This window comes from Panthera tigris, chromosome A3 (genome assembly GCF_018350195.1).
Source record: "Panthera tigris isolate Pti1 chromosome A3, P.tigris_Pti1_mat1.1, whole genome shotgun sequence".
Lineage (NCBI taxonomy): Eukaryota > Metazoa > Chordata > Mammalia > Carnivora > Felidae > Panthera > Panthera tigris.
In genome coordinates this window covers 108,578,428-108,722,606 of record NC_056662.1, presented here as the reverse complement: position 1 = coordinate 108,722,606, position 144,179 = coordinate 108,578,428, and the positions used below count along the sequence as shown (strand labels likewise).

Genomic DNA, 144,179 nt, shown 5'->3' with positions numbered 1-144,179 from the left:
GGGGAGGGTGGGGCGGCACTCTGGGGAGGGGAGGTATGGAAAAGGCTTACAGGGGAGGAGCAGCGGGGAACATGGAATCACCCGGCTTTGTGGCCATCTGGGACAGAGATGGGAATAAATTCAGGGCGTGGGGGCAGTGTTCAGCGGAGCAGGGAGGAGGGCAGGGTTTGGAGAAGTTTGGCGATTTCTTAGGCAGTGTACAATTAGGAATAGTCTAGAAGCAGTCGAGAGCTAAGGAAGGCACCTTTTCCTCTCCTCAGACCTCCAGTCCCTTCCGGATTTCCCAACTTTTCCTCTCTCACCGTCTCCTCCTTTTGCTCCGCACCCAAAGGGACAAAGGTTGGCACCCTGGCCGAGCAGACAGCCCAAGGGATAGTTTCTGTCCCACGGTCATCAATCCTTTCCTCTGCAGCCAAATAAAGCCTTTAGCTTTTTCAGTCCTGTCAAGGAGCCAAGCAACATATGCATTCCACTTGAGTCATGCATTCCCCAGCACCCATGCAGGAACCCTCCCTAGATACACCATTCCCAGTAACTGATAAGCTGTAATTTTAGCTGCCAGCCTCATGGACTCCTCTTCCTCCAAATTCACAACCTCTCTCTTACCCGAGCCTAGTTCAAGTATCATAACCCAGGGAAGCCAGTCTCATAGGGCACTGTACAAGGGGTCTGAAGACTGACTCTGCTCCTAATTGCTAAATAGCCAAGAATAATTAGAACAAGGAGGAGGATATCTCCCATTGAGCATCTAGAAGGTCAGGTCCTGTGCTAAGCCTTTGGGGTAATTATCCTAGAAAAATGATTACCATTATTTCAAAAATTTCCAGTAACTGGAAGCTTCGGTACCTCATTAACTTATTTTTCCCCATGACTATTAAAATAGAAAACCAAGCAAAACTCCCCAAACTGAAAAAAGTTTTCTGATTTTTAGAGTCAGAGGGAGGAAGGGACTGTGTGCATGTCAAGGTTTTGTGGCATTTTCTTCATCGGACTTCAAGTGGGAGAACAGATGGTAGAAGTAGAAATGGGCCAGTCGGCAAATCTCTGAGACATTGAAGGGACAGGAAGGAAGGAAATGGGACGCTGCCCTGGGGGACAGGTGTCCATCTGATGAGCAATGACTACTCGCCTCAGCACTGCTAAATAACCAGAGGTCTGCTCTCAAGTCTTAACCCTGGTACTCATCCCCTGAGTAATCGTGGGAAGTCACCTTGCCTTGATGACCTTCAGGTTCTACTCTGTAAAGATTAGCCACGGCCAGTTACCAAACTCAGAGGACACAACTGTCATTCAGGCACCTTCTCCCCGACAGACTTAGCTGTGTGTGACATTGGGTGAGTCATTGAACACTGTCTGAGTTCATTTCCTCATCTAAAATGGAAATACTGATGCCTACACTACCCCACGGATCAGTGTGATAATGCTGGGCCATTGCTTTCAAAGCTTATTTAGGTTAGCTTTCGAACTTATTTAGGAAGTGAAGGGGTTGACAGGTGGAGATGCAGGTCCCTTTTAGCTAAGACATATTCGGATACGGTGACCTCATTTACTGGAGAAGGGCCTTGCAAAGCCTCCAGCAGCCCTGCCCCTCCACATGGCTACTCCCTGTTTCCTACAGCACTAGATGAGGGAAGCCTCCTCAGGGGTGCTCACTCAACCAGGCATTAGTATCTTGTTTCTCTGCTGATCGGAGAGGCTGGCCAAAAACTAAAAGGATTTCTCTTTCAATCTGGCAACCGTTTTCTTCTTCCCTCTAAAGTCACTAAGCAAGGTCCAGTTCAGGGAACTGAAGTCCTTAGAAAAGGATTCCCCGATTGTCTGGGGAAAATTAGTTCATAGTTACGATGGGTGTGTCGAGACCCCTGTGGTTTCTTTCTCAGGGTTTTTGTAAATTAACCAAAGGTGGATGTGTTGACCCAGGCATTAACTGTGACTGTTTTTATGGGCCGTTTCAGGTGCCTTTTGTGCATTTCATGATTCTCTCTTATGGGATGGGTGGAGTGGTGAGGGACTTGTTTTTTAGTTATTGATTTAAATTCATCATAGCTCATCCTGTCCAAATGCTTACTGTGTACACAGGTGACAAGCTATTCATCTTCAGGCAGTGAAATCCGGCCTGCTCTTACATATCAGTATAGATAAACCATCAGGCTGCAAAAAATATAAGGATCTCCTCCTGAAGAGACCTCTCATACTGCTTCTAAAAGGTCATCGAAATAGAAAAGAAGCATTTGGCTTTGGAACCCATATTCTGATTTTTTTTAAGTGGCTAATATTGAGGAATGAACTGGATTCTATCTTTGGAATGATAAAACTTGTTGACCTCTCTGGAAAGCCCCAACTCTACTGTGTAGAATACTGTGTATTCTTGAGTAAATTACTTCTCTGAACATCAGTTCAGTTTCCTCATCTAAAGATGAAGGTAGGGCACAAAAGCAGGCCACATCATTTTTAAAAACATATTTATCTCAATTCTAATATGCAAGGTCTTTGGTTCCTTGTGGGTTATGATGTGAGGGTAAGGGGTACCTTTTCTTTTTCCCTGTCATGAACATAGTGCCTTGGACATGGTAGATGTTTGACACATATTTACTGGGTGGATTGGAACGGAGTTCATTGTAAGTAGTGCTAACTCAGAGCATCAGGTTGATTTCCCAGTGGCCGCACTACTACACATCCTCATTTTACAGAGGGAGGAACTGGGAAGAGAGAGGTCAGTTGGCTAGAGACGTCACCAACAGGCCCACGAGCACGTGGTCTTGGGTGGTAGACCAGAGACTAGAATCCGGATCGCCTAAATTTCAGTCCGATTTCTCTTCCACCGCATACAACAGCCTCTCACATCTTGTTTGTACTTATTTACAGAAACAAATATAAAAAGAACTTATGCAAATATATGTATACACACACACACACACACACACACACACACATACACACACACATATAAAATGTTAACTTCACCCTGAATTATCAGAGTCCCAAATCAATGAAGCCTAAATGGTTTTTAAATTTTCAGTTAACTGAGAGGAAGTGGTATGTCAAAATTCAAAGAAAATTCTGTACCCTCAAGACATTCCAGTATAGCAAGGTAAGTGATAGAGAGTGACAGGGAGTGGATGCCATTTACATAGGATGATCTACCAAGGCCTCTTAGATGGGGTGACATTTAAGCAGAGGTCTGAAGGAAGAGGGGGGGAAGCTAGGCAGGTGTCCAGGAAAGAGTATTCAGGCAGAGAGAACACTGAAGGTGAAGGCAAAACTGGGGGCATGCTCAGGCCCTCCTAGTTGCCGTGGAGCGAGACAAGGGAAGAGAGGGAGGAGGTGAGGTCAGAGTCATAACATCCCCTTCCATGCCAGGAGAAGCAGGATCTTGGTACGGACTTAATATTTTACCTAGATGAGCTAAAAGTCTCGTAAGATTTCAGGTAAAAGAGGAAAGTGGTCTGATTTATATTCGGGAAAAATCACCAACGACACTATGGAGTATAATATGTAGGGGAGCAGGTATATAGAGGGGACCAATGAGAAGTCCAGGGACGATGGTAATTCTGACTAGGGTAGTAGTAAGAAGTGGTGATAAGAAGTTATCAGATTTAGGGTTTATTTAGAAGGTAAAACCAATAGAATTTTCCGCAAATTGGAAGTGGGTTGAGAGGTGGGAAGGAGTCGGAAGATGATTTCAAGACTTTTGTCCAAACAACAAGTAGAAAGTAGCCGTTGCTAAATGAAGTGAGCAGAACTGAAGGGGATGCAGATTGGGGGTGGGGGCAGGAATGAAGAATTCGTATTTGAAAGTGTAAAGTTTGACCTTCCTATTGGTTATTTAAGTGGGGGTGTTAAGTAGGGAACTGGATGAAGTCTGGAGTTCAAGTGGAAAGTCAGGTTGGATTTATAAATTTGGAAATTATCAATGGAGAGATGGTATTTCTAGCCATGGAACTATACAAGATAACCTTAGGAGGGGTCATACTTACAGAAGCGTGCCCAGTACTGAGTCCTGGACATTCCAGCAGCTAGAGGTCAGGAGCATGAAGCAAAGGACGCAGAGAAAGTGCATTCACTGGAGTGGTTGGGTGGCTCAGTTGGTTAAGCATCTGGCTCTTGATTTTCACTCAGGTCATGATCTCCCAGTTCATGAGGTCAAGCCCCACATCGGGCTCTGTGCTGATAGCCTTGGAGGCTGGAGCCTGCGTCAGATTCTGTGTCTCCCTCTCTCTCTGCCCCTCCCCTGCCCATACTCTGTCTCTCTCTCTCTCTCTCTCTCTCTCAAAAATAAATAAACATTAAAAAAAAATTTTTTTTTAAGTACATTCACTGAGACAGGAAGGAGAACCAAGAAAAGTGGTGAACCAGGAGCTAAATGAAGAAACCGTTTCAAAAAGAATAGAGTGTTCAACTGTGTCGAATGATGTGGACCGATGTTTGACTATCAGACTCGGCAGTAGGAACGTTATCAGTGATTGTTATTATTATGTCAGTTATGACTATAATTATGATCATTATGATTAAGGAAGAGCAGAGAAATTGGAACTGGAAGTACACACGGAATCAAGGGAGATGCTTAGCTGATGTTCGGAATGATCCCCTGTACAGAGAAGGCAGGAGAGAGAGGACAATGGCTGGAGCCATGTCCCCGAGTCGAAGAGATGAGAAGGAATCCAGTGATCCGATGGAGGGTTTGCCGCCAGATAAGAGCCCAGACAGTTAATTCATTGTAACCAGGAAGCAGGCTGAGCCTGGTTGTGTAGATAGTTAGCAGAAACCGTGAAAGCTCTCTTCCGCTAACTCCTGCTTTCTCAGTGAGATGAAGAGAAAGCTCGTTAGCTGCGAGAGAACAGGACAGAGAAAGTACTGGAAGACTGAGGGGCAAGCGGAGTTGTGAAATCACAGCTAAGGAGAATAATGGCCCGGAGGAATGAAGTAGAGACGCTGCACACCTTGCGCCCTGCTTGGCACAGAATCAGGCTCAATAAATCTTCCCTGGATGAGAGATGACCCGGGAACCTAAAGAAGGAGCCAGACTGAGGATCCAAGTCCCAATAGAGTGTGCGACTCAGCCCATCAGATTTGAATCCATATTCAATCACGTATATTTGGCATTTTCCTGAAGTTCCATTGAAGGAAACTATAAAAATCGTGATTTAAGCATCTTTCCTGGCAACTCAGAGGAGGGCTCCAACCTTTGCCAAATGATAGAATTACAGACTCTCTCCTTGGAAAGCTCCTTTCCCGCGTAGAGATTTTTATGGCTGCATTTCATCTCCCAGTATGGTACTGCTCTCTTTATTGGTACCTTTATACCCCTTACAGGTTTTTAAACAGCAGTCCCCCAGCATCTATCATTTTTACAGCCCCTCTTCCCATTTTCCACACACAGAAATGTTCTCTTACACTTGCCTTAGGAATGTCCCACGAATTTCATATGTTTACAAACTTTTACTATCCCACAAAGGCACTTCCCTCTACCCCCAGAGAAGTATCTAGTCAGAGAAATAAAATATGTGAACCAAAGGCTTAGCATTCTTTTCAACTCATTCATCTACATTAGCGAGGTCTCCCGAGCCTTCGGCTGCCTACTAAATGAATGATTCACCTGCTTGTGGACAATTTCAGTAACTTTTTGGTAATGACCTTTGGTTTTCAGCCAGAGGTTGCCTCTGGAAACATATCTTTCCAAAGGTTTGGGGCCCACAAACTTTGACCAGAGAAGTTCTCAAGGGATTGACTCATAGGTTCGGCTTTTCCTCTCTCTTTCCTTTTTTTTTTTTTTTTTTTAAAGAACATGTCTCAGTGAAGAAAGAAAACTATCTTGAGAATTAACCAAAATCTAGGACTTAACTTTTTGAAGAATATCCATGAAGGCAGTAGCCAGAAGCTATAGACAGAGATACACAAGTAGATACAGAATTTTTATCTTCTTTTTGAAACATAACAGGAATATCCAAAAACCAATAAAACAGACACTATCGCTTCTTTTACACCCTACCTTCTTTCTGGAGCATATCCTTTAGTAGTTCTTTCAACAATACTTACAAGCCATAGACTGAGGTTTTGTCTGGAAATTTCAAACTTTTACTCTCACTCTTGCGTGATAATTTAGCTAGCTGTAGAATTCTAGTAAGATTTTTACTTCTGCACAGAACATTGATCTCCATCATCATCTGTTCTCCATTTGGCTGGTAATAAATCTACTATAAGTCAAAATATAACATATGATATATATATATATATATATATATATATATATATATATATATATGTAGTCTCTTATGCTGACTTTCTTCAAGATCTTCTCTTTCTTATGAATGTTCCACATTTCCACCCTGAGGTATCTAGATGTGAATCTGACTTTATTTATCCTCTTTGAGACTCCCTGTAATTCTTATATTATGTCATCAATTATGGTAATTCCCACTCAGGGTTTATTTTTTTTAGTATAACTAAAATTTCCTTTTCCTCTTCTTAAACTCCTATTAGGTATAGGCTTGACATCTTAGGATTCCCCCCAGGCTTCTCATGTCTATTTCATAGTTTCAGTTGCTTTATTTTTCTATGTGAATGCTCCTCAAGTAGATCTTTTCATTTGCTGATTCTCTCTTCATCCATATCTAATCTGTTGTTTCATTTGTCCATTGAGTTTTTAATATTAATGATTTTTTTTTACTTTCAGAAATTCTAGTTTCTCTGTTGAAATGAAACAATTATTTCATTTTTTTTTTCCTGCTTATGCCCTTAATCATTTAAACTCAATTGTAGGCAAGTGTTCTATTATCTGAAGTATTTAAGATTGCAATCCTATTAGCTAGACCTTCTTATTCTCACTCATGTTGGATTTTTTTTAACCTCCTGTGTTTTCTAACTTTCTACTGGGACTTCTTCCTCAGTAGGAATTGTTTTCTATGAGAATCCCTGCAGGCTTGATTGTGGGAACAGCCCTCCAGAGGGATGTGAAACGGAATAAAGGTAATTTGCGTTTCTTTTGCTTCTATGGGTGCCTGTTAGGCATCACTGGCTCGGGCTTTAGAGTATTGGTGCCACAGTGGTTGCATATTTTGAACTACTAATTTGCCAAGAGCTCAGTCCTGGGATTTTCATTTCCCACAGTGCTTGTACTCACTCAGAACCTCAGCAGAGCTAGATGAACTTGCCTGTCATCTCCCTGGACCACTGGGCAGAATCTCTCCTAGTCCAACCTTTCACTGATGCCCTTTAAGAGTTCTGGTGTTACGGGGGCGCCTGGGTGGCTCAGTTGATTAAGCGTCCGACTTCGGCTCAGGTCATGATCTCATAGTTCGCGAGTTCAAGCCCTTCATCGGGCTCTGTGCCGTCAGCTTGGAGCCTGGAGCCTGCTTCAGATTCTGTGTCTCCCTTTCTGCCTTCCCCCACTCGCATTCTGTCTCTCTCTCTCTCTCAAAACTAAATAAACCATAAAAAAAAAAAAAAAAAAAAGAGTTCAGATGTTATGCAGACATGTCTGTTTCTGTGCCAGCCCGTAATGTTGACTCTGTCCCTGTGTGGCTATTAAAATCTAACCCAAGGCAGAACCTGACCAACTCCCATTACCTCCCCGCACATTAACACACAAGCTTGTTTTCCTAGGTTTAAATTTTCTCTTTACTTTTGGCACCCAGGTAATTCTCATTCCTTCTTGAAAACTTATTCATACATAAGAGAACTTCCACAACTTTCATTTCACATCTACTTACCTATCAGCAACTACCCTCTACCTTTCCTCCTGTTACTACGGATAAACAAACCATCTGTGTCTGTAAGGCCAATCCCTCCACTTGGTCACCGGCTCCCATTTCCTTTCACTTATTCAATGACATCACTCCTGTAATTCTCCTCGCTCTCTCCTACATTAACCGTCTTCTTTTTCCTAGACTAGTCCTATCAGTCTATAGTTATTTCTCCTATCTTAAAAAAGCCTCATTTCCTTTCCCTATCCATCTACTGCCTCACTTCTCTGTTCTCTTTACAGAAAACTCTGAATGTTTCTGTCTGTTAGCTTTCCATTTCTTTCTTATGCACCTTCTAATCTTTGTACTCCCATTCTTCCAAAACCACTCTTTTCAAGGGCACCAATGATCTCTACATTGCTAATTCAACTCCCAGTCAGCCTCTTACTTGACATTCTAGTAGAATGTGGCATAGCAAAGCATTCCCTTCTCCAGGAAGTCCTTTTATCCCTTGTCATTCAGGATTCCACATTGGCTTTGTTTTTCTTCTTTCTCGTCAGCCATTTCTGTCTCCTTTGCTGATTCTTCCTTTTTTCCCCAAACTCTAGAGTACCCCAGAGTTCAGTCCTTGGGTGTCTTCCCTCTCCTAGCCACACACAGTCTACTGATGATCTCATTTAGTTTCAAGACTTTAAATTCCATTTGTGACCTGACAACTCCCAAATGTATATCTCTAGCTTGTAATGCTCTGCTAGATTCTAAATTCCTGTGTCAAAGTGCTCACTCAACATCTCCAATAGGTTGTCTAATAGACATTTCAAACATGGTCCAAAATTGGCCTCTTGATCTTTCCTACCAATCATACTCTCATCTCAGTTAATGGCAGCTCTGTCCTTGTGATTGTTCAAGCAAAACCCTTGGAGTCACTCTTGATTTCTTCCTCTCCTCTTTGGATCTGAAGATAAAGCTCTGGAATTTGGGCATTTCTTCCACTCAAATGAATAAAGTTGTATGAACACAGAGAACAGGGAGTATATGTTCTTTTAAGGAGAGGTATGAGAAGCAGTATTATACAAAACTGAGCATGCCAAATGAGAGGTGCAGAATGCTATAAGAGTTGAAAGGAAGGAATGATCATACCTAGAGACAGAGAAGCTTATGGGTCTGTAGAAGGACAGAGGGTTTCGAGATGCTCCTGAAGGATGGCAATGATTTGAGTACTTAAGTGGAAGTGAGGCGAATTTTAGGTAAAGGAAGCAACTGAGCAAGACACATATCTTCCTGGTTAGTGTCCCCTTCCCCTTGAGTATGATTCTTTCTGCCTACCTTGGTAATATATTATCTGTGAGCCTTTGGTAATCCCTTGACTTATCCTTACTCTATCTCAGCCCCAATACAGTTCAAATCGAAGTTGCTATATCTTACCAACATTAGTTTCCAAAATGCCTCTCACAGGTTATAAGCTTCCTTCTCTCAACTCATGTTACTGCTCTCCCAGTCCACCCTTCTTTTTCCATGTTCTGCATGTTGGTCTCTTTGCCTTTGGGCCACTTGCTCCTCTGTTCATTCTATTCACTGTAGCCAGACTTGTGTTAACAGCGTGTTGACTCCCTCAACCAACATATAAGAGCCTATTCTGCACCAGGCGCTGCTCTCAAGGAAGCTTTTAACCAAGCAAAGGGGCCTAGGACACATACACAAGTTACAGGTGCTTCTAGGCACGAGGGAAGGAAATGCAAATTCTACCAGCTGGCAGGGCAGCAATCATAGAAATCACTCAGAATCCATGGTTACCCATCACCTACAGAAGGAAGATCTTGAACAGTGTGCCCCAGCTACCTTTTCTGCCTTGTTGCCCCTACTCCCCTTCACATATGTTACATTCTAGCAACACTGCTCCGTTTGTGCGTGTGTTCTGAGCCTTCTCCTCTCCATGTCTTTGTTCATGCTGGTTCTTCTGCCTGGAATGCTGTTGCCCCACCTTACATGTTTGAATCCTACTCAGCATGTAAAACACTGAGCACAGTGCCCTGCACATAACGAACACTATATAGTGTCAGCAGTCTTTGTCATTATCATCATCGTCATTATCCTGGAAAGATTAGGTAAATTCTCACATCCCTTAATTTTTACTTAAGTTACTGTCGTCTACGTATATACAATCTTCTCTGCCTCATTGTCCTTCCCCTTGACAATAGAAAATTACCTAGCTACACGCTACCATCACTGAATAGTGAATAGTCATAAGGAATAAGCAGAAAATGAACTGGAGAAAAAAAAAAACCTTTCAAATAAAATATTTGGAAGTTTTTAACTAATTGAGTGTAGTGGCCATAGATTTAAAGACCTAATCTGATTAAAATAGGATGGAGCGGGCCTCTGCACTTCCTGGTAATGTACAGCCAGATTGCCTTAAACTGTGACCTGAGTGAGTCCAGCCTAGATCACACCGACTCAAAATACCTTTATTCAGATAACATAACTTACTCTCGTCAGATGGCTGGCTTAGTCTGAGGAAACCACTCAACCTCTTAAAAGAATTTATGAAGAATCTGAGCCCATCATTCAGATGTGGATAACAGGGAACTGGGTGTCCCGGTTGGGTAATAGTTAATGACAAGGATGAGAAGAACAATGTAAAGGGTCCCCGAATGGAAAGGGGATGGTGCTCTCACTTCGGTTGGTCGCAGCTCCTCTGCCTTGTCACTGCCTCCATCCCCCCAACTAACACCACTCTGCCCCTTCCCTGCTTTCGGAATCAAAACCTCATCACCAGTGTGGTGATTTGAGATTTGTGCCTCGAACACTCTCAGTTCAACATAGCTTCAGGTTCTAGGAGGATCCTTCCTTCTGTAGTCTTACACAGATGCCTGCTCTCTCCCAGCAAGCCCACACATTATAGGCATGCTTGTTCAAGAAGAAAACACACATTGGAGCCATCTATCATAAGTGGAGGTAGGACGGGGCTAGAGCCTTTATTCCACTTTCCTGTGGTCAGCACAAGGCGCCCAGGCAAAGCACTTAGTGTTAGGATCAGCAGTTCAAATATTTTAACGTCAGCTCCCTCAAATTCACCCCCATTTGGTTTCTTCTACCTAGACTTTGTGCCAGGACTTAAAAAATATGAACCCACCTCCACTCCTTATCCCACAGCACATGTACTTATATTATTTTTCTTGATTTTGGGATTTTTGGGGAAGCATATTTCAACTCTAAAATATGGTAAACCTCATGTATAGAAAAGAGCATGGGTTTTGGAGCCACAAAACCCTGGGTTTGAATTCTGGATCTACCAGAATTATACACACACACACACACACACACACACACACACATGGTTAATTATATATATGGTTAATTATATATATGCTAATAATATATATAATGTATTATATAGATTGGGCACACTGCCCTCAACCCAACCCAGTGCAAGCCTGGACAGGTAGCTCACAGTTAAGAACAGAAGGGTCTACACCCTGCCATAGGCTTTCTAAGAGGAAGAAAACCAACCAAGCCTTTATAATAACTTTCCATTCATCTTCATTAAGAAGGCAAGATAGAAGAATATACAGCTCACTTTGGGTGGCTTCCTCTTCCCTTTCCATGCAATCAAGGGCTGCTACCGTGTTCCCCCTCATCTTCCCTCATCTTCCTATCTCAGTCTCACACTAGTCAGACTTAGCCCTGAGCCACTGGGCTGGCAGACGTGCCTGGTGATGCCAGGCTGTGGAAGAAGGTGGAATGAGAGAGATCAACATTGAAAGAGGGTGGGTTGGGGAGTCAGAAAAGGGATGGAGAGAGATAGCCTGATTTTTTTACTGCCCAATTCAGAAACAAAGACAGTAACTTCCGTAGTATGGGTCAGTCAGATGGTATACAAAGTAGCTGGGACTTAGGCCATCCTGATATGGCCTCTCCCAAGTCCACGCATCAAGGATAAGACACCATAGTGGCAGAAGGCTCAGGAGTGGGCCCCACACTGTGCAGTGAAGGTGGAAAAGGTGGTTCAACATCATCCTCCCTCTACCACCACCAGCCAAAGAGCCAATCAAATAACCCAGAGGAGCGCCCAATTCTGGAACCAGTAAGCAGCACATCTTTCATGGGTCAATCAACAGAAGACTGAGCCAAGTCCAACAGGCCACTGCTGACAAACCCACAGGTAACTCATCCCCCCCTGGCTCTGCCCCCGGGCATCAATATCCGTGCTGGTAAGGAAAGGGCTAGGAATAGAAAGGTGGAGAGAGCCAAGACAACAACTTACATACCCAGGTCAGACTACAAATGAGTTAAGCTAAATGCATTTGGATGCACTGAGATACCTTTAAAAGTGTTTTACATTCCCCTCCCCTCCCCACCAGCCAGCCTGTGCAAGGTGGGCGCTGGTCAAAAGAAAAAGTTGCTATCAGTTATTTGGAAAACTCAGAGTGATCAATGTTTATATTTTCCTGACACAGGACTCTTCGGCCAAGGCTGTTAGACTCTGTGAAGCCCCGGCTGAGTTTCTTAACCTCTGAAATGGTTTGCTGCTTCTGAAGGTGGGGACCCACCCCAACTCATAGGGCTTGGGGTTTGGAAAGTTCCTGCCAAGAGCCTTTCAGTGGAGTTCCTGAGCCCTGAGAAGTAGGGAAATTGGCATGGCCTGGGAAGTGGTGAGTTATGTATTCCATTCTTTTCATTAACATTAACTTAATTGCCTGAGAAAGAGAACACGCCCTTGCTACTTCTCCTTACACAGGTCTTAGCTTAAATGTACATTCTCAGGAAGGTCTCTCTTAGCCCCCCCCAACCCATCCAAAGTAGGGGGAGCCTTCAGCACATTTCCTGTTATTCCTTTACAGTCCTAATCAGGATGTGAAGTTGTTTAATTAACTTATTTGTCGAATTGTTCCTTATCTATGTCCTGTCCCCCACAACACTCCCTAAGGAGTCCCCTCTGCTTTTTCTCTCTTGTGTGTCTAGTGTCCTTAAATGTGTGCTCCTTAAATTTGTTGACTCTTGTTTCTGGAGGTTCTGGGCCATGAATCTGAAAGTTCTTTTCTCTTATTTAAAATTTCTGAAATAAATTATCTTCTTAGTTTGGTCATCCCACTGCTGTTTGCTTGCTTTGGCAGGGAAAAAGTGAAATGCCCTTTAATTTTGGGGGGGAGGGGGGTGGTTTACAGAAGCCAGTAATATAAAGCACAGAAATGGTGAATTTCAGTACCTAAAACTCTGTGAATGATTACTGGGTGGAGCTATCTTTACAAGGCAATTTTCTACCTTCCCCATGAAATAAAACCCCCAAAATGTGTTACTATGGCAGCGTATTTCCTTACCGAGACAAAAGCGGAAGCAACCTATGCACTAACATCAACCACACCCCTGCATTGTGAGTCCTGTCTGAAATCAGGTTCAGTGTGTTTGGAGATGCACCAACTGTTAGACTAGTAACATGCTTGATACCTACACATGCGGGGAAAATGTGCACATGCACAAACTGTAATTTAGCAGCATCAGCAGCAACTGTGTATTGAAAAAAACAAAAAAAAAAAAGAAACTGCATTTAAACATAGTGGAGAGTAGTCACATCAACAGCATTGGGAAGGAGCTGTGCACTGATTTGGGAAGGTTTCCTCGTTTTCTTATAGATGTTGGCCCAGCAAAATGAATGGATACCTTTGTGATGTTCTCTGGTCCCAATCCTGCCATCTCGAGGCACATTCAGTGGCCAGCTCATGGTCCAGTCCCTGCCATTGGTCAGGATCCACACGGACAAGTATGGTTTTCCAGAACTAAATCCTTTCCACAAACAGAAAGCCATTGCCACCTCTCCTGACAATCAGAATGGAGGCAGTGGCACCTCCCATCCTTCTAGGAACTATAGAGAGGGCTCAGGAAGCCCCCAACTTGCTCCATGGTGGACGCCCAAGGAGCCCTATCTGGTGCCAGAAAGTTATTCAGAAGTATTGACAACAGAAGGTCATTCATGAAACAGTGTTATTTCTTATGGCATCGGTCTCTCTCTCAGAAGCATCCACCAGACACCAGACCAGGGAACTGGGCAGCTCTTTTGGCCCTCTGCAAGAGCCAGGAGCAAGATTATCAAAGACCCTTTTTCTACTATAATGCCCTGTGCCCGGTGACTCCTCCAATGAATGCAAATCATTCTTTAGCTGTGGATAGACCCACTGGCTTAGGATCCACATGTTGTAGGCAGCCAAAAAAGATTGGTATTTTGTCATTTGTAAGAATTTACAGGGTGCTTACTATGTGTCAGGAACTGTGGTAAACCCTGTACATGCATTTACACATTTCATTTCTGCAACAATCCATAAGGCAAATACCAAACCCATAAGGTAGATAACTAATGTTATCACTCCCATCTCAGATGAAAAACCTAAAGCTTAGCAAGCTTATGGGAATTGCCCAGATTCTATGTATGAGGTAATGCCAGGATTCAAGGCTACGTCAGCCTGACACCCAAACCAATACCCTCAGCCGTGACGCTATGCTGTCGGTGGATGGAACCTTTCCGATGTACCGCAACCCAACTAACGTTTCAGCCAAGAAGAGATTGTGTGGTGAGGTTGACTTCGGGAGACCAAAGCAGAAACTGATTCGAAAGAGTAGACTTTGGCTCCTCAGAGGGGTCCGGGACCAACAGCATCACATCCTGGTGCAGAACTCAGGCCCATCCCAGACCGCTCAATCAGAGTCAGTGTGTTGACAAGATGGTAGGAGGGTCACAAGCGTGTTAAAGGAGAAAGAGGCACTTATTGATATTGAAGAAACGCTAATAAACTTTGCAGGAAAGTAAGTCTGTAACTGAAACAGACAGGGGAAAATGTGAGATCGTGGAGGCTAGAATAGTGCCTCTTTTATTTTTTAACCCCCAGTGCCTATAGAAAAGTAAGCATATGGCATATTTATTGAATAAATGAATGGATAAAACAAGGGATTGAGGCACTTTGCAGTAGGGACATTACATGAGACCAGACATTAAGTCTAGGTCTGAGTCCTGGCCCTACTTCTTCCACCCTTGAGCAGGTCACCATTGCTCTAGGCCTCAGTGTCTCCATCTAGAGGCAAAATATAACAAAATAGGACAATGAAACAAAACAACGATCAGTGTAGGCCTAGGAAGACCTGGCCAAGTTAGCATAACAGGGGATAATCTGAAGGCCATTCTCACTCCAGAGTCCCATGCAGCCTGCTGAGGCCCTCACGGGCCCACGTTGCAGCATGACTCTCCCCCCTCTGGCCACTCCTGCTTCCTTCCCCTCCCTTCAACAGGTGTTTGTTCCAAAAACAAACTCCCAAATAAACATCCGGCATGTGAAACTTCATCTCAGAGTCTGCCTCACTGGGAAACCAAGCCACAAGAGCCATTAAAGGAAAGCCAATCATCCTCCAAGCATCTAAGGTGGTTTTGCAGGAATTTATGGAGCTCCTGTTGGGTTGTGGAAGATCAGAATCTAACATTCTCCAGCATCGATTGTATAGCTCAGAACTGTGTACCACAACTTGATTAGGCTGTAGCACTGGAATAGGCTTTTATGGAATCTCCCATACGAGGATACTATTAGTACTTAATAGCTTGCTGTTGTGGTATGTATTTTCTATTTTTGCTCTTTGAGGTTTTTCTGGTTGTTGTTATGTTTTGTCTCCCGTTGGTGAAACCGAGGAACAAAACGGTGGCAACTCGCCCGAGATTGGAAGAGGTGGTGCCAGAACTCAAGTGCAGGCCTCCTAATCATCCAGTGTTGAGTGGACATGGTATAGTGGGTAGGAGGTGGTAACTGGGATGGATGGGGCTTCCTTAGCTTTCCACGAGGAAAAGATGTCAAAAAGCTTGCGGTCAGCAGTTCATAAAAGGACTCGCCCTTGTGTCATCCAGTTATATCATCACTTCTTGTTTTCCTTGCAAATTTCGTTGGAACAATTTGGTGGGGTTAACCTTGGTCGTGAGATTGGTGGCCTGGGGACAATGCACCGAGTGCAAAGGGGAGCACGCGTCAGTAAGCCTGAGCCTCAAGCCTCAAGCCTCAAGCCTCAATCCTCAAGGTGAGCTCCTTGAGGGAAGGCCCCATGTCCTTCAGCCTTGTGTTTCCCCACCATCTAGCCGGGGCAGAGCGTGGAGTTAGTGTCAGATAAATAAATGTCTGCTTGGATAGGCAGTGGATAGCAGCGACTACTACCTGCCTTCGAACCTACTGAATGTTGACTCAAAAGAGGCAAAACAATGGCATTTTACTATCGACTTAAAACTTTCCAAGCACAGACCCTGAGAGGCTCAGCCCTCCTGACCCGAGAGACCCATGACACCCCTGCCTATGTCGCCCAGCCCTTCCCGCTGCTCTTCTGACCGTGACAACCTGTGCCGCTCAGTTCAGCGCTGGATTACAGAGCGCCTTACCCTGCTTAAGTCAGCACGCAAGTCTCATGCCCGGGGTAGGGCGGCCCCCAGGAACTCAGTTGGCTTGCTGTGGGTTACAGAGCTCTTGCCCATCCCGTGCTTCCTGCCCAGGAGGTGGGAGCAGCCGGGTGCTGCCCTCCAGGATCTCAGCCAGCTTTCCTTGGCAGGAGCCATGCCTATTGTTGGAGCCGCTGAGCTGCTCATGGGCAGGAGCCAGGGACGGAGCTCCTGAGGCTCACGCTGGACGCCACACGCACAAGGTCACAGGGTCAACCCTAGAGTCAACCCACGGCTCAGACCCCCAGGTTGCCTTTTCACTTTTATCATTTTCACCTGAACCCTCATTATGCAAATGCAGTAGCATCTAGTCAATTCATGGGCCAACAGACTGTAAAAGGAAGGGAAAGAAATACTGGCCAGCGCAGTGGAGCAGAAGGCCAGGAACGGTGTTTCGGCTCCTGGGTTGTCCAACGCACGCAGCTCCCGTGACACCTCCAGGACACGTGGCAGGGTAGGATGGCGGGCAGCCTATCTGAGGGCGGAGGCACAGAGAAAAACAGTCGCCTTGGGTCTAGGGAGGGCAGATGGCAGAGGCAGGAGAGCAGAAGCATTTCCTCCTTCAGCGTCCGAGAGGGAAAAGCAAATCTGCTGGACAAAAGAACCTCCACGTTTTATGTGTTCTGTTGTCAGGCGCTTCACGGCGACAGAGCGATGTCGAAGGTGAGTCAGGTGCTGTAGCTGGAAGGTCAGGACGGCCGGTCAGCAAAGCCTTCCTTCCACTGCCCGCGTGGCCCCGCTGACCCCTCTTCCTCTTCCTCCTCCCCTCCCTGTCGGCCAATATTCTCATCCCTGGTCCTCAGCCCGCTGCTGGGCGTGGACGCTGTGGGGATACTTTATGGACAAGTTTTTACTCTCCCTGGAGCAGGGAGAGGTCCAGGTAAGTTCAGTGACTTGGCCAAGGGGCTGTGGTCAGGGAGTAAGAAGTCTGCCCCCGACAGCCACCTGAGCCATCAGGAGGCTTTTAGACACAGCGAGCGCTACTGTGCCCTTTTGGGCCCGATGGTCTAGGAAAGTTCAAATTCATTTCCTGAAATAAGAATGACATTTAGTAAGGCAGTCTGGAAGCTGAAAACAAGTGGTCAGAGCCTCCCCTCCTCCCGACCGGTCCACAGGGCGTCTGCCAAAGCCTGGTGCCCTACAGAGAATGGGACAAGAACACAGCCCACAGGAAAACTGCTCTGCTCATCTCCCCACTTTGCCCTGTTCTCTTCCCTTCCTCTGTCCCAAGCCCCCGGACCTGCCAGGCCCACAGGAGGCCACAGAATATTTTTGATCATGGTCCTGGCAGTGGGAGTGATGGGCTGCCGAGGAGCACCCGGGAGACCAGCTGGATGCAAGCATGAGCACCATGGGGCTGCCTGGAGGCCAGCTTCTCACACCCATGCTGTCTTCTGGATTGTGGCACGTCCCTCCTATCGGGTCTGCTGGCCACCGCTCCCACCTCCTCCGACCCAATCTCCACTCCAGCCAGAAAGGAGCATTGCCAGGCACACACCCAGTAAGCTTGCTACTCACTTGAAATCTGTGGTGGGTTTCCCAAAGCCCTCTGACTTAGGCTGAACCCCAACCTGACTTTGAGATCCTCATGCTCAATCCCCTGGCTCTCTCGGATATTCCTTCCCGCTGCTGCACCTCACGCTCCGTGCTCCAGACTCCCCCACTTCAGAGAATCCGACATTCTTCCTCCTGCCTTCCAGAAATTGCTTTGAACTCAATGTCACTCTGCTCAGAACACCCTCACCAGCAACTCCCCCTTGCCCCCACCGGCCTGCAGGTCCGTGCCTGTCCTCTCCCGTCCCACCCCCTAAGCCAAGTGAGGCTAAGTGTCCTTCCCACGGCAGGCTGGCCACCCCCCCCCACCCCGGAGCCCTCCCCACAACGTAGGCCAAGCTCCTAATGTTCGTCTCTGTTCCCAGCTAGACAGAACCTCCACAAAGCACAGTGGTGGTTTTCGTATCACTAGCCTGGTGCTGACGCCCCAGACCAGGCCTGCCCGTCTTTTGCTCACTCCAAGTCTCCCTCCAGCCATTAGCGGGGGCAGGGAAGATGCTCTGGGACTTGGTGCCAGGATCCTAGCGCTGCTCGGTACTCCCCTCACTCCGTACCTTCAGGCAGGTCACTGTCCCTCTGGCCCTCAGTTTCTCTACCCTGCTCTTCTCTTCCCACAAGCTCAGAAGTAAAGCGACCAAAGCAGCTTGATTGACTGACTCCCTTTTTTTTTCTTTAAGTTGACTTATTTATTTTGAGAGAGAGAGAGAGAGAGAGAGAGAGAGGAGAGCAGAGAGAGAATCTCAAGCAGGCCCCCCCCCCCCCCGCTGCCAGCGCAGAGCCCAACACGGGGCTCGAACTCACAACCTGTGAGACTGTGATCAGGGCAGAAGTCAAGTGACTGACCGACTCCCTTCGAAAATGTTATTTTAGTGTAGTAACATGGTATATACCATCTTAACAGATGTCCAAGTGCACAATGCAGTATTGTTGACTCTAGGTGCAGTATTCTGTGGCTGACTCCGTTTTGGCGTGGGCTGGGGAGAGCTGGACTGCTGACAGTCCCCTGCCCACTGCCTGCCTTCCAGTGTCCCGGCCTGGGCAGCTGCGTCACAGGAGGCAGGGGTCTGGTGGGTGGGTTTGCAGTGGTTCAATCAAGGGAGAAAGTGTTTGCCGAAACACAGACAGGGTCACCCAGAGAGGTGGGCTGGGGCCAGGGAAGTTTCCCCAGATTCTTCAGAGACGTTGTGCTCCTTACCTCAGAGAAACAATTAGCCATTTCTCAGGGACCCAAGGAGGCAGAGTCAGAAACTGTGCCCCCCACCCCACACACAAACAGCCTCACAGAGCCTGAGGGCCAAGGCAGGGAGCTTAGCCAGGACACAAAGCAAGACACTAAGGTGGCAGAAGAGATGAGACATTTTGCCTGGGGGCCTGTGATCCAACAAATTGCATCTTTCCCGTCTGGCTTCAGGACAGATAGAGCGTTGGCCTGCTTCCTGCTCGCTACCCCTCCAAAGGCCAGCACCTGTTTGGCTTTGAGCCGCTACGTAAAAAACATGTATTTGCCTGATTTAACAGCCAATGATAGATTCATGAATCAAAACTCCACTTTATTTTTCTTTAAGTTTATTCATTTATTTTGAGACACACTGAGACAGAGTGAGCGGGGGAGGGGTAAAGAGAGTGGGGGAGAGAGCGCGAGAGAGAATCCCAAGCAGGCCCCACACCATCAGCACAGAGCCCAGTGTGGGGCTCGAACCCACAAAACCGTGAGATCATGACCTGAGCCGAAACCGAGAGTCGGACGCTGGACCGACTGAGTCACACTGGTGCCCCTCAAAACTTCACTTTAAATTCTACCACAAATGATAATCGTTGGCCAGTATTGCCTGAGCCTGAATCCCCGACACCGGACGAAAGTCAAACCTGTTTTAATTTGCTCATTGGCACTGATGAGTTAAAAGAAACTCATCTTCTAGCACAGACTATGAGATGGAATTAGAATTCATGAAGCCACACGTGTTCTTGCCTGATGCTTTTGATAAAGACAAATAAACTCCTTGTCAGAAGTTAAACAAAACAAGTTTTAGGGGCTACAAGTTCCCTCTGCCTTTGAGGAGGGGGTGATCAGAGTACTGCCAGAGAGAGAGAGCCTGTGGCCCTTCCTTTGCAGGCTATGGGGCAAGATTAGCTCAGCCCCTCTTTGGGACATGTCTCTTTCTCCTCCTGCATTCCCGGATTTCCAGGCTAGTTGGGCTTCCTAATTTGGAAGTCACCACAGAGCAAATGCTGACAGCACTTGAGTGTCCTGCTGTGAACTCCCTGAGAGGCAGTGGCCCTGGTTACATAACACGCACCTCGGTTAACCCCTCCAAATGCCTCTCAAGGTTCCCAAGCGGAGTGGAGATGAGGCTCCAGACCCCCATGCACTGAAGCTGTGACATCCACACGCAGCCTTTCTGTTGCATAGACATTCCTCCCAGTCCTGCTCTCCTCCTGCTCTTTCCACTTTCCTCACCTCCTCACCCAGAGGTGGGCCTAGAATCTCACTCCGGGCCAGCCCTCGAAGGCAAGGACCTCATGGTCTTTGCATCCACGCTAATACTCAACACACTGTTGGGCTCATCAAGGTCAACGCGCAGGCACTGAGTGAAGACAGAGGGTGAGCAAAAGAGAGACAGGGAGGTGGAGGAGAGCTGAAGAAAGGAACTGTGTGATTCATCCCGTGTTCATTTTGAACCTTTCTGGGGGTTCTTGCAGGTGAGCCCAGGTGGATAAGTGTCCACGGAGGGGTGACGAGTAATGTCCCCAGCGCCTGCGTGGGGGTCTGACCCCATCAATCAAACGCCTCCCCAGACACGGCCAGTGAGTGGTGGGGTTGCTGGTCACAGCAGACATTATCCAAAATTTACTTTTCTATTTACTTATAAATACTGTCTTGACATTAATGTGAATTTTAAATAAGAATATAAATCATTCCTGATCCCCCAAACACAACAGATTTTACTCTAGCCTATTCCTTCTGGTTGGCTTTAAGTGTTTTATTTTGGGATTGGACCGAGGGCAGCAAATTCCTATGTGGCCAGTATATGCTTGTGCGTTATAATTTTCTACCCCTTCCAGCTGGAGAGCTCCTTGGGGGCGGGGACGTGACTTTCACTTTGGTGTCTTAGCATTTAGCCCAGTGCTCCATACTTAGTAGGTGCTCACTAAACACTTGTTAGATGAATGAACGCATTGCCTCAACACCAGGACCTTGCCAGAAGTGTACATTTAAACCGGGAGGGGAGCAACTTATCATTATTTTCATCGTGAATAAATTCAATATTCTCTGAAAACAGGAAGCACGGCCAGCGTAGAGAGTCAGAATGTCACCCAGAGGCACCAAGGTCAAAGTTACAAGGGAACACGGTGTCTCGAATCTTCTGGGAGGAAGGACAGGAATGGGAAAATGAAGCTGATGAGCTGAACACTCAAAAGCAGGACAGAGACAGGGGGAAACAATGGGCTGGGGCAGGGGGTTGAGAACTGGGTCTGTGAGCTGACCGGGTCTGCCAGGGACTTTGAAGCATTGGTACCCCGCATCCATTGTGGGGGCTAAGTGTGCAGGTTTCTAGGAAGCACACCAGGCTGAAGAGTACCTGATGCTCACACATCTTAAGCTGCTTAGGTAGAAATCCTGCTTTTGAGGGTCTAGTCAGAGTGACTGGTAGGGAAATTATTCTCGAGGTAAGAGTGGCAGTGACCGTGTGATCATCGCATTATTACTTCCGTATTACGCAGAAGAAAATCTTTCAACCAAGGTAATGGAATTTCTGTCCCTTTCCATAGATTGGATCAACTATGGTTCTCTCCTATTATCACTTATATTGTCTGTTTTCAAGTACATCCTTACGTTTATACACACACACTGTATGGTATGTTTCATTCACACTTGAAGTCTAAATGTCTTGGCTGAACTTTCGGAAAATGCTAAGAACGGCTCTATTTAACACCCAGTATTATGCACAGAATAACCGTTTCTTTAGTGATAGGATGGTCTTCTTTTCTGGTAGATGTGACCCTCCTCCACAAGGCCAGGGCCACTTGCATGGCACGGGAGTGGTTCCTGGATAAGGCACCTGGGCTTTGAGCTGTCACGTGGCCTGAGCTGGCCTGCAGAGCGGTGCTATCTGTCCCTCGGTTGGGCAAACAGAGTTAATGCTTAGCTTCCAGTTCTGAGTTTCTCTAGTAATCCTTGACCAAGTCTGGATTTGGGAGTTCTGGGATTCTGTTAAGTCTTGTTTTTTGTTTTTTTTTAAAAATAACTACCTGTTATCATGCTATAAAAACTTCTTTACAGGGTCAGGTAATCTATCTGCGAAGACATACAGAGTAGGAGTCAGTCCCACATGATGGATAAAGTGGATGTGAATTTCCAGACGGTAAATGAGTTAGGTAATGACACTCAAGAAGTCATAAATATCTGTGGGTTCATAACAAAGTGCACATTTTGGAAGTGCTTCCAACAAATCAACCTTGCTCGAATCTCATCCATCTCCTAGAACCCTCCTATCCCATCAGCCTAATCCTATGGAATACTTGTTCCTAATATCTCTCATGTCCTTCACTTGCTTGGCCCCCTGCCGTTATTCCAGCTCAAGTCCTTACCACAACACCCCTGGATTATTGCAATGGCCTCCTCATCGCTCTACCTGTCCCCAGTTTCTGATCCATTCTCCACACGGCCACCGGGCTCAGGGCTTGACTCTCCTCCACGTAACCACTTTCGACACACTCCAGCTCGACTCAGAAATTTCCGACTATTTCCTATTGCCTCCTGAGTGAAGGCGAGATCCATAGTCTGGTAGTCAACGTCCTATAGGTTCCAGCTGACCTATCTAAACTTCTTTCTTTCTTGAGGTGCCCGGGTGGCTCAGTCGGTTAGGCGACTGACTTCAGCCCAGGTCATGATCTCCCAGATCGGGAGTTCGAGCCCCGCGTCGGGCTCTGTGCTGACAGCTCGGAGCCTGGAGCCTGCTTCGGATTCTGTGCCTCCCCCTCTCTCTGCCCCTCCCCTGCTCACGCTCTGTGTCTCTCTGTCTCTCAATAATAAATAAATGTTTAAAAAAATTTTTTTAACTTCTCTCTTTCTCTATGGCTGAAAGCACCAGCCAGGTGGAGGTGCTCACTGTCTCCCCCTAGCAAACCTGTGCCTTTCTGCACTTTGTTCCCTGGGCCACCCTCCACCCAGATTGTCCCTAGAAGGCCTTCTCCCTTCCCCTCTGCCTGTACAAACCCAAACTTCCTACAAGGGCTCCATCTCCTAAAGTTTTCTGCCATCTCTGTAGTCCATCTTGGTCTAACTGAGTGGCTTTCTTGTATTATCCTATTTAAATATAAGCTTCCTGGAGACGCAGAGTAACTTGAGTCAAAGGGGGAAAAAAGAGGAATTTCAGCTACCAAGACCTATGGTGGCAGAACTACTTTGGGTCAGAGGGCCTTATAGATGACCACACACACTCACCCCTGGCTCTGTGCCTCCATGGCCCCATCTCAGAAAGGTGGCAAGGAAGCTCCTGTTGGCTCTTGCAATCAACCCAGGCCCGGGATGGCCACCCAGGCCCTACACGGTGAAGACTGTGTGCACACTTGCACTCTCCTTGGCCACACTCCACTCAACAATTTAAAAACTACATGTTGTTCCTCGCTTGTTTTGAGGCAAAAGAGAAAGAAGGGGATGGGAGCAGATCAAAAAGGAGGTGTCGGTTTCGACTCCTTTCTATTCCAGCGTATCTGTGAAAGTCACTTAGGAAGACAGAACCCACTCTAGATATTTCAACCAGGGAATTGGTTCACGGGTCACAGAGATATTCACGGTTGCAATAACCCATGACCGGTGCTGGGACTGGAGAATCAGCAGGAGAGGGGGCATAACCAGGCCAGAAACCAGCCCAGGGCAGGGGCTAGGAGCTGGGAGCTGGGACCACAGAGGGAGGGACTTCCCTGTAGGGCCTGGAGCCCAAGAGGAAACACAGCCCACACCAGTGATGCCACAGGGAGGGGAAGAAGGTGATAAATAGCCTCGAGTCACCCTTTCTTCCACCCCCAGTACTCTGGCAGTGCCTCCACTGGTGGATGCTACCTACCAGCTGGCGGGCTGGGAAGCCTGGGAAGAGTCGGGATGGATCTGACAGGACACTGGCCCCTCCCAGATCTCACCCCTCCTTGCACCTGTCAGACCTGCCTCCCTTCCCCATGTTAGGGCCAGATGATCACCAGATATCTCTTTGATGCCCTCATGCCCTGTCCTCTGCCGCCCCAGCCCTGACCATGCCACCCTGGTCCCGTCTGCACTCCCTCCGGAGCTGCTGAGCCCTGATGGAAGACAGCCACAGAGCAGAGCTCCCCGAAGCCACCAGACACGGATCGGATCGTTGAAACTCTATGTGAACCTCAAGGCTGTGGGAGGATCCTTTGCATCCCTTTGGCTGATTTCCGGCTTCTCTGGTCTTGGCTCTAAAGCCCCTGAGCGAACCTGACTCCTGCAGGCTTTCTTCACACTTTCCTGAGACACCCGATGCCTTTAGACAGGACCTTTCTCAATGTCTGTCCCGTGGACTTAACCTTCATCCCGCTTTCCCTTGTACCCATGCCGGTCTCTGAGAAAGGAGCACTGGTCTTTCTTGGCCCGTGCTCTTGACCCTGTTTCCTCCTGTCTCCTCTGTCACTTGGCCGAAGTCCTTGCCCCTTCTACTTTTCTGCTTTACAGCTTCCCTCTCCCTTGGCTTCCTTCTCTCTGCCTGTAAGTGAGCATAGGTAACAGCCATGAAAAGTCCTTTTACCCCTTTTATCCCTTTAGGCCAGTTTTCCAACTTTCTCTTTACCTTCAAATTTATTGAAAGAGCAAGGTTGACCCATGATCTGTTTTTCATGACTTGCTGACTGTCCGTTCCCATGGCTTGTAACTGTCTTTCTCCTCTGACTGTCCCAGCAGCACTGGACTCCACTGACAATCCCCCGTAGCCCCACCCCTTTCCAGAATCCCTTCCCCCTGATTTCTCTGAAGCTGCTCCCCCTTCGCGGTCCTCTCACAAGTTTCTCTCACTCCTCCTGTACAAATGTGTGGGTGCTTCCCTGGTCTCTGCCCTCAGTTCCCATCACACTCCTCCAGCGGCCAGGGTTAGGGTTAGGGTTAGTCTGTAGGTGGTCTCCAAATCGGTCTCTTGGGTCCAGATCTCTGGAATGTAAGCTTGTACCAATTATTCAACTGTCTCTGGCAATCTGAATATCTTCTGCTGCCATAAACTCACTACGTCCCAAACTACATTTGTTTCTTCCTATAATCCCTCAATCAGCTCCTACCACCGACGTTATGCTTTTCTCAACATCCTGCCTCGACACTCTAATGAGGCCTTGACTTTCCCCTCCCCACATCCAATCCATCACCAAGCCAAGGGAATCCCATGCTCCTTTCCTGTCTCCATCCACCTCAGCTTTGAACAAGCCCTTATATATTAAATATTAATATTTTATATCAATCTATATAATTAATCTATATCTATATCTAGAGACATTTTATACCCATTAGCATATCTGAAGATAGATTGTGTGCTGAGCCATCCAGAAGACCACAGTGAAATCACAGGAGCACCACTGGGTATTTTAAACGTCCAAGAGACACCACATAATCCACTACTTTGAAGTTATGTGGACCTAACCACTGAAAAACAAAACTATTAGGTATTTGGTTTTGTCTCAGGACACTGAAAACTTCACTGAGACACTGAGAGCGCTCTGAGCTGGGAGAACTTCTAAAACGCTAGCACACAGGGTTTCAAAGGAGAACGTATTGACCACCCATGTGCCTGCAAAACAGCACAAGGCAGGGAGAATGTAACCATTATTTGAATGAGGCAAGGAGAGGAATCAAGATGGCGACACAGAAGACTTTACAACCTCTATCTGAGGTTCCGGTTTCTAATCTGCAGGCATCTAGGGGCTAGCTACGATCCTCAGTGGAACCCAGGATGCCAGTGGGCATTTCCACCACCTTCTCCCTCTGTTCATCCCAGCTATAACAACCAGATCATCACCATCTCTCTGGGAAGAGCTTGTACACATGCCTGGTGCCCCAGCTTCTGTGGCTGCTATTCGGGGATACTATACTGTATAAGTATAATTTGCTGAGAGTGTTGAACTTAAGCATTTTCACCAAAAAAGAAAAAAAAAAAAAAAAAGGAGAGGTGCCTGGGTGGCTCATTCAGTTAAGCGTCCGACTTTGGCTCAGCTCATGATCTCGCAGTTTGTGAGCTCAAGCCCCGCGTTGGGCTCTATGCTGACAGCTCAGAGCCTGGAGCCTGCTTCAGATTCTGTGTCTCACTCTCTCTCTCTGCCACTCCCCTGCTCGTGCTCTGTCTCTGTCTCAAAAATAAATAAAACATTTTAAAAAATTAAAAACAAAGAAAAAGGAAATACATGAGGTGACTGGTCTGTTAATTAACCTGATGGTGGGAAACCTTTTGCGATGTGTATGTATATCAAATATCAGATTGTGTATTTTTTTAAGTTTATTTATTTTTGAGAGAGAGAGAGAGTGAGTGCAGGTGCATGTGTGATGGGGGGGGGGGGGCGGGGTAGAGAGAGAGGGAGACAGAGAAGCCCAAGCAGGCTCCATGCTGTCAATGCTGAGTTCTACCCGAGGCTCAAACTCACACACCGCAAGATCATGACCAGAGCAGAAATCAAGAGTCGGATGCTTAACCGACTGAGCCAACCAGGTGCCCTGCAGATTGTATATTTTAAAAGATTACAGCTTTACTTATTAATTATACCTCAATAAAGTTGAAAAATAAAATAAAATAAATAAAACAAAAATAAATGCAGTTTAAGCCCACTGAAACTTCAACCCTTATTATATCCTCCCTCCTTTTTCTGTTCCCCCTTCCCAGAAGTAACTATTAGCCTGAATTTTTGCATTTGCAATTTCCTGGCTTTTCTTTGTAGTTTTTATTGCAGATGATCGTGTTTTTAAAGCATATGTGTGTGTTGTTCAGATTTGTATGTCAATCTTTAGCACATTTTCCACCAAATGCTAACTGACCCCTGGCTAATTTCCCACCTCTTGATTTATCCTATTGCCATTCTACACACTTCTTTTCTTTAGTCTCTGATCAGGTCATGTCCCTGCCCAACCACCTTCAAGGACTCCCCCATTCGCCACTGAATCAATTCCCTTCCCAACCTTGATATTTTGAGCTTTGCCAAGTCATGTAATTTCTCTGAGCCTCAGTTTCTTAATCTGTGAAACGGGAATGAAGATCCTCAGCTTGCAGGGCTGTTCCAAAGATTGCACGAGACAATTAAGGGCAAACATGGGGACTGACACACTGTAGGTGTGTGATACCCTGGAGCTAATCTTTTTACTATTTATTTATTTTTATTTCTTAACATTTATTTATTTATTTATTTATTTTGAGAAAGACAGAGCCAGCATGAGTGGGGGAGGGGCAGAGAGAGAGAGGGAAAGAGAGAATCCCAAGCAGGCTCCGCACTGCCAGCGCAGAGTCTGATGCGAGATTCAAACGCATGAAGCCGCAAGATCATGACCCGAATCAAAACCAAGAGCCAGAAGCTTCACCAACTGAGCCATCCAGACGACCCTCTGATCTTTTTATTTCTATTACGCCGCCCTGAGCAGTTCTTTTTTTTTAATGAATATTATTACTCCTCTCTGAACTTTCCCCCAAGCCATGGCGCAGAGCCCTACACGTAGTGAGAGCTCAGGAAACGCTTGCTGAACGTGAAATAAACCAGTCTCCCGGCAACTCACACACAAGCTGATAACGCCCAGGGTGGGGACTCCTATTACTTGGTCGAACTCCAAAGGGAGGTTGATACTGCCCTACTCTGCAAGGAGGGAGGAGAACACAGACAGCTGCTCTTGCTAAGTGGAGTACGTAAGACGTTACGAATCTTTAAAACATTTTCAGTAGCAGCGTGCGGGTATGGGCTTGGGCTGGGCTACTCCCTGAGCTGGCTCTTGTCAAGCATCCGATGGCCACCCTTAGAGCACAGCTGCCGTCCTGGGGAGACCGCAGGATTAGCACCTACCCCAGCCGAAGGGAGGGAACCCATTCCTCTGATGTGCACAGTTGCCCCTCTGCCTGGAACCCATCCTTTGCTCAGTTGCCAAAGGACTATTTTAGATCCTGTCAAGTTGACAGGAGTCCTTCATGCACCCATGTCTCTGTGTGAGAGCTGCTGTCACTTGCCTCTTCCCCTCGGGATTTTCAAAGAGGATAGAAGAGATTAATGGCTGTAAAGGACCAAGGCTCTCTAGTTACAATTTTACTTCTGCGTAATTTTGACAGGTTGTCTACTTATTGAGAAATGGCATGTTTCCTATCTTTTAGAAAAAGTGTGCTCATGGATCTGAGAAGGGGTACATCCTATGTTGCCGGAGTAGAGCAACATGTGATCAGTCTTAGCAAAAATACGCCCCAAGAGGCCCGTGATTGGGCCTCTTCCTCTTTGATTGGGTTTGTTTCCCCAGTAGGTCCTCAGCCGGGCCTCTCCGTTACTTCTGCCCGATCTCCAGGCTTGCAGAGGAAATTCACTGCTTGTTCTCAAAGGAGTGCCGTGTCTTCAGAATTAGGCACACACTGGAAAACAGAGCAATTTGCACCCAGGTGCAACTATTTGAACTTAACTGTATAGAAATATATTTCTACACGGCATAGCGACAAAACAGAATAAGGTTCTGTGATAGGATATGTATATTAACTACTCAAAAAAAAAATGATAAAAGTTTATCTGTCTCCTATCCTGAGTAGCACAGAATAACTTACCAAATGTCAATGGTTATGCTAACATTTACTTTAGCAAAGAGATAATTACAAAGGTTGAAAAAAGCCTATTGAACCCATCAGATTGTCCACACATCAGCTGGTTTTCATCCAAACCAGTTTATAATCTAAAACAGAGAAGTCTTTACTTTAGAGGCAACCAAGGTCATGACCTTTTGGTTTTTTTGTTCTTACAAAGGTTCCATGGCCTGAGTGACCCCAACCATGTTTCTCTTGTCTCTGAATTTCTGAATGCAACTCTGTTGCTAATGTCAGCAGGCTGAGGGTAAGAGTGGACCAGTGGTTCTAAGTGTAATTCCCACTTGACAGAAAAGGTTTCTGTGGAGGCAGACGGGGCCTCTTGTGGGCCCCAGCCCAATTGAGTTGTAAACTACATTTGTTTCACCAATTCATAGGGCCCTGAAGGAGTAATCTCCATTTTTTTTTTTTTTGTGATCTCCATTTTTGTGTATTTTGTTTGGAAGTCCGAGTAACTTACAAAATAACCCTTTGCCCTTACAAAATAACCCTTTGCCCAGTGATCTTAGTTGCAATTTGTGATTTGACATTGAAAATAAAGATACATTGGAGGGTTTGAAACTTCTTGCTGACTTCTGGGAAAAAAAAACCGTCAAATATCACTCAGATGCACTTGACTTTGCACAAACGTGTAAATAGTTGCACGCCCAGCAATGTCTTTTCCTCACTGGCACTCAGCTCTGAGGTGCTTTGTCTTAATTTCAGATAGAACCTCACTTGGCAGTGGCCTCTACCACTGGGGCTTTTTGCCCTGCCTGCATTTGGAATTGTTAAGCAGATAATTGCTTATAGCAATGGGACGACTTCCTCTCTAGAGAAAACAATTCTTTTGTGCACCGAAAAATCCTCTGTAAAATAATTGCTCATACGCACCCATTATGTAATTTATACTTTCTTTTGTTAAAAAATGTTTATTTATTTTGAGAAAGAATGCAAGCATAAGCAGGGGAGGGGCAGGGAGAGAGGGAGAGAGAGAATCCTAAGCAGGCTCCATGCTGTCAGCACAGAGCCCGATGTGGGGCTCAAACTCATGACCGTGAGATCCTGACCTGAGCTGAAGTCAAGCTGGACACTTAACCAACCGAGCCACCTGTAATCCTCAACTTTCTCAGAGTCATTTTCCTTTAAACCCACCTAGAACACCTCCATAGGTTTGCTATGCAATCATATGATGTTTCAGGTTTGAACTTTTCACGCTCCCAGCCAAACCTTACTTACCGGAAAGGGCAGGTGGCAGTTCCAACCTTCCCCTCTCCATCATTGCGTCATTCTGGGAATGTTCACCTGACATTTTTCGAGAGGCTCCTGTTTCCTGGAGAGGTCACGCTGGGCTTTATCTACCTCAAAATGAAAAAGACTCTCAATGGCAGAAGTGCCTTTGTAAGCAAGCCATGGCAACAGAATCAGATGAGGCATTCAGGGTGGGGACTTGCTTGAAGGAGTCAAAGAGAAGGTTCCACAAGGAGATAATATTTGAGCTCGATCTTGGAATAGTTTTGCCAGGCAAAAGAAAAGGCCAGAAGGACTCTGAAGTTACAAGAAACGTCAGCATGAAAATGCAGGGGTGATAGGGGAGTATTGGCGGAACAGGTGGGGAGTGACACGTGTATAATCACATGCCTACTACGCCAAGCACTGAGCCAAGTGCATCTTTATACATTGTCTCATTTCATTCATTGCATGGCAATGCTATGAGCTAGGAGTTCTTAAAGCACCCTTTTACCCAGGAAGAAGGTGTTGTGGTTGTTACTTTGCAGAGGCGGCCCCACATAGTGAAGGACTTACCCAAGTCAGGTGTCACTAACACCAGAGCTTTTGCTCTTAGTGACCGTGCACATGGGTTCAGGCAAGGGGATAAGTCCCCTTCGCTCCCTCAGCTTTCCTCATTACATCACCTTCTCGGACTCTGACCCTCCTGCCTCCCTCTTATGAGGATTCTACAGAGTACATCAGGTCCACCCAGATAATCCAGGATAGCTCCCCATCTCGAGATCCTGAGCTTGGCCACATCAGCCACGTGAGTCCCAGATGCACGTTCAGGTTCTAAAGGTTCGGCCACGGGCATCCTTGGAAGGCCATTATTCTGCCTACCATAGTAGCTCATCTTCTAAATTCGGGGCTAAAGCCTCTACTGAAGGATCTCACAAGCCCTGTCTGTGAAATTTTGGATGTCACCATGTCTACCCTTACCAGAATGGCTTCAGGGCAATCCTTCTTCATATCCATAGCTCCCAAATCACCATCTCTGTGGTCGTATGTGATCAGAGGTGCCTGGATCACATACCCAAACCTTAGCTCCAGGGGAGGCTTGGAAAGCAAGTTCTGGGGCACCCGAGTGGCTCAGTTGGTTAAGTGACTTCGGCTCAGGTTATGATCTTAAGGTTTGTGAGTTCGAGCCCTGCATTGGGCCGTGTGTTGACAGCTCAGAGCCTGGAGCCTGCATTGGATTCTATGTTTCCCTCTCTCTCTGCCCCTGCCCTGCTGGTGCGCTCTCTCTCTCTCTCTCTCTCTCTCTCTCTCTCAAAATAATAAATAAACATTAAAAAAATTTTAAAAACTAAAAAAAAAAAAAGCAAGTTCTGACTTCTTTCTTAGGGATAACCAGGCTCCTAAGAGGGGGTATTTAAAAGTTGCTGGGTGGTCAAAAATATGGCAGGTATCTACCGAACCTGGTCAGACCTCAGGCTGTGGGATGGATTTGGTGGTCAGCGTCACACTGAAGAGGAGCGTTTGCAAACTGGAACCAAGAGAGTCAGCATTGGAGCCTGGCACCATGGCTCAGGAGTATTTGTAGACTTGGGGCCATAAGGATCATCTTGAGCGGTGCCTGGGTGGTTCGGTCAGTTGAGCGTCTGACTTCAGCTCAGGTCATGATCTCACAGTTCAGTTTGTGGTTTCAAGCCCTACATCGGGCTCTGTGCTGACAGCTCAGAGCCTGGAGCCTGCTTCAGATTCTGTGTCCCTCCCTCTCTCTCTCTCTCTGCCCCTCCCCAACTCACACTCGGTTTCTCTCTGCCTCTCAAAAATAAATAAATGTTATATATTTATTATATAAAGAAATATAAATAATATATATTATATAAATAAATAAAATATTTTATTATAATATAATATTAAATAATAATATAATACATAATAAATATTTATTATAAGTTATAAATAAAATATTATATAGATAGGTAGTCTTGAAAGGCATATAACTGAAGTTTCCTAATGGCAAAGGAAGGGCTTGTGCAAGGAAGAGAGATTGGACTGCGCGTCTCCAAAAGGCATCTCCAGCACTATGGGGAGATAGGGTAGCAGAGAGTTCTGCCTCTCAACCAGCAAGTTCCAGAGACAGATAGTTGCCCTAGGAGGCAACAGGCTTGCTGCCACTGAAAGTTTTGAGCCAGAAGCAAGATGGCAAGATGTTGGGGGCACAAAGAGGGATCCAAATATCAGGTGAGAATTGCTCTCGGTGACTTTTAACTTTTCGTCATTTGGTTCGTCCCCAATAACCCAGTTATTGGGGGGTAGCTAAGGGTCAAGTAGCAATTTTACATAGAAGTAGTATTTGTAAGAAGGAAATGCTTAAGTTTTTAAATCTTGCCCTTATATTTAATTTTCTGACTCCTGATTACTTTTTTTTTTTTTTTTTTTAGCAGCAAGTAACATTTTAAAACAGTATAGCTTGTTCCCACTCTGACTCCAAAGTCTGGTTTTTATCTCAGGCCCACTGCCATGTTGGAGGACTTGACGTGCCTTTTGCGTTCTGTAATGTCTTCATCTGAACAACAGGCCTGGAAAGGTCGATCCCCAGGCGCTGATGCCAAATGTTGACTGGATAGAAGTTGATGAATGTACAGAGGAACTGAGTGATTCCAATCTGTTTTCTTTTTCTATGTATGCAATTCCCCGTCTGCATTCCAACCTTGGTAGAGAAGTCCTGGTCGGCTGCCCCAGTTTATCTGCTGGGTGCAGAGATCAGGTGGCAGGCATTGAGCTCAGAGTGGGGGCCGTGTTGACTTGCTTCTTTCCAAACTGCTCTAAGGGCTACACAGGTACACACGCCCACAAAATGTGTTTTGGAAAGTTACTTTGCAAAACTGAATCTAACGGAAGGAACTGCACACGTTTCTAAGCTAAAAGTCAAGATGCTTTTGCTTGCATTCAACTTGACCTTCTTTTGTCCGAATCCAAACCCTACATTGCTCCATATGTCACAGGTTTCCTGAGTGACCCAGGCACCATTAGTAGCCGGCACTTTTTTTTTAAATGGGAAAAGCAACTTCTGTCCATCTGCAAAACACCATAATGGATAGGTCTGCAGATTACATGCTTCAGTTTCTGAATCTGTCGTCGACTTAGTGTGCAAAGAGTGGTGTGTGTGTGTGTGTGTGTGTGCGTGTGCGTGATATGGTGAGAATAGAGAATGGGGGACATAAGAAGCTGCAAAAATAAAAAAAAAAATCTTAGTGCTTTGTTGACCTTCTTCTAGCAACCGCCACCCCAAATAACAAAAATTACGTGGCATATTTATAGGCATTTTTTTTCTTCCTTTATTCTTGGAAAGCATTCCTTCTGGGTTGCTTTGTTTCAGCCCTGAACAGCTATGCTGCCCCAGAACAGAGGGAATCTTCATGAGCAGGTGTTGCAATCAAATAAAATTTACAACAAAAGACACTCTGGCAGATATTCACCATATAGATAATGCTTGCCTGCACAGTGATTAGCTAGAAATGCTAAGCAGCGATTCTCATAAATGACTGTAATTAGTAATCTTTTAACACAGCTAAACCGACTCACGCTGTCTCTTCTTACAAGGTCTCTAGAATCTATAAATAGAATATACGAAGCGTTCTTTTGATATTATGGGCAGCCTGATTCTCCCTCATAGAGCCCCCTTCCTTTTTTCTTTTTCTCCCTCTCCCCATTCCCTTTCTCTCTCCTTCCTCCACCCATCCTTGTCCTGCAGGCAATCCATCCCCGACACTACTTTCACTATCATTTTCTCTCTTTCTCATTAAAAGAGGAAAATTCTGCATCTCACTCTCCCCGCACCCCCCCCCCAAACCATCACGGACATTCCGTATGTCTGTGTCCTTGTAAGGGAAAAAAAAAAACCCGTTTTTTCCTTCCGTGTAGGGAAAAACCCAGTTCTTCCCTTCTAGTGTTTCCTCCCTTTGTGTCTCCTTGACTTAAACACATGAGAGCACTACATTTCTGGTCACCAAGCGTGTGAAGGTTTCTCCCCACACCAGGCAATTTGTGACATCAGCTGGATGTCCTACAATGCAACTCGATTCTGACAGTCTCTACCTAGAAATGTATTTCTAACCACGTCAGGCTAGACTGGCACGCTTTTGCTTTAGGAGTGAGGGGAGGGGGAGCAGGCCAGAAGAGGGGCCAGGAGCATCCATCACCAAAAGAAAGAGTGGTAACAACCGGACTATTTAATCTTTACGATTGCCAACACTTTCAATATAGTACGTGATACTCAACCAACACATATTAATGGAAGGCCACCTCTGCGGAGTCACTGTGCTGGACTCCTGGGGTACAGGGGGAACGGGCAAAGTCCCCGACCTAGTGAAGCTTCTATTCTAGTAGAGGAGATAGGCAATAGACACATAAACATACGGTAGCAAGCCAGCTAATGCAGTAGACATTTATCATCCTTTTGTTGGTGCCTAGAATCTGAAACTCCATCTCATACCTGGGAGTCTGTACTTATGGGGATGCAGAGCCCATGGCCCACTACATAGAAATAGAAATCACCAGACAGTTTGATCAGTCTCCCTTGCAGAACGGGCCAAGACCTATGGTCAAGTCTTGGCCGATCAGACATACGAGCACATACTTTGGGACAGGAACCGGTGATTCAAGGACACAGGACCTGCAGAAGATCCTCCCTGCTGGTGGTGGCATGTGCAGGGGGGATGAAGATTGCAGTGGGTACAGCAGAGCCAGCATCCGGGACAGTAGCACCGGTGACGCACCCTCTGGCAGAAGGGCAGCAGAATTCTTACCCACTGGCATGATTTATGCATTGCTCTTGGCTAGGAACCGCTGAGCCTCCCCAACCATTCCTCCAGCTTCTGTCTCTTCTCAAATCCCTCTTCTACTTAAACTAGCCAGGGTTTCTCACGCTTTCGCCTAAGGATAGGTTACTCCTAGCACAGGTAGTCAGAAGTACAATGACAAAAAGACAGATGAGGGAATGGAGAGTGATGGGAAGCTATTTTACTTAAGTGGCCCAATGAGGCCGTCTCTGCACTTCTGAGAACACAGCCATGCAAAGAACTGGGGACAGAGAACTCCAGAGAGAGAACACCGGTGCAAATGTGAGGCAGGAACAAGCTTGTGAGTCTGGGGAATGCCAAGAAGTTCCGCGTGGCTGGAGCAGAGATACAGGCTGAAGTCAGAGGATACGCGGGGACCAGAGCCAGCGAAGCGGGCTAGACATTTGCACGGAGTTTGAATTTTATTCCGTGTGTGAGAGAAGCCCTGATAGTTTCGAGCAGGTACTTAAAAAAAAAATCAGTCTGGGGGCACCTGGGTGGCTCAGTCGGTTAAGGGGCCGACTTCGGCTCAGGTCATGATCTCGCGATCCGTGAGTTCGAGCCCCGCCTCGGGCTCTGTGCTGACAGCTCAGAGCCTGGAGCCTGTTTCAGATTTTGTGTCTCCCTCTTTCTCTGACCCTCCCCCATTCATGCTTTGTCTCTCCCTGTCTCAAAAATAAATAAACATTAAAAAAAAATCAGTCTGCCTGCTGTATAGAGAATTGCCTATAGCAGGGCAAGAGTGGGGAGCAGAGAGACAGAGACTGCAGAGGTGGTCCAGGGGGGAGGTACTGTGGCTTCTTCTCCATCAAGCCTAGCGTGTCTCAGGGTGGTGGGAAGAGGTCAAACAAGGGATGCATTTTGAAGGTAGAGCCTCCAGGCCCATGGATTAGATGCAGACTGGGAAGGAAAGAGAGAAGTCAAGGATGACTGCAAGGTTTTGGGACTGAGCCACTAACTGAGGTGGGGAAGGTTAAGACCAAGGCCAGCGGGAGCACCGGAAGGGTGGGAACAAGAGTTCAGCTTTATGGTCTCTTTAATTTTGAGGGACCCAGTTTATTTCACCAGTCCCCTATTGTTCATCATTTGGGTTGTTGCCAGAATTTTCCCCTTATCAAAATTCTGTTGTAGCAAAGGTTTTTATGATGAGTATGATTATATTCCTAGAAGTGAAATTTCTGGTCAAAGCATGCCTTAATGCTTTTGATACATATTATCATGTTGCCCTCAGGAAAATCACAGTCAGTTAAATGCCACCAGCAACATAGAAGTATGCCAGTTTCTTCACATCTTATCAAAGCTAACAATATTGTAGAAAAAGGTTATAATCTGACAAGGCATGAATACAATTTTACAGTTTTAATTTGTACTTCTTTGGCTGCTAATGAGGCCAAACACTTTTAAAAGACTTACTATTTCTTCTTTTTGTGAATCACTTTCCCTTTGCAATTTTTAATTGGGATTCTATCTTCTTGTTCTTTATTTATAAGAACTATTTATATATTAGAGATAGGAAAATTTTGATTTGTCATTTACTGGGAAGTTGTTTTCCTGATTTGTCACTTGCTTTTAAATGTAGTTTATGTTTGGGGCATCCGGGTGGCTTAGTCAATTAAGCGTCTAACTTTGGCTTGGGTCATGATCTTGCCGTTTGCGGGTTCAAGCCCCACTTTGGGCTCTGTGCTGACGGTTCAGAGCCTGGAGCCTGCTTCAGATTCTGTGTCTTTCTCTCTTCCTGCCCCCCCCCCAAGCTTTCTCTCTCTCTCTCTCTCTTTCTCAAAACTAAATAAACATTAGGGGCACCTGGGTGGCTCAGTTGGTTAAGCATCCAACTTCAGCTCAGGTCATGATCTCGTGGTTCATGAGTTCGAGCCCCACTTTGGGCTCTGTGCTGACAGCTCAGAGCCTGAAGCCTGCTTTGGATTCTGTGTCTCCCTCTTTCTCTGACCCTCCCAGTTCACACTCTGTCTCTGTCTGTCTCAAAAATAAATAAGCATTAAAAAATTAAAAAAAAAACATGAAAAAAATTACATGTAGTTTACATTAAATTTTCCAAAATGGACATGTTACGCCTCTTTGAGAAGTTGGTTCTGAGATATTTTATATATTTTTTAAAAACTTCTGCCATATACAGCACCTTTTTCATTATATTTTGAATTTGTTAGAGCTAGTATAAAAGGTATTAATATATGCACATTTATTTTCTAACTGACTGTTACCTGATTGATCTCTCTTTTATATTATTTTCTTTTAGATTCTCTTTGGTTTGCAGTGTTGACAGTCATGTCATCTGCAAATAATAATTTTCATCCTCCTTTCTTCTATCCTCTCCCCTCATTTTATTTAATTGACTAGAAGCTCCTGATCATTGTTTATTTTTGTTTTTAACGTTTATTTATTTTTGAGACAGAGAGAGACAGAGCATGAACGAGGGAGGGTCAGAGAGAGGGAGACACAGAATCCGGAACAGGCTCCAGGCTCTGAGCTGTCAGCACAGAGCCCGACGCGGGGCTCGAACTCACGGACCGCGAGACCATGACCTGAGCCGAAGTCGGCCGCTTAACCGACTGAACCACCCAGGCGTCCCTCCTGATCATTGTTTAAATAGCATCAAGATGGCTACCTCTTTCCATTCTTCCTGACCTTTAACATGAAGGCCCCTATTTTTTCATTATTGCACACGGTATCAACTATTGGGTCTACATGGATGTTCTGTCGCTCGTTAAAAATAGTCTTCTGAAAAAGAGAGAGAGAGCGTTCAGCTTTAGATCTGGTTAGTGTGAAACACCCATTAGACCCCCCAGTGCGGGTAAGAGTCCGCAGCTAGCTATAAAAATCTGGAGTCAGGGACAAAGCAAGAGCTAGAACTAAGCATGACAGATTCCTCAGGGCACAGAGGGAATTTATGGCCATGAAACTCAGTGTGTTCATCCCAAAGTGAACGTGGCTAGGGGAGAGAGGCCTCAGGACAGAGGTCTGGGGCACCCACAGTGCAGAGATTACAAAGCGGAAGCGGATCCGGCAAGGAGACTTCGAGAAAACAGGAGGAAAACCCAGATTGCTGTTATCCTGGAAGTCAAGAAAAGAAAAAGATTCACAAGGACCCTAGGGGATTCCGGGGGATGCTTGTAACCAACAGGTAAAGGGAGCTCAGAGAGCCTGGGCCACTGAGTGTTGGGGTTCGTTTCAGAGGCCCTGACTCCAGAATGTGCTTCAATCTGCACAGGGCAGACAGCAGTGTGGCCCACACACCATGCCCGCCCCCTTTCTCTCTGAAAAGAGCCCTTTGTAACTTCTTTAAGAAGGAAACACCTCCATCAGGGGAGGAACATTATTTGCTTCCTGTTAGAACAGACTCTTACTTAGGATCAGGTTCCATGCCAGCCCCATGCCCGCAGGGAGCAATGATGGAAAGAGGAGGAAGGGGCCCTCTGGGGGGTGAGTGGTTTAGCAGGAAAGGTTCTGGAGAGCTTAGAGCATGGGGGCTGGATGTCTACAAATCCGGCCTTTTTCAACCAAAAACTCTCCCCTGTCTTCCACCAGTCTGTCCTCTTGAAATGCCTGAGAAGTGGCATAAAGGTGGTCAGTCTGGGCGCTTAGTGGTTGGGTCAGTTTGACCCTTAGATGCCTGCCAGCCTTTCCCAGGGTAGGTTAAAGTCAATCACTCTTTCACTCATTCAGCGGTCCTTCACCAAGCACCTACTTTCTGCTGGGCCCTGTGCCAGGCACGAGGACACAGCAGGACAAGAGACAGACTTGTGTCACATCCCCCAGAACGTAGAGTCTAGGGGGAGGAGATGAACTACCATGGAAACAGCTCTCTAATCACAAATGTGGGAAGGCTATAAGGGAATATTTCCTCCAGGGTGGGGAATACGATGGAGGCCAGGCAAGGAGTCCTGCCTGAGGAAGTGACCGAATCTGTTAAAGCAAGAAAAAGGGCAGAGTACAGGAATCTGACCCCCCTCCGCACCCCCCGGATTTTAGAATCCAGCCAGACACTGTTTGGCCTTGGCCTGGATGCTTTATGTCCCCAAAGCCCAGATTAAATAGTGGAGCATGGAGACGGGTCACTTATTTCTGGCAGGAATTGAGAAGCTGGAACTAGCAGCCTAAGGTCCCTGGTGTAGAAGGTACTCCCCTCTAGGGGACAGCAGCTTGAGGCCCAGGAACCAGTGCCATGAGACGCCCAGGATTCCTAAAGCAGAGATGACAATATATCTACCCTCACCCACAAATATTTGTGAATCGTTTGTTAAAAGAAGAACAGAGGGTACTATGGTAATTTTATTTTTAATGTTTTGAGGAACCTCCATGCTGTTTTCCATAACGGCTGCACTAATTTACGTTCCTGCCAGCTGTGCACAAGGGTTCCCTTTTCTCCACATCCTTGACAACCCTTGTTATCTTTTCTCTTTTTGATAATAGCTACCTTGACAGGTGTGAGAGGATATCTCCTTGTGGTTTTTATTTGCATGTCTCTGATGATTAAAGATGCTGAGAAGCTGTTAGCTATTTGAATTTCTTCTTTTGAGACACGTCTATTTTTTTTTACATGTCAAAAATATTTCAATAAGCTATTAAAAAAGAAAAAAAAAAGGACGTCTATGCCTCTTGTAAAAATCAAGGGAGAAATTCCACATAGGCTCCTGCAGACCTATGACTGTCGCTGCAGTGCAAATACGCTTAGGTAGCCCGCTTCACCTGCACCCCACAAACGCGTGCCCCACAGACACACACACAGCACCTCCACACGCGGGTACACACGCTCCTACAGAGGAAAAGACAGTTGAAAGTGAGAAGGAGAGCGCAGGCTACCTCAATAAACTGATATCCTTTGGAGTCAAGGGTTCTTTTATTTAATTCTCTGGATAGCTGAATATTAAGCTAAACGTTCCTTTTATGGTTGAAAACACCTTGGTCCCAGGTCTTCCATGAATCTAGTACACCAAAGGCCATTACATTGTTCATGGACAGATGAGCAAATTGAACACTCGAGTCTTTTATTCTGAATTTCAGTGTGCCTTAGAGGAGGTTGGGTTGAATGTGTGGAAAGGATAAAAGAAGGCTCATCTGGATATGGGACATGATCGCTCTCAAGGCATTTATACTACGTTACTGCCTTTGATGTATGCAACCATCCTGTGAATTAGGCAAGAAACATTTCAGCTTTAAAGAGGAGGAAACTTATGTTCCAAGATGTTAACTTACCCAAAAGTCATATAATTAAGTTGTTTTGTTTTGTTTTTCATCTTGACCACTGTATTCTTCTGTACTGTCTTCAACACTCTGGAAGATATATATATATGTAACTTAGAATATATATTTATAAATAAAACATATAATATATATTATATTCTGTATATTTTATATATTAGTATATATGTATATTATATATATTTTTAATTGCATTCTTAGTTGTCTTAATATTCATCTCTTCCTAAAATTATGGTGCAGAAAATAAAATCTGACAAGTAACTCCAAATTTATTGTTTGTCGGGATAATTACATTTTACTATATTTTGTTTTAATCCTGTTAATGAAATTTTGCAAGGAGCCCAGAAGATCTTCCCTAGAGTCCTAAATTAAACACACATGGATCACATATGCATCCAGCTCAATTACACGGCAGTTCCAAATTCTTAATTTCAACCTTTCATTTGAATGAAAGTCTTTACTTTCTTTTCACTGTTTTTTTGCTTGTTTGTTTGTTTTTTATTTTGTTGTAATGGCCTAGGAAAGGAGTAGGGGGTGGGGTGTTTGGCCGCATCTTGTCTCTTTCGACAATCGTCAGCGCCATCTACTGTCAAGAAATAAAATCGCGAAGCATTGTAATAACTTGTCAATGAAATAAGGGGTTATGTAGTGCAGGAAAGAAATTTTGCATCCCCGGGGACTTAACTAATAAATTCGTGCACACATATTTTTTACTTTAGATCATGAATTCCTTAAGCAACTTGCAGAAAGAACCAGATGAAATAAAAATAGAATTATCTTTTTGAGGACTAAGTTTGGAAGAGGAAAATACGGGCTCCCAGCTAAACCACTTAGTAGATACATTTACCCTCAGATTTTCACCTGTAAAATATGAATAATTATAAGATCCTTCTGCTGATTAAATGATAGATGTAAATTTTACCCCAAAGCTAGCAGAACAAGGTAGCTTTGTTCTATGACATTTACTGAGCACCTGTTAAGTATCAGATTGTGCTAGGAATTTTCTTCATAGCAATTCTGTGAGATGGCCAGCTTCTGAGATAGGAGAGACCACACCCAAGATTATACACAGCTAAGTGAGAACCAGGTTTAAACCCAATTTTTCAACTGATTCCAAAGTTGTTCTCATTCCTGAAAACTCACAAAACATGGCTTTGCATTCCCTTCTGATATCTTTCTGTGGACGTTCATTTTGGGGGCAGTCAGGTATTGATACGGACCCCATCCTTTGTGGTCTGGTGCATATATCTCTTTGCATAGAAGAGCCAAGTTTGCCTAACCATGCTATGCATATGTATATTTAAGAAAGTAATTTCAGGAAGAAGTTTAGAGAGTTTGGCATGTAACCTTGACCGTAACCAAGAATGAAAAGGACGATAAGCGTTTAGGCCCACGTGTCCTCATAGCATTTTACACAGACCTCTCTTTTACTATTATCTCACTGTGTTCTCAAAGTTTTTTACAAATGGATGAGTGAAAAATGGCTACATACTATTTCTCCCAGGACAAAGACATGGTATCTCTATAAGGTCTTTGAGGACAAAGACCTTAAATTCTACCCTGCCAGCAATGGTGGTCATCATTCATTTAAGATTTATTGGCTTGATTGCCAAGTAGTATTCCATTGTATATATAAACCACATATTCTTTGTCCATTCATCACTCGATGGACATTTGGGCTCCAAATTGTCCTTAGACACAAACCACTGTAAAATGCCATCCTTCCCCCTTTTTGATAACTAAATTTAGAGAGAATTTCTTTTAATTCGGATGTCTTCTATAGGGAATATGAAAGGATTTTACTAAGATCCAAAACCCCCCCCCAACAATTGGAAACTGATAAAATGCTTATATGAATCACAAAATTGTATTGCTAAAGTTGCTATAACCTAAGGGTGTTCGGCCACCCAGCTGTCAAGAAGAAACCTGTCATCTGGAAGGGCTCTGAGTACTGAGTGAAATAACGTATACAGAGCATCTGGTCCAGTGCTTACCAGCTTCATTGTTTCACCTACAAGCACATTTCCCAACACTTGAGCAAAGAGCTGATGAAGTGAGAGACTGCGCCATGACGATATCTGGGGTAAAGCATTTCAGACGGAGAGGACAAGAAAGGTAAAAGGACAGGAGAGATAAGGGCTTCCTAAGATGCAAATATGCCTGGCTCAGCAAATGCCAGAAGGTGTTCCTTTACGCCTTTGCTCCTACAGCTCAGCAGAGGTTTTCCTGATGTGGCTCCCACGATCACATTGATTTAAGGTGCGTAAGTATTGGCCGTGACTGTGTAGAGACACCATTGACAAAGCCCTGGCCCTTGCAGTGTGCCTCAAAGGTTATAAAGAAAAGGAGCCAAGGTGAAGTTCTCTGTGGCAAGACCATTCCCGCTTTATGACTATTTCATTTACCATGTTGTAAAGGATGACTGGGTTTCCAGGCTAGACCACAGGACCCTACTTAACATCTAAAATAGGTGGAATGTGGGGCATTTGTAATAGAACACGCTGTAAAACAACTCTGTCGGCAATGTATAACACAATGGTCTAAGTTCCATTTCAGCCCTGACATTCTGTAATTCTATGATCTATATAAAAGGAACAAAGGGAAAACTCATTACCTGTACTAGGGGTGGAATGAGTCTTTGTGGGTTGACCTGGAGACCCAACAAACACTTAAAACATCCTCTCTACAGAAAAATGAGTTCTGGGTTTCAAATGCTAGGCTTATAGACATGCCAAACAGACCATTCGTGAACCGGAGACTTCCCAGGGTGGGTGAGAGCGTCCCCAGTGGCAATGGGCAAGAAAAGATGAAAGAACAAAGCCCAGAGCTCCTGAAGCTGGAATCTTACGGGGGAAACACTTATGGCAGAGAACCCAAATATAGAGCCCTTGGAGAGCCTCAAGCTTCAGCATTACACGGCTGGTAGTGTCACAACGCAAGGCCAGCAAACCACGATCTGTAGAGAAGACTGCAAAATGTCTGTGGCCAACTGATGGGGCTCTGTAAAGAACTCCAGAAATGTCAACATGCTTTTCTCTCTACGTTTTTTGGAGTACATGTCTTTTTCCCTTGGCAGCCTGAAATATCACCTGTCTCTAGGATTAAGATTGTTACAGCAGGAGCACAAACTGGATAAAAAAAAAAAAAAAAAAAGTTTGATATTTTGGATCATAGCTTTAGTTATTCAAAACAGGATTTTGTAGTAAAACACCACGAGTAAAACTCAAGCTTAATTCAGAGAGAGAGAAAGTTGTTCCAACATTCTGTTATTTCCTTCTTTGACATATGAGAACCCCTATTGACCATAAAAGTCCATATAGGAAATAAAAAAGGGGAGAGGATGGGGCGCCTGGGTGACTCAGTCGGTTGAGCGTCCGACTTCGGCTCAGGTCATGATCTCACAGCTCGTGAGTTCGAGCCCCACATCGGGCTCTGTGCTGACAGCTCAGAGCCTGGAGCCTGCTTCCGATTCTGTGTCTCCCTCTCTCTCTCTCTGCCCCTAACCCACTCGCATTCTGTCTCTCTCAAAAATAAATAAACGTTCAAAAAAATTTTTTTTAAAAAGAAGGGAGAGGAAAGTGTTGGTCTCTAGACCCAGGCACCGGTTAGGAAGGAGAAAGAAGCTGACTGCTTAGGTTAGACAAGCTTCCGCATACTGATTTGGTACCAAGAAGCTCACACCAGTGAATGTGAATCAACTCACTGCTTTATTCAGCAAGAAAATCTTATTAACCATCCTTTAAAAGTTGGCTGAACTATGCAATGTACTTACTGATACAGTAAAAAAAGTGGAATGACATCCTGGCTGATAAGTCCAACTCAAATCATTCTCTTTATTATGTGTTAATATGGATGCTGATCCATAAAAAAACAATAGTTTCTTGATGAGGCATGATGGCTATGGAGGGGCAAAGCTCTAGCGACTCAGGGATGTTTGAACTGTGAGATGAGCTCAAAGTGTTTCTGCAAGGTAACAAACCACTTTAGTCCCAGCTTCTGTAGATGTGAACGAGACAGCCAGACTTGTGTATACGTTTGACGTCTTTGGTGTTTTTAACAATCATGACGCTGCCATGCAAGGAAGGAAGGCACCATGGTCTTCAATGTGAGATAAGATCAATGGGCAAACACACAAGTTAGGAGCTTGGAGTCACGGTTTCTACATACGGTGGCAACAATAATTATATGTGAGGCAGATGATGATCTTATTATGGAACACTGGAGAAAAGTTAACACACTTTATGTGTTTGGTAGAACATCTTGAGTCTTTCCACCAAAGAAGATCCACACATAGGAAAACCATGGATATAGAATCCATTTCCATCATCAAAGATCATGTAAATATCCCACTGTTATGAAGAAAGAACGTTTGTAATTAAATTTTGCTAATGTTTAATATTTAAAACATTTGCTAATGTTTAATATTTAATGTTTAACATTTGCTTAACGTTTAATATTTAAAATGTTGGTACAAGGTATATGTAATTCGTAAATAAATATACATACACCAGAGGCTCTTTGGTCCTCTGAAGGTCCTGTAAAATCTAGTCCATTCTACACAGTAGCTGCTTAATAAAGTTATGGTGATGTAAATTACTGATGAAGGAACCAGAGGAAGTGTTAGGAAATCAAATCAAAGGTGCCAGTAACAAGAGTTTAATAGATTAAATAAAGGGTTGTGCCAGCATTGCGGCTGGTTTCTGGTTGCCATGGAAACCAGGCACCCTTCAGTCCTCCTATTTTAAAGCCCAGATTACTGAGGACAATTGGCCGGAGAGAATGGGGCAAAGAGGCCATTGCCGGAAAAGTGACCTGGCCTAATTACTCAACTTCCTCATTGGTGAAGCCAGAGGGACAGACCGGATGACGTCTCAATCCTTGGGCTGGTATTTGGCCTGTGTGTTCCTACAAGAACATTCCAGGTCTTAATGTGTTGAAACACTTTCCTACTGGTGGCTATGAGGCTGCTAGCACACTTCCCTTAAGGGCTCCCCTATGACCTCCCTACCCTCACTATGCAAACCCTTCTGTCCTTTCTTGTTCCCCCTGGATCTCCACCACCCCCCCCCCCCCCCCCCCCGATCTGGCAACAAAGGGCTAACGCCTTGGCTCAACAGCAGACTTCCAGACCCAACCCAGCACTGTCGCCTTGGTAAGTCACTGTCACGCCCTCCCTGGTCAGGCCCCTGCCGTATCTCACAATCCAGCCTCCTTGAGTATACAATGGAATATGGGGGTGGCCCTCCTCGGAGGGTTTGGCTGGACGGGGAGGTGAAGATGTGCCCAGGATTGAGTTACCCAGCTCGGCTGCCCAGACTGTGTCTCAGTCTCTGCACTGGTGTCCTGCTCAGACAAGGCCCGGGAAAGCAGGAAACGAAAAATCCACAGGGATGGGCTTGGCGTATCCAGCCATGGAGAGGTGAGCAAATCAGTGCCGGACCGTCCATGGCTCAGTGGGACGCTTCTTCGTGAGGGCTAAATTTAAGCTGCTTGTTTAGACGTTTTCAGTCGCCAAGCTGTGGCCGATGCATCACGCACTCAAGACTACTACTGAAGGTAAAGAAAAAGTTTGTACAAACACTTGAGCTGCGGGAAGGGATTTGAAGCTCAGGTCCTCAGAAACGTACCTGAAGACTCCGAGAATTAACTGATTCCTTCCTCCAACATCCTATTTGGTGCTTCTGTTGGTGGCTGAACTCCGGCTTGATTTCTCAATATTGTAAAACGTTTTGTGGGCTGCACAGGATTCTAACATGCACAATTGTATCTGCTTCTCACAACAACCCCATGCTGGGCAGTAATTAGTATTACTCATTTTATAAACAAGCAAACCAAAGAATCTCAGAGAGGTTCGATAACCTGCCCGCGCTGTTTCTGAAGTCAGGCCCTCAGGCTTTAAATCCAATGTTTCCCATTACGTCATGTTGTTTCTTAAAGTCCTGTGAATAAAAACAGTGCCCTCTTTTGTTTGACTTAGCAGGAAGCAGCCCAGTGAAGCTTAGTGGTGTATGTTCATTTCTGAAACAAGTAGGTGGCAGCTAGATTAGGTGGAGTTTGAAAAGAAGTACAAGACAGGGTCCCAGGAACTTGCTGCCCTGTCAGTAAAACAATACACATACTCCTGGGACTCATCATGAAAAATATAAGAACCCACTCTTTTTTGGTCGTAAGACCTTAACTGATTTCTCTACTGATAAGTACAGTTCATTGCCACGTTGCCTTTTCAGCAAGTGAAATAAACAGAAAACTTAGCAGTAGAAAGTTGACTTCTTGGAGTCAAGGAGGTAGAATAGGATGACAGATTCAATGAATGGGGAAGATTTCCCCAGGATTTGGAAAGAATGCAGAAGAAAGAAGAACAGCCTGCTCTGATTGTAGCATTGGGAGAGGGGGAAAACTTCAGGCAATGCATGTTTTCTGAACCTGCTAATGGAAGGCGTTCTAGAGAGAAGCCTGTAGACATTCTGTCACTTGTCCTCGCCTGTCTGAGTTTTTTGTGTGGATTTTCTTCTGTGGAGGAAGAGACTGAGTAGCTCTTCATGTAGTTTCATGGTTTTATGATTGTTTTGCCTGCCATATATGTAAGGAGATGAAGACATTTTTGTTCTTCCAGCAGCTGGTAGGTGAATTCCTTTTCACAGGAGTCCCATTCTTATTGGGGAAATACTCAATAGGCCCACTCAGAGGAGATTCATCTGGGGAGTGGGGAGGAGGGTGGGGACTGGTGACAAGGCCACGTGGGAAGGGCAGACAGTGCAAGGAGATGGAATTGTCTGCTTTCTATGGAGGGAGGGAGGTGGTGTTAGGAAGAGGAAGAGGAAGAAGAGAAGAAGGGAAGACATGGGAGATGTCAGAATGTGGGGTGTGGCATCAGATGACCCCTCTGACTCCTCTCTTACACCATCAACTTCTAGAGATGATTGAGTAGAATGGCCAGGTACATAAGTTTCCAAGGCTCTGAGTTGCCAGGTTGAGGGAGAGACAAAACAGAAAAACATTTGTGAATGTAAGAGCTCAGCCCAAGTTCCATTAGAAAGTTTCCTAAATCTCCAATGGGCAAGGTGGTCTTAGATGAATTCTAGGTTCCATACTTAATCCCTTTAAGGCGTTTTGTACAATATGGAAACCAGGGCAAGTTGCGTGCTTTGCCAGTTTTCAAATTTGGGGTGAGCTTGTACCAGGTACCTTTTTGGTCCTCCTCAACTCAAGGCACCATAATTCTTTTTTTGTTCTAAATTGTAGTTTCTGGAAATCTGGTCTTTGAAGGCCCTCCAGGTGGTCTGCGGTTGCCCAAATGCAATGAGTAGGTTTTGTTCGAAGAGTGTTTTTTGCTAGAGATTTGAATTCTCCATAAAAAGGGTACAAAAATAGATATTTGACAATTGTAACCACAAAGATGGTCACATGCTAGGCAGACACTTCAAATGGTGTGGTTGTGGTGGGGTGTGTGTGTGTGTCTCTGTGTGTTCCATGGTTGCAAGCAGAAGCTTTGAGGTAGGTGGTCCAAGGGATTCTTTCAATGTGGTTCATAGTCTGAAATCTCACTTGGGATGAAGTGAAGCCAAGCACTTACAGGACACTAGGAAATCAAACTGCTTTGTTTGAGAATCTTGAAAATAGGTATTTGAAACTGATGCTTCAACTGAGAAAATATCCTGACCCCAAACCTTCGCAATTCCATTTCTGACCATAATGGGAGGATATCTTAGCCACATAACTCTCTATCTAATTTTATTTCTAGTAGTGTAAGTAGCTACCCTGCTTTGAAGTTTAGTGCTGAGTCATATTTTAGGGGATGGTTTGGGAAGAGATTGGCTAGGAAATCCATTCTCAGAAAAGGTCTTTTGAAAACCTTCATTAATCTTGATCATGATACTTATTTTCTAACTTCACTTAAAAAAATAATACCTGTCCATGACTTCAAAACCATGGCAAGAGTGCAGACCATTCAGATAGCAAGAACTTGTGGCAACAGAGTTTTATTTTAACTCCCCAAATCATAAAAAACAGACATAGCTACAAGGGTGATTAAAAGGAAAACACTAAGGACACCTTCTACATAACTAGGTGAAAAAGAATTCTCATAGCTTCAGAGTATGGGAGGGTGTGCCAAAACGTGAGACAGAAGCAAAGCCTGAGAGAGAGAAGAAAGTCTAAAAAGATCTCAACAAGCCAGAGGATCCATAGATTATCAGCCAAACTCACCCCTGAAAAAAATGAGCCATACTCTGTGTGAGAACCTAGGTGAGCAAGTTGAAAATTATCTAATAAAAAAAGCTCCAGTTGGTGCGAAGATGGCTGGGCTGTGTCACTGTGGTGGTCTGAATCACAAACCCCCAAACATGGTCACGTTCTAATCCCTGGAACCTGTGAATGTGTCTCCTTACATGGCAAGAGGGATTGGGGCACCTGGGTGGCTCGGACGGTTAAGCGTCCGATGTCAGCTCAGGTCATGATCTCAGGGCTCATGAGTTCAAGCCCCATGTTGGACTGTGCTGAGCTCAGAGCCTGGAACCTGCTTCAGATTCTGTGTCTCCCTCTCTCTCTGCCCCTCCCCCACTTATGCTCTGTCTCTCTCTCAAAAATAAATAAACATTGACAAAAATTTTTTTGATAAAAAAAAAAGAGGGATTTAGCAGATGTAATTAAGTTAAAGATATTGAGATGGGGAGCTTATCCTAGACTATCCAGGTGGGCACAATATAATCACAAGGGTCCTTATAGGAGGAAGTCAGGGGGATCACAATCAGAAAGGAGATGTGGCAACAGAAGCAGAGGCTGGAGTGACACGTTTTGAAGATGGAGGAAGGGGCCACAAGCCAAGAGTGTAGGTAGCTTCTGGAGGCTGGAGAAGGCAAGGAAGTGGACTCCCCCACAGAGTCTCCAGAGGGAGTGGGGCACCACCAATGCCTTGATTTTAAGTAAGTGGAACATGTTTTGGACTTCTGACCTCAAGAATTGCAAGCTCAGTTTGCATCGTGTTAGCCACTGAGGTTCTGGTGATTTGTTACAGCGGTAATAGGAAACAAATACCCTGGAAACCATGTCTCCCAGAATCCCCTTTCCTGTATGTCCCGGTTAGAGTTGGCCAAAAGACAAACTTGGACAAGATTTGGGAAGTGAGGATGAGTGAAGCAGGAACTGTTTCTCTCAGACAGTCTTCGTGATTAGGTACCCTGCAGAGGCCATCCAGGTTGGCCTCATTCTCCTTGGCTACATGTCTAGCTCTTCCAGACTATAGGCCATGCTGAGCCATGACAACCCTGGGCCTCCCATCAGATGCTTGGCCGTGAACCCACAGAGGCCACAGCTACACCAAGGCGAGAGCTTCCTATAGACCCTCTTATGAGTTCCCCTTCATAGCCCCACATCAGAGCTAGACACGTGGCTTTTCAGATGCCATCGCATTCTCCAACTTATCCTATAAGACCAGAGCTTTGAGAGGACTAGTTAGATAATGTTGGTGTTTCTCGAAGTAATTATACCATTTACTCTGCAGTGAGTGGATTTTTCTATTGTCCCGTAACCTCGACAACACTTAATATTGGCTGATTCATCTTGACCAATCCACAAGCTATGTGCTGATATCTCTTTGTGGCTTCACTTCACAGTTCTCTGATAACTAATGACATTGGACATAATATTTTTTTAAATTTTTTTTTAATGTTTATTTATTTTTGAGAGAGACAGAGACAGAATGCGAGTGGGTTAGGGGCAGAGAGAGGGGGAGACACAGAATCCAAAGCAGGCTCCAGGCTCCAAGCTGTCAGCACAGAGCCCGACGCGGGGCCTGAACTCACGAGCTGTGAGATCATGACCTGAGCCGAAGTCAGACGCTCAACTGACTGAGCCACCTAGCGGCCCCTGGACATAATATTTTTAATGGCCTTCTACATTTCCTTGTTTCTGAAGCATGTGTGACTTTTGCCCATTTTTCTTCTAGGTTGTCTCCCTTTTCCTTATGGAATCATGATTGTTCGTATACTCTGAATATTAGTCCTTTATCAATATTCTATTGCAAACATCTTATCCCAGGACATGGCTTGCCTTTTCGCTACCTTTAAATATTGATGTGATCAAATGTATCAGTCTCTTTTATGGATCGTGCTTATTATGCATACACTAAAACTCAGCAATTCTTCTTCTAGATGTATGCTCCAGAAAAACTCTTGAGAAATTCTCCAGGCACAGGAATATTCACAGAAACGTGGAGGGAGAAACCCAGAAGCTCTGTAAATGTCCATTGAGAAAGGAGATGAGGGGTGCCTGGCTGACTCAGTCAGTAGAGTATATGACCCTTGATCTTAGAGTGGTAAGTTCAAGCCCCACATTATGGGTAAAATTTACTTTAAAAGAGAGAGAGAGAGAGGGAGAGAGAGAGGAGATAAATCCATGTAGGCATGTACATGGTAGTGAACTACAAACACATGTGTCCATATGGATTTTTCTCAAAAGCCTACTGTTCATTGAAAAAAATAATTCCTTTTGTTAAAAATTCAAAATCAGCCCAAGGTAAATAATCTATTATTTAGGGATAAACAAAAAAACAAAACAAAACAAAACAAAACAAAACAGAACGAAAACCAGAGGTGGTAAGCTCTAAAGACAAGGAAGGAGGTGATCTGTACAAACCTCAGGATTATGGTCACCTCCTGAGTGAAGGAAAAGTTGTGAGGTGAGAGACACACGGGGGCTTCGAAGGTGCAGACGACATTCTACTTTTCAACCTACCAGGTGTCGGCAAAGCTCTTCCCTTTATTACTATACTTTGAAATGAGCATATGTTTTAGATATACATTGTTGCGTGATTTCTTTTCTCAATAAAACATTTTAGCACATCATTCTCCTAACAATTGCTTTCGTCGTCCTGGGTTAAGGGAGCTCAAGATAATAGAAGATTCAGAGTACTTTAGGATACTGTGGATCTGTTGCCCAGTTAAGACTACAGACCGCTGGCCCCCACCCAGGCTACTGAGTCAGAACGTCCAGGGTGAGGCCAAGGAATCAAGTCAGTTGATTCCCAGGTTTGGGGGCACCTAGTCCCCCACAGTACGGCCACCTAAGGGTGTCAGTGGCTCCCTACCGCCCTCTCGTGGCCAAATTTTCCCATCCAAACTGAGCACAGTAGCCAGCCAAGATGAGCGAGTGCAGACGGACTGTCTTGGGATCCGTGGTCTTGTCCAGGTTTGGTGGCAGCTCTGAGAACTTCTACCATTGAACTTCTACCAGGACGCAGTAGAGAGGACCCACTAGGCTTGTCTAGCATTTCCGTTTGAAGTCTTAGGCGCTCTAGCCTGGCTTACTCGCCTGAAACTTTATCTGTGCTCTTCCTGACAGAGATGATCTCATGGAGCCAAAGACCTCTCTCACCTGCTCCAGACCCTCCTGCTGCTTGGTGCTCCTTCCCATAGAGATGCCTTGACTCTGTATCCTGCCCCCCCCCCCCCCCCCGGACTGGCCATCTGCACACAAGTGCCCTACATTTCCTGGTCTCCTTTTCTGCCTGAACAAACAGCTGTCTGACTAGACCCCTGGTCCTGGCCTCTCTACAAGAGCCTATCCTGTCCTTTGGCTTCCAGAAGATGAGACCTATTAAGAGGCCAAGAATCAGGGCACCCGGGTGGCTTAGTTGGTCAGGTGTCTCACTTTAGCTCAGGTCATGATCTCACAGTTTGTGAATTTGAGCCCGTGGGTTGGGCTCTGTGCTGACAGCTCGGAGCCAGGAACCTGCTTCAGATTCTGTGTCTCCCTCTCTCTGCTCCTCTCTCTCTCTCTCTCTTTCTCTCTCTCAAAAATAAGTAAAGCTTAAAAAAAATTTTTTTTAAGAGACTAAGAATCAAAAGCCACAGAGAAATGCAGGCTGGATGCACGCTCTGAGGCTCCATGAACACACTGCTTCTCCACCCCAATCCACCACCCTCCTCCTTTCTCTCTCTCTCTTTTTTAAATGTTTATTTATTTTTGAGAGAGAGAGACAGACTGTGAGTGGGAGACGGGCAGAGAGAGAAGGAGACACAGAATCCGAAGCAGGCTCCAGGCTCCGAGCTCCGAGCTGTCAGCACAGAGCCCAATGTGGGGCTCGAACCCAGGAGCTATGAAATCAGGACCTGAGCCAAAGCTGGACGTTTAACCAACTGAGCCACCCAGGCGCCCCTCCTTTTTGTCTTTCTCTTCCTTAATCAGTCAGAGTTTCTGATTCCTGACATGGAGCTTGGAATGGGCAGGTTACGTCAGAAAAACCAGAATTGGTATATCTCAAAGAAGAGTCTGGACCAGACCCCAGGGGCAGAACCCAAGTGTGGAGAGGCCCCACTTACTTTGCCCCATCTCTGTCCCCCTATCGGACCCTGCTAGAGTCCTGAAGTTATTGTACATGCTCATTGATCCCTCTCGAGTGAATAAGCTCTTACTTCATCCCCAGGAGCCAATAACCTGCCCAATGGAAGGTGGTGTGATGTAATGATTAAAAATGAGTTTGGAGGGGCGCCTGGGTGGCTCAGTTGGACTTTGGCTCGGACTTTGGCTCAGGTCATGAACTCGCAGTTGATGAGTTTGAGCCCCCTGTGGAGTTCTGTGCTGACAGCTTGGAGCCTGGAGCCTGCTTCCGATTCTGTGTCTCCCTCTCTCTCTGCCCCTCCAGTGCTCATGCTCTCTCTGTCTCAAAAATAAAGACAAACATAAAAAAAAAATTTTTTTGTAAATAAAAAAAAATGAATTTGAAGTAAGAGCTGGATTGGAATCTCTGCCCTCTTATATGCCGAGTAGTCTTGGGACGTTACTTTACATCTCTAAACCTCAATTTCCTCCCCTGCAAAGTGAGGATAACAATGTTTAACTCGAAGTCTGTTGTGATTATTGAATGAGACAGAGCATGGAGAAATGCTTATCACATTTCATACACGTGGAAGTACATAACGATGGGGTTTTTGGAGATGAGAGTGGGGTTCGCAGAGTCCAGAGCCGACAAGCAAGAAAGAATTCTTGGAGAAGCCTTTGGTGCAAAAAGGTGATTTTATTGAAGCACGGGGACAGAGGACCCGTGGGCAGGAAGAGCTGCCCGGGACTGTGAGGAGAGACTGGTTGTGTACTATGGGGTTGGGGGAGGTGAAGTCCAGGGGAAGTTTCCAGTGAGATTTTCATATGCTAAAGTCTTCTTTAGAGAGTGGAGGGCCAGCTATTGTCAAGCTAAGGTGGTGTTTCCCTCTAGCAAATCATTAGCATTCAGACAGTAAAGAGTTCCTGGACAAACGTTTTACTCTGCCAGCCTCAAGTATTCGTCAGTGGGCTGCGGGTTGTAAGGAAATTTAGTTCTCTCTGCCATTTCCTTCTGCCTTTGTTTCCCATATCACTATGGAGGGGTGATGGAGACTTAGGTCCTGCAGGACTATGATCTCTATCACGCCATTTAAGTTAGGAAGAAGTTTTGCATGGATGTAAATCTACCAAGAATCTTTTCTGGTTACTCTGTCAGTTAACCATTTGTTTTTTCCCTTTCCTTTGTTCTTGGGCAGCCAGGAGTGTCCGAGGAATATCACACATATCCCACCTGGTTTGGGGGGGGTGGCGAGGGAGGGAGTGTTTGTGGCCTGTCAGCTTGCCTTATGCTCCCTCATGATTTAATACATATTGCTTATTACTTATTATCAAGTCCAGACCTTTTAGGGTTCCAAGGGCTGTATCTTAGAGGCGGAGTCGTTTGGAGCCCGATGGAAGCATCCATTGCCCAAAGGCTCCATTTGGAACAGCCAGCTACTCAGAGACTCTCTAGAAAATGCTCCAGTGTGACTCCATCCTGCCTGTTTCCTCCAAACCCTATCAGGGCGCTGGCCCAGAAGCTGGCATTGCACCCTCTAGCCCAGGGATCACCTACCCTTCCCGTCTGTCAGGTAGGCGACAGCCCTGCTCCATCAGAAGAGGGAGGACCCTTTCTGTCTGCTGTCTCCTCGGCTTGTTTTTCCCCTTCTTTCCCTCCCTTCCTTTCCCCTCCCCTCCCCTTCCCCCTGGCCAACATTCTCACCAGATACTGTTTTCCCAATACCCGTCGGCTGTCACTCAGAGTCTGGACACCCAAGCTCCCAGTTCCAGAGAACATGGCTTCCTAATCAGGTATCACATTGTTACTACACGCTTCAGATCTAACAGTTGAATCCCTCAAAGCAACTCTTCAGAGCACCCCCAGGAAAACAAAACAAACACAAACACAAACAAAAAATCAACACACATGCGATGCCTGGATAACCTCAGCTGTGAGGTGTTCTGTGCCCAGGGGCAGCCTACCTCTGCTCCTACCCTGCAGCCTGCCTTGCTTACTCAGTGCTTTCTTCCTCCTGCCTTCCCTAGTCAAATCTCTGGTGTGAGGAACACAAAGAACTCCTGAAAGGGCGGGCCTACGCCGGCGACTCCATCTTGTTCTGTGTCCTTCACCTTGACCACACCTCCTCCCCTTGAGTAACCCCCCCCTCACCTGCCTAACAGGACTCGGACCCTTCCCCAGGACCCTTCCCCAGCCAATCGGCTGAGGCCATAGCCATTACCTCACCAACTGCCCCTAGGCCCCAATAAAACCTTTGTCCTTTTGAAACTCGCTCTTTTTCCCTGGTATCTCACCGCTGCATCGGTGCAGGTAGGGGATTGAGCTCGAGTTAGCTCGAATAAAGGCTCTTTGCTTTTGCATCGGACTCGGCTCCCTAGTGGTCTTTGGGGATCACGAATTCTGGGCATAACACTCCTTGGGCTGCTTCTCCTTGAAGGTGAAGCCTGAGAGATGGCCCATTGCTAGGGAGGCCAGCATGGACCAGAAGCACTGCCTGGCTCACTGGGGGTGTTTCCTCAAGGCATGTTTTCTAGGACACAGAGCCTGGTGTGTCCTTGAGAGCACGGTGAGCACACTCGCCCTGCTTCAAACCGTAAAATAAACTCTTTATTCCTGACTAGACATGGAAGACGCTGGAACCCCGACGGCAACCGTGAAACCCGAGTTATGGATCCAGTCCCGTGCTCGTTGGCTACGTGACCCTGCTAAGTTATTTTCCCCTCTCTGGCTTCCTCATCTGTCAGATAAGGGGGCTGGGCTGGGTGGCCTCAGAAGCCTCTTCCAGCTCTGATGGGTCCCCATCAGGTTCACCAGGGCACGAGAAAGTCACACCTCTTCATTTGGCGGCACTGCCCCTCCGAGAAGCTCCAGTCATTCAGATGGACAAGTCTGTCTGCTTTGGTCCTCAGTACAACTTCCAGGCTAGGTCCTTGACTCATCCGTGACAAAGATCCTTTCAGGTGACTTGCCTGAAGTCACAAGGCAAATGGACTTCAGAGGTTAACACAGCATCCCAGCTCTCCCTCCCAGCTTTATTCAGCCTAAACAGCCCAAGACGAAACAACCCTGGTGACCACCGCCCCCAGAACGATTCTTGATAGATTTACATCCATGCAAAACTTCCTAACTTAAATGTTAACCTTTAACATGTATGTACTTAAACACACAGACCGTCATCATTCAAAACTCTTCCTGTAACTCGTATGAAAGAATATTTAGAAATTATGAAACTATATCCGTCAGCTTTTTCTTTCCATGTTTTGTTTTAATTTTTTTTCCTTTAGTCTATCCATTTATTTTGAGAGAGAGAGTGCACAAGCGGGGTAGGAGCAGAGAGAGAGGGAGAGACAGAATCGCATCCCATGAACTGTGAGATCATGACCTGAGCCGAAATCAAGAGTCAGAAGCCCAACCGACAGAGTCACACAGGAGCCCCCTCTGTGTTTTAGTTCCAGTACACAGGTCCCAGGGCACCCAGAGCCTGGTGGTGCTGATTCAATGTGGGGGTACTTAGTATTCGGCAGCTCTTCATTTCACAATGCTGAGTGCTTTTTTTAAATTTATTTTGGGGACACCTGGGTGGCTCAGTCGGTTGAGCGGCCGGCTTCGGCTCAGGTCATGATCTCGCGGCCCATGAGTTCGAGCCCCGCGTCGGGCTCTGTGCTGACAGCTCAGAGCTTGGAGCCTGTTTCAGATTCTGTGTCTCCCTCTCTCTGACCCTCCCCCGTTCATGCTCTGTCTCTCCCTGTCTCAAAAATAAATAAACATTTAAAAAAAATTTAAATTTATTTTGAGAGAGGGAGAGAGAGAGAGGGCAAGGGGGAGAGGGGCAGAGAGTAAGGGAAAGAGACAGAATCCCAACCAGGCTCCACATGGTCATTGCAAAGCCCAACGTGGGGCTTGAACCCACGAACAGTGAGATCATGACCTGAGCCAAACCAAGGCTCTGACGGTTAACCAACTGAGCCACCCAGGCGCCCTGAAACTGAATGCTTTAGGTGCACAGCTCACCGGCACAGAAACCCACACTGACTCAGCTCTGAGTATTGAATCCCCACAGACTAATCGGGCTCCCAGGAGGAAAACCACTGAAAGGAAACATTTTTTTCCCAAGGCAACATTATCTTATCTCTGACTTTGTTCCCTTATCTAAGAAGAGAGGATCAAATTCTTCCTGCTTTTCCCAGACCCGTGCTTGTGGTGTCGGAAGCAAGGCTGATTTCTAATTTTCCTCTGTGATAAATCTCCACATGCACACAACTGTATAAAAGGAAAGTGAGGATTTGGAAAATCTCGAGGTCGGGAGTCTTTCATTAGATAGCTGTGCTTAATTGTGTCACCATTTTTTTTTTTTTTTTTAAATGAACGGGCCAGTTTGCCTCAGAAAGTTCTGTTACCCCACCCAGGTAAGAAAGCCGGGCAAGAGTTTCTAAAACCCCTAAGGATGGAGGGGGCAGGGGGCGTGCAGAGTGCTGGGAGGGCCAGAGAGCAGAAAAAGCTTGCAGTTGTGATGCAAAAGAAAACAAAACGCTAGACCTTGAAACCAAAGGCCGCCATGGACCCCAGCTCCTGAAGCCAGAGTATGAGCCCAAGGACAGAGTGGAGGGAGGGCTTGGGGGGTGGGGGCAGAAACAAGTTCCCTGGCATGAGAAGTGAATGGGAACAGAGCATGGCCACACTAGTGAGGTGCCAGGATGATACATGAGCCTCCCTAAGAGCTTAGCTCACCCTCAGGGAGAAGGAGAGAGGGTGAATTGGAGTGGAAGATTCCCAGATTTAAAATCTAGAAGCAACCGAGTTCCCCTGAATCGGTGATATTAATCTCTGCTGTTGCATTGCTAGCCAGGATTAAAAGATCCAGCATGGAGTTCAGGTACAGATTAATAAAGAAAGTGACATTTCTGCATATTTGAATCTTCTGACTGAAAGGCTTATCTACTCTACTAGCGATATTTTGTTTTACTGAAGATACCTTGGTGGGATCTCTGTAAGGATCCACTAACTCCCTGACTCCCACACTGTGAATGTAAAAGCCAGAATCCTTTTTTTTTTTTTTTTTAAGTGTCATTAGACACGGGGCGCCTCCACAAATCTTTCATGGCCAATTGGAAATTTGTTTGTATGTGTACAAAAGGAAAAGCAGTGAAAGCTGTTTTTGCATGAATACAAATGTGATCTCTACAAAACAAAACTCTTTCTCGACCTCCCGTATTTTTGGACCTCTGTTCACTGTGTTTCTGGCAACCATAATATGTCGGAACACATTCTCCTTTTTCACACGGACATTGCTCCTTCAAGTGCAAAAAAACGTGTTAGTGGGAGAGCGAGCTCATAACCAACACCCTGTTCTCTCAAGTGAGTTAATGGGCTGGAATTACTCTCAGGAGATAGGAAATATCTGGGCCTGAGCTATTCTAATATGAAGCCAGGTTTAGAAATCTGACTTACTTGTGTTGAAACACCTAGGCAGAAACACTATATCTGCTCATGAAACAATTTTGTTTGCTCGCCCACAAGTTGCTCTGCCCAACAGCCAGTCTCCTTCCTATTCTTCCTGTTTGACAAAGTCTGCCTCCTACAACAGAGGTGCAAAGGACAGTTGTTTGTTGTTCTGAAACAGCTCCCTTATGGTGATGGCGTGGGTATGATCAGTTACAACCACTGAGACATAAGGAACACCCGGGGAAATTGTCCTTAGTCATAAAAAAAAAAAAAAAAAAAAAAAAAGAGATGGCCTCCTTCTTCCCTCCTGCTCTTTGAAGCAATGGTGAAAGGGCCTGATTCCTGGAGCTGGGGCAGCCATTTTCCAACCATGAGGACGCAGGCCTAAGGCAAAAGTCAACACGCAGTGGGTTGCAGCTCGGAAATATGGTAAGTGTCTGGCTCCTAATGATACTGTTGAGATGCTGAATCAATCTGATCTCCAGACTTTTTGAGATATGAGATGATAAAAACCTTAAGTGTTTAAGACATGTCAAGTTGGTTTTCTGTTACTTGCAGGCAAGCAATACATTAAAAGTCATAGGAAAGAGAACTAATTTCCATACACTGTGAAAATGGAATAAAAATATTTTAGGTTGTGTTCTAATTGTCCTGGATTTAAAGGGAGGGAGTCCCCTTCCCTTTCACCTCCATTTTATTCTCCAGAGCTAAATGCTTCATTCTCTCTGGAGGTCCACCCTACTCCCAGCCCCTCTGTCCTCTCAGGACCACCCCTCTCAGAGCTTTTCCTCCTAGTCTGGATCTGTTCCCCATAGGGGTTTCTCTGGCACTCCATGGTGCTTTTTCAATGGCTCTTGCATAGTACCATGACAGACCAAATAGATGATTTCCTTATCATCCTGGGTATTCAAATATTGCAAACATACATGAGCACAGAGTGGAGAGCTTCTGTACGATTTTTCGTGACTGTGTGCATCTAGATTTTCATTCTTTACAGTTTTCTTCTTCCCACCACAACTCTTAAAGAAACCCCCTGTGTATTCCCTTCAACGATCTGATTGATGATCTCAGGAAGTGAGTCTAATAAGTGCCTAAGCCATAGTGTACAAGATAAATGAAAAGTACCAAGAGTTGGAATCTTGAGAATGGATCCTCGTGGGCCTTTCTTACCCTTCCTTATCTTTGCACTTGTTCACCTGTTCGTCCCTGTGCACAGGAAAAATTGCAAGAAGGACCCCTGAAGAGGTACGCAGATTCCCAAACCTGAATTTCATTTGGTTTGTTTTTTCAACACGGTCTTTGAACCTCTGTTTTTGCACAAAACACCAAAAATGAATAAAGAACAGACTTAACAGTGGTTCCTCCAGTATAATGCTGCCTTACCTCATTTTTACTTTAGAAATACTGTTACAGTGCAAAGTTTCTTCAAAGGGTGGCCCATGCGACATCAAGTCAGAATAATATTTTGCTTAATTGTTTTTTAATATCTTATTTATTCTTAAGAGAGACAGAGAGCAGGAACAGATGAGCAGCAGAGCAAGAGAGGGACACAGAATCCGAAGCAGGCTCCAGGCTCTGAGCCGTCAGCACAGATCCCGACACGGGGCTTGAACTCATAGGGTGCGAGACCATGACCTGAGCCGAAGTTGGACGCTCAACCGACTGAGCCACTCAGGGGCCCCCAGAATAATATTTTGAAATGCAAGTTCCTGGGCCCCATCTCAAAGCTAAGAATCTGAAGTCTTGGTGGTCAGAGAGTCTACAAAATAAGCAAGCAGTCTAGTTGATATGAATATGCACATAAATGTCCTAATCATTCACTTTGCTATTTTAGTTACAAACGCTACCTACAAGATTTAATGGGCCTTGCAAAGCAGAAACCAGTGACACTAAACCTTTCTGAAGTATACATATTTAGAAAGAATTCAAACACAGGATAGTATAATCCTGATGAGAAAAAGTGGTTTGATAACCAGAGCTAGCTTCAGGCAAAATTTAGGTCTTTGAGGTAAAGTCAAATATTCCATTTAATTTTGGATAGTTGAGTTGTCCTTTCTCCGTTTCCCCACAAATTCCATATTCCATGACCAATGGTCCTTTCTCCTCCATAACGTACCTTACCTGGCATTAACCGTTTACGAAAAAACATTTTTTAAAGCAATCACGTAGGCTGGCTACGTAGGTGCAAACTTGCCAAACTTCAGGTTGAGAATTCAGGTTAAAGAATATAGATGCTGAGGTATTTGAATTTATCCATCAGTCTTTTTATTCATTCAAGATGTATATTAGTAAATGTCAAGTACTGAGGGTAGAAAAATGAATCAGACCTGGGCCCATGTTTTAAGAAAAATAATCTAACCTTAGAAATTCAGAACTCACATCACATTCTTTCAATGTTGCAGCATTGCTTAACAAGCTTGCCCAGGGGGTATTTAATTCTTTAGAAGAATGCACGAGTGTTTGGGCTATTCACTGTTAAGTAAGGGCTGAGATTCCATGAAGTTACATGTCAATTTATAGGTCTACAGGTTAACTAGAGGGTGGAGGCCACGGATGCTGTTAAACATCCCACAACAGGGAATTCTCCCTACAACGAACAATTCTCTAGTCCCCAAAGTCGGTAGGACTGAGGTTGAAAAACCCTGTTCCAAAGAGATGAAAAGCCACTAATTTGGGAAATCAGGAGACTCTGTCGCCTTAGTGAGAGTAGTGTTAGTGGTTTCCTGTATTGGGCTGGTAAATGGTTGGGGGATCAAGAAGCGAAGTCTGTGAATGGAAAGTTTTCTCTCACAGCTTTTGGTAGTTCCCCATGTGAGATAAGGTATAAACACCAAAGGCAAAGCAGGGTTAAGAAGCTTTTTGCGGAAGGATAGTTGGTGGTAGCAAAGTATTTAAAAATATTTGGATCAACTGAAATTTTCATTTTTCCTTTAGATATTTGATGCTGTTGAAGCTCTAACCTGAGCCAGAGTGGCAATTACATCATCTTTTTTTTTTTTTTTTAATGTTTACTTATTTTTGAGAGAGACAGACACAGAATGCGAGTGGGTTGGGGCAGAGAGAGAGGGAGGCACAGAATGCGAAGCAGGCCCCAGGCTCTGAGCTGTCAGCACAGAGCCTGACGCCAGGCTCGAACTCACGAGCTGTGAGATCATGACCTGAACCGAAGTCGGACGCTCAACCGACTGAGCCACCCAGGCACCCTGGCAATTATATCATCTTGTTGAAAGATCTTTACCGCTTTTACCCCTTAAAAGGAGGAGAAAATACTACTACTTACTTTTGGTCGTGCCTTCACAATCACAAGTATTTAGCAAACCATAATGATAGAAGTGCCTTTATGTCGAAAGTTGGGTTCTCACAATTAAATATACTTTTTTAAACTACTGTCACTCTGGAAAGTTGCATTGCATTTTTCTATGTGAATATCTCAATGATTAAAATTAGTTTAAGAGTCTTTCATTTATTAAATACAGACACCCCTTGAGTTATACTTCCTGTACCATGAGTGGACTACCCTGTGGCTGAATGGATAGTTCTTTTCTTGCTAGAAAACTCAGCAGATCCTGTGGTTGGAGGTAGGAAGAATTTTTTTTTTTTTTTTAATTAGCAGGTAAGCAGATGCAATAGTTACAATATGGGGTCTCTCTTTTCATCGGACAGTTATTAGCTGCTGCAGCTGGCCGGGACAAGTCCCTTTTTTCTTTTTTTTTCCTAAGTGGAAACAGTGAAGGCCATAGCTACAGATTGGTGATAGCCTGACATCAGCAGTTCTGAGTGAGAATTCAACTGAAACCATATAGTATGTTATTGTGTAGATTACAAAGGATTTTATGGGGTTACTTAGAAAACAAAGCACAATTATGGCATGACTTTTTGTAAGATATGTTCTAAGTTCCAAACAAACCACAATTATTTTGGATCATAATGCCTATGGGTTAGTCACCTGCTTTATGAAGCAAGTTTTCTTCTAAAATCATTACGGGAATGAATTCCAATCTTCATCTGTTTTTAGATTCACTTTTCTGAATGAGAGTCTACTCGTCTTAATTATAATGATGGGACTACAATCTTTATAAAATGGAAAAAGTTTTAACAATGGTTGGTTAATTAATGAGTCTCTCTTGTGGCATAGAATGAATTCTTCCTACAGATTTATTTGCATACCAAGAGGCTGTGTCTACTGAATAATTTTTTGAAAGAGATCTGCGTCTAAGGAGAAAATGACTTCTGTTTGTATAGTCTGAGGAGAGTAGGTCTGGGAAACTGCTAACCTAAATTTTCCCCAGCAGAACCTCCTGCAAAATTTGCCTATCACCCAGGTTCAAAATGAAATCTTTTGTTCTCCTTATGTATAATTAAAACTATCCAGTTATTTTAACTACTTTGTACATACATGTATTGCAACAGTGTTTTGCCTAACTGATGAACATTTGACTTTGTTTTGAATCTGCCACAAAGAAACTGACCTTGCCCTGTGAAGTTGACATATAAATCAGAAAATGTCCCTGAACATTTTCTCTCAAGATGAAGAAAAAAGGCAGAGGGGAGGGGCAAAATTACTCTGTACTCTGAATACGTTGAGTTCCATTTTCAAGTGGATCCAAGGCTGTGCTTTGAACTTTGAACAGGCCGACAAAAAAAAAAAAAAAAAAAAAAAAAATTCAGTGTAAGAATGTGACTTAAAAAGCCTTCTGCAATTTCTGAAGAAATTTCATTCCTCTCTTCAAGTGTGCCGGAAAAACTGATCATCGTCGAACAAGGTTAGTATCAATCAGGCAAAGTATATGCCTTTCTGCAGATGACTTTCTTCACTGAACAAAAACTTAATTTTTTTAGCCAGACAGAAAGTTTTTAAAATGAACTCCATATTTCAATGAGGTAACCATATTTAATAAATTGTTTCAACATTGAATTGCTAACTAGTATTACATAAATATTGTTGCTAATTTTTCTTTCATACATACTTTTCTAAAATACCTGTTAAGATTTATTCAGCACAGGAATATTGGGTCAACTATTTTATTGTATTTAAGTGATGAATACGTAGTTTATTACACTAATTACTTAGGCTTGTGGAAACAGTTAATAAAATTATTCTTATGCCTTTTTCAAAAAAAAACATTTTTCCCTTGGAAGGTCCAATTTAGTCATAGGAATCTCATCACTTGGGGGGAATAACTTTCTTGTGTTTCTTGTGTCAGGGGTCCCCCAAAAGGAAAAATGCCTCCAAAACACCCTGCTTGCATTAGACACAGTATTATTTTTCCTCTTTTCCCCAAGTCTATTCCTAGCCTAACCTGAACACGATAGACCCACCATAATTCTGTATGCATCCTGTGGCTTAGAGATAATGGTAAACCCCTAGAGAGAAGCTCCCCATAGGATAAAGTCCTCTGATCTGGAGATTCAGTCCCTCTTGTAAGAGGCAGTGAGGGTTGAATCCCAAATAACTGGGGTGGGAGATTCTGACAGGACAGTATCACGTAAGAACTGGTGTAATGTGCTTAGGAAAGCTGTTTTGTTGAGCCTCCTTGGTCAAGTGGTCCATCAGGCATGGAGGCCTGCAGTCCAGCTGGGCTCACAGGGTGTGGTCAAGAGGAAAGGCTCTCAGACAAAGCTAGGTTTGATTATTGCTGCTAAAGTTTATTTATTTATTTAGAGACAGAGAGAGAGACAGAGAGAGAGAGAGAGAGAGAGAGAGAGAGAGAGAGTAGGCAAGGGGCAGAGAGAGGGAAAGAGACAGAATCCAAGCAGGCTCCATGCTGACAGCACAGAGCCTGATGGCAGGGCTCCAACTCTGGAACCATGAGACCACGACCCGAGCTGAAGTCGGGCACTTAACGGACTGAGCCACCCAAGGGCCCCCGATTATTGCCTCTAAAAGTGACTGTGTGGCCGGGGCCAAGTGTCTTCACCTCTCCAAGCCTTGGTTACCTCGCCTGCAATGTTGTTTATCTCACTGCATTGCTGGGAAAATGGAATAAGATAATTCGTATGATGAAGGAAGCAGGAAGTAAGTGTAACACGTGATCACCAGTATTTTTGCTGTGGCTGTTGGCTCTGCCTCCAGTTTCCAGGTCTGACTTGGGAAACTTGGAGCTTCAGTTATCCTCCACCGCGGCTCTTTGAACGTGTAGTTTTTATTTGGCAGTTTGTTTTCATTATACAAACCACAGAACGTGAAACTGGGTAAAATCTCGAATGTTAGGCATCTGAGAAGACACTGGTTTTCACATAAAGGCAACTCAGGATGGTGGGGGTACGAAGAGGATGGGGATTTTCTCCATTAAAATGGAACGTGAGCTAAAGTCAGGAAAACGTGGTTGCGGACACGATTACTAAGTAGTGTAAGACGTCTGAGCTACCCTGTATTGCAGATCAAAGTTCAAGGTTGTGCCCCGAAGGGGGAACTAAGAAGGGTATGGGGAAGGGGGCGGCGCCGGAAGGGGGCCAGCGGGGGCCAGCGGGTTCGGGGAGCTGCAGAGATGGGATGGAACGCGCTGAGCCAGGCGCGGGTGGCCCGGAGCCAGGGCAGGTGGCCCCGGGGGAGACGGGCCTGGAGGGGAGGCGACATCCCGGCAACAATGTGCGGTGCGGGCCAAGGCGCCCGGGGAGCGCACTCTCCTTCTGGGAAAGGTGCTCTCGGCGCCCGCCCGGCTAAGTCAAACCCCCCGCGGGAAGAGGCGGGAGCCGTAGGGCTAGCGGCCGCGGGCTCCTCCCCCGGCGCCTCCGCTATCTGGGTCAGGACGCGGCGGCCGCGGGGCCGGACTAGGGGACCCGCGGGCTCTGGACTGCTGTTCGCCCGCCGCTCCTCTCCGCTCCTGTCCGCTCGGCCGCAGGTCCCCGGCCCCGGTTCTCCGACGGCGGAGAGGCCCGTGCGGCGAACTCAGGTGCGTGCCGAGGTGGGCAGCGGGCGGCTCGGCGGGCGGGGGCCGGACGCGGCCGGGGTGCGGAGGGCTGAGGCGGCACTTCCGGCGTCGGCCGCGGCACTTCCGGGTACTGCGCGAGTGCTCCGCGCCACCGGTTCCCTGCGAGGCGTCCTCCCGCTGGCCGGCGCCGCGGTGCGTCAGACTAGGCTTGGGGCGGCTTCCTCCCCGGCGCGGCCCCGCCGAGCCGGCGTTTGGAAGCTTCAGCCCTGGAGCTCGCCGGTGTTTCCACGCAGGCCGCCCGTCGTGGGTGCGCGGAAAGCTGGCGGTGTGCTGCCGCGGCCCCGGCGGGTCCCTGCAGACCCGGGGAGTTTCAGCCGGAGACTCTGGGTCGCCTTTAGCCTTCGCCCCTGGGTCTGACCTTTCAGCCTCTGGCAAACATTTGTGTTGTGTTGTGTTTTGCTGAGACTCCAATTCTTTGTTTTACACGAAAAGAAGGCCAGATTTTCAGTGCCACAAACATTTGCAAATAAGCCAAACGTCAGCGACCCCTAAATTTAAAAGAAATTACAGGAAAAACAGTGAAAACCTAGATAAAATAGGAGTATTAGAATTCATTTAGAAAGTATCAGGTTATCCAGGTCGCTGTGGGGAATCTGATTGCCAAGTCAAGGTCTCGGAGACAATCCCCTGGGAAATAAACCTCAGGCCTGCGTGTAACCCATGATGTTCCTGTATCCTTGCAAAATTTTTCATACATCTCATGTACCAGAATTAACATATTTTATGTACTTCCCCCTGAGATTCCGCTGATGAGTTAAACGAAGATATGTGCTGGATATTGCTGAAAACATTCTAAGTAACTGGGTAAAGCATAATTTACATATCTAAAAATTTTACATGTCTAAAATTTCTTTAGTGTTAACATTTTGATGATTTATTACTTCAGTAAGATTCTTGGTTCTCATCTGCAGATAATTATGTATTGCCCATTAATTTTAGATGCCAATAATTTTTATTAAAATAATGCCTATCATTTTCCACCATTATTACTAGCACCTTACAAATCGAAATTCGTAACAGGAATAATGATAAGCATTTGATTATCTAGTCAATAGATTTTTTTCAGTGTGTTTTTATACTAAAGTGTGAGTGTGTGCTAATTTGATAATTAAACATAAAAGTTGCGTAAATAACATAACCTTTGAAATTATACTGCAGGCAAGCAAGTATTCTGATTTATTACTTTGCTAGTTACTGTTTTTAACGTGTGGCATTTTTCAAATTCGTGGCTTGGAAGCACATTTATTTTATGCTGATAAAAAACTCCAACATATCGTGTGCTGTTAGGCTCTAATTGTGGTTATTTAAAAGCAATACCTGCTCCATTGATTCTAGTTTCCCCTCCCCCCAGTTGATTTTAATAGTTCTGAAGTCATATTTCCACTCTGAACATCTCTGCCCAGCCAGCATTCTCCTTCATGTTCTTACTGATGCTTTCGGAATCTTCCTCATGCCCCAGTACATCCAGGAATTCCCCGGGTGACAGTTTTCCTGTCCTAGTTGGATGGGCCCCGGATAAATGACTTGACAGCTGTATGCCTCAGTTTGCTCATCTGCAAAATAGAGGTAATAGTAGGACCTGCCTCAAAGAGGTAATTTGGAATTGGTGTAATCCCTAAAGAAAAGCTCAAACAATATTGATACTCTTTGCCATCTCCTTAAACTGGTACAATCTCAGGGAAAAGATCGCCTTCCTGGGTAGATTTTGACTTCCGTTTATTTACTTATTAAATGAAAAAAATTTTCAAAGTAGGCTACGTTTTTTCATGTAAAAGTCAAGGAAGGCCGGGCAGGAATGAGCCAAGAAACAATCGGAATAGGAAGATTTCTTTTAATAGACTTCAAGATCAGCATATGAACATTCTGCATTAATCTTTTTATTGACAAAAAGCCAAGATGTCCAAGCTCTACGCATGGTCATTAGAGAACGATGCAAATGGAAGCCATGAGCATGTAGGGCCTTTTCTTGTATCTGTTGCCTTTTTGCAATAGTCTTTCAAAATAATTTAGTTTGATGATACATTATTTTGTGGAAATAAAAGAGTACGGCTAAGAATAATTACCTACAACTTCAGCTGAAGTTACAATTGATCCCAATCTATTGCTGGCATGTCTCCTGGATGGGGTAGGTGTGGGCAAATGGTTAGACTTACTGTTCAGTTTCTACCAACTAGGTAAAAATGCTTTTTGCTTAAAAAAATCAATTCTAGGCAAACTACGCTGAGGTCAGGCAGGCCAGGTTAAGCATACGGGCTTTCTACTGGAATCCTTGGCTTTAAGAGAAGGGATTCTTAATTCCCTTGGGTATAATATTCACCAACATCTGAGGTAATTTCTGGAAAGTTATTATTTAAAATTTTTTTAACGTTTTATTTTTTTAAGAGACACAGAGGGACAGAGTGTGAGCAGGGGAGGGGCAGAGAGAGAGGGAGACACAGAATCCAAAGCAGGCTCCAGGCTCTGAGCCGTGAGCACAGAACCCGATGCGGGGCTTGAACCTACAAAAGCAAGATCGTGACCTGAGCCGAAGTCGGATGCTCAACCAACTGAGCCTTCCAGGTGCCCCATAGAAAATTTTTTAAAAATCATTACTCCTTCTCTTTTACACTTAGACCTGTAATGAAATAGAACATCCAGATAGGATACTCCGTGTGTTCATGTGTATCACCTAATGTATTATTTAGGAATCTAAAGAGACATTCTTTTAGGCAGACTTCTTGGAAATATTCTTATTTGCTCTCCCATAGGGCATCATTTGAAACACCACATTTAGTTGGTCATTTAGAGTGTAAGAAACAATGCCTTGGGCCACCCCGGTGGCTCAGTCCGTTGAGCATCCGACTTCAGCTCAGGTCACCATCTCACAGCTTGTGAGTTTGAGCCTCAGGTCGGGCTCTGTGCTGACAGCTCGGAGCCTGGAGCCTGCTTCAGATTGTGTCTCCCTCTCTCTCTGCCCCTACCCCTCTCATGCTCTGTCTCTCTCTCTCTCTCTCTCTCTCAAAGATAAACGTTAAAAAAATAAAAAAAGAAATTAAAAAAACCTCAAAACAATACATTGCTTAAGTATGTGAGATCATGGGATATAGACCATAGGAATTCATATGTTTCCAGTGTGCCTTCCCCTGTTTTCACTCTCGGCTGTTTATTTTGTTTCCTATTTCACTTAGAACAATGAAGCCACCACAAAGGACTTTCATAAGCTCCCACTGTCACATCCACCCACCTTCAATCTGTTCACATAATCTGCCTTTTCTTTCATTACTATGAATGAATGGTTTGTGTTTCCATCAAAGGTCAATGTTTGTACTTGGGCACTGCAGTCCCTCCAACCCTCTGCCTTCTCAAGTTCACTGCTGCTGTGATTCTCTGATCTTTCTTCTACTTCATCATTTTATCTTCCTTTTAGAAAAAAATTGGATTTCGTCCATTCCCAAACAGAAATACTGTTATTTCTCCATCTTTTTTTGGCACCATTTTTCCTGTAGAGTCATGACATGATTTCTTCTCTCTTTCCTGGCTTTCTGTTTGCCCATTTGTTTTTTTCCCCCCTTCCCTGGCTTCTTTTGGACTAATTGAATATCTTTAGTATTGCATGTTTATCTCCACTCTTGACTTACTATTTATACCTTTGTAGAGGTTTTTTTTTTTTTTTTTTACTGTTATTATTGTTTGTTTGTTTAGTGTTTGCCCTTGGATTTACAAATGTACATCTTTTAACTTATTATTATGACACTGCATTATAATCCAAGACCCTTGCAACAGTATATCCTACTTGTCCCTTCCCATACTTTGGGCTACAGTTGTCCTAATTTTTTACTTCTATGTAATAGTTTACTATTATTTTTGCTGTAATAAGCCAATATTTTATAAAGAAATATATATATATTTTTTTTTACCTTCTAGTGTTTTTATTTATTTTTGAGAGAGAAAGAGAGAAAGAGAGAGCATGCGCACACACGGGGGAGGGGCAGAGAGGGGGAAGCAGAGGATTCAGGCGGGCTGTGCACTGACAACAGAGAACCTGATGTGTCACTTGAACCCACGAATGCTTAACTGACTGAGCCACCCAGGCACCCTTATAAAGAAATCTTAAAGTGAGAAAAATGACTTTTGTATTTACCCACGTATTTGCCACTGCTGGTGTAATTCACTGCTGGTGAATTACATCTCTTGTATAGATCAAGTTTCTGTCTGTTATCATTTTCCTCCTGCCTGAAGAAACTTTGTTAGGATTTCTTGCAGTGCTTGTCTCATGGCATGGATTCTCTCAACTTTTGCCCAAAACAGTCTTTGTTTTACCCTCGTTTTTGGAAAATATTTTACTGGATATGAAAATGTAAGTTGACCATTTCTTTCAGTACTTTCAAGATGTCACTTCATTGGTTTTTTTGCTTGAATAGTTTCTAAGGCTATGTCTCTGAGACAATGTCTGCTGTAATCTTATCCCTTTTTCCCTGTACACAATATGTCATTTTTTTCCCCACTGAGTACTTTTGTAAAAAATTTTTTAAATGTTTATTTATTTTTGAGAGAGAGAGAAACAGAGTGCAAGTGAGGGAGGGACAGAGAGACAGGGAGGCCCAAAATCTGAAGCAGACTCCAGGCTCTGAGCTGTCAGCACAGAGCCCCATGCGGGGCTTGAACTCTTGAGTTGTGAGATCATGACCTAAGTAGAAGTCAGACGCTTAACCAACTGAGCCACCCAGGCACCCCTCCCACTGACTACTTCTAAGATTTCTTCTTTATCACTGGTCTCAGTGTTTTAATAACATTGTGCCTGGGTTTACTTTTGCTTACTTAATTCTGCTTGGATTATGTTTACCTTTGTGGATCTCTGGGTTTATAGATTTTGTTTAATTTAGAAAATTTTTGGCTATTTTTCCTTCAAATATTTTTTTATGCCCCTTTTTCCTCCCTGTAACTTTATATGTGTGTTAGACTACTTGATATTGCCCATAGGCTGTGCTTGTTTTTGTTTTTGTTTGTTTCTTATCTTAGGCATATATTTTATATATAAAATATATGCTTTCTGGAAATTGTTCTTTTGACTAGTCTGATGGGGTTTCACTCCGTGCATATGCAGACTGGTATTCATTTAAAGACTTAAGAGACCCCTATGCATATTTCTAGAGCTCTTTGTCTACATACTCCCCTTCATCTTCAGGACTGTGTGACACAAATTCTAGGTGCTTCGGTTTCTCTGAACTCTGATCTCTGTTCAACTCAGTAAACTACCAGCCTTTGTTTGGATTTCCCCTTCTGTGCCATAGTCCAGAAGTTGCCTCCAATTAATAATAACCTGGGAGATCATAGGACTTAACTTCATTTGTTTCCTCTTTCTTGGGAATCAAAGTGATTAATCTCCTGGAGAAAGTGTCAAGAAAAACAAACCAAAAATTTTGTGAATTTAAATACCTGTAATGGACAGTTTACCATTATTTGTAACATTTTCCCCAAGTTGCTACCAACATTTAATATAGATGTTTACCTGTTTACACAATAGTGGAAATTGATGGGAAAATAATTTTGAGAACTTCAAAGTCCATAAAAAGCCTCAGTGTATTTTGCTCTAATCACAGAAGTTTATCACAGTACTAATATATTTACTGCCATTTTAAAGTCTGGGAAGAAAAGGGAGCTTTATATTTTTTTGCCTTTAATGGTCTTCTGATTTTAAAACCAGAGATGAGCAATAAAACTAGGGAAGATGGGGTACACCAAAGAAATATTATGATGCATTTAGTCAAAGTAGCTGAGTTTATGTGGAATTAGGCAAGCTAAGGCTTGAGCCTTACATGCAAACAGTGAAAGTTCAGATGGAGAAAAGACTCTAAGAAATGACATTCTTGTTACTTTAAAAAATAGGAAATTTAAAGAAAATAACAACATTAAGACTTCAGACAGAAATAGACATGTAAGGAGCAGAGGAATTCCGGGTAAAAAGAAGACCAGAGATAACGCCTGTACATGTTAGCATTTTTGCTCTCCATGTTGAATAAAACAGAGATGAGGTGCGTTACAAACTTGCCAGAGCTTTCTATGTTTTATATTCTAAATCCTTGGGCTTTTAAAATGTTGTTTATTATTCTAAGTATACATGTGAACTGGGTGCTAAGAAAAAGCTCCTTGGACTTCCTTAAAGATAAGACCCAGAAATCAGCACACTCGTTTTATAAGGGGTTCAAACACAGTTAAGCACAGTTTGAATTCTTAAGTCATTTTTTTTTCAGAAATGTATAATGATGCTTTTCTTTTATCATTATCATACTCTTTAAAAATACATGATACAGTACGTTTCAAATCAGTCATGTAGAATACAGATTCTGAATTAGAATTGCTACTTTAGACTGCACTTCAGTGACATACTCAAAGCAAATATTTCTATTGGGCCACTACATTTTAGAGGTAAACATATTCCCATTTACGATTTATTGTGTGTGTGTGTGTGTGTGTGTGTGTGTGTGTGTGTGTGTGTTGTTTATCATGTAGACTTGGCTTTTGTTGATTGAGAAAGCCTTCATATTTTTGTCTTGGGCAAAGACAGAAACAACATTCATTTACCTTTATGCTTTCAATTTTAGAAACAAAACCCAAGAAATGCCTCATTCCACAAATAAAGAACTGATATTTGGCATCATGGTGGGAACTACTGGAATCAGCTTGCTTCTCTTATGGTACCACAAGGCTCGTAAATCAAGGACAGCACTGAATTTACCCAAATTTCTTTCTCTGGGTAGTAAGTTTGATTCGATGACTTTTCAAGATGAAATGTATAATGGCCGTGGAACAGTAGCAATCTTTCAAGGAAGGCAGCTTCAGATACTGGAGAAGTTAAATGAATTACTGACAAATATGGAAGAACTCAAAGAGGAAATCAGAGTCCTTAAAGAAATCGTTCCAAAGCTGGAGGAATATATACAAGGTGAACTTGGAGGGAAAATAACTGTTCATAGGATAAGTCCTCAACACAGAGCTAGAAAAAGAAGGCTTGCCACCGTTCAAAGTCCCACAACAGGTAATAGTTCAGAGGAAGCAGAAAGTGAAGGAGGGTAAGTTTCTTGACGATGTTTCCCATGTTGAATTGATGATTTCGTTATTGCTATTATTAAGGTACTTTCATTATGCACGTCCAGTTATATATCCTGCTATCAATAAGATATAAAAAGGAATGATTATTTTGGCTTACATCATACTTAAAACTACACTCAATCGTGGTCTGTATTTAAGATAGTTTAGACTCCTTTGACGAGAGGAATGTAAGTAACTTACTAGGACGAGGTGACACCATGTGAGTAATGAAAAAGCCAGTAATTATTTGTAAAATGTGTAACCTGTTTTTGTATGTGGCCATGGTATGACCCCTTATATAAGAACTTTCTGTGATGATGGAAATGGTCTAAATCGATGTTGCCGTTATGGTAGCCACTAGCCACATATATCTGTTAAGCACCTGATATGTAGCTAGTGCAACTGAGAAACTGAATTTTTAATCCTGTTTCATTGTAATTAATTTAAATGTAAATAGCCACAGGACTAGTGGCTTACCGAATTGGGCAGTGCAGACCTAGAAAGATTTGAAAGTGTTAGCGTGATTCATTGTCATTTTCGCTGTCCTCAGTGGTCATCCTTTGAGTTCTAAAGCCAAGAACATAAATAATATTCTTTTAGAAGAAAAACAAATGATTTATGGGTAAAGAAATCGTGCCTAACTAGTGTTTGTGAGGGAGTAAAATAGGCAGATAAATAAGTAATCGCTGGAAATTCTTTAGGGCAGGGACACTCTGTTTCCTTTGCCATGTTCTTAACACCTTATTCTTGTACATAGCAGAGTAGATGCCAATAAATATTTCTTGAACGAGTGAGTATTCTGCTAAATCACCATGGAATTGAGAGAAGGGATCTGGCGAGAAGGGACAACCAGGAGGGATAAAAGTGTGATTTCATAGATAAAGAAATGTAAATGGTTGATCAGGTCTTTGACATCATGCCAGGACTGGAATTACTTAGCATTTTTATACATAAACCGGACACATAACTACATGAAAATATCTTTCAGATACTGGAAGATACATGATAGATCCAGATAACAAGAAGGCCTTAGACACTTGTGTTCCTGAGCAGCAACAAATCGTGGACTGATTTTGAAAATTGGCAATGGAGTGTTTAAAAGGAACCAAAAATAGTTCTAAATCATCCAGAACTGTAACTTCCAAAAGACATCAGTTAATCGTTAAGGGTATAGAGAATAGCAGTTCAGTAGTCTCATGAAGACAGAAATCCCACTACAACATTAGACATCGATGAGAGTTTTTGAAGAGCAGCAGCGGTTATCCAACCTTTATCTACATACTCTGTAGCATTTCCTCCTGAGGAGTCCCTTTGGCAATCACATCTCAGGAAGGATATAATGGAACTAAGGACCAGCCAGAGAAGATCCGCTAGACTGGGAGGGGGGATGGCAGTCCTGGTGAAGGAGTGGAGATCAAGAGGCCGAGTGGCCCTTAATCTAAAAAGACCGTGGCTGAGCGCAGTCTTGTTCAAGAAATTCTAAAATTCTAGAAAGAGAGGCAACCTTTGATAAAGTTTGAGATAAGTTTGGAACAAATGAAAAGAAGGTCATTGTGGGACTTGAGTAACTTCAAGTAGCAGCGTAGGCGTAAATTGTTTATGTGAGTTCAAAAGGATTTGTGAAATTTCTGAATAACAGTCACAGACAGCTGATAAGAAAAACTTTAAGACTGATGTCAAGATTGAGCTTGGGTGCCTTTGTTAGCAACAGAGCACTAGAATAGAGATAAGGACCAGGACTAGATTACAGTGAATGGCTCTTGATAAAGTAGAGGAAAACTTACTCCTATTTAGCAGTGCTTCAATAAAATAAAGAAAACAACCAAACACTTAATTTGGATTTTTTTTTGAGAGAGAGGAATAAGATAAAGATTTTTAACACACCTTTCTAAATGAAAACCTAGAGTCAAACGTTTTAAGTGAATAAAGTACTTTTTAAAAACGCCTGGGTGACTCAGTCGGTTGAGCGTCCGACTTCGGCTCAGGTCATGATCTCACAGTTTGTGAGTTCGAGCCCCGCGTCAGGCTCTGTGCTGACAGCTCAGAGCCTGGAGCTTGCTTCATGTTCTGTGTCTACCTCTCTCTGTGCCCCTTCCCCACTCATGTTGTCTGTCTGTCTCTCAAAAATAAATAAACATTAAACATTTTTTAAAATAAGATAAAATAAAAACAAAGTCCTTATAAAGTATACTTGTGTAAAGTTTAGATTGCCTGTCCTTATAAACCTTGCATGGGACAGAAATGACTGGTCATGGTCAGATTCTGCCCTAGTCCCATCACCACATTTAAGTTGGGGTGTGTCCTTGACAGCAAAATTAAAACATCAAATGACAGTTGCATGTTTCATATGTAAAGTTTATCTTTTGCTAAAGGTTCCCAGAGATTTTGACTTCTTTTAGTGAAAGAGATGCCGGTCACAATTTGCTGACACTGTTTTACACGAGGAAAGGAAAAAAACCTAATTGTATCCTTCGGGGGCGTCAACAACTTGAGTGGGTAGGTCAGTAGAACATGTTTTCTGCAAATATTATTAGCGTTTTCTGCATGATGTCTTAGTTCACAGCATCATCACAGACTTAGGGATTTATGCCTTTTTTGGATTTAGCTGATTTCATCTACTTTGTTGTAGATCCGATCATGCCTGAGGCTCAAATTCTCATAACGGGGCCGTCGGAGGGCCCGTCAGGGTTCTTCTTTTTCCTTCTTAGCACCAGCACGAACATCTTGGAAAGCATCTGTGCTTCTCGGTAATATTATGTCTCGCTGATTTTGTTTCTGTCCCTGCTCCAAGGCTTGGAGTCAGTCACTGCCTTGGCAGCATCGGTTCCTTTCAGTGACAAGTAGCGCTAGAAAGCAGCATCTGGGTGTAAAGACACGCACTGTTTGTAGGCAGGATGATACCGGAGCTTGTTTGGGCCCATTTCGGGTCAGGGTGAAGAAAAGTCATTGTCAATATTTTTCAGGTCGCAAGTTCATGTTGGTGTTTTTCAGCGTAAACTGAAGTCCTGCCTTATTTCTGAAACCTTTTTAGCTCATCTTTTTCAGGCTGCTCAGTGTTCTTTTCTCGGTCAACCATTATCTATATTGCTCTGTTGAACCATGAGTTTAAAAAGCTCTTGATTTGTTTGTAATGGTTATTTATTTTTGAGAGGCAGAGCACGAGCAGGGGAGGGGCAGAGAGAGAGGCAGACACAGAATCCGAAGCAGGCTCCAGGCTCCGAGCTGTCAGCACAGAGCCCGACGTGGGGCTTGAACTCACGGACCGGGAGATCATGACCTGAGCCGAAACAGGACACCCGCGCGCTCCTAAAAGGTTATTTAAATCACAGTGTTATGTAAAGCTTTAGAAACCTCTCTCACAACAGTTCCATCTTTTAACAGTTTGGATTAAAGTAATATCCCATATTAAACTCATAATTCTTCATTTCATTTGGGCTTTACAAAGAATACATGTGTTTCAAAATGAGACAATTCTGTTAGGTAAATCAGGGTTGTATAGTGACCCTATGGGCCTTCTTTCTTTTTTTCTTGTCTTAGGCATTTTCCATCATGTGATAGCTTCAACAGACACAATTCTGATTATTTGAAAAGAAAAACCCCACAAATCTACCCCCAAAAGAACACTGGGCCATGATACAAGCCATAATACCTAGTACTTCTGCAAATACAGGGGATGGTGAGGTGCCCCAGAAACAGACTTTTGAGATTTTATTGAAAACTCGTTACATTTTCATTTCATGAGTCAAAATACAATGTTTGCTTTTAGTTCATTTACATTTTTTATTCTTACTACTTTTTACTTTTGCTAAGTCCGTTTTAAGGTTGGACTTCCATTTCTCTAGGCCTTGAGAGAAAGACAAATTCAGATACTCATGATAGGGTGCTTCTGTATTCTGTTTTTTTTTTTAATTTTTTGTTAACATTTATTCATTTTTGAGAGAGAGAGAGACAGAGCATGAGCAGGGGAGGGGCAGAGAGAGAGGGAGACACAGAATCTGAAGCAGGATCCAGGCTCTGAGCTGTCAGCACAGAGCCCAACGTGGGGCTCGAACTCATGGACTGTGAGATCATGACCTGAGCTGAAGTCGGACGCTTAACCGACTGAGCCACCCAGGCGCCCTGGGTGCTTCTGTATTCTTTCATGTTGTAGAAGTACACATTTGCACACAAAAATTGGTTTTTGTATCGGATTTTTGAAAATAAAAAACTACACGTAATTGAAATCCTTTTTGCAGTCCTTTCTCTCAGAGGTAACTATTGTCTTATAGTTAGTGCAGATTCTTCCTTTGAAAGTCTGAATGTTTCCCCTAGGTGTGCATGTTTGCGTTAACAATGAATAAATGGTGTTTGGGTCTTAAGATTTACATAAATGGCATTATATGGTATAGAGCATTTTGTTACTCACTTTTGCATCAAATGTTTTTATTTGAGATTTTTTCCATGCTGATGTATGTAAATTTATCTCATTCTTTTCGGTTGCTATGTTGCATTTCATCGTAGGTATATGCCTTAATTTCTCTCTCCCTGGATAGATGTTTATTTAGGTCACCATTTTTTTGTTCCCTTAACCAATGCTTTATTGAACACCTTCATATTCCCTTAGGTACATGTAGAATGATTTGAAAGTATATACTTAGAATTGGATGCTGAATTGTAAACCAAATATATTGTTATTCTGTATAACTAAACTATTCTTTAGAGTGTGCCAGTTTGTGAGAACTCTTATTTTCCCATACAAATTCTTATAGTTAGGCTTTTTAATTTTAGGCAACCTGATGGTTGTAGTAACTAATCATTATTTCAGTTTGCATTTCCCTGAACACTAATAAGATTGAGCATCTTTTCATAGTTTATTTGTATTTTGGTCTTCTCATCTGTGAATCTCTTTCATTCTTTTTTTTATTAAAAAAATTTTTTTATGTTTATTTTTGAGAGAGAGAGAGAGAGACAGAGCATGAGCGGGGGAGGGGCAGAGAGAGAGGGAGACACAGAATCCGAAGCAGGCTCCAGGCTCTGAGCTGTTAGCACAGAGCCCAACGTGGGGCTCAAACCCACAAGCCGTGAGATCATGACCTGAGCTGAAGTCGGACGCTTAACCGACTCAGCCACCCAGGCGCCCCTGTGAATTTCTTTTAAAAATGAGGGGCGCCTAGGCGGCTCAGTCCATTAAGTGTCTGACTCTTGATTTCGGCTCAGGTAGTGATCTCACAGTTTGTGAGTTCGAGCCCTGCCTTCAGCTCTGTGCTGACAGTGCAGAGCCTGCTTGGGATTCTCTTTCTCTCCGTCTCTCTCTCTCTCTCTGCCCCTCCCCCACTTGTATTTCCTCTCTCTCTCTCTCTTCCCTTCTCTCAAAATAAATAAACTTTATAAAAAATAAAAATGAAACAACAAAGGAAGGTAAAACTTGGCGTTCCTTTTATTCATTCAATGAGAGCGTCTACTCTGTGCTAGGCACTGGGTTCACACTCAAGATCCATTAGGAAATAAAACAAAGCCTCACAAGTCAAACAGAATTAACAAAAAAAAATGTAAGAGAATGTTAAAGAGAGACACTGTATTCCAGTTTTAGCCGGAGCCCCAAAGGCCAACAACAGCAACAAGGGCCAAGTCTTCCCTTGCATCGTAGAGCCAGTTGTTAGACCCTCTGGGCAGGACTTGGCAATAGATGGAAGTCACTGCCAGCTTGGGCATTCACCCGCCTGAGGCCTGTGAAAGGAAGCAGCCGAGGGGCTGCGAGAAGCATGTCTTCGGGGAAAGATGCTCCTGTTCCAGGCATCCCTCCAGAATGTGTACGATGCCGATGCTCTAGGAACGGCTGACATTGCTCGGGCAGAATGTGTCACATGGGAAGAGCGAAGAGGTGGAGTACAGAGCCTTTTGGAACCAGTACCGACCGGAACGGGCAGAAGTGGGTGAGCCTGCCAAAGAAGGACTGAAGACTGATCCAGGAAGTGGGAGCAGACCTTTGGTGTTCCATCTAAAAAGTCATTGCCACACCCAAATTTATCTAGGTTTTTTTTTCTCCCGTGGTATCTTCTGGGAGTTTCACAGTTTTGCATTTTATACTGAGGTCTGTGTTCCGTCTTGAGCTAATTTTTGGGAAGGGTGTAAGGTCTGCCTGACCACTGTATATCGAGGCCAAATCTCAGGATTGTGGTGAGAAACCCTGAGGAATGAGGTCACGTTTCCCTCCAGGGCCAACTGCGTGTTTCTTAGCAGATTTGCTCACTGTCTGTGGTGAAAGTGGTGGATTCCCTAAACTGAGCGATCCTTTCTTTGTCACGCAAATCAGTGACGCAAATGCCCCTGTGGGACCTGGGGTCTGGGAGAACCAGCACGTGGATGCCGGTGATCATACTGCTTGATTTGCTGTGCGCCAAAGAAAGTCCTGTCTCTCTGACCCAAGAACCACATATGAAACATTAATGGTAATGAACGTATTAGCTCATATGGAGGGTAAAATCAGATTACCAAACTGACAGTTGTATGATGAAAATTAGAGAGGCCTAGGCCTTTTGAAAAATATTTTGTCCAAAGGTTTCCCAAAGAAGACTGTGAGGAAGGGAACAGAAACAAGAGGTAGTAACAGGGTATTTAAGATATTGAGGAGTAGAAATGTTTTTGAGGCAGTTTTTTATGTCATCTGTGACTTCACACACACACCTGTTACACAGCTAATGCTCCAGGTTGGTTTGGAAAAGGAGAGGACAGTATTTCTTTTCTGAAAACTGTGTTAACCTTGTCTTGAAATGAGTATAAGCTGTTTCCCGGGGTCAGAAACAGTCGCACACAGATCTCCGTAATCTGCGCATGTGGCCCACGCTTTTCAGATGGCAGCCTTTGCTGCCAATGTAGATAAGGTTTGTTGCATTTTGGGGGGAATGATGTTTGTTATTTATGTTTCTGTTTTCCTTCTCAATACATCTTTTGACCAAAGTCTGTAATGGTCACTTTTCCATATCACCGGAGGGTGTAAAGCCTTTAGGAGTGTTCGTGTGAAAGTAGAATGAATTAGTAGGCCAAGGGCAGCTAGTGAGAGAGACAGTCCTGGGCAAAGGATTGTGCAGATATTATATACATTGCTGCCTTTATCCTACTGTTTTCTCGTCCTTGATTTGTTGGCTGACTCCTTGAACACGATGGAATTAGAGAATACATTCCCCAGTCACATGAATTGCAGCTTTTCAGAAAGGCGAGCCACAGAACAATTTTATCCTGACCTGATGTCATTAGATTCTAGAGTCTGCTGTCATCACATTCTGTGTTATTGCCATGTTAATTCCACGTGGAGCTTAAACATTCAGTCTTCTGACCTGTTCCACCTACACAGGGCATTTTATGGCTTAAGGATGATGGCTTAGAAAGGAAGGGAGAGATTTACTTTGGATTAAATTCAACATGGGAAAATGCTTAAGGTAAGCCTTTATAAAGAAAAAGAAAACCCACTGTTACATATGTTTCATGTGCTAAAGAACACTGAAGCATTCATAAACCAAGCTTTATCGCTTCCTTTGGTTTCCCATAGTAACTGAATCTCTGGAATATGTGGATATTTATCTACAGTATTCTCTCTAGAGAGGTCCCACTTCATCCATCGTGGTTAATATTTTAAAATGTAGTAGTCAACAGGGCATAAATTTATTCTACTTAACTCCTTTAAATATAGTAGTTCAAGAGTCTCAAACAGATATTATGATTTGAAACAGGAAGACCTACCCTTTTCTTCAGGGGAGACTTTTGTTCTCCAGCCCTCTCGTATATTTCCCCTGATCTTTATTTTTGCCTGTTTCCCTGAGTCTTTCAACTTATCTTCCCCCAATTTAGTAGATTGGGCAGGTATTGTGTTGGTAGAGATAATCTTTTAGACTAGGGCATTCCGTGGGGGTACATCTGGGTGACCATGAATTCAGACGCCATTATTTTCTCATTCCCCATTGTTTCCATATTGATAAAGTGGATATTATTCTTCAGGAGCCTTGGCAGGTTTTCACCTCTGCTCCCTACTTTTTTGCCTCATTTGACACTTTTCTCACTCTAGCCACTGCAAAGACGACCAGAGCTTGCTACCAAATTATCCTGCAGATCAAGTTACTTCAGACCACCGGCACCTTGGATTCTCTTCCATTACTCATCGAACTATATCTCTTGATCCTAAAAGAACCCGTCTATCTGCAGTATGTAAAGTCAGTTCACGCAGAGGAAGTAAAAATTTATCTTCTTCATCAAGTGCATCTACTCACTCATCTTTCTCTGGAAGAAAATATTCTTTATTTGTGAAATTTCAGAAAAGCGGTATTTTCCCCGACTGTCAACAAAGTAGAGCCAATTTTGATTCTCAAGAAAAAAGCAGCTTCAGTGATGTAAAATTCTCCTCAAACCATTTTGGCCTTAGATCCCAAAGACTTTTCTCTGCCCCTAGACTTAGTATAATTTCCTGTTACGAGAGCACTAGTTTTTTTGATCTTCAATCAAGATGTCATAAAATCTTTAATCCAGATGAAGTTGAAACCGTTTCTAAAAGCTCAAGTATGACTAGTGCTGAAAAATATATAAGCTCTTGTTCTCCCAAATATAACATTAGGTGTTCTATGAATTTTGAAGCAAAAGCTAACTCTTCAACCCATCAGAACACTGTTGATGGAAGCATCTACCAACACAGCACGGCCACCTTACTTTCTCTTCCCACTATTTTCTATTCCTGTCAACAAGGCAAGATTGCTACTGATACCGAAGGAAGAGGCCAATCAAGGAAAGTTTCCTTTCATCCTGGTTCTCAAAGTCACTGTATCTTTCATTTTCCACCTAGGATTCGATAGCATCCCTCTCAAAGAGTAACTTCCCCTGTTTCTCTGTCATGTTGGATTTTCTTCACTTTGTAAAAATGCCACCAGCTTTATCCCACCTCAGAATGACATTGCTTCAGATTCCGTGGAAGATGAAAACATTGCTATTTCATCTCAAGATGAAGACACATCTTCATCTATTACAGTTCCTAAAATAAGGTCGCCTCAGACTTTGCCTTTTCTTCGAAGGGTAGCTCAAAGCAGAAATTTTACCACCAGGCATGCTCCATAGTCCATGGTATTCGTTGCTCAAGTTCTCACAGAAATCTGTCTTCCTAAATTTCACTGCATTTTTGGGGAAAAAAAGACCTTCATGTTGCATTCTAAATTTAACTGTAACTGCTGTCATTTTTTTGAAAGATAGTTTATTGACATTATTGGAGTTTGGAAGTCAAAGGTTATTAATCTGTTTCTGGCTTTTAACAAATTGCTTACAAATTGACTAGTCTCAAATTTCTGGGTGATGATTGTAATTATTTCTGTGATCTGAAAATAATATCAAACATTGATATATAGATCTTCTAAATGTATGACATTCTTTGAGAGTTTTAACATTTTCTTTTATCCTACTCTAATCATGAGGGACAGTATTCCTACCATGTCATCTCTAGAGCTATATTCCGTAATTCGCAAATTTTCATTTATATTAGCCTTGTTAGCTGCATTTCTCATGCCAGACATCCCCCTGACAGATGATATTTTTACTAATATAAGGATCAAATTATAAATACAAACATATTATAATGGAAACATGTAGAATATTTCAATATTGAAACCAGTTATTTTGACTAAATAATTTTCATATACATTTGTGTGTGCATGTCTGGGACTTCAGAGAACTCGATATCAGAGGTAACAGATTCATAGATTAGTCGTTTTTTTTTTTTTTTAATTTTTTTTTTTAATGTTTATTTATTTTTGACCGAGAAAGAGAGACAGAGCATGAGCGGGAGAGGGGCAGAGAGAGAGGGAGACACAGAATCCGAAGCAGGCTCCAGGCTCTGAGCTGTCAGCACAGAGCCCGACGCGGGGCTCGAACTCACAGACCGCGAGATCATGACCTGAGCCGAAGTCGGCCGCCCAACAGACTGAGCCACCCAGGCGCCCCAGTCGTTATTTTTAAAAGTGAATATTTTTCAGACTTTTTCCAAAATTTTTATTAAAAAATTTTTTTAAATAAAATTTTTATTTTAAAAAATGTCTCCCGAAATTTTATTTTTGAGTAAATATTTTTCAATTTTTTCACACTGTATTAAAGTTTATAAATGTTTATCAGAATAAGTAATGAATGGAAAACGCATATAGGCCATTAAAAATACTTAAGTTAGAATATAGCTGGTCTTTGTAGAGGAAAGGAATTGGCATTATTTTCAATTGTATGTCATGATAAAATGCCCCCTAAACCTATATCATTGGGCTAAGATGTTACTTTTACTTTTGCGTTTTTCTCCTCCTTTTAGCGTGTATCTTAAAAAAGTTTTTTTTCTACTTCAGTTTTTTATTTGTGGTGAAATACACATCACATAAAATTTACTGTCTTAACCATTTTTAAGTTTCGTGGCATTAAATACATTCATATGGTTATGCAACCATTATCACCATTTATCTCCAGAATTTTTTTCATCTTCCTAACGGAAATTCTGGACCCAATAAACAATCATCTCCCACTCTCCCATCCCGCAACCACCCTTCTACTTTCTGTCTCTGTGAATTTGTTTCCTCTAGAAGTGGAATTATATGGTATTTGTCTCTTTGTAACTGGCTATTTCACTTAGCATAATGTCCTCAGCGTTCCTCCATGTTGCAACATGTGACAGTTTCCTTATTTTTTAAGGTTGAGTAGTATTACTTTGAATGTATATACCACATTTTACTTATCTCTTGATCTGTTGATGGACACTTTTGTTGTTGCTTCTACCTTTTGGCTGTGATGAATAATGCCGCTATGAGCGTGGGTGTACAAAGATCTCTTCAAGGCTCTGCTTTCAGTTCTTTTGATTATATATCCAGAAATGGAATTACTGGGATTGTATGGTAATTCTGTTTTTAATTTTTTGACGTACTACCGTATTTTTTCCATAGCACAGAGGCACCATTTTATGGTCCTCCAAGAGCTCACAAGGATTTCAGTTTCTCACATCCACACCAACACTTGTTCTTTTCTAGTTTTTGACAGTAACCATCCTAGCAAGGTGGCATCCTATTGTGGTTTGCATTTCCCTAATGTGTAGTGACATTGAGCATTCTTTCATGTGCCTTTCATGGCCTTTTGTATATCTTCTTTGGAAAAATATTCCTTCGAACCCTTTGCCCATTTTTTAATTGGGTTCTTTGCTTTTTGTTGTTGAGTTGTAGGAGTTCTTTATATATCCTGGATATTAATCCTTTATCAGATATATGATTTACAAATACTTTCTCCCATTACGTGGGTTGCCTTTCACTCTGTTGATTATGTCCTTTGATGGACAGAATTTAATTTTAATTTTGATGTCTAATTTATTTTAATTTTGATGTCCAGTTTATCTATTTTGATTCTGTTGTCTGTGCTTTTGTTGCCATATGCAAGAAATCATTACCAAATACAATGTCATGAAGTTTTCCCCTATGTTTTCTTCTAAGAGTTTCATAGTTTGGATTTTACATTTACTAAATGATCCATTTTGAGTTAATTTTTAATTTTTGCATATAGAGGGTCTAATGTCATTCTTTTGCATGTGAATATCCAGCTTTCCCAGCACCATTTGCTGAAGAGACTTCCCTTTCTCCATTGAATAGTCTTGCCACCCCTGTCAAAAATCATTTGACCATATATGTAAGAGTTTATTTCTGGGCTTTCTGTTCTATTGATGTATATGTCTAACTTTATGTCAGCCCACATTATTTTGATTACTGTAGCTTTGTAATAAGTTTTAAAATCAGGAAGTATGATATCTCCACCTTTATTCTTTTTCAAGGTTGTTTTGGCTATTCGCAGTCCCTTGAGATTCCATATGATTTGTAGGATGGATTTTTCAACCTTTACAAAAAACATTGTTGGAATTTTGGGAGGGATTGCACTGAATCTATAAATTGTTTGGGTAGTATTGACATCTTAACAATATTAAGTCTCCAAATCCATGGCATGAGATTTCCAATTGAGTCGTCTTTAACTTTTTTCAGCAATGTTTTATAGTTTTAAGTGTACAAATCTCTCATTCCTTTGTTAAGTTCACTCCTAGGTATTTTATTCTTTTTGATGTTATTACAGAGTCATTTTCTTTATTTCCTTTTCAGATTGCTTCTTGTTAATGTATAGAAACAACTGGTGTTTGCAAATTGATTTACATTCTGAAACTTGGCTGAGTTTGCTTATTAATTGTGTGTGTGTGTGTGTGTGTGTGTGTGTGTGTGTGTGCATGTGTGAAATCTTTAGGATTTTCTACATATAAGATCATGTCATCTGCTAAGAGATCATTTTGTTTCTTCCTTTCTGATGTAGGTATCTTATTTCTTTTTCTTGCCTAATTGATCTGGCTAGGACTCCTAGTACTGTACTGAATAGAAGTGGCAAAAGCAGTCACTCTTGTCTTGTTTCTGTGGTTAGAGGAAAAGCTTTCAGTCTTTCACCATTGAGTATAATATTAGCTATGGGCGTTTCATAAATGGCCTATAATATGTTGAGGTAGTTTCCTTCTGTTGCTGGTTTGCTACACATTTTTATCATGACTGGGTGTTGAATATTGTCTGGTGCTTTTTTCTGCACCAATTGAAATGCTCACATGTTCCCCCCCTCCCTTAATTCTGTTAATGTGGTATATCACATTGGTTTTCATATGGTGAACTGCCCTTGCATTCCTACTTGGTCATGGTGTATAACCATTTTAATGTGCTTTCAAATTCTGTTTGCTGTTATTTCTTTGAGGATTTTTGCATCAGTATTCATCAAAGCTGTTGGTCTGGTTTTCTTATAGCATATTTGTATGGCTTTGGGATCGTGGTAATAATGACCTCCTCATAGAATGAGCTAGGAAATATTCCTTTCTCTTCAACTTTTTGGGGAGTTTGAGGAACTAGTTAATTCTTTAGGAACTAGTTAATGTTTTGGGGAGTTTTAGGAACTAGGTCATGTTTGGTGATCCTGGGCTTTCATTTGTTAGGAAGTTTTTGATTACTAATTCAATCTCCTTATTAGTTATAGATCTGTTCGGATTTTCTGTTTCTTCCTGATTCAGTCTTAGTAGGTGGTATGTTTCTAGGGATTTGTCAGTTTCATCTAGGTTATCCAGTTTGTTGGCACGCTATCCTTGATGGTACTCTCTTATAACCCTTTTTATTTCTGTAAAATTGATAGTGATATTCCTCTTTCATTTCTGATTTCAGTGATGTGATTTTCTATCCTTTTTTTCTTAGTTCAGCTAAAGGTTTGTCAATTTTGTTGATCTTTCTGAAGAACCAATTCTTGGTTCCGTTGATTTTTCTCTTTAAAAGAAATTCTCTATTATGTTAATTTCTGCTCTCATCTTTTTATTTCCTTTCTTTTGCTAACTTGGGGTTTAGTTTACTCTTCTTTTTCTAGTCTCTTGAGCTGTAAATTTAGATTGTTGATTTTATATCTTTCTTTTTAATGAAAGCATTTATAACTATAGATTCCCCCCTTACCACTGCTTTCACTGCATCCTGCACACTTTGGTATGTTGTGTTTTTTGCTTTCTTTTGACTCCAGATATTCTCTAATTTCCCTTGTGATTTCTTCTTTGACTCATTTGTTGTTTAAGAGTGTGTTGTTTAATTTCCACTTATTTGTGGATTTTCTAGTTTTCCTTCTGCTGTTGACTTACACTTTCATTTTATTGCAATCAATAAATATGCTTTGTATGATTTTAAATCTTTTAAAATTCATTAAGACTTGTTTTGTGTAATATATGATGTACGCTGGGGAATGTTCCATGTTCACTTGAGAACAATGTATTCTTCTGTTGTTGAGTGGACTATTCTGTATTTGTCTGTTAGGTCAAATTGTTCTATAATGATATTCAAATCCTCTGTTTCCTTATTGATCTTCTATCTGGTTGTTCTATCCATTATTGAAAGTGACATATCAAAGTCTTCTACTGTTATTATGTTGCTGTATATTTCTCCTTTTAATTCTGTCAATGTTTGCTTCATATATTTAGGACCTCTAATGTAAATATATGAAGAATATTACATATTCCTCGTCAATTGAATCTTTTATTGAGATATAATGTCCTTCTTTGTCTCTTGTAAAGTTTTGACATAAAGTCATTTTTGTTTGATATAGCCAACCCTGTTCTCTTTTGGTTATTATTTACATGAAGCATCTATTTCATCTTTTTACTTTCAACCCATATGTGTCTTTAGTTCTAAAGTGAGTCTTTTATAGACAGCATATACTTGATCCTGGTTTTTAAAATCTTTTCTACCAGGGCACCTGGGTGGCTCAGTCGATTGAGCATCTGACTTCAGCTCAGGTCGTGATTTCACAGTTCATGAGTTCAAGCCCCACATCAGGCTCTGTCCTGACAGCTCAGAGCCTGGAGTCTGCTTTGGATTCTGTGTCTCCCTCTCTCTCTCTCTCTGCCCCTCCCCAGCTGGTGCTCTTTCTCTCTCAAAAACAAACAAACAAACAAAAAAAAAAACAAACAAACTTAAAAAAAAAGAAAAAATCTTTTCTACCAACCTGTGTTTTTTGATTGGAGAATTTAATCCATTTACATTTAAGTTAATTACTAATTAATTGGTAATTTAAATTAATGACCAAATAATTACTAATTTAAATTGATTAATAGAGATTAACTTACTATTGCCATTTTATTATTTGTTTTCTATATGTCTTATAGCTTTTTTAATCCTTCATTTCTTCTGTTACTACTGCCTTACTTTGCATTTACTTGAGTTTTTGCAATGACACATTTTGATTCGCTTCCCATTTCCTTTCATGTGTATTCTGTAGATGTTTTCTTTGTGTTTACCATGGGCACTGCATATAATATCCTAAAGTTATAACAATCTATTTTAAACTGATACCAATGGAACTTCAATTGCATTCAAAAGCTCTTCTCCTTGGGGTGCCTGGATGGCTCAGTCGGTTAAGCCTCTAACTTCGGCTCGGGTCATCTCATGGCTCCTGAGTTTGAGCCCTGCATTGGGCTCTGTGCTGACAGCCCGGACCCTGGAGCCTGTTTCAGATTCTGTGTCTCCCTCTCTCTCTCTCTCCCCCCACTCCCACTCACGCTCTGTCTCTCTCTCAAAAATAAATAAAAACATTAAAAAAAAAAACTCTTTTCCTTTGATAGCTCCACCCCTCATTTAGTTATTGATATCACAGATTATATCTTTATATATAATGTAGACATACAGATTTATCATTATTTTATGCTTTTTTTCTTTTAAATACTGTAAAAGAATAAAAAAGGAGTTATGAGCCAAAATTATAATAAAACCAAAATTATAATAAAAAGCCAAAATTATAATAAATTTATCCATGTATTTACCTTCATCAAAAACTTCATGTTTTCATATGGCTTCAAGTTGCTGCTAATGTCCTTTCATTTCAACTTGAAGGACTCACTTTAGCATTTCTTGTAGTACAGTTCTAGAGGTAAAGAACTCAGCTTTTGTTTATCTGGGAATGTCTTAATTTCTCTCTTATTTTTTGAAGGTCAGTTTTGCTGGATATAGAAGTTTTGGGTGACAGTTTGTTTTTTCTTTCAGCACTTTAAATATATTATCCCACTGCCTTCAGGCCAGAAGGTTTCTGCTGAGAAATCCATTCATAATCTTATTGGAGATCCTTTATATGTGATAAGTATTTTCTTTTGCTGCTTTCAAGATTTTTAAAATTTGTCTTTAATTTTCCACAGTTTGAGGGTTTGTCTTGGTGTGGATTTCTTTGGATTTATCCTACTTGGAATTCACTGAGCTTCTTATATTTGTATTTCTATATCTTTCTTTAAATTTGGGGAGTTTTTGGCCATTATTCCACAAAATAAGCTCTGTGTCCCTTTCTCTCTTCTTCTGGTATTCTAATAATATGTATATTGGTCTGGTTTATGTTATTCTGCAGAGTTTCTTAGGCTCTGTTCACTTTTCTTTATTTCATTTTTTTTTTTGACTTTTCAGATTCATCAATTTAAAATAATCCCTCTTCATGTTTGCTGATACTTTATTCTGCTTGTTTGAGTATGTTGTTGATCCTCTCTAGTGAATTTTTTAAGTTACTTATTTTATTTTTTCAGCTCCAAAATTTGTTTGCTTAAAAAAAAAATAATTTCTAGCTCTTTGTTGATATTCTCATTTTGTTTATATATTGTTTTCCTGATTTTCTTGTGTTCTCTCTCCGTGTTTTCCTTTGGCTCTTAGAGCATACTCACCACCATTGTTTTTAAAATTGTTGTCTTGTAAGTCTAAAGCCTGTATTTCTTTAGAGTCAAGTTCTGGAAATTTATTTTGTTCATTGTTTTGTTCATTTATTTTGTCCATCTTTCCCTATTTCTTTCTATGGTTCATAATCTTTTGTTGAAAATTACAAATTTGAAAAACAGCCACCTAGCCTGGCCTTTGTAGATTGACTCCATGCAGCGGAAGACCCTCGCTAATTAGCCCAGTGCAAGGGCTTAAGGACTGTCAGGTCTTTTCTAGTCATTAGTTTTCCTTGGGCCTGTTTGTGTGTATTTTCCTCCTAATTATCCTATATACATGACTTTTTACATATCTATTTAATTTAATTAATTTTAATTTTATTCAATTTTGTTTAATTTTATTTTTTGAGTGGGGGCAGAAAGAGAGAGAGAGAGAATCCTAAGCAGGCTCCATACCCATTGTGGAGCCCAACATGTGGCTTAATCTCACAACCATGAGATCATGACCTGAGCTGAAATCAAGAGTTGGACACTTAACCGACCGAGTCACCCAGGCATCCCTAAATATCTTAATTTCGGTGAGCCTTACCCCTGTTTTTAGATCTCATTGTGTTCCTCTCCCTATAATCTCTCACAAATGCACCCATGAGTTTGCAGACTCCTATAGTTCTCACATGCCACGGTGCCTACCACTGCTTTTAGCAATCTCCAGTCTGATATCCAATGATGTCTTCATTTCTGTCTAAGCTCTAAGGCAAGCAAAACAGAAACCAGTCTCTCAGGAAGCCATCAGACATGCCAGGACATTGCAAACAAAATCCACTCTTTTCCTCCTGTCCCAAGGGAGGAGCTGGGAATTGGACAACTTCTTCCCGTCTATGCTGTATGATGCCAGGGAGGGGTGAGGCAAGGGTGAACAAAAATGCCAGGAAGTTTCCTACCACTGCGAGTATGGCTTTTTCTTGATTTGACATTCACTTTGTTGTTCCAAATCTTTGACTAGCTTCTAAATCTCCCACAAAGCCATTTCATTCTGCCTGTTGTTCATCTAGTGTTTCCATGTCAGAATGAGAGCCTAGAGCTTCCTATCCACCATCTTGCTGACATCAGTCTCTCTTGGTGTGTATCTTTTGGAAAAAAAATGTTGGAGGGAATGAGGTGTTAGGTAAGGCTGAACAAAAGGAACTGATCAGGGTGCCTATGTGGGGGATGACACGGTGCTATAGCCAGGCATGTTTTTGCCTGTTCTGATGCCGCTCACTACTGATATACTTTTGTAAACACACTACTTTCTTTTCCTAGAAAATAATGTCATTTTCTCTTTAAATAGTGCAGTGATACCTTTAGAGATGCTATTGTTGCTATCGAAGCAAGTAATTGATTGTGCAGAAGAAATGAAGGCGTAGGGGAAAAGGCATAGTTCTTATTCAAATTGGGAGCAATAAATAGGGCCAGAAAAGTACATGAAATGACAAATGTTTGTAAGTAAATTTGACATTTTAAGGTGGGACTCTCCAGACCTGCTAAAAGAAAATTCTGACATCCGATAATCTATGAACTGCCTTTCCCCGGCCTAGTCCAGATCTGAGCTCTAACCCAAAATTAACACATGTTCGAGTTTTCCCAGACCTGTTTAGATATGCCCTGTTTTTAAAATTTGCTTTTAAAACTTTTTGGTAATTTTTGATAAATGCCCAGTTAGAAGATTACTGTCCAAAGTAGGAAAACAGTTTCCCCACACTTGAGTGTTTCTAAATGTGGGGAAGAGACTAGCCTAGATGTTCTCTTTTGTTTTATTGGCCAGTTTGTCTATTGCTATGCCATTACCACGTTGACTTCTTGTAGTTTTATCCTTTATACTACAGCACTGATGGCTGTTATTTAAAAGTGTCTTTGCTCTTCTTGTACTTGCCCTTCCATATTGATTTTAGAGTCAGGTAAGTTCCATAGGAAAAAAAAAACATTGTGGTTTTGACTGGAATTGCATTAAAGTGTAGTTAAATTTGGGGCTATATGAAATTGGTTCAATGTTAAGTTTTCCTATCCATGGTATCTTTTTCTAATTATTTAGATATTCTTAATGTCACCAAATAGTATTTTTATAATTTTCTATCGAAAAGTAAAAACAAAAACCAATGTGGAATTTTACCCTAGGTACCATGTATTTTTCCTGCTATTGTAAACATTATAATTTATGAAGTTACATTCTCTAACTTGTCTTATAGATATAAGAACATGATTGGTTTTCAAAAATTGATCATAAATGTTGATTAGCTTTGTGTAATTTTTCTTCTAGAGTTTTTTCTATTGAATAAACTCCAAACTTCTGTTTCTTCTTTCCCAATGCTTATAATTTTTATTTGTTTCCTTTTAATGTGCTAACGGGACCTGCAGTACATTGATGATTAGAAGCAACAATATTGAACGTCCTTTTCTATTTCTTATTTTAAGGAGAATGCTTCTAATGTTTCATCATTAAGTGTGAAATGTATTATAGTTATTGGCATATAACCTTTACTGTGTTCAGAAGACCCCTTCTATTCCTTATTTATGGGTTTGGTATTCCTTTGTCCTAACATGGTATTATTGCATTTATTGAAAAAAAAGTTTCGGTAACCGCTGAAATGATCATGCAGTTTTTCTAATTCTACTTGTTGTGCTAGAGAAATGTTCTAATATTAAGCCACGCTTGTAATTCCTGGGAGAAATCCAGTTTGGTTATGATGCATTCTTTCACGTTTGTTGCAGTTTTTGGTTGATATTTTTACATCTGTATTTATGTGTGGAATTGGTCCATAATTTTCATTTCTTACACTATCTTTGTTTGATTTTGGTGTCAGTTTTATCAGCTTCAAAAAAGGAGCTAAGAGGTTTTCCCTCTTTTTGAATTCCTTGCAAGAATTTGAATAAATCTAATTCTTTGGATATTTGATAGAATTTCCCTTAAGGGAAATTGATTCTCTCTCTCCCTGTCTCTCTTTCTCTCTCAATCTGTGGTGTGTGTGTGTTGAAATAGATTTTGGTTTAATTTATTTAATGGCTATAGGACTATTCACGTTTTTGTTTTTTCTTATAAAAATAAAGTCCTTATTGAGTATATTACTCATATACTATAAAATTCACTCTTTTAAAGTGTATAATTTGGTGGGAGTTAGTTTATTCACAGAGTTATATGGCCATCACCACTCTCTAATTTCCAAACAGTTTCATTATTCAAAAGAAAACCCTGTACTGTGTATCCATTCATTCTCTCCTCATCCTCAGGCCTTGTCAACCATTATTCTACCTTCTGTTTCCGTGGTTTTGCTTATCTTGTACATTTCATAAAATGGAATCATAATAATACGTGGCCTTTCACTAAGTAATGTGTTCAAGGGCTGTTATGTCATATCATACAATAGTACTTCATTCCTTTGTATTACCAAATAATATTTCATCGTTTATTCATTTTGTTTACCCTTTCATCTGATGATGGGTATTTGGGTTGTTTTCATTTTTTGGCCATTATGAATTAAGTTTCTATGTACATTCCTGTACAGGTTTTTGTGTGGACATATGTTTTCAGCTCTCTTGGATGTGTACTTAGGAGTGTAATTGCTGAGTCATATGATAACTCCATGTTAAACATTTTGAGGAACTACTGAATTGTTTTTCCAAACTTGATGCATGTGCATTTTACAGCCCCATTGGCAGTGTAGGAGAGTTCCAGTTTTTCCATATTCTTATCAACAGTTGTGATTGTCTTTTATTTTAGCCATCCTAGAAGCTATGAAGTGATATTTCACGGTGGTTTCGATTTTCGTTTCCCTAGTGACTAAAGATATTGAGCATCTCTGTGTGTTCATTGGCCATTTGTTATCATCTTTTGATGAAATATCTGTTAAATCCTTTTTCCATTTTTAAGTTCAGTTATTTTTTTTTATACAACTCTTTTTATTATTGAGTTGTAAGGTTTCTTTATATATTTTCTATGTAGGTCCCTTATCAGATATATGGTTTGTAAGTATTTTCTTCCATTTTGTGAATTATCTTTTCATTTTCTTGGTGAAAAAAATTGCTTTGAAGCACAAATTTTAATTTTTTTTTTAAATTTTTTTTTTAACATTTATTTATTTTTGATACAGAGAGCATGAACAGGGGAGGGTCAGAGAAAGAGGGAGACACAGAATCTGAAACAGGCTCCAGGCTCTGAGCTGTCAGCACAGAGCCCGATGCGGGGCTCAAACCCACGGACCGCGAGATCATGACCTGAGCCGAAGTCGGACGCCCAACCGACTGAGCCACCCAGGCGCCCTACAAATTTTAAGTTTTGATAAAATCTATCTTGTTTATTTTTTCTTTTGTCACCTGTGCTTATAATGTCATATCTATGAAATCATTGCCTAGTCTATGGTCACAACTATTTACTCCTGTGTTTTCTTCTAAGTGTTTTACAGTTTTAGCTCTTACATTTAGACTTTTGATCCATTTTCAGTTAATGTTTATATATGGTGCGAGGTATAGGTTCAACTTCATTCTTCTGCATATGGATATCTATTTGTCCCAGTACTATTTGTTGAAAATAAAATTATTTCCTCCACTGAGTTGTCTTGGTACTCTTGTCAAAACAAATTGCTCATAATAACCATAAGGGTTTATTTCTGGACCCTTAATTCTTAATAGGCCCTTAATCTCTATTCCATGTCTATCAGCCTTCTGACAGTACTATCTTGATTACTATGACTTGATAGTAAATTTTGAAAATTGCAAGTGTGAATTCTCTGACTTTGCTCTTATTTTACAAAATTCTTTTGGCTATATTAGGTCCCTTGCATTTCCATATGAAATTTAGGATCAGCTTACTCATTTCTGGGGGAAAATGTTACCAGCTGAGATTTAGTAGAAACTGCTTTGAATCTGTAGGTAAATTTGGGGAGTGCTGCCATCATCATAATACTAAATCTTCTGATTCATGAGCATGAGATTTCTTTTCATACATTTAGATCGTATTCTTTAATTTCAACAATTTTTTATAGTTTACAGTGTACAAGTCTTGCACATTTTATGTTAAATGCAATCCTAAGAATTTTATTCTTTTTAATAATATTGTAAGTGAAATTGTGTTCATTTTTGGATTGTTCATTGCTAGATTTACAGAAATACAATTGACTTTTATAAGTTGATCTTCTATCTTGTAACCTTACTGAACTCGTTTATTAGTTCTAATAACTTTTTGTGGATTCATTAGGATTTTATATGAATGAGATGATGATTGGAGCTGTGAACTGTTTTAATTAAAAAAAAATTTTTAATGTTTACTTTTGAGAGAGAGAGAGAGACAGAGACAGAGCACGAGTGGGGGAGGGGCAGAGAGGGGGAGACACAGAATCTGAAGCAGGCTCCAAGCTCTGAGTTGTCAGCACAGAGCCTGACGCGGGGCTCGAACCCACAAGCTCATGTGAGCCAAAGTCTGACGCTTAACTGACTGAGCCACATCAATTATTTTTAAATATTGGGGTTTTCTCTCCTACCTTTTAGTGGTGATGTCTAACTTAGTTGCATTGTGAACAGGGAATGTGGTCTACACAATAGATTATTATCATTTGTCGCTTGCTTCATGGCCCTCTGTACGTGGCTGTTTTCATAAATATTCCATATATACTGGAAGAGACATTGTTTTCCAGGGGTTCTGTGTCTAGTTCCAGTATCTTGATTGTATTTAAGCTAGTTCATACGGTGTTTAAATCGTATCCTTACTTTCTCTCACACTTTATCAATTACTTAGAATCTTACATTACAAATCTCCCATTCTGATAGTGGATTCAGTTTCTCCTTGTATGTGTTAATTTGTGTTTTCTATATATCTGAGACTCGTGTTTGTAGATGCATAGAAGTCTAAAACTGCTCTTTCTTTATCATAAATTGAACCATTTTTAGTGTGTTGTGTCCCTCTTTAGATTTAAAGCTTTTTGCTCTAAAGAGTATTATGCCCCATGTTCAGCTAATTACACCTTTTGGTTATTATTTTCTTATTATACCTCAGGTGCATAGAATTGGACTAAAACTACTTTTAGCTCTTACAAACTCTCATGACTGGTCCATGCATGTGCCACTTTTATTCATTTAGTTAGTTATTATAAATAATGTGAAAGCATCCATGAAACCACGTCCTAAAACAAAAGATAGGATGTAGACAGTAGTCCTCATCAAACATTTGGCTCCCCTGCCTCCCCTCACCTGAAGATAACTATAATCGTGAATCTATAATGTATATTGTTCATTCCTTCTTTTTAATACATCATTTTATTGCATCCATGTGTATATTAAAACACATTTAATTTTGCTTGTTTTTATGGAAAGGGGATTGTGTTGTATATAATTTTAAGAGCTTTTTTTCCCACTTAATATAAGTTTGTTAAGATTCCTTCATATTGGGGCACCTGATGGCTCAGTTAGTTAAGTGTTTAACTCTTGATTTTGGCTCAGGTCATGATCTCACGGTTTGCGAGATCGAGCCCTGCATTGGGTTCTGGGTTGATAGCACAGAGCCTGCTTGGGATTCTCTGTCTCCTTCTCTCTCTGCTCCTCACTGCGTGTGCATGCACACACTCTTTCTCTCTCTCTTTCCAAATAAATAAATAAACATTAAAAAAAAGATTTCTTCATAATTTTGCACATCACTGTGTTTCTTTCATTTTGACTGTTGTGTAATATTCATCCACTCTTTGATGGGCATTTAGTTTGTTTCCTGGTGTTTGCTATTTGAAAGTACTGCTCTTTTTATTATACATCTCTTTCTGCACATAGGCAAGAGACCTGGGTTACTGGGTCCTAGCGTATGTGAAAGTTCAGTATTAAAAGATAATTCCAAAGTGTTTTCCTGAGGGTTTCACCAATTTACACTTCATCAGATCCTGTGGATTGACTTCCTCCCCAGCATTTGGTATTGTCAGATTTTTTACCTTTTATCAACAAAATGAGCTGAAAGCAATATCTCTTTGTGGTCTTTGCTAGTATTTCTCTAATTGGCTGAACACTGAACATCTTTTCTTATGTTTATTGACTATATGTATTTTCTCATTTGGGAAAGCCTATTTATATCTCTCAAGCATATTTCTGTTGAGTTCACTGAGTTTTTATTATTGAATTTTAGGAAAGTATTTATGTGTTCTTGATATCTGTGTTCTCCAGTTGTGTTGCAAAACTATCCATTCCTGGTTTTTATTTTGCATTTTTATATTTTTTAAAGTGTCTTTTGATTAGCAACAGTTTTTCATTTTAATATAGTCAAGCTGATTAATCATGTGTAATTAATAATCATTTATAATTAATGCTTTCATATTTTGGTGAAGAAAATTTTTTGCTCCGAAGACTAAAGGGTATTCACCTATACTCTCTACTTAGAGTTTAAAAAATTATTTTTAACATTTAATTCCTTATATCATCCAGACTTGTTTTTATATTATATGATAGAAATTCAATTTCATTGGTTTTTTTATAGGAGTAGCCATTCTCCCCCCTCCGTCAATCCCTTAATTTCCCACTGATCTCACCTGCCAACTCTATCATGTACCACATTTCCATATATGTATGGTCCACTTCTGGCCTTTGTTTTATTCCATCAGTCACTCATCTGTTCCTGTACTAATAGCATATTGTCTTGCATTTTAAAAGGATCACTCTGGCTGTTACAACTTTCAAGAGAGTTGATCATTATTTATTATTTCTGCAATTTTAGGTATATTACAGCTAATACTGACACAGAAGAACAGAGTTTTCCTGTCCCTAAGGCATTTAACACACACATAGAGGAATTACATTTAGATGTCCTTCTTCAGAAGGTTGATAATTTACGTATGAATGAATCTAGCAAGATGGAGAGTTTTGAACTACTTTGTGACCACAAAGAAAAGGTAAGAGATGTGAGATAATAGCATCTGTATGGTTTTAATTTTTATTTAATCTGCTATCCCATTTATGTTATGACCGTAACAATTGGGTTAGTTTACCCAAGCCAAATTGGTTGATGCAAAATTTTTCTATAATCTAAACTAAACTTTAAAAAAGTAAATCTAAGAGTTTATTATGCTCTAAGATCATGAATATGAGAACCAGAGATATGATTATACAGTTTTATTTTTATTTGATATTTATTAATTTGTTGTATTTAATACATACTCTGTAAGATAAAGAATAAGACATACTCCTCTTGGGGCAGGAAAAACTACATTTTAACTTTTCTGTCTTGTAGTTATTAGTGTGACAGCTATCAGTACAGTATTTCAGTCCATTTCTACTAATGGTCGTTTTTCAATGTTTAACATTGGGCTGAATTGGGAAAGCCCATCCTTCCCACTACAACCACCAAAAAAAAGAAAAAGAAAGAAGGAGAAAGACAGAGAAAGAGAGGAAGGAAGGAAGGAAGGAAGGAAGGAAGGAAGGAAGGAAGGAAGGAAGGAAAAAAGAAAGGACAGATGTAAGAAGAGGTTCTCAATAGCCCAGTGAGCAATGAATCTTTCTTTCCCATGAGCAATTTAAATCCTTTGTCTGAGGCTTCAGCAACTCTAAACAGATTGTTTAAAAGTTTTTAAATCTCCAGCATTATGATTATATTTTTAGGTAATATAGGTTAAAAATGTGACTGCTCTTTCGAGTATATGTGATCTCTAATGCTCACTGAGACATCATATTGAAGGTAGGTAACTTAGAAATAAGAAGAAGATACTACCACCAGGGAAAACTTACAAATTCTGGTACCTATCAATTCTCTCTTCCATGTTGGTGTAGAGGTAGAGTCTGGATAACATTCATTATTTTTGAGATCCAAATGTAACCCTATTAAATCACTTTTTGTAGCCTGAATATTTGAATTTAAAATTCAAATTTTATGCACAAATTCATTGTATGCACGTGACTAGATTCAGTCATCTATAAATACCAGTTCATCTGCCTAATTTTTTAAAAGTTACAGTGGAAAACATTTATAGTTTCATCAAGTGACTGAGTCAATCTAATGTATAGTGCTATTTTTTCTTTTCAGTTTAGAGATGAAATAGAGTTTATTTGGAGGTTTGCTCGCGCTTATGGAGACATGTATGAGCTATCTACTAATGCACAAGAAAAGAAACATTATGCTAATATTGGTAAGTATTTTATAAAGATTGATTATTCTCAAGTGGCAATTGTTATCTATAATAACCCATCAATGAATTTTAATTAAAGCCAAATTATCTTAGCTAAAACCAATATATTTAATCTATTTTATATATCCTAGTACTGGAAAATACATGTAGTCTAAGGCCAGAAATTTTTTTCAGGACTAAGGTATATATTCTTTAAAAATATTTGAGTATAATAGAATAGACAGCTGAAAAACTCAAATTTCAGATACTAAGTTTATGACAGAAAGACAATTAGGTAATATTTGAGGAACAAGTAAGAGGCAGAGGATAGGTATCTCCAGCACAATTAAAATAACCTTCCTTGACTCCTATAAGGGAGAACTTCAGGTGCCACAAAGAAATAACTACTTAAACTTCAATGTCTTTTTTTTCTCTCTCTTTTTTTTAATGTTTTATTTATTTTTGAGACCGAGAGAGACAGAGCATGAGCAGGGGAGGGGCAGAGAGAGAGTGAGACACAGAATCTAAAGCAGGCTCCAGGCTCTGAGCTGTCAGCACAGAGCCCTGCGCGGGGCTCAAACTCACAACCGCGAGATCATGACCTGATCTGAGGTTGGTTGCTCAACCAACTGAGCCACCCAGGAGCCCCGTGTTTTTTTGTTTTTTTTTTTTCAAAATTTATCTCAATAAAACAAGATTAGTCTTGAGTTGATCATTATTTAAGCTGACTGATCCAGTGCATGATGGTTCATGATACTGTCCTCTACCATTTTATGCATATTTTTTGAAATTTTCCCTAGTAACAACAGCATATAACAACATAGTAATAGCCAGAATGTCAAAGCTTTTATACATATCTATTTCTGTCACTTAATATCAAAACTCTTTCTTGCAAAAAGCCTGTTAGCTGCCAATTCTCTGAGCTTTGGGGCAATAATCTGACATCAGACTTCTTTAATTTCTTCTTTTATTCTAAACATTCTCTTCTCCAAGCTTTCTTTCTCTAAGTTAGCATGAGGAAGAAACAGCACGAAAATAATGATACTACACATCTCATTCCACGGTAGTTCCCTGTCTTTTTTATTTCCAAGAAGGAAATATTTCCAAACTCTTTGTAATTATTTTCCTTCCACTTGTAGATTTCCTTGCCACATTATTCATCATCAGCTTTGTGGGGCAGTTTTTCTGTAGTGATCCATCTTGCAGGCCATACACAAAATCGAATTCTGGAGAAGAGGTTTGTTAACTCTAGGGTAAATAAAAATTTAACCAAAGAGAAAAAAACTGATTTATTTTCATATCTCCTGAGAAAATCACAGTCTACCTATGTAAACTGCTAAAGTAGGAAAGACTTTTTATTGTCTGTAAGCTCCTGCCCTACCCTGGGCATCAGGGGTCGTCCTGTGTGTGATAGGAGGTAGAAATGAGAGCAAAATCACATCTTCTCAGACTGTAGACAAGCTTATGGCTTTGGAGGGGGGGGGGGAGCAGTATCATTGAAATAACCATATATTATAAAGAAACAAATAGAAATACGTTGTGAGTAGAGGAGAATGCAAGGTGTTAAAAGAGTAATCACAGAAAGGATATGATGGCAGCGGCTGGGGGTTGATGCAGGGAAGTCTTTACTGTGAAAGTAAGAGTTTCACTTAGGTGAAATCACTTGGAATCTGTATTTTAAACAGAGTAGAAGTTTAATTGAGTTCATGGAAGAGGTGGTAAAAATGGAAAAAGAAATAGGCGGGAAGAAATCTGGGGACAAAAATGGAGATTGGAATAGGATGTATCTTAAAAAATGAGAAACCTTTATAGTGTCAAGACAAATGAGTAAAAGCCTACGATGTATTCTACTCATTCACATATTGAAATATATTAAAAATAGTTCTTTTTTTTTCTATCCATTTAGGAAATATTTATTTGAAATTACTGTGTCCGGGAGTGATGTTAAAATGAGGGGTTGAGGGAGGGAGAGAAGGAAGAGAGGAGGGAGGTAAATGTGATTAAGTTGGTGCCATGCTAAGGAACTTGCTAGATACATCAACATGGAGACAGCCCAATATACTTCAGTGTTTGGGTAGTGAGTGCTTAGGAAAGGTGATGACAGAGTGTGCTAGAGCTGAGACCAGCGTTGAGGGACACTGGAACTCAGTGTGCGGGAGGAGGACGTGCTGACTCGTTTTCCCCATAATAGCATATTTAAAATTGTTACCCCAAGGCATGATTTGATCACTGGAGAGCACAGAATTCCTTCATAAAACTCAGGATGGGGTATAGCATTACACAGTGTGTCTTATAAGCACTCTGATCATAATTTGTATTCCAAGTAAACTATGAATCTTATATCTAAAGGAACATTATTATAATTTCCAGAATTAAGTGATCGATACATGTGCCTCAAATAGATCACAAAGTACCCATTTTGTAAGTGAAACAGCTGTCCTTTCAGACTTCAGCTACATAAACAAGGCTGCAAAACCAGCCTGCATATGACCGACCCAGCTTTCTTTTGTATTCTCAGGGTTATGGACTCTCCTCTATTTTAGGCTGGTGGTTGTACATTAAAAGCTATTTTTGTTCATTTGGCAAAGTAGCTACATGCTGATTTCATTTTTAACGTTTGTACATTTAAAGCTATGTTTTTCAATTGTTTATTTAAAAATCACTCTTTGAATATAGGTCTACAATGTAATGTCAGTATTAAAACACTTCACTTTTTAATTTTTTCCACTTTAGGTAGATTTATACATGAGATATTTCCCTTAATGGATAGAGCTATAAAATATAGAAGTGTCTCACCTTAACACATTAACAGAATGGTTTTAGAATTAAGGATCCTTATTTATAAAGACTACATCATCCACTTAACTTAGAAGAGCATTTTGCAGATCCCTGGATATTCTCTTCAAGGCAACAAAAACAACAAAATGGAGCAGGGTAAAGGGAGATGGTACAAAACAAAGCAGCCCCTTTTGGAGAAGGATTTTCAGAATGTTGTCCAGTTTCATTGCAAGCATTTTGGTTTTTCAGGCCGCTAGACAAACCTCTATCCAAAGTAATTATGACATTACGAAAAGTTACTTCTAAAACTCAGTGGAATGATTTGGCAGGGTGATTTATGTGTCGAGCCAGTTCGTTTTTGTGCACGATTAGGTAAGCACTTCTCTGGGAAGCCTTCCCTTTGGATGGAGTTCTCTAACATGCTCTCTGTTTTTCACCTCACTTTTGGTTTTTACACGCAATTTGTTTGCTTATATACCTGCTTTCTACTGAAATGTGAACCCTTGGAAGTCAAAAACTGTGTCTTAATTTGACTTTTTATTCCCAGAGATTATGATATGACACTCAGAAGGCATACAGTAAATGTCGGTCAATTATAGAACGATTTTTATTAATGCTTTTAAATAATGATTGGATGACTTTTCTTGCACTTGGTTACATCGCTTAGTCCAGTGAGCTTAAAACCTGAGCATTCATCAGAATCTCTACAGGCTAGTTAAAACAGATTGCTGAGCCCCAGACTTTGTTATAGGGTAAGTCTCTCTTTTAGCCAAAAATCTGCTTTTCTGTAAGTGATGCTTCTGGTCTTAGGAGCATATTTTAGGAACCACTGACTTAATTCAGTAATCTACCCCTCCCCCCCCACCGACTCACGTGAAGGTACTAAATGCAAGTACATTTTTCTTTCAGGGAAGACATTGGGGGAAAAAGCTATTACTAGAGCACCCATGAATGGGCATTGTCATCTGTGGTAAGTACATAGAACTTACGCAGTCTTTTAGAATTCTCATATGCCTCTATATAAGTTACGATCGATTTTTAAGATATTATTGACCCTTTAACCTGTCAGTCACATTCACTGAAAAATATATTTAATAGATAGCAGAGTAACTATTCTTAGTCTCATGTATTTTACAATATGTATATTTTAAATATACATATTCAAGGTAAACTTTTATTGAAGATTTCATAAGTGAATCTACCAAGTGCAGCCCCTTCGAACATGATAAATTCTAATTAAGTGTGATTTAACATTTTATTTGAAAACAAATATTAAAGTGATATCATGCTTCTAAATGAAATGTGAAAAGAATGCTTCACAGGATAAAAGCATATCGCTCATTTTTTATACCTTAATGAGCTTGTGTATACTAATACTACAGGTCAAAGAGAAGTCGTGTATAATATAAGAAAGCTCAAACAAAGGGAATTTAATTCGTTGCATGGGTGTAGCTGACTACCCTTGGGGAAACAAATATATTCTTGAATATGTTTTATTTTGGATCCTTTGTTTGTTTAGAATTATAAAACACAAATAAGAAGACATATATTGTTTTTAACTAACACTTTGTAGTTGCATTTTTACAACATTTTTTAGTTCCTTGCGGCAATACAGGTAGTTCAGGTGCTAGAAAGATGACAGTAATAAATTAATTTATGACCCTTCTCTCAGACCTCGGTTTCCAGAAATCCACCCCTCTTTGGAATTATTTTATTCTCCTGGAGCACTTTGAGGCAGAAATGGCTCCCTTTCTGCAGGTCTGCATTTGCCCCACAGGGAATTGGTTTCACTCCACCAACTCTCAAGTGCAAACCTGTTTATTTACTCTGCCACCAGCAGGGGGAGCTCCACTCACACCGTCCTCTTCAAGCCTCTCTGGTTAGGAGTCAAGGACATTTTCTATGTCCCTGGAGGGACACAGGCCAAAATAAAAATAGATCTTTTGACCTGCTCTCACTTTGCCTAAGACGAGGTGCAAGCTTGCCCCGGCCCCCTCCACGAGGGGAAAGCCACAGGACTGTGGAAGCCACAGTCCCCAGAACAGTTCTATCCACAGGAGCCCTCACTCCTCCACCTCCCGCCAGGAGAAAGGTACTTTTGCAGTTAGCGTCTTGGTACATATCTTTAGGGTCATTTTCCCAATGTATGAGGGTATTATTTCTATAACCAAATTTACCTTCTCATCTAATTTGCACATTAATATCAATAAATTAACATATGTATGCCTTAAAGTACTTCCTTTCTTCCACTTTTAGTGGTAACTATAATGAATTTGTACTGATCAAGCCACACTCTCTTCATGTCCTCTGATATTGGGAGTGTTTGGAAGCTAATTGGCCAGATTTAGAGGCAGAAAAAGGACCCAAGCCCTCCTCTTAACTCTGATCTGCTCCTCCCCCCATAAGTTTGTCATAAATGACAAACTTTGGCCAGGCCAACCGCCTATTTTTATAAATAGTTTTACTGGCTCACAGCCCCGTCCGTGCATTTGTGCACAGCTGTGAGGTTCAGTAGTTGCAACCTTGACTCTCTGACCCGAAGCCTAAAATGTTTGCTACCTGGCCCTGCAGCACAACTTTGCACATCCATGACTGAAAGGACTATGTGATGGCTTATAAGCTTCAGTTTGAAATACAAGATGCAATCTTCAGGAATAATTATCAGAAAGGATTCACACTGAGGGGATCGTTGAAAAACAAATAGCATCTTAAGACTTGTTTTCCATCTTCATTTCTTCCCGAAAGCTTCAAAACTTTAAGTCTTCATAAAGCTGTCCACAAAAATGTTGTTATTTTTGTTGAACCAGCCCAAAATACTTCTAGGATCAAGAGAGTAAAGTCGCTGTGGCTTTGTAGTTTGTCAGCCCCATGGGCTTGGCCATAATTACAAATAATATCTTACATATTTGTTGAGCTCTACTGTTCACAAATTGTATCCACATGACTTACAGCACGTGATTTACAGAACAACCTGTTTCCGTTTTAGGGGTTAGGGTGAGCAAGGTAGTGTATGGGGGAGGTGTGGGGGGGGGATAGGTTGTTAGTGAGCAAGGGTCACACAGTAAGTAGAAAAGCAAACACCAGATCTTTTATTCGTATATACTCGGTATTCTATTACATTATTCTTCCTCTGCCTTCTCACGGCATAAATAGCATTTGTGCTGAATCAGAAGTACCACAGGGAAAGTAATGGAGTTATTTTAGTAGCTGTTGACACAGGAATGTTTGTCACTTATTAAAGGTATATTCCATATCAATGCCAAGAAAATACAGAATTTTTGTCAAAGCATGTATGGTGAGAATGACCTCTAGATGGAGGTAAAAGACCATATTGCGAATTAACATTCTTCAGCCTTCCCATCAACATGAGATGGTTTGTGAAATAAGATTTTAAATTGCATTTTTAAAGATGAACAATATACAAGAACAACAACAACAACAACACACACGCGCGCGCACACACACACACACACACACACACACACACAGACATAGGTGGAACTGATCGCCAGAAAAGAAATGATGATCCTTTGGGAAAAAAGTGGTCAGGTGAACTTTGAATTTATGATATCTAGAAAGATAAATAATATTTTAGACTGTAAAGAAAAAAACTTCAAAACAGATTGGGAAATGCGTAAGACTGTAGGACAGATTATTATAAGGGAAATGTGCGTGTTTCATGCAATGGTATTCATAAGTCAGAGTTTTTGTTTTTCCTTTTTCTCCTCGCTCAGAGTCAGTTGGAGAGAATGTGCTGAGACAGCACTATTAATGCCTCGAGGTGTGCATTACATCAACCTGATGCTGATGTTCAGAAAATAGATGATTGATCCTAGATCAGTGAACACACATTCTATTCTTTTGCTTCCAATAAATGTTTCGTTCTATAAATCTCTAGTTGAGAAAGTTCATATAGATCCAACAGATTTTTCTAAAAATGTGACATGATTTGTTTTTTTAATTTTTCTGCCAGTGTAGAGAGTAGGGAAATTGAACTAGTATATGTGAATTTAAGCAAGGCAGTGAGGTCAGTTTACTTACCACATTCTTGTGGACAAGATATAGAAATGTGGGCAGGCCTCTGGGTTACCCATATTGAGAGAAGGGTTTAAGCCAGTTGTTCAACAGAGTAACTGTTGGCAACATCACTATCAACCTGGAGACGATTCCAGGATTCCACGTCTGTATCTTAGACACTAGTGTGTTCCATAATTTTGTCAGTGGGTGAAGATATAATAAGTATGTAATAAAAGTTGCAAGTGGGGCGCCTGGGTGGCGCAGTTGGTTAAGCGTCGGACTTCAGCCAGGTCACGATCTCGCGGTCCATGAGTTCGAGCCCCGCGTCAGGCTCTGGGCTGATGGCTCGGAGCCTGGAGCCTGTTTCCGATTCTGTGTCTCCCTCTCTCTCTGCCCCTCCCCCGTTCATGCTCTGTCTCTCTGTCCCAAAAATAAAAAAAAAAAAAAAAAAAAAAAAAAAAAAAAAGTTGCAAGTAACACAAAATTATGAGGAACAGAGTGTATGATGGGTGACAAGAGTAATTCAAAAGACTTTCACATTAGAAACAAAAGATTTTCATATATGTGAATGAATAGAGATACACGTGGAAGGAGGGATGGAAAGAAAAGTGTCAAAATTTAATTTAGGGGAAAACATGAAAATTTGGATAACGTGGGGAGTTTAGTTAATAATAACATATTAATTTGGGTACATTGCAAAAATTACATATCAATCTTGTCTGACAGTGTTAGTACAGTTGTGATAAATGTACTGTAGTAACATAAGATGTATACAGTGGAGAAAACTGAGTAATGGGTATATGGGAACTCTCTCTACCATCTTTGCAACTTTTCTATAAATTTCAAGCTATTTTAAGATAAAAGCTTATTGGGGCACCTGGGTGGCTCAGTCGATTAAGTGCCAGACTTTTGGTTTAGGTTGTGATCTCACAGTTCGTGAGTTCGAGTCCCACATCAGGCTCTGTGCTGACAGCTCAGAACCTGGAGCCTGCTTTGGATTCCGTGTCTCCCTCTCTCTCTACCCCTTGCCCACTCACACACACTCACTCTCTCTCTCTCTCTCTCTCTCTCTCTCTCTCTCAAAATTAAAGAAACATTAAAAAAAATTTTTTTAATAAATAAAAGCTTATTTTTTTAAATTAAGTGACCTAAGGTTTTAAATACAAATAATGCCCATAACAGAAATGGGGGAATTTGGGGATGTAGCTGTGTGGAATTTTGCTCCACTTTCTGGAACTCCCTGGGAGGAATGATAAAGCAGAACGACAGAGAGAATTTCAGAAGAACATGGTCAGACCGGAGGTGACAGTAACGGTTTTCCAGGGGAGCTCACGAGTCCAGTAATCTATTCCTACAAACTCAATCTCTGGTGGGTGGTGAGAGGTATGTGTCAGGCAATGTGATGGTAGAATTTGTGAATAGTAACATCTCCTAATCTGGTTAAGTTCTCAGGTCACTTTTGATAGGTTGATTTAGTCATCATTCTTGTTTCTACTGTTGCAGATTTGGTTGATTGTATAGAAACTGAAAATTAAGAGGTCAAAAAAGTCATAACTGAAAAGTGACCATTTTATTGTTTGTCATAAGTTGTGCAAATTGTGGGATCTTTTGTGCTCAGGAATGGTCTCACTGTTCCAAATTAAGAAAATTGTTCACTTCATTTTTGTACTTGAAAGTTCTGCTTATCCACAGAAATGATCAAGATAAATACCCAAAGTTACATCTTTCATTTCAGTTATGATAATGCAAGTAGCAATTAATACCTACTCTTCAAAGATTTAGGTAAATGAATATTTTGCACAGACAGAAACCCTCTGAATATGAAAAGTAATATATCCCCAGGTTTTGGAGTGAGCAAATTGCTAAACAAATATTGCACCCAACTTATTTCAAATAATTATTGATGTAACTTTTGTATTCCCAGTGGGAAAAAAAAGCAAACAATTCATGGGATGCCATATTCTCGTATGCAGTGTTTCCAAGGAAGGATTGAAGGTCATGGGGAATTTTTTGGAAAAGCGTATTCATGGGGCATCTAGGTGGCTCAGATGGCTGAGCGTCCAACTCTTGATTTTGGCTCAGGTCACGATCTCACGGTTTTTGTCATTGAGCCCCACGTCAGCCTCTGTGCTGATAGTGCAGAGCCTGCTTGGGATTCTGTCTCTCCTCCCTCTCTGCCCCTCCCCCTACTTTCACTCTCTTTCTCTCTCTCTTTCTCAAAATAAATAAACAATTTTTTTTTAAACTTTCAAGAAAAAGAAAAGTGGAGGTGCCTGGGTGGCTCAGTGGGTTGAGCATCTGACCCTTGATGTCAACTCAGGTCATGATCTCATGGTCTGTGAGTTCGAGCCCTGTGTTGGGGTCTGTGCTGACAGTGCAGAGCCCGCTTGGGATTCTCTTTCTCCCTGTCTCTCTGCCCCTACACGCCCCCCCTCAAAAATACATAAATAAACTTTTAAAAAAAAGTGTATTTTGAAATTACCTTTGACTTTGTTTGTCTTAGTCATGATACTTATTTTTGTTTTCAAATGATATCAAGGGAGGCCGTGACATTTTTATTTTTAATTCTATTAAGGAAGAACAGGGATATGATGACACAATATATTTTTTCAATTTATCACTGTTATGACTAGACTTTTTCTGAGAGCCTCTTTGTGACTTTGATGCTGATGATGGTGATAGAAGCAGCTAATATTTCTTGAAACTCACTGTGTGCCACGTAGTATTCTAAGCAATTACACGTTTTAGGTATCTTGCCCTTGTGGCACACATACGAGGTAGACGGTGTGAGTATCCTCAGTAATAGCTGAGGAAACCAGCCTCATGTTAATGTCAAGTATTTATTATTTTTAGGGCCCTTGTATCTATCTGAATCCTTTCATCAAATATTAATGAATGCTTTAGAGATATTCTTAAAATGTTTACTTGGTATATTTGATTAAAAAGTTCACGCACTATCCACTGTTTTTATCCTTTTCAGGTATGCAGTCTTGTGTGGCTATGTGTCCGAGTTTGAGGGCTTACAAAATAAAATCAACTATGGACATCGCTTCAAGGTATTTCTTGATATTAAAGATATTTTAATGTAGCTATGTGTTCCATTAAAAGGCATAAATCAAATTATTTAATAAATGGATCTCTCACGGTGTGTGGGTGGCTCAGTCACTTAAGCGTCCAACTCTTGATTTTGGCTCAGGTCATGATCTATTGGTCATGGAATTGAGCCCATGACAGGCTCCATGCTGGGTATGGGGCCTGCTTCAGATTCTTTCTCTCCCTCTCCCTCTGCCCCTCCCCTGCTCATGTGCTCTCTCTCTCTCTCTCTCACTGTCTCTCAAAAAAAAAGCTATAAACCCCAAATTAATCTCAATCTCAAGAAGTTTATCTTTTTAATTTTTATTTTATTTTTTCAGTGTTTATATATTTATTTTGAGAGAGAGAGAGAGCATGTGTTAGAAGGGGAGAGGGACAGAGCGAGAGGGAGAGAGAGAATCCCTAGCAGTCTCCACGCTGTCAGCAAAGAGTCCAAGGTGGGGCTCCAGCACACGAACTGTGAGATCATGACCTGAGTCAAAATCAAGAGTCAGATGCTTAACTGCGTGAGCCACTCAGGTGTCCCTATCTTTTTTATCTAAATGAAGTGACAGTCTTTAAATAGTACTGTGCCAAAAAAATGAAACGTATTTGAGTGATTGAAGATTATTATTCTAGATCCTGAAAGAACTTACGTAGTGGATGAGTATTATTTTTTCAAAGACAGGATTAGTCTTTTGGTGATGAGTTCACCAACATCAGAAACATGATCGGGACTAATTAGTTAACATTACTTGCATATTGACTTGGTGGAAGGAATAGAATCCAATCTGGGACTTAAACTTACCATGATAAATGAATAAAATACTTGCGTATTGATTTGGTGGGGGGAATAGAATCCAATCTAGGACTTCAACATACCGTGATAAATGAATAAAATAAGTAGTATACGTGTAAATCATTTGTAATGTGCCTGTAGCTTTGATAGCTCAATAAATGAGCTAAGAAGTTTCTTTGTTTTCCAGCAGCTCCCTATACCCATTTTAATAATGTCAGGGGAATAGCTTCCTCCACAACCCAGTTCTGCTATTCTGTCTTCCATTATATCCTAATCATTGGAAACTTGCAAGCATGCTGCTGAATGAGTATTAGCTAGGCAAGTCATGGGCAGACAAAAGCGTCACTTGGAGGTTTTCTACTTTTTATAGTGACGTTGGCTTTAAATTACCCATAGCTTAATGAAATCATCATCACAGTCAGGGTCTAGTTGTGAGCAATCATTTCTGATAATTGAATTATTGGTATGACGTCTTATGTTAACGGTAGGGATTAAGGAGGGGGACTAAACAACACCGTAAAGCCCCTTTGAATTTCGGCACAGCTGCATTCAACACCACCTGAACCCTGAGAGATGGTATTTGTTTTGGACTTTTCTTTTAGGAGCATCTGGATAAAGCAATCCAGTTTTTACCCGAAGAACCTTTTTTGTATTACCTCAAAGGAAGATACTGTTATACTGTAAGCCGAATGTTTTTATCCATAATTCTTATCTCAATATACTTTGATTACGTGATATATTTTTAGTGACTTATTCTTTCTTTAGTTGTCTCACCAGGTGGCTGCTGTAGGGAAAATGATAAAATCAGTACGTGTTTTATGAGTTTATGATTGATTGGTTTATATACCATGTTACATATGGCATGTGGTTTTATATGTATACATAGATGTCTGTGCTTTTCCACCTACCACCTCTCCATTTCCCCTCACAACAATCACACCGTCTCCTTTGTGCTCTCTCAATTGGCGATCAGCCACCTACCTGCGTGTGCCCTGTGTTGGTGTCCTACTCTTTGTTTCGTGAGAGGACTTTGTCACTTAACAGAGTGTCTTGAGCATTTATGTGCCTACTGTTCTTGCCTTGAAAGACCTGAATTTAGAAAAGGACATGAAATATATAGGAATAAATAAAGGCAGCTGGCGAGTCTAAGCCCCGGTGTGTTAAGTGACATTAGTTTATAGAAAATTAACATAATGTGAAAATACGTCTTCAGGGATGCATGAAAAAATTATGCTTAAGAGAAATGCTATTTCTGAATGAGAAGATTAGCATAAGCAAAAGAGGAAGCTTGTTAGTTGAGGTTTGAAGATTAGGAATGGAAAAGGAAGCTTTTTTGTTGAACACCTGCTATGTATCAAATGTGCAGTTTATACTTTATATTTCTTATCTCCTTTAATCCTTAAAACAGCCCTGTAAGCAGTTTTTATTATGCCAGTTTTTGATATTAAGAATCTGAGTCTTCATGAAGGTACAAGACTCCAAAGGCTTAAAACCCACCAACCCGACCTCACACGAGTCTGGGGCTTGAATGTACATTATATGTTTAGGCTTAAAAAACCCAAGAAGGAGGGGCGCCCGGATGGCTCAGGTCATGATCTCACGGTCTGTGGGTTCGAGCCCCGCGTCGAACGGCTGACGGCTCAGAGCCTGGAGCCTGCTTTGGATTCTGTGTCTCCTTCTTTCTCTGCCCCTCCTCTGCCCACGCTCTGTCTCTCCCTGTCTCTCAAAAATAAATGACTGTTAAAAACAAACACCAGCCTGCAGCCTACCAGTGCGGAGCCCCCGCCACCCTCAGGGCCCTGGAGGTGCTGGTTGCATGGTGGCCCTCTGGAAGACCCGACCCGCGCTGTGCCCCAGGATGGCTCTGTGGCCGCCAGGTGAGGCCGGATCCAAGGGCAACATGTGCTACCCGCCTAGGGCGGCCCAGGACGCCCCCAACACCTGGACACCTCCTGCACACCTTTCCCGGCCTGTGGCCGCTATGGGAACATGCTAACCGCTGCGGGGGAAGATGTTCAACTTTTCCCGCAGCTGGAGGCCGCCATGCCTGCATCCCACGCTATGCCCCCCTTTGCCTTCCGGTGCGGTCCGCACCTCTCTTGCTGAGCTCCAACCTGGCCCTGTGGAGGGAGCGGCTCTACGATCCGCCCTGGTACAGCCAGCCGCCAGCGCGGTACCCAGTTCCCCAGCTCCCCAGAGAGGTGCCCCACTTCCTCAACAGCAGCCATGAGTATACAGGCGCCACCAGTGAAGGCTTGGGCCATACTGGTGGCCGACGCGACAGTGGCCAATGCCGTGGACCTGAAATTTTCATGCCGCCGCCGGCTGCGAACACTTCCCGGTGACCTGAGGGGGTGGAGGCCTCCCAGTTATTATCTTGCTCCCCCAGCAAGTGGTCTGAGGAGGGCTCCAAACTCCTAAACCAGCAAGGGAAGTCATTTTCCCGGGTTCCTGGTCCCCACAGACAGCTCTGGATCTGCTTCTTTTTGTCGAACTCTGGGTAAAGACTCCTTCAACTACCAGAAGGTCTCTGCCTCAAGCAGACGATGTTTGGTGAAGTGTGGCATTTTTGGTGCATTCTGCAGTAGGCTTGTTGCCAAAGGAGTCAGGTTTGGACCTTTTCAAGGTAAAGTGGTCAATGCCAGTGAAGTCAAGACCTATGCAGACAGTTCTCTGATGTGCGAGGCTGTCAAAGGTGGTCATTTGAGCCACTTTATAGATGGAAAAGGAGGTGCAGGGAACTGGATGTCCTCTGTCAACTGTGCCTGTTTCCCCAAGGAGCAGAGCCTGGTTGCAATGTCAAAGGCAGATATCTTATGAGAGCTGCAAGGATATCTGCCAGAACCAAGAGCTCCTTGTGTGGTATGGAGACTGCTATGGAAAGTTTTTGGACATTCCCGTGAGCCTTTAGCTCACAGAACAGAGGAAGCAGGTGCCTGGGCCCTCTGAAGAGTCTGCAGAAGGCTACAGGTGTGAAAGATGTGGAAAAGTATTTACCTACAAATATTACAGAGACAAGCACCTCAAGTACACCCCTTGTGTGGATCAGGGTGATAGGAAATTTCCCTGCTCTGTCTGCAAACGATCCTTTGAGAAGTGGGACCAGCTCCGGATCCCTGTCCTGCACGTTCACGAGAAACACCAGCCTCACAAGTGTTCTACGTGTGGGAAATGCTTCTCTCAGTCTCCAGCCTAAACAAACACACGAGAATCCACTCTGGAGACAGACCATCCCAGTGTATGTATTGCACAAAGAGGTTCACTGCCTCTAGCATCCTCTGCACATATATCAGGCAACACTCGGGAAAAGCCCTTCAAATGCAAGTACTCTGGTAAATCTTTTGCATCCCATGCTGCCCATGACAGCTGCATCCGTCACTCACGCAAGGAGGATGATGGCTGCTTGGGCAGCATCTGTGGAAAATCCTTCCCGGATCAAGAAGCCTTCTACTCCCACACGAAGCTTCACGAAGGCTACTAGCCCTCAGAGAGTATGGGGACAATGTAAAAACTAAAAGCTAGGATTCTGTCTTTGTTTTCCTTGCTTGTGGGTGTGTCGTACGGACAGATGATAGTTATGCTAAGATGAGAAACAGAAAAATGGAACCGGCCAAAATGCTGAGTTTAACTGATTTCACCAGCTTTCACAGAAATATTATTCACAATTTTAAAAAAAAATTAATGTTTGTTTATTTTTGACAGAGAGAGAGAGAGAGCATGAGCAGGAGAGGGGCAGAGAGAGAGGGAGACACAGAATCCAAAGCAGGCTCTAGGCTCCGAGCTGTCAGCACAGAGCCTGATGCGGGGCTCAAACTCACAGATCGCGAGATCATGACCTGAGCCGAAGTCGGACACTTAACCGACTGAACCACCCAGGCGCCCCATTATTATTCACAATTTTTAACAAGAACGGAATTTTGGTGAATTTACCTAAAAGTAGTGAAAGCTGGCTCTTAATAGAGCTTAAGGGTCTGGAAACTCAACACAAACCCTGAGAGAAGGACACTAGGGGTAGAGTTTGATTTTTGTGATGAAAAAGACCTTTTCTCTGTTTTGGACCCCAATTGTCATGCCTGTGGCCATCACCTGGTCTCTTCTTCATAGAATAAATTCTTTAAAAGTTCAAAAAAATAAAAATAAAAATAAAAACAAACAAGCAAACAAAAACCCAAGAAGGAAATTCTGATTTAAAGTGGATCCTGATCTTCATGGCATAAACAAATGGCAGAAGCTAATGTTGATCTTCCCTGGAAGAATATACATGCACACAGGCCTTATAAAACTGCAGAGTAGCCCAAGGATGATGAGGTCACAGTCAAAAATAATAGAATATACAAAGAAATAAGCCATCAAGTATGACAGTCAACAGAAACCAAAATCAGGAATAGATCTAAAAGGACTTCAGATCTTGGACCCGTGGAATATACAATGTTAAATAGCTACTTATACAGTGTGGTTTTTTCTTTTTTTTCAAATAAAAGTAATCGGGGAGAGGGGAATAGATGAGGAGCATGAGACTACAAAACTGACCAGGTAGATTAGAAAAAAGATAAGATAAATTTTGGTATAAAAGTCTATTATTTCACATTAAAAGAAAACTCAGTGGAAAGATTTAGCAGTTGATAGGCACCACTAAAGAGAAAATTAGTGAACTTTAAGGTAAATCTGAAAAGGTTGCCTGGAGTGCAGCACAGAGGAACAAAGAGATAGAAAATATGAAGGAAAGATAAAAAGACATAGAAGGGAAGAAAGGATATTGCACAGTGCTAAATTTTCATGTGCTCTTGGTAATTAATAAAACAAGAAGGCAAAAAAAACCATATTAAGCATGTAAAACATTGGAGCTTCCCATTTAATAACCTTGATCTAATACACATATAAAAATAATGTACCATTGGAGGATACACATTTTTCCAGTATATGTAGAGTGTTCACAACATTGATCAATATGAGGTCATGAAGCAAGTCTTAATAAATTTCAAAGAATCGATATCAAACAGGTTTCCTGATCATAATGCAATTAAATTCAAATTATGAAATAAAACAACTTAAGAAACATAAGTCTTGAAATAAGAAATTATAATTAAAAAACAACAAGGAGATGCCATTTATTCTTACTCATTTGATAAAATTTATAAATATCCGTGTAAGATGTTGCAAAGATATGGAGCAACAGGAACTTTTGCATTGTTGTAGGAGATGCTGCTTTGGGAATAATTGGATACTAGCTTTTAAATCTGATTACTTGCCTACCATATGACCCACAGTGGTGCCTACCCTAGAGAAAGTCTTGCAAATGTACTCTGGAAGGCATGTACAAGAATGCCTGCAGCAGCCTTGTTCCTAAGAGCAAGAAAATGAAAAAGATCCAAATGTCCATTTACAAAAGAGTGGATGAAAACTCACTGACATATGTTTAAATGATGGAATGTTTCACAGCTATTTAAACGACAGAACTTCAGTCACACTCAGCAACCTGGATAAAATCTTAAAACTATAATAAGTGAAAAAAATAAGTCATAGAAAGAAATAAACAACATGGTATCATTTTTTTAAAGTAAAAAAAAAAAAGCAAAAATAAACAGAGCAATAAATAACACTATGTAGGAAAGCAAGGGAATAATTTTGTTTAATAGAGGTTAATGGCTACTAGAAACCTAGAAGATGATACTGGAAAGGAAGGCACTTGATGGGGTTGAGAGAGTATCAGTACCCTCTTAAGTATTCATTTCTGAATCCTTTTAATCTTTTATGATAAACCTCTAATATTCATATTTGGGAAAAAAGAAAAGTTTTTAAAAGGAAGCAAAAAATACTGTGCATCCCCTGTAGAAGAGGACTGACGCACACAACTTGCAAGCACCGTGCCCCTGCCCACATGTGCTTTGCAGAGTGGCCCAGCTGGCCCCTGTCTTGGCAGCAGCTGCACATCTCCTGTGGAAAAGGACCAGCACCACCTTGTTAAGGGTACACACCCTGCCCACTATGTTCAAGGGCAGGAGATTTATCTGCCTTTCCTAACACAGAGAAACAGGCACAGAGAGTTAGGCAAAATGAGGAGACAGAGGAATATATCCCAGATGAAACAACAGGACAAAATCACAGCAAGAGACCTAAGGGAAACATAGGTAAGTAATAGGCCTGATAGAGAATTTAGAGTAATGATCACAAAGCTACTCACTGGACTTGAGAAGAGAGTGGAGGACATCAGCAAGACCCTTAACGCAGAAATAGCAAAGAACCAATCAGAGTTGAAGAACTCAATAATTGAAATTAAAAGTGCACTGGATGGAATAAATAGCAGGCTAGGAGAAACAGAAGGACGAATCAGTGATCTGGAGGACAGAGTAATAGAAAGGAATCAAGCTGAGCAAGTGAGAGAAAAGAAATTATGCAAGATGAGAATAGACTTAGGGAGCTCAGTGACTCCATCAAATGTAATAACAATTGCATTATAGGGATCCCAGAAGAAGAATAAGAGGAAAAAGAGGGCAGAATATTTGAAGAAACAATGACTGAAAACTTCTTGATTTTGGAGAAGGAAACAGAAATTTAGATCCAGGAGGTACAGAGATCCCCCAACAAGATCAACCCAGGGAGGTCCACACCAAGATATATAGTAATTAAAATGGCAAAAAGCAGTGGTAAAGAATTTTAAAAGCAGCAAGAGAAAATAAAACAGTTACATATGAGGGAAACCCCATAAGGCTAGAGACAGGTTCTTCAACAGAAACTTTGCAGGCCAGAAGGGAGTGGCATGATATATTCAAAGTGCTGAAAAGAAAAAATCTATAGCCAAGAATACCCTATCTGGCAAGGCTATCATTCGGAATAGAAGGAAAGATAAAGAGTTTCCCAGACAAAAATTAAAGGAATTCAGGACTACTAAACCAGCCCTATAAGAAATGTTAAAGGGGACTCTGTGAGTGGAAAGGAAAAACCATCAATAAGAGTAAGAAAGGTAGAAAGTACAAAAGCAATAAAAATAAGTATATCTTTTCAAATGCCCATGGAACATTCTCCAGAATAGATCACATGTTAGGCCATGAAACAAGTCTCAACAAATTCAAAAAGTCATACCATGCATCTTTTCTGATCACAATGCTGTAAAACTAGAAATCAACTGCAAGAAAAAATCTGGAAAGAACACAAATACATGGAGGTTAAATAATATGCTACTAATCAATGGATGAGTCAACCAAAAAATTAAAGAGGAAATAAAAAAAATACATGGAGGCAAATGAAAATGAAAACACAATAATCCAAAATCTTTGGGGTCCAGCAAAAGTGGTTCTAAGAGAGAAGTTTATAGCAATACAGGTCTACCTCAAGAAGCAAGAAAAATCTCAAATAACCTAACATGACACCTAAAACAGCTAGAAAAAGAAGAACAAACAAAACCCAAATCCAGCAGAAGGAAGGAAATAATAAAGATTAGAGCAGAAATAAATGATACAGAAAAAGAAGGGAAGGAAGGAAGGGAAGGCAGGAAGGAAGGAAGGAAGGAAGGAAGGAAGGAAGGAAGGAAGGAAGGAAGGAAGGAAGGACGGAAGGACAGATCAGTGAAACTAGGAGTTGGTTCCTTAAAAAGAGCAACAAAATTAATAAACCTCTAGCCAGACTCATCAAAAAAACAAAAACAAAAACAAAAAGAGGACTCAAATAGAAACAAAAGAGGAGAAATAACTGACCCCACAGAAATACAAAGGATTATAAGAGAATATTATGCAAATTTATGCCAACAAACTGGACAACCTAGAAGAGATAGATAAATTCCTAGAAACTATATAACCTACCAAAACTGAAACAGGAAGAAATGCAAGATTTGAGCAGATTGATTACCAGCAGTGAAATTAAATAGTAATTTAAAAACTCCCAACAAATAAAAGTCCAGATGGTTTCACAGGTGAATTCTACCATATATTTAAAGAAGAGTTAATACTTATTCTTGTCAAACTTTTCTTAAAAATAGAAGAGGAAGGAAAACTTCCAAATGCATTCTAATAGGCCAGCATTACCCTGATTCCAAAACCAGATAAAGACACACTACAAAAAATAACTACAAGCCAATATCTCTGATGAACATACATGCAAAAATCCTCAACAAAATAATAGCAAACCAAATCTAACAATAGATTCAAAAAATCATTTACCATGATCAAGTGGGATTTATTTCTGGCATGCAAGAGTGGTTCATTGTTTGCAAATCAGTCAGTGTGATACATCACATTATTAAGAGAAAGGATAAAAACCATATGAACATTTCAATAGATGCAGAAAAAGCATTTGACAGAGTAAATATCCATTCATGATAAACATGCTCAACAAAGTTGGTTTAGAGGAAACCTACCTCAACATCATAAAGGCCTTATGTGGAAAAACAGCTAACTGAGAGCTTTTCCCCTAAGGTCAGGAACAATGCAATGATGTCCACTCTCACCACTTTTATTTAACATAGTACTGGAAGTCCTAGCCACAGCAATCAGACAAAAAGAAGGAGAAGGGAAAGGGGAAGAAGAAGGGGAAGAAGAAGAAATACAAGGCATTCAAATTGGTAGGGAAGAAGTAAAACTTTCACTATTTGCAGTTGGGAGAATCTATATGTAGAAAAAATAAAGACTTCCTCGAAAAACTACTAGAACTAATAAATGAATTCATTCAGGTCACAGGATAAGAAATCCCCATGTACAGAAATCTGTTGAATTTCTAAAAGCAGCAGAAAGAAAAATTAAGAAAATGATCCCAGGGCACCTGGGTGACTCAATTGGCTGAACGTCTGACTTTGGTTTAGGGCATGATCTCGCAGTCCGTGAGTTCGTGCCCCATGTCGGGCTCTGTGCTGTCAGCTCAGAGGCTGGAGCCTGCTTCAGATTCTGTGTCTCCCTCTCTCTCTGCCCCTCCCCCACTCACACTCTGTCTCTCTCTGTCTCTCAAAAATGAATAAAATGTCTAAAAATTAAAAAAAGAATCCCATTTACTATTGTAGCAAAAATAATAAAATACCTAGGAATAAACTTAAAGAGGTGAAAGACCAGTACTCAGAAAACTATAAAACATTAATGAAAGGAACTGAAGATAACACAAAGAAATGGGAAGACATCGATACTCATGTATTGGAACAACAAATATTGTCAGAATGTCTATACTCTCCAAAGCAATCTTTAGATTTGATGCAATCCCTATCAAAATACCAACAGCATTTTTCACAGAACTAGAACAAGCAATCCTAAAATTTGTATGGAACCACAGAAGACCCTGAATAGCCAAAGCATTCTTGAAAAGCGAAAGTGGCAGTATCAGAATTCCAGACTTCAAGTTATATTACAAAGCTGTAGCAATCAAAACAGTTTGTACCAGCACAGAAATAGACATGTAATCAATAGAACAGAATAGGAAGCCCAGAAGTAAATCCACAATTACATGGTCAATTGATCGTTGACAAAGGAGGCAAGAATATGCTATGGGAAAAAGACAGTCTCTTCAACAAATGGTGTTGGGAAAACTGGACAGCAACATGAAACCGGATCACTTTCTTTCACCATACACGAAGTCAAAATGGAATAAAGATCTAAATGTGAGCCCTGAAACCATAAAAATCCTAGAAGAGAGCACAGGCAGTAATTTCTCTGATATTGGCCATAACAACATCTTTCTCGATGATTCTCCTGAGGCAAGGGAAACAGAAGCAAAAATAAACTATTGGGACTGCCTCAAAATAAAAATTTTCTACACAGCAAAGGAAACAACCAAAAAAACTAAAAGACAACCTACTGAATGGGAGAATATATTTGCCAATAACATATCTGATAAAGGGTTAGTATCCAAAATATATGAAGAACATATACAACTCAATACCCAAAAAACAAATAATCCAACTAAAACATGAGAAGACATGAACAGACATTTCTCCAAAGAAGATATACAGATGGACAACAGACACATGAATAAGTGTTCAACATCACTCATCATCAGGGAAATGGAAATCTAAACCACAATGAGATATCACCTCACATCTATTGGAATGACTAAAATCAAGAACACAAGAAATAACAAGTGTTGGTGAGGATGTAGAGAAATAGGAACCCTTATGCACTGTTGGTGGGAATGCAAACTGGTGCAGACACTGTGGAAGGTAGTATGGAGGTTCCTTGAAAAATTATAAATAGAACTACTCTATGATCCAGTAATCACACTACTGGATATTTACCAAAGGATACAAAAACATTAATTCCAAGGAATACATGCACCCCTATGTTTATTGCAACATTATTTATAATAGCCAAATTATAGAAGCAACCTAAGTATCCATTGATACATGAATAGATAAAGAAGAAGTGGTATTTATACACAGTAGAATATTATTCAGCCATAAAAAGAATGGAATCTTGCCATTTGCAACAACATGACAGATCTAGTGGGTTTAACACTAAGTGAAATAAGTTAGAGAAAGACAAATATTTTATGATTTCACTCACATGTGGAATTCAAGAAACAAGTAAGGGAAATAAGAAAAGAGACAAACCAAAAAACAAACACTTGACTAAGAGAACGAACAGATGGTTACCAGAGGGGCAGTGGCGGGTGGATGGGGGAAATAGGTAAAGGGGATTAAGAGTACACTTATCTCGTAGAGTACTGAGTGATATATGACAGTGTTGAATCACTATATTGTACACCTGAAGCTAACATAACACTGTATGTTAACTCAACTGGAATTAAAATAAAATGATGGGAGAAGGAAGCAAAAAATAAATGATAACAGGAAATTTAATTTTGGTGGTTATTGGTTAAAAAATTTTTCTCCTGGATTGTAAATATGTATACTGAGACCTCGCTCTACACTCCCCCTGGGTTGAGGATCCTTGTTCTATTTACATTTCTGTGATGCTGTATTCTGGATCAGGTTGGCAGCGGGAAGTAGGCAGTAAGAAAGAAAAGGTGGGGTCTGGTAGCTCCTATACTCCATGCAAAGAAATACTGTATGGCCATCTCAGACTCTTGAATCACATGAACAAACAGGATCAGCATTATTCCCCATCCCCACCCCTGACTCTGATTTTTATTATTTTTTTATTTATTTTTGAGACAGAGAGAGACAGAGCATGAACGGGGGAGGGGCGAGAGAGAGGGAGACACAGAATCGGAAGCAGGCTCCAGGCTCTGAGCCATCAGCCCAGAGGCCGATGCGGGGCTCAAACTCACGGAGTGCGAGATCGTGACCTGAGCTGAAGTCGGATGCTTAACCGACTGAGCCACCCAGGCGCCCCTCATCATGAGTATTTTAAATTGGTTTGGTAACCAGTGCTTTTTAGAGCTCATAGTTTGTTAGAATTATAAAAAAGGGAATGTACAATATTAATATCATTAAGTTGATCTCTGTTGTATATGTTATTTAGGAATATGTCCATATTTATGTATTATATGCATACACACACATATACACCTACACGCGCACACACACACACACACACACACACACACACACACACATCTAACTGAGGAGAGATTCTTCATTCAAAAAGTGAAAACTCTCTAAGAATGATGTTGCTTCATATTTGCAGGTCTCGAAACTGAGCTGGATTGAGAAAAAAATGGCTGCTACTCTGTTTGGAAAAATACCATCCTCAACTGTAGAAGAAGCTTTGCAAAATTTCCTTAAGGTATATTTTGTGTATCCATTATTTTAGTATCGAACTGGCTATGAGCTGCGTTAGTCCCCCCTACCCTTCTTCATGTAGATCTCCAATGGAAGCCTGGGGTGGAGTCCTAGTTTTAGCATGTCCAAACTGCTTCCCAGAGCAGCTAGTTATTCCCTAGGTCCTAGGTACAGCCCTTACTACCAAATCCAAGAGCAGCTCTCCAGGTTGTGTGGGCATGTGCAAAAGCATTCATGCCCTGATTATTAGACTTGGTTCCAAATTCTCGTAATGAGCCTAATATAGAACCAGTTTAATCTTAAAGAACTAAAAGATGCCGAAAGGGAGAGCTATTTCAAAAGCCATTCTACAGGTTGCAGACAGTTCTCTAGAACATTCTTAGGGTATCAGACCAAACCAGTATTTTCATTCCTGTTTAAAATGTATAATAAAACTCTAAACAGTAATATATGTGTGTGCATATAATCAACTTTCTGGTAGGCTAATCCCTTTATCTTTCTCTGGAACCAGTTATAGAATCTTATAGAGACTAAGATGTTTCATCTTTTTCGGCTACCTATTTCAGATTTGTAACAATATAGACAAAATCAGACTCTAAATTGTATTGTCCAACATTTTGTACCTTCTCATATTTTTTTGTTGTATCTTAGAGATCAATTTTGTAGAACTGAAAGGGATTTAGAGAACACATATTCTAAGATCACAAGTACATTTCATTGTACTTTCCATTTATGAATGAATGCTTAGTGCCTACCTACTGTGCTCTGTGGAAAAAAATAAATGTTCTGAGCTTAAGCATGAGTCCAGTGGGAAAAAGTACAGGGAATAAAAGTACAAGGGCCAGATGTTTCTTATTTTTTATTTAATGTCATCTTTTTTGTTTTATAAAAAGGAAATCAAGGGGCACCTGTGTGGCTCAGTCAGTTGAGCATCCAACTCTTGATTTTGGCTCAGGTCATGATCCCAGGGTCATGGGATCGAGCCCCACATCGGGCTCTGCACTGAGCATGGAACCTGCTTAAGATTCTGTCTCTCTCTGCCCCTCTCCCTTACCTGTGGTCTCTCTCTCTAAATTAAATTAAAATTAAATTAAATTAAAACTTAAAAAAAGGAAATCAAGACCTCAGGAGCTTAATTTTTTCTAGTGTCACACAATGGCAGACCAAAGACATGAATGTTGTTTAAAACTGTATCATCCTTATTTCTTCACCTTTTATCCACCACTGGTAATTTGTTATTTCATTTTAAATTTATAAGAATACAGATCATAGTAGGGGCACCTGGGTGGCTTAGTCGGTCACGTGACCAACTCTTGATTTCTGCTCAGGTCATGATCTCACAGTCGTAGGATCAAGCCCCGAGTTGGACTTCATGCTGTGTGTGGAGTCTGTTGGGGATTCTCTCTCTCTTTCTTACTCTCTGCCCCTCCCCCATTCTCACACACACACACACTCTCTCTCTCTCTCTCTCTCTCTCTCTCTCTGTCTCTCAAAATAAATAAATAAACATTTAAAAAAATATATAGATCATGGGTATATTTAAGCTAAATGGTTCATAGAAGGTGCTAAGCTAATTAGGAAAAATGTTGTTGGGGCTTGAAACTCATTTCTCCATAGTAGCAGTTATAAATGGGGGATCAGATCTTTAGGACACTGCCCCCAAATTCTTAAGGTGCTAATGTACCTGAAATATTACACAGATAAAATCAAAAGTGATCAGAGGCCCAGCGATATAGAGGTAAGGATTGCAACCTCTAGAACTAGACCACCTGGTTAAATCTCAGTTCTGCCACTTACCGGCTGATTAACATTAGACGAGTTTCTTAACCTTTCTCTCAAATTCATCAATAACATGGAGAGAATAGTACCTGACTCAGAGTGTTGTTGTGAACATTAAATAAGTTAATACAAGTAAATTACTTAGCGATTTCCTAGCTCCTAGGAAGTGCTCCATATCAGCTCAGAAAATGTTAATGTTATTAAAATGTAAACACCTTGGCAAATCATCTTGGGGACCTCCCCATTCAGTCTTGACTTAGATTCTATCTGAAAATGCATTTGGTGGTGTTTGTTCAGAGTCAGAAGGCATCAGGAAAGCTCCCTTCTACATTGACTGCAACATCTGGGGGTACCTAGGAGCCCAGAGTGCTAAGGGCAAAGGCTGGGGAGGAAATGAGAAATCTGGGAGGTGTGGGGAGGAGAAGGAACTTGGATCCCATGCCCTAGGAGAGTCTGCAACCCCTAGTCCCAGTAGGAAGTCGTGTTTTTGGACCCTAGACTGTAGGACTCCTGTCCCCAGCTCTGTGTCTCCAAAGAGGATTCATAGGGGCCAGGAATGTGTCCCTAGACCATCCATCTCAGTTCTGGAGAGATGTAGAGCATTAGCTTTAGAATCAGTTTGAGATCTGGGCCTCTCCCTGTCCCTGTGACCTGGCTGTGTTTCTTTATTTCTCCTAATCTTACATTCTTCATCTGTGAAGCAGATGAATACCTACTTTATATGATTTGTGATACAATTCATCAAATAATGCTTGTAATTTTCTTGGCCCAGAACCTCGCACATTAACTACTCTAACTACAAATAAACATTCACTGCTATTATTTTGCTCTTATAACTGGTGAAATCTTATCCCCCACAGCATCACAGCAATCCAGGGAGGTGATTTTAGATCAGGAGTCATCTGTGAATCCTCTGTGGGAATTCTTTCAAACTATAGCATGCTTCCCACCTCATCCAAAATTCTGGCATAATTCCCTCGGGCAGTGGTTTCACCCTTGGCTGTACATTAGAATCATCTGGAGAGCTGAGACTGAGCCTTGCATGGAGTCCACACTGTCAGCACAGAGCCTGTTTGGGATTCTCTCTCTCCCTCTCTCTCTGCCCCTCCCCAACTTGCTTACTCTCTCTCTTTCTCTCTCTCAAATAATAAGTGGGTGAACTTTGAAAAAAAAATGCCAGCCCAGACCATGACCCAGACTAATTATTTCAGAATCTTTGAATATATTAAGATATAGTTTATATTCAATAAAATGCACCCATTTTAAGTATGCAGTTCATTGAAGCTTGGCAAATTAATACACTCAAGTAACCACCACCATTTTAAGATTTAGAACATTTCCACCACTTTCAAGAGTTCTCTTTGCCCCTCTGCTGTCAATTTCCCTCAGCCCCTGCCCCAGGCAACCACTGATCTGCTTTTCTGTTTTTTTGACCTATTCTAAAAGTTTATATAAATGGAATCATTGAGCTTTTACTTTGTGTATCTGGCTTCCTTTGCTCAGCATAATGTTTTGAGATTCATTCATTTCATCGGTGTATCCATAGTTCCTTTTTACTGCCTTGTAATATTCCATTTTGTGGATATACCACAGTCTGCTTATGCATTTGTCCATTGGTGGACATTTGCGTTATGTCCAATTTGGGGCTATTATTAATAAAGCTTCAATGAACATTCATATGCAAGCTTTTGTGTAGACATGTTTTTAATTTTCTTTGATAAGTACCTAGGAATGGAATTATTGGGTCACAACAAAGTGTTTTTAAAACCTGATCAGTGTTTTTAAAGCTCTCAGAGCTATTCCTGTGCAGCCCATGGCGAGGTTGAGAGCCTGAAATCAGTGCCTGGGTGTGTGTAGTAGATAACAGGTGTGGCAGTGTTGGGGGATAGACGGACCGCCCTGATCTCACTCACTGTTTGCAACATAAGACCTCTGGATCTCCCTGAGTGGTTTTACCACCTGCAGAGCCTTCTTCTATGCCCTGATATGGTGGAGGGCTATGGCTTGAGTTTCTGAGATGTTTTTAAAACAATGCTAGCTTATTCAGTAATGTTTATTAAGCACATACCTAGTACCAGCATGGCAAATGTAGGGAATGCAGAAATGACCAATGCAGCTCCTGTCTCCAGGGAACTTGTACAGTCAAGACCAAGTAAACAGCTACAATATTCTCTGCCAGGTATTATTATAGGGTGTTCTAAGAGCCTAGCTAGGAACTGCTTCTTAACTAGAACATTCCACTGAACATTAGGTACTTACCTAAATAACTACCTTCCTTGTTATTTAGGCAAGCCCTTTGGTAAAAAGTTAGAATCTGCTCCATTTTAGGAAGTTGGTGTTGTTAGTAGCCTATGTACCTTTGGTGGCTTCTTTTTTTTTTTTTTTTTTTAACCATGAGCACAAAAAGAAAGAGATGTTCTGATTTATAATCAGGATGGCTAATTAAACATAAGTGCTAAGGTATATATGCAGGATTAAAATGCCAATATTAAAGAAATAAGCAATCCCTATCAAAATAACACCAGCATTCTTCACAGAGCTAGAGCAAACAATCCTAAAATTTGTATGGAACCACAAAAGACCCCAAATGGCCAAAGCAATCTTGAAAAAGAAAACCGAAGCTGGAGGCATCACACCCCCGGACTTCAAGCTTTATTACGAAGCTGTAATCATCAAGACAGTATGGTACTGGCACAAAAACAGACACTGAGATCAATGGAACAGAATAGAAAACCCAGAAATGGACCCACAAACATATGGCCAACTACTCTTTGACAAAGTAGGAAAGACTATCCAATGGAATAAGGACAGTCTCTTCAACAAATCATGTTGGGAAAACTGGACAGCGACATGCAGAAGATTGAACCTGGACCACTTTCTTACACCATATACAAAAATAAACTCAAAATAGATGAAAGACCTAAATGTAAGAGAGGAAGCCATCAAAATCCTAGAGGAGAGAGCAGGCAAAAACCTCTTTAACCTCGGCAGCAGCAATTTCTTACTCAGCACGTCTCCGGAGGCAAGGGAAACAAAAGCAAAATTGAACTATTGGGACCTCATCAAAATAAAAAGCTTCTGCACGGCGAAGGAAACAGTCAGCAAAACTAAAAGGCAACCAATGGAATGGAAGAAGGTATTTGCAAATGACATAATAGATAAAGGGTTAGTATACAAAATCTATAAAGAACTTATCAAACTCAACACCACCCCCCCCAAAAAAAAAATCCAGTGAAGAAATGGGCAAAAGACATGAATAGACACTTCTCCAAAGAAGACATCCAGATGGCAGACAGACACATAAAAAAAAATGTTCAACATCACTCATCATCCTGGAAATACAGATCAAAACCATAATGAGATACCACCTCACACCTGTCAGAATGGCTAACATTAACAACTCGGGCAACAACAGATGCGGAGAAAGAGGATCTCTTTTGCACTGCTGGTAGGAATGCAAACTGGTACACCCACTCGGGAAAACAGTATGGAGGTTCCTCAAAAAATTAAAAATAGAATTACTCTATGATCCACCAATTGCACTACTAGGTATCTATCCAAGGGACACAGGTGTGCTGTTTCGAAGGGGCACATGCACCCCTATATATGTAGCAGCACTATCAACAATAGCCAAAGTATGGAAAGAGCCCAAATGTCCATTGACAGATGAATGGATAAAGAAGATGTGGTATATATATATATATATATATATATATATATATATATATATATATATATATAAAATGGAGTATTACTCGGCAATCAAAAAGAATGATCTAAAAAAAAAAAAGAATGATCTTTCCATTTGCAACTATGTGGATGGAACTAGAGAGTATTATGCTAAGCAAAATTAGTCAGAGAAAGACAAATATCATATGACTTCACTCATATGAGGACTTTAAGACACAGAACAGATGAACATAAGGGAAGGGAAGCAAAAATAATATAAAAACAGGGAGGGGACAAAACATAAGAGACTCTTAAATATAGATAACAAGCAGAGGGTTGTGGGAGGGGGAAATGGGCTAAATTGGTAAGGGGCATTAAGGAATCTACTCCTGAAATCATTGTTGCGCTATAGCCTAACTTTTATGTAAATTTAAAAAATAATTAATTAACTAAAAAAAGAAATAAGCTGCTTATTCTCATATGTTGAAGCAGGTTTTATGAACAGGTTTTGGACAGAGCTGGGCAACTACTGGACATAGAAGAAGGTGCAACTGAACAAAGTTTAATCAAAGTCTTCCTTTTAGAGAGACTTAAAAAATGCACTTAGTAGACTTGAAGAGTAGAGATGGAAATGATTGGACAAGAGAGAACCAGCAGAACCAGAACTCATCAATACCATGGGTGGCTCTCTAGGCTTTTCCAGGCTCTGGCTAGGATTGAACTTGACAGTGTCCTCCCATCTGTTGGCAGCCTTGCTGTTTCACTAGCAAGTTCTTGGCCAGATCCACACACTGTTCATCTACTCGGTCCTAAAGAATAAACACCCAGTTTGACTCTCCAGCCCAAGACACTTTATCCTAGGAGCCTTCCCTTTTGGGTTTTGTAGAGTATATGCCCTTTACCAAAGATGTGAACTCCTCAGCCCCCTAAGTCTTAGATCCACCCAATAGTATCCATCTTTAAAATGCATGTATCCTTTGACTCAGCAGTTCAACTTCCAGGAATCTCTTCTACAGACATAATCACACTTGTACACAAGTATACAGGAGAAAGTATTTCACTGATCATTATTGGTAACAGTAAAAAAATGTCTAAATGTGTCATAAAGAATGCTTAATTTAATTACGGCATATGCGTAATATGAAATACACCTCTTAGGAACGAGGTAGATCTGTGTATGCAAACACAGAAATGTGTCTGTGATATGTTGTGGGAAAAAAAGTTTTGGACCAATATACAGAAATGGTCCCATATTCATTTTTTTCCAAAGTGAAGTTTTTTTTTTTACTTGTGTATGCTTGATAAAGGGTCTGGTAAGATTCATGTCAAACTGTTTATAGTGGTTACCCCTGGGAGATGAGATTGAAATTGAAAATAAAGTCAGAACAAAGAAGCACTCACTTTTTAGTTTTGGAAATGTTCGTATCACTTGTATCTTATAAAACATGCATATCTTTGTACATTTTTTAAAGTAACCTTCTTGGGGCTCCTGGAGGAAGTTAAGCATCCAACTCTTGGTTTCGGCTCAGGTTGTGATCTCACAGTTCGTGGGTTCAAGCCTTACATTGGGCTTTGCACTGACAGCACGGAGTCTGCTTGCGATTCTCTCTCTCCCTCTCTCTCTCTGCCCCTCCCCCTGCTCTCTCTCTCTCTCTCTCAAAATTATAAACATTAAAAAAAAAAAAAGTAACCTTCGCTTGGGTTCTACGTCTCTCTTGGTTGGGTTCCAAGGTCAGATTGGGAGCTTATTTGCATTGGCCCTTAATACAGCAGCAACTGACCGAAGATTGACTTAGGTTCTAAGAAGTGCTCTCTAGTAACAATGCCAGGCACCTGCAAGAATTCTTATTCACCAGAGATAGAGAAAGGGAACTGATGCATAAAAGTTTAGTAATGTGTGGGGTGCCTGGGTGACTCAGTCGGTGAAGCATCCGACTTCAGCTCAGGTCATGATCTTGTGGTTTGTGAGTTCAAACCCCCGCACTGGGCTCTGTGCTGACAGCTCAGAGCCTGGAGCCTGCTTTGGATTCTGCGTCTCCCTCTCTCTCTTGCTCCTCCCCTGCTCACACTCTCTCTCTCTGTCTCTCTCTCTCTCCCTCTCAAAAACAAATAAACATTAAAAAAAAGTTTAGTAGATGTGCATAAGAGTTTAGTAAAGTGCCTTCATAATACCCACTTATTAAAATTTGTAAGTAGGTCTGCTACTTGGACTAGTTGTTTCCCAGGTCTGTCTTTTCTTCAAAAATACTTGACGCGATGGACTTTAGATATTATTCAGCCCGTGGGATGTGTTGAAATCATAAGAAATCAAATACTAACGTGGTGGAGGATGTTTGTCATGGGATACCTATCATCCTCTAATCGTCTTCTAAATAGACTAAATTGTATAGGACTTGTCTTGGGAGCATGTATCGCCAATTGTTTCTGTCCTTGAAAAGAAAAAAAGAGAAAGGATAGGTTATACAAAGGAATCCTGAAATCTTAAAGGATCTCATTGTTTCATAAGCTCTATGAGCATAATAATAATAATCTCATTTTTTTAATGTTTATTTATTTCTGAGACAGAGAGAGAACATGAGTGTGGGAGGGGCAGAGAAAGAGGGAGACACAGAATCCGAAGCAGGCTCCAGGCTCTGAGCTGTCAGCACAGAGCCCGACGTGGGGCTCGAACCCACAAACTGTGAGATCATGACCTGAGCCGAAGTCGGACGCTTAACCGACTGAGTCACCCAGGCGCCCCAATAATAATCTCATTTTAATGGATAATCTCAAAAGCTGTATTTCCACCATACTTGAATTGATCAAACCAGTCAGATGTAATACAACCAATCTAAATTTTTCAGACAACTTGGTTAATATCCGATTCTTTACTGGTTGTTATAATATTGCCCCATTTATTCTTTTTTCTGTTCTCTCTTAAAATCAGGTTGAAGAACTACACCCTGGTTTTTCTAAGTCCAATTACTTGTTCTTGGCCAAGGTAAGGAAGACCACTTGTTTTAAGATCACTTTGAATGCATTACATGAAAATGGGATTCCCTTTCACATTGTCGACTTTTCATTTCTAGTGTTACATTGATCTTGAACAAACAGATGATGCTGTGAAGTTTTGTAATTTGGCAGTATTGCTCCCTTGTGTTACCAAAGAGGTAAGTCCCAACAGGGACGGCGAAGGCTGTTATTGTCACCAGTACTTTTCTAGCTCCAGATAGGAACAGCTGGCTTAGGTGCGTCTGGATTTTTCTTCCATACTAAAACATTTGGGATTTCACTGGGATTGAACATGTGCTGTGAGGTTTTTAGAATTGCTGTGGGTAACCCTTCACCAGCAGACTCCCTGTCTCTTTAAGGGACACACAAATCATGGGCTAGCAGTTAAAATATACTGATGCTTGTTAAGCATTAGACCGCAAGAAGACCGTCCAGGGGTCTGCCGTCTTCAGTCTTCTGCTCACAGTAGGGTGTGATTATCCTCTACCGTGAAGAAGCTTAAAAATGATGCCTTGACATTTTCTTGGTCTTTGAATGCCTACTGCTAACGAAGAAGAAACTATCCCGTTGCTTCTTGCCCTTTTATTCACTAATTCAGGATTCTGGATGTGCTCTGTTTTAGGAATTTCAGAGTTAATGGCCCAGTCTGTGTTGCTGTGAGCCGTATATTGGTATTGTAGGAATACAAGGAAGTAGATCAGTGTTTTCCTGCTCCCTTCTCGTACCGCCGCACATTACCGTCCTCTGAATCACAGTGGAAAGAAATGCCTCAGAAAGGAGCATCCCTTGTCTTCTCTGCGGAAGCAAAACCAGCTCCGATGGTTGTTGTGAACCTCAAATATAGACACGCCCACAGCTCTCTAGCAGCTCACAGCCCTGGGAGAGAATATAAGCCATATACCCAAGTAACTGTAGCCCAGGGTGGAAAGGCTGAAGTGCTCAGAGAGGGGCAAATAACTGGTGATGGAAATAGTGGAAAGGGAGAAATTATTTTCACCTGGAAGAGATCCGGTAGCATCAGAGGTGGACTTTGAGAGTGTACGTAAGGTGGAGGTGAGAGTGAAGTGCCTCGCAGGCGGTGAACAAAGGCACAGAGGTGGAAAAGCGGAGATTTGTTTGCCTGGAGGGGGAGGGGCAGGGGTGTTCAGCGCAGTCCTGGGAAACAAGGAAGAAAGGGGGGAGCGTAATAAGACCTGCCGGGAACTTCAGGGTTCAGGGATGCCTCCGTCTTTAAACAGGGCTGCTCAGGCCTCACTGCGCCTTGCTGGCAACCACCCGCGCAAGGTCTCGGACGGCTTACGTTTGGGCTTTCCTGCGGGGTTGATTGTCCTTCTCACTCCGATCCCTCACTTGGTCGAGGCGCACAACAGCCTAGGCTCAGGAGCGGCACTTCTCCGGAAGACACTTTGTGCAATTGTTTGGGCAGAAAACAGATTTTGTCCCTCTGGTTGCTTGCTCCATAGAGGTGGTGGGGACCCTACCAACTTTTCCATCTGTCCTGAATGATGTTTCAGGTTATATGCAGTCATTTAAAACTGAGGGTCTGTGCATTCTTTTTAGAATTTGAGATTAGCGTACAGTATGATAGTAAGGCATAATACCTGGTTTGACGTGCAAATAGTTGTGCACGATATCCAGAGGTGTCACACAAGGGCTAAATATCAATGACTCCCCCCCCCCAGGGTTTGGTCCTTGGTCCCTAAGTCTCCCCTCTCCTCGCCTCCCCTCCGCTCTCCTTCCCTCCTCTCTTTTCCTCTCCTCTCTCCTCCTTCCTGCCCCACAAACCTATGGTCCATGGCTTCGGATGCTATCTACCTGCCAGGAGTCCTCAAATTCGTATCTCTAGACCTCCCTTCTGAGCCCTAAGACCTGAGTATCCAACTTCCTACTTGACATCTGTACCGAGATGTTTCGCAGACATCTCAAACTCAACTCGTCATTGGGCCTTTGGATCTGGTCTTTTCCAACTTCCTCTCTAGTAAATGACACATCTGTCCATCAGTTGGGAATCATCTCCCTCAGCCCCCGACACAGACATCCACCCACTCACCAAGTCTCAGTCTTCCTCTTCTAAAGCATGCCTTGAGCTAGCCAACTGCCCTCTCACTCGACTGCTACCACTCCAAGCAGGAAACCACCCGAGTTCACTGGAACTACGACGTGGGAACCTCCCACTGGTCTTTGGCTTTCTTCCTTCCACCAGGCCATTCTTGGCTCTCAGTAGCAGCAAAGGAACAGATTGAGTAAACCTCAATATGTCACTTCTTACTTGAAACCCTTTGCTTTGGGGATAAAGTCCTAAATGTTTAGCATGTCCTTCAAGGCTCTGATCTCTGTTGCCCACTCCCCCCACCTCTGCACTATGCCTTTCCCTGCTTCACACCCTCGGGACCTGTTCTTGCCTCTTCCTGAAACACTCTCACCCAAGTCCTCCACTCCCTTCCCCTGCTTTATTCCTACTCACCCTTCAGGCCTCACCATAAATGTCATTTCTTTAGGAAAGACTTCCTTGCCACTCCCAGGCAAGAAAGTACCTCGTACTTTTCCTTCACATCATCTAGCACGGTTTGTGGTTGTATAATTGTTTGTGTGATTCTTCCAGGAAAGTCACAGCTAAGTGTGTTTCATTCACCCCTCTATTCCCAATGCCAACTATCATGCCTGGCATGTAATAAGCACCCATAAGTACTGATAGGAAAAATCAGAAGACTCATAGCATAAAAATAAAAAGCTGGGCACTGTGGAAATATTTAGGTAATAAGCAAAATAGCATTAATAAGTATTTCCTACGTTACTTATTTTTCCAATGACGTTTCCATTTATATTTTCTAGGAGGTTTTGTTTTGTTTTGTTGTTTTGTTTTGTTTCGAGTAGTAAATGTAATGTCAGGAATATCAATTTTTTTTCAATTAGAAAATAGACTGAGGAGAGTTATCTGTAGTCCCCCTATCTCTGTAAGTTTTTCCAGATTGAAATATACCCACCCCATTAGTGATTTTGCTGACAAGTCTGTTCATTTCCAAAATGTCCAGCAGAGCCACTAATAACAGTGAAGGCAACCCAGCCATCAGTTTTCCCTCTGTCATGTGAACCTGCCTGACATACCTGCTTTCTCGTGGCACTTGTAACCTCTTCCTGACATTGGAGTCGTTTGTGATGTCTTCTGCCCCTTCCAGGGAGCTCTGAGCTCACCACACTGCACTTGACATTGGGAATGTCAGCCCTTGGGCTCTAGGGCCCAGATTCCTGCATGTGAGCAACTTTACATCCCCAGAACTTGAAACTACAGTATTTTATTATTCACGTGGCCTTTTCTTGACTCTAGGAAGGTCATCTCGGGTCCTGAGAAACGTTCCACTTAAAAATTTTTTTTTTAAGTTTATTTACTTATTTTGAGAGAGACAGAGACAGCACAAATGGGGGAGGGGCAGACAGAGAGAGGGAGAGAGAGAAACCCAAGCAGGCTCTATGCTGTCAGCTTAGAGCCCGACGTGGGGCTCGAACCCACAAAACATGAGATCATGACCTGAGCCGAAAATGGGAGTCAGACGCTCAACCGACTGAGCCACCCAGGAGCCCCAGAAACGTTCCACTTTTAAACTGAAAAAGGATTCCTGTGTCGAAGGCAGTGTGAGAATGCTTGATGAAGGAAATCATGACCACTCTGGCAGCCTGGGAGTTGTTTGCCTGGACAAAGTATCCAAGTTACTGACCTGGGGCAGGCTGCCAAAGTTCGGTGCAGGAAGCATTATGTAATCTTTTGTTTTACGGAGAGGGATGTGCGAGGGATGTGCTAATTTGGTAAAGAAAAAAACTGTTTTGAAATTGTTGTCACATTTTGAAGTGACATTAATTGCCCTTCTAAGACAAACTCTTGTAGGATAGGAAATAAACTATACCGGGAACAGTGTCAGGAAGAGAAGGACTCCGGGAGTGTTCAATGTAAAGAACACGCCTTCCTGGCTAACAAGTTGTGTGTAGTTGGCTTTAAAGTTAACCTGTTGTTTAAAATCCTGGGCTGTTATTTCCATCCTGTTATATAAATGGAGAATCATCCCTCTCATTAGTAACCACTCTTAGTAATAAAATCCTAATCGTGCTTTTAATTTTCTGTCTTAATTAAGACCTCATATTTGATTTTTTTTTTAACATTTATTGTTGAGAGACAAAGACAGACAGAGCATGAGCGGGGGAGGGGCAGAGAGAGGGAGACACAGAATCCAAAGCAGGCTCCAGGGTCTGAGCTGTCAGCACAGAGCCCGACGCGGGGATCAAACCCACAGACCACAGATCATGACCTGAGCCGAAGTCAGAGGCTCAACCGACTGAGCCACCCAGGCATCCCTCATATTTGATTTTTTTTTTAATTAAGACATTGGTTTCTCAGATAAGTTTATAAGCTATAATTAGTCCACAGATGTGCAGCCTGCCTTCCAGCTGAGGGAATGCTACAGCTCAGAGTATGAGTAGGGTCAGTTACTGAAACCCAGCAATATTGCCCACGGTCTCATTTGTTAGAAATTCTTATTTGCCTGTTTATTTCTGGTTTGAACTTATTTTCTGGGCCTGGAGAATTCATTCTTCCTGGTACATTTTAAAAGAAATTAGGGGTGCCTGGATGGCTCAGCTGGTTAAGCGTCCAACTTTGGCTTAGGTCATGATCTCACAGTTCATGGGTTCAAGCCCCACATCGGGCTCTCTGCTATCAGTGTGGAGCCCGCTTTGGATCCTGTCTCCCTCTCTCTCTGTCCCTCCCCTGCTTGAGCTCTCTCTCTCTCTCAAAAATAAATATTTTGGGGAGCTCTTGGGTGATTCAGTCGGTTAAGCGTCCAACTTCGGCTCAGGTCATGATCTCACGGTTCATGAGTTTGAGCCCTGCGTCAGGGTCTGTGCTGACGGCTCAGAGCCTGGAGCCTGCTTTAGATTCTGCCTCTGTCTCTCTGCCCCTCCCCTACTTGCTCTCTGTCTCTCTGTCTCTCTCTCAAATATAAAAAATAAAACATAAAAAAATAAATATTTTTTAAAAAGGAAATGAATAAGGCCACTAAAGAAGGGACACACTTTTCCTACTCTCTGAAGAGACATTTTCATGAGTTGCAGGCGGGGACTGTTACTCTGTTTACAACCCCCTATTTCCACTCTTTGGGTTCTAACCTTTTATTGGCAGTCCAAAATATATTACTTGTTAAGCTTTCTTGATATATAATGGCCTTGCTTATATTTCTTAGGTTGATCTTAAAAGCACCTTAAAGAAGTTTCTTAGACCTCTTTTTTTTGATGTTTATTTTATTTATTTTGAGAGAGAGAGAAAGAGAGAATCCCAAGCAAGCTCCATGTTCTTGCAGAGCCCTACATGGGGCTCAATCTCACAACTGTGAGATCATGACCTGAGCCCAAATCAGGAGTTGGATGCTTAACCAACTGAGCTATCCAGGCGTCGCTCTTAGACCTCCTTTAATAATATTCTTAAAATATCTGGTGACACGGCATCAGTCTGGGATCAGTCATTCTTACCCAGCCCTCAGTCTAGTCAGGTTGATGTTTGATAATCATCACGCACATGCCAGGAGTGTAACCATTTAATATAAGTAAGTCTCTCTCTTACTTATCCAAAGCCTTTGGTGGAGAGTATTGATGTATTTTCCCTCATGTGCCTCTTTCTTGTGGCACTTGTAACCTCTTCCTGGCATGATAGTTACTTGTGACACGTCTTATGTCCCTTCCAGGGAGCCCTAAGCTCGTCACACTGCACTTGGTATTGAGAGTGTCAGCCCTTGGGCTCCAGGGCCTAGATTCATGCATGTGAGCAGCTTTGTATCCCCGGAATTTGAAACTGCAGTGTTCTCAATGGAGAGAAAGTGTGCTGCTTCAGCAGAAAGGTTTGGATAGTGTGAATCTGGAGAAGGAAGGAATACCCTGAATTCAAAACCATAACCTGAGTCCTTAGAAGATGACATTTGAGCAAATGTGGACAATATATCGAGTGCTTGAAACATAGTGAAGCCCTCAGAGTTGATCAGATGCCTGTGCAGTTGACGTGCTATGAAGAAAAATGCTTACACGGAGGAGAGTATCACACCATGTGAGTGTAACCAATGCAGCAGAGACTTTATTTGGAGACCATCGTTGAAGGATCAGCATAGAATTCGTATGTAGAAAAATGAAGAGACGAGGGGCGCCTGGGTGGCGCAGTCGGTTAAGCGTCCGACTTCAGCCAGGTCACGATCTCGCGGTCCGTGAGTTCGAGCCCCGCGTCAGGCTCTGGGCTGATGGCTCGGAGCCTGGAGCCTGTTTCTGATTCTGTGTCTCCCTCTCTCTCTGCCCCTCCCCCGTTCATGCTCTGTCTCTCTCTGTCCCAAAAATAAATAAAAAACGTTGAAAAAAAAAATTTAAAAAAAAAAAAAAGAAAAAAAAAAAAAAGAAAAATGAAGAGACGAGTGGATGCAGGCACGCCTTTCACGTCCTCTCCTGTCCCCGTTAGTAGCAGAGATTTCACACTGGAGAGGAGCTCTTTGAGAATGGGGAAATACCCACAGCTCAACTGATTCAGCATGTGTTAACTGGAAAGAAACCCTACCGATGTAACGAACGTGGCACACACTTCAGCCCGAGAGCTAACTTCTGTTCACAGCAGAGAATTCACACAGGAGGAAAACCCTTTGCCTATAATAAGAGCAGAAATGCCTCCAGTAACGACTCATCCTTGAAACAGCCTGAGTGAATTCACACGGCAGAGAAACTACACGAATGTCATCTATGTGGTAAAGCCCTTAGCTGATGTTCTAACCTTAGCCATCATGAGGATACACGCCGGAGCGAAACCCTATAAATGTAATGAATGGAGAAGAACCTTCAGCCTCAGCTTTAACCTTTATAGACACAAGAGTTCCCACAGGGGAGAAACTCTGTCACCTTCAGCCAAAGCTCAAGGCTTCAAATGCACAGAACACTGAGCAAACCAAGCAGGAAGGGAGCAAGTCTTTACCAGGAGGAGGAAGCCATTTGGGAAATACTAGATGATTCATGTTAGAGAAGCAATTCAATGAAATGAACATGAGAACCCCTTTCCTCGTAGAGCAACGTTACAGGACATGAGAGGATTGTCACTGTATAGGACACTCTCAGTATCATGATGGAAGGAAAGACTTCTGTGATCACATATACCTTAGTCAGCCTTAAAATGCTCACACCGGGAAGTCTCCCAGGCTTCAAGTCAAAGTAGAAATGCCTTTATCTACAATTTATATAAGAAAACTCATATTGGAAAACGAAACCATCAAGAACCCTTTAGAACACAATTCAGTCTATAATTTAGATTTTTGGCAAATGACATATCACTGAAAATAAACGTAGTAGAAAGATGTACCGTGATGCATTCTTGGAAATGTTGAATGCAGAATTTGTAAGCTGTAATAGGCAATAAGATAACTTCTCCTCAGTAGATTAATAAAAGCTGTTGGTAAAAAATCTAACGCATTGGTATTTGTCTTTAAAAAAATAATGAAATGTTATGCTGAGTAATGGGGCCATTTTTCCTTTATTACATCACTGTCGAAAGCTGATCAGCTTCTATTCTTTTTGCAGCTCTCAACATATTTCCAAAAACTTTGTTCAATCAGAAAACAACTTTTAATGTAACTGAAAAAAAATGTAGAACACAAAATAGTGTGTTCTAATGATGATATTAGTGTTGAAATATGTTATCTACATGGCAAGGGCGAATGGAGACCTGGACAATTAAACACACACTTTGCAAGTAATTCACATGATCTCAGGTGATACTGATGCAGGTGGCAGACATGCCCTATTTTATGAAACACTAAAAACAGACAAAGGCTTGGAATGGAAAAATAGGCCTAAAAGCGTCGAATCAAATAACAATATGGCTGAAATGTTGGGCACGAGAGGGAAAGAAGAGATGAGAGCCTTGTGTCTTTTTCTTAAAGGCAGGGAAAAACCATTACAGGGTCTTAAGCAACAAGTGACAAATGAGATTTTGGGGCGGGCACAACTGGCTACCCTGTGGGGACTGACTTGGCTTGGAGGGAAGCAAAACTAGAAGAAGGAGTAGCATTTGATTAACTACAGCAAGTAGCACAGACCTGAGCCGCTGATGCCGACTAAGATGACGGCAGTGAGCAGTGAACGGAGATACACAGACTTAACGGATTCGTGGCTGGTGTTCTCTACAAGACTTACAAATTGAATATCTAGAAGTTGGAGGACTCAAGAATGAGATTGGGGTTCCTGGCTTTAGAAACGGACCAGGGTAGATGGAGGTACCCTTTAAGGACCCGGGGAGCATTGGAGAGCCAGATTTGGTAGAGAAGGTGAGCTCAGGTATAGACATTCTGAGTTTGTGAGATTTTCAAATCCATAAACTGATTTTATATTTGCCACATAAATGACGTCTGAAGCCACAAGGTGGCAGAGGTCACCCAGTAAAGTTATGTAGTGTTTGAAAGGCAGCAGGCAGAGGATCAGCTTTGAGAAACAGCATAATGGAAGGGGAGGAGGAAAAGGAAGCTACAAGGGAGACCAGCAGAAGTGACCCCACGAGACAGGGCCTCAGAAGCCAAAGGATGGTGGAAGTGGTCACCTCTGTCAGAAACCCTGGAGAAGTCAGGACTGGAATGAGCTGAGTTCAATGATGTCTGTGTCACTGGTGATCTTAACCCAGACTGTTGTCAGTGGAACGATAGCCGCAGAGACCGTGCAGAGCACTGAGACAACGCGGTCGGTGCTGGTAGATGCACTTCCAACAATTTGATGGGGAAGAGAGGAGAAGTGGTGCCAGAGGTGAGAAATCGTTGTGTTTTTTTAGATGGGAAATAGGGGAGCATATTTAAATGACGAGAAGGTCCGCAAAGAAGGAAGGATTCAAGAACGACCAAGGAGCGAGGAGATAATTGGTAGAATAAGGGAGGCCCTGAGGAGGTCAGAAAGGCATCCAGAGCGCATCAGGGTTCTCTTTTTTTGTTGCCAACACAATAGAAAAGTTGATGGATTTGTGGACTTGGGGGTTTGTAGAGACCCAGGGCAGGTGCCACAGAGGGGGAAAGGGCTTTTGTCTTTTAGTTCAAAGGTCGCTGGATATAGAGTCTAAAGTGGGTAGAAAACAAGTCAAGGCAAAACAAACAAACAAAAAAATAAGTCAAAGCAGGAGAAAGCTGGCAGAGAACAAGAGGGAAAGAAAATCTCTTAATAAATCTGTGGAAGTTGAAAAATTATTGTAATTGAGAGTAATTGGATAAATGACACGAAAAGACGGGCAGTTGTGTTCAGAGGGCAGGACGCCTGTTTCAGAGGTAGGGCAGTTGTAGGTCATGACAAAGCCCAGGGTCCACTCACCGGGGTGATGGGGGAGGGCATCGGAGGTGAGGAGGCTAACTCCAGGAAGGTGGGGTCCACGGTCCATGGGAACTAGGATGTCTCCAACAGTGATGGCAGGCCTTGGCGTGGAGAGTGACCCAGGTGCCAAAGTCATAAAAAACAAATGTAAAAGGAGAGTGACCAGGAGATTAACAGCTATAAGAAATGGCAGAGGACAATTATCCTCTTCCCCCAAAATATATTCTCAGTAAATGCATTGCTGGTTATACAAAAATGACTTCAAAACAAGTCCCCTAACAGGAGTGCCAGGGAGCTCTGTAGACATGTGTGAGAAAAAGAGGAAAAGTGGGAGGTTGACTCAAGGAGGGTGGTATTGGGGGGAGTACCCAATGAGGGTTGATGGTGGGAAGGGCAGACATTTGGGGCAAAAACAGAGGAAAGCGTGTTTGGGGGTAGTGGCGTTAGCTGGCGTTTTGGGCTAAAAAACCTGCACATAACAAATAAATAGATAAAATGCTTGGATGGAAGCCCCGGGAACAAGGTACAACGGGAGGGGTGTTGTGTGTGCGGGTGTGGCTGTGGGTGTGCAGTGAGCGAATTCGCTGCCAGTTGAATTGGGGTGGGGGAGTGGGGGTGCGCGAGGACACATATTGCCAAGCTGTGATCTTAATTTTAAATCTTTCCTTCTGGTTTCTGCACGTTCTTTCCTTTAGGCATCTAGTTGAAATGATTCTCTTGCTTATGTCATTATTCTGCAAGAAATTGATCCCTAAACATCGATTAATGGGAAATGTTACTGCTAATAGGTATCCCATTGAGGGACTTATCGGTGCCAGGCACTGAACTATCCCCAGGGTTACCAAGATAAACATGAATTACCAAGATAAACGTATTTTTATACGTTATTTTAAATAATGCATTAATCCCCTAAATTCATTAATCATAGTTTCTCACAACCTTGAAAAAATACTGATTTGCTAGTAGGTAGACATCTGATCGACTAGACACTACGTTATGATTAAAACTATTGAAGAACTTCCAGGTTTGTTTGTTTGTTTGTTTGTTTGTTTAATCTAACAGCCACTTCCAAATATTATGTTGTTCATTTGTTCTCATCTATTTGTTTTAATTTGTTACATCCTTTAAATTCTTTCTAATTAGGTACTCAATAAATGTTAAATGCAAAAGTGCATAGGAGTACCCTGCCATCTAAATTTATTGCCACTGTTTCTAACCTCCACTCTTGTTTTAAAGAAATAACAAGTGGAATATATTAGACCATGTAGAAAACATATTATATGGTTTTTCACCTTTAATATAAACTACTTGATGACGTCAGTGATGAAATGTATAGCTAGCCTGGATCTTGCAGTGGAATCTCCAATTTCTTCCAATCCTGCTGCTGAGGCTAGGACTTCTTCCACATCATACAGCTGAAGAAAAAAAAAAACCAATGTTACCATTAACACCGTGGCGAGGGCCAATATGTCAGCTTACACCGAAGGATCTCTTCTTCCGGTATCCCACCCCTCCAGACCTGGCGGGGGAACAGCCTGGGAGTAGCTCTCTGCACTACACGTGGTCTCGGAGATCTGAATCATGCCTGGATCTCAGAAATCTGTAGTTTCCTTGTAATGGTCCCGCACAAAGTATCCCCTCGCTCAACCGAAGATTGTTTCAAAGTAGCTAGAGGAGCAGGATAAATGTGTGAAATTTCATTGTGTATTTGTATTTTCTTTATAGGATAAAGACGCACAGAAAGAAGTGAAAAAAATAAGCACTTCCTTGAAGAGGTAAATAAAAGAACTCACTCTTCAACAAATCAGATGTGGTCTACTAAACTTTGAACTAATGCAAGTGGCGTTTTTTATTATCCCTTTTTCTTTTCTGACGTAAGGGTAATGTGCTCAGATTTGAAGGTAAAACCATGTTTCTGCAGCATGCATTCCACTAGTATCACTGCGAAACTAATAATGTTACTTGGAGAAGTCGATTTCGCATAATGTCAGTACAAAATGATCTTTAAACACGTATGATTTCTATTTTTCCTACCAATAAACTATATAGTCTTCAGAATATTTCTTTAAATAAAATATTTAAGTCAATTCAATAAAATGACCTCTAGTGAGTGTCTGATTAATGCTTCAGTGGAGACTTGGCAAAACAAAATTTCATTAATGCGAATGAAAAACGGAAAAAAATAGGCAGAGGTCATGAACACATTGTTGACAGAAGAGGAAAAACAAAAGAGTAAATATATTGTAACTGGTAATCAGAAATGTGAATGAAATTACAGTAAGGTAATGTTTTAATATTAAATTAGCAAGGATTTTTTTTCTTTCAAGAAATATGCGGGGTGCCTGGGTGGCTCAGTCGGTTAAGCATCTGACTCTTGATTTCGCCTCAGGTCATGATCTCAACGGTTTGTGGGTTCAAGCCCTGCATTGGGCTCTGTGCTGACAGTGCAGAGCCTGCTTGGGATTCTCTCTCTCCCTCTGTCTGCCCCTTCCCTGCTTGTGCTCTGGCTCGCTCTCTCTCTCTCTCTCTCTCTCTCTCTCAAAATAAATAAATAAAACATGAAAAATACTTTAAAAATATTCAATGCTGATAATGATGGCACGAGTTGGAACATTCCCATACACAGCTGGTAGAAGGGTATTTTGACACAGACACTCTACCAAATGTTTGTGTCAAAATACCCTTAAAAATGTCCTGAGCCTTCAAGATGTATTGATTCTTTAATCTTGTAATGTCATTTCCGGGAAATAGTCCTAAGGAGAAAAGGTATAATGATTTATGCACAAATGTTTATGACAGCATTATTTATTACAGTAGAACACTATGGCCAACAATAAGGAAGTGGTTAACCATATTGGAATATAACTACAGTAGGATATTATTTTGACGTTGAAAAAATTACAAAAATAGTGAATGCATAGAGCATCTTAAGTGCAAGTAAGAGGCAAAATAGTGTATACATCTGATCTCAACTATATGAAAATGTGCACAGAAAAGCATCTATTGGAAATACACTCAACTGGTAGTTCATATTTCTGTGGAGTTGTGTTTTATTTCTTATATTTCCCAAGTTTTAATAAACTAAAAGGATATTTTTTCCCATGGTACTTAGCAGTGATCTATAAAGATTCCTCACTATGCTTTAACCAGCCTCATCTTGGACATCAGGTCAAAATTTGAGTTTCCTGTTTGCTATCCCAAATATATGGGCACACACATACCTTTATACACTCAAAATTTCAAGCCCTGACCTAGATGCTCTTTAATCAAACTAAGCCAGTTCCTGCTTCTGGTCTTTTACAATGACCCATCCAGATACCTGAATCAGTTCAACTGCTCTTGCCCAATCTCTGAAACTACTAGCTAGAAGGGACAGGAGTCTGGCAGGTACCCCAACAGATTACACAGTGTCCATAAGGCTACCGATACCCCCGGCTTTCTCAAAACAGCTACAACAATGTGCCAGTTGAGGCGGGTGAATGTCACTAGCAGCAAATGACAGAATGAACCACGTTGTGGGAGCAGAGATCAGTGCAAAGACTTCTGCTAGGAATTATAAGGAACATCAAAAATCCTCTCCGTGGGACTGGGGACTCATAATTAAACGACATAAGGGCTAATCAATCTCCATTTGTTTTAATAAAATCCCTGTTTGGTCCCTGTAGTCAGTATGTCTTGAGTGGACAGGTTGAGTGATTCCGTTTCTGGATAAGGACCTGACCCGATGGGAGTATGACACTCCTAAAAGTTACTTGAATCGTTAAAGTGTGAGGAATTGCTCACACACTTGACCACTACTGCAGGAGGATGTTAACAGAGGAAATTTCCCTCCTCATCGTGGCTTTACTGTATCCCCTTCAAAGTAACATTACAACCCTGCTGTCTGGCTCACCACTGAAGACGGTCTCCACATGAAATCTGCCCCCTTTTAAAAGCCGAGAGCTTGTCTTGGATGGCAGCATCATAGGTAGGTTGTTTCACTTATTGTTACACTTAGTCCGGTGAATTTCCCGTGAAGGAAGCCATGTGAACTGACTAGCTTTCCTTTCTATGGTTACTTCACTCACCGCTCCTGCTGCCACCCTGGGAGAAGACAGAATAGCTCCAGGGCACTTCTGAAATGATTTCTCCTGGGGGCGTGGGGGTCACTAAGGCCAAGCCAGTGGTGGACCGTCCACCACAGGCAAAGTACACAAACTCTTAAACTTTCAAGAGATTCATGCATAGCTTTGAGAAGGGGGAGTTCCCATCCAGAACTTCGCATGGGTCCCATTTCAGAAGACGATAAACTGCGTGTTAAAATTTCTCATGAAACATTGAAGAAGTCACTTGGTGTTCTGCTAGAGTTTTGTCAGTTGTTCCGTCCATATAATTGGCAAGGTTACTTGTCTTTCTTACTAAATAATGAATGACCTACGTTGTAACATGAAAATCTCCATTGTACCTAACAGTTGTCAAAAAGCTTTTCATTTGATAATATTTATGTAACTTTGAATGATAAAAAGCAGTGCTAACACCGGGACGGGACCATGGTGACCATCCTGTAGACCAGCCTTCTCGTTTCCCCAGTAAACAGTTTAAGCTCTGATGCATCAGTAGTAGCACAGATGGGGGCAGGGAGCTGGGGACTGGCCAAGCCAGCACTGGGTTCCAGCTCCTGGAATCTCATGCCCTCTGCCGTCTTCTCCGAGCCCAGGGCTTTTTACATTTAACTGATTGGAGTCCAACATGTCTGTCGTAGATTAGGGGCCACGAGAACAGTAACACTTGCATGCTGTTAACCCGTGGTTCTGCCTGTTTTAAGTGCTTTACCTATTATCAAATCATTTAATCCTCAGCAGTCCAGAGAGAAGGAACTTTTGGTATTACCCCTATTTACAGACGGGGGGGGGGGGGATGCTAAAGCATGAGATATTAAATACCATACTGAGTACAGGAGTACAGCATGAGGTTTGAACTTGGACAGTCTGTTCCAGTTCGTGCTATAGTCTGAACTTCTGGGCAACCCTGCCAGCAAAGGTGGGGTGGGATGTGGGGGTAAGAGGCAGGAGGTGGAAGGAAAGAAAGGGAAAAAGGACAGGAAAGGAAGAAAGGGTATATAAAAAAATGGTAAAGGTGAAGAAAAATCTTTCCTTGTATTTATTTTTTGGATACTGATACCCATTTTCTGGTTTCAAATAACTTTCCAACAACCTGTTGTATATCTTGCCTTATATTAAATCTGTTTTCATATCCCCACCTTCTCCTTTCCCAAGATAAGGAAAGAGAAAAAAAGGAGGTGGTGAAACCCATTTGAAATGACTTGTTACCGATCAAGTGATCGGTGTGTGTCCTGAGAGCCTCAGTATAGACTTTATGACCTATTTTGGGGTGTTTAACAAGAATGTGTTATTTCACAGTTAAAGACAATGTCACATTTTAGAACCAAGCATAGTTTAATATCTTGATTGTTCCATGACTTTTGCAGCTCTCAAACCAGTATCTTGCTCTAGGTGCCTGAAGCCAAATCATAAGTTTTAAAAATAGCTTTATTGAGGTACAACTGACATACCAGAATATGCATATTTAAAGTGTATAGTTTGATGTCCTTTGACATATGTATCCCTGAAACCATCGCAAGATAGCAGACATTTCCATCACCCCAAAAGTTTCTTCCCACCTTTCTGCAGCCCCTCTCTCCTGACTCTCCCTGCACCTCCCGTCCCCAAACAACCACTGTCCTGCTTTCTGTCACGATAGATTGTGTTTTCTGGACTTTTATAAAACTGGACTTGTACATTATGTTCTCTCTTTTGCTGCCTGATTTCTTTCACTCAACTAAATTATTCTGAGATCCGTCCATGTTGTAGTGTGTTCTGATAGTTCATTCCTTTTTTGCTGAGTGGCATTTTACTGCATGGATAGACCACAGTTCTTTCTCTCCACTCAACTGTTGATGAGCCTTTGGGGAGCGCCCAGCATTTGATTATCACAAACAAGTCTCTGAATATTCATATGAATTCTTTAAATGGACCTCTGCTTTCATTTCTCTTGGATAAATAGGACTAGAATGGCTGAATTATGTGGTGGATCTGTGTTTAGCATTAAAAAAAAAAAGCTGTCAAGCTGTTTTCCAAACTGGTTAGCCCATTTTACATTCCCACCAGCAATGAATGAGCTTTCTACCTCCTCCACCTTCTCAGCAGCACTTGGGATGGTCACTCTTCATAATCTGAGCTACTGCTCTAGATGTGTAGTGCTATCTAATTGGGGTTTTTATTACCCTAGTGACAAATTACACTGAGCATGTTTTCACGTGCGTATTTGCCATTCGTGTATCTTTTTTGGTGAAATGGCCCTTCCAATTGTTGGCCCATTGTTTTACTTGAGATCCTTGTTTTCTTCTTTATTGACTTTTAAGAGTTCTTCATATATTCTGTAAGATACAAGTCCTTTATTAGATACGTAATTTGCCAATGTTTTCTCTCTCTCTGTGGCAGAGAGAATTCCCTTCATGTTAATTCCCTTAACGTGTCTTTGACAGGACAAAAGTTGTTCCTCTTGGTGAATCAATTTCTACTTTCACATATGTTGTTTTTGGTCTTGTATCTAAATATCTGTGTTAGTCCAAGGTTATAAAATTTTCCCCCTATATTTTCTTCTAAAAATTGTATATTTGGGGTTTTGCACTGAAGTGTGTGATCCATTCTGGGTTAATTTTTGTATATGGCGTGAGGTATGGATTGAGGTTCACTTGTGTATATGGACAGACAATTGTTCTAGCACCATCTGCTGAAAAGACTATTGTTTCCCTACTGAATTGCCTTTGCACCTTTGTCAAAAATCAGTCTTCCATATATGTGTAGGTCTACGTATGTACTTTCTAGTTTGTTCCATTGAACTATTTATCAGTATTAATGATTAGAATCAGCTTTTTAATTTCTAAAAAAAAAAGTCTAGCTAGGATTTTGGGATTTTGTGCACCAATTTGTCTCCTCAACTCAAGGAGGCTGTGGGACTCCTTCAGGGCTCCCTCTCTGTGTGTTGTCTGGAAACTCTCGCAAGGCAGTAATCTGGGGCAATCGTAGGGCTTTCCTCGTTTGTTACAATCTCTCAGGGATTATTGTCCTTTCTTTCCCGCCGTCCAATAGCTTGAAAGACACTGATTTCTATATTTTGTCCACGTTTTGGATTTTGAAAAACAGACATTGTAACTTCAGGGACTTGCCATTCTAGAGTACTTTCCAGGCCTCTAAACCATTATTTCTTATATGGCA

The 144,179-nt window shown here is 41.9% G+C and overlaps 1 protein-coding gene and 1 pseudogene across 7 annotated transcripts; both read left to right on the top strand.

Moving 5' to 3' along the window:
- The first annotated feature begins 62,158 nt into the window (after window positions 1–62,158).
- Window positions 62,159–139,005, top strand: RMDN2 (regulator of microtubule dynamics 2). 7 transcript variants are annotated; one of them, XM_042982144.1, is made up of 11 exons: window positions 62,159–62,272; window positions 71,023–71,490; window positions 95,428–95,602; window positions 96,730–96,832; window positions 100,499–100,559; window positions 106,587–106,662; window positions 108,080–108,157; window positions 119,039–119,137; window positions 127,508–127,561; window positions 127,650–127,730; window positions 138,649–139,005. In XM_042982144.1, exons 2-11 carry the CDS (start codon window positions 71,039–71,041, stop codon window positions 138,700–138,702), a joined length of 1,233 nt encoding a protein of 410 aa, XP_042838078.1. In that variant the 5' UTR covers window positions 62,159–62,272; window positions 71,023–71,038; the 3' UTR covers window positions 138,703–139,005. The 7 variants fall into 7 exon arrangements, with proteins under 7 accessions (XP_042838078.1, XP_042838079.1, XP_007082470.1 ...); XM_042982145.1 differs by lacking the exon at window positions 62,159–62,272 and adding an exon at window positions 64,320–64,402; XM_007082408.3 differs by lacking the exons at window positions 62,159–62,272; window positions 71,023–71,490 and adding exons at window positions 78,778–78,924; window positions 79,548–80,258 and having other exon boundaries at window positions 138,649–139,004.
- On the top strand, window positions 109,366–111,113 carry LOC102961008 (annotated as a pseudogene).
- Window positions 139,006–144,179: the final 5,174 nt, after the last annotated feature.

Coding starts and splice junctions, on each gene's coding strand:
- RMDN2 (XM_007082408.3), top strand. Junction 95,603..96,729: donor TTTGTGACCACAAAGAAAAG/GTAAGAGATGTG, acceptor TTTTCTTTTCAG/TTTAGAGATGAAATAGAGTT. Junction 119,138..127,507: donor CTTTGCAAAATTTCCTTAAG/GTATATTTTGTG, acceptor TCTTAAAATCAG/GTTGAAGAACTACACCCTGG.